Below are 125,352 nucleotides of genomic sequence, written 5' to 3'. Positions count from 1 at the left end.
TAGCCAACCTGGAGCATGTCCCTTATAATGAAGAATGTTCAGACAGGAGCCTTTCATCTCCTTGGAATGCTGGCCACACAAGTAGGGAGAGGCCACAGATAGTTACTAGACTAGATGCTACATTTTAAAGGCTTGCTACTTGTAGATCCCAGCAGCAGTTGCTTTGCCCAGTCAACCACCTCTGGACTCCCTGTACATACGTTGTCCCAGTAACCCTATGTCTCAAGCTCTGAATCTGGATCTTTTCTTTGTCCTCACCAGACCATTACCCACACTTGGCTTAGAGTCTGCTAGGATACAGCTACACACCCGTGTCCCCATCAACAACAACAACTGCAGGAAAGCCTATTAAGCCTTATAATTTATTCTCTTATGCCAGGTGAAGCTCCGTCCTCCCTCCCAGGTATGGAAGTGGAAATGCCATAGCATTCCAACACCTGTTTTCAGAGGAATTTTCCATTCTTGTCCTCTTGCCTCTTGCCTTATAGGCTATGGGTGGGTGAAGCCAGTGCTGCTGGCTTGCCAGTCAGGGTGACTCTTGAGTAATTAATTGAATGAAGAAGGGAGCATGTGCTACATAAGGATGTCCTTCCTTCTGCTACTCCCATTATATTAGAGCTTCATAGTGTGGTTATCTTTACAGTCTGTTCTACAGAATCTCTTGTAGATAAAACCATGTCATAGCATTGCCGTGAGCCCTCAGTAATGGTACCTCTTGTAATGTACTTCATGATGATCCCATCTTAATGAAACTATCCCTCTAAGGTTCCCCCTATCCACAGATATCTCAAATTCAGAATGAATAAAACCAAACTTATCACTAAATATGATATTCCTTGATCATCCCCCATCTCAGTTGATGAGACCACCATTCCTTCTGCTCCAGAATCAGCAGTGGTGTCCAAAATGATCTGATTACCTTTTGTCTTTCCCATACCAATCCTTCCTCCACCCCACAAACCAGACTAGTTTTTCTGATTAGAGTCCTGATTATAATAAACTGCTGAAAACCCAACCTTAGTTTCATAATCTGTCCACACCCGATCTCCTGGCTCCTCTCCTACCTCTTAGTACCCTTGTTCACTCTGCTGTGTGCTGCATCCCCATGCCTTTCAAGGCCTATACCTCTCCTCTTAGAGGAACATTGTGCTACCCCATCCCAGACCCTCCCTTCAGGCAGGACTGATACTCCCTTTTGGGAAAAATCCCTTTTCTCTATACATCTTTTACTATGCTTTTTTACAACATTTTTTACTATGCTCAGTCTAGCATTAATCCCAGTGGTTATAGTGATGTGTTTGTATTTTATCTCCTTCACAAGACACAAGCTTCCACGGAGTAATCACCATCCAGTCACCTCTATCACCTCAGCCTTGCCCAGAGCATGCTATATATAGTAGGTACTCAGTGAATGTGTGTCAAGCTGAAGATGGGGCAGAAGAGTTGTTAGAGTTGTTCCAATATTCTTCCCATTCATTTTTCTCTAGGATTGCTTGACTCTGAAGCTGAGTTCCTTATTCTGCAGCAGAGATTTGTGTTGCTGAAGGATGGAACTGTCATTTATGGGGGAAAAAATACACTGCAAGTACCATGATGATAGCACTACATAGAGGTGCTGTTGGAGGGTTGTGAGCACTTCCCAACACAGCTAGCAACAGAGGCTGAGAGCTCTCACTCTTGGTTAATGGATCTGTACCTTTCTGTGGAACCTGCCCTGCCAGTATGGGAGCAGCCCTGACATGGTTGAAACCTCATTGGGAAGACCATTTTTTTAATTAAACTTTTTTACTTTGAGATAATTATAGATTCACATGTAGTTATAAAATATAATATAGATGATCCCCTGTGCCCTTTACTCAGTTTGCCCTAAGGATAACATGTTATGAAACTAGTATAATATCACAACCAGGATATTGACATTCATCCATCTCTCTTATTTAGATTTCTTTTGTCTTACTTGTACTGTTTGTGTTAAGTTCTATACAATTTTATCATGTGGGTAGGTTCATGTATCCAACACCACAGTCAAGATAGAGAACAGTTCCATTACTATCAGGGTCCCTCCTGGTGCCCTTTTATGATCACCCTCATATTCCTGCCCCCTCTTTAACCTAAGGTAACCACGGATCTGTTCTCCATTTCTAGAACTTTGTCACCTCAAGACTGTTGTATAAATGGAATCATACTGCATGCTGTTTTGTGACTGGCTTCTTCTTGGCATAATTCTCCAGAGATCCATACAAATGTGCATAGTTCATCCTTTTGGGTATAGATGTATCATGATTTGTTTAATCCTTCACATGGTTGAACAATCCAGATGGATTATTTCCAGTTTGGAGCTATTACAAAGAAAGCTGCTATGAACATTTGTGTACAGGTTTTTGCGTGAGTATGTTTCCTTTCTCTGAGATAAGTGCCTAAAATGCAACTGCTGAGTCTTATGGTAATTGCATTTTTACTTATTTACAGAAACTACCACACTGTTTTCCATAGTGACTACAGCATTTTACGGTCCCACTGGCAATGTGTGAGTTACTCAGTCTATCCGCATCTTTGCCAGCATTTGGTATTGTCATTTTTTCTTATTTATCATTCTGATATGTATAGAAGTATCTTTTTGTGGTTTGATTTTCGCATTTCCCCAATAGCTAATCAGATTGAACACCTTTATATGTGCTTACTTGTCATCTGGATATAATCCTTGGGGAAATATCTGTTCATGTCTTTTCCCTATTTCCTAATTGTATTTTTGGCTTTTTACTGCTGAGTTTTGAGAGTTCTTTATATATTCTACATACTAGTCTTTGTTGGATGTATGATTTTTAAACATTTCCCCCCACTTTACAGTTTGTCTTTTTATCCTCTTAACAGAATCTTACACTGGGCAAAAGACCAATTTATCCATTTTCCTTTTATGTGTCATGCTTTTGATGTAAAGTCTGAAAACGCTTTGCCTAGCCCTGGTTCCCAGTGCTTTCCTGGGTTGTTGGGGTTTTTTCCCCTAAAAGTCCCAAAATTTTACATTTTCATTTAAATCTGTGATCCATTTTGAGTTCATTTTTGTATGAGGTATTTAGGTCAGTTCTCTCTCTCTCTCTCTCTCTCTGTCTCTCTCTCTTTCTTGATCTATAGATGGCCAATTGTTTCAGTACCATTTATTGAATGGCTATCATTTCTCTATTAAATGTCTTCTGCCCCTTTGTCAAAAATCAGTTGGAAATATTTGTGTGGGTTTATTCCTGAGTTCTTTATTCCATTGATCTGTGTCTACTGGTCTGCCATACCACACTGTCTCAATTCTGGTAGCTATATAATAAGCTTTAATGTTTGACACAGCTATTCCTTCCATTTTATTTTGCTTTTTCAAGATTATTTTAGTTATTCTAGGGCCTGAGCCTTTCCAGTATATATTTTTTATCTATATAATATGAATCATACTTAAAATATAAAATAAAATTTATGAAGTTTAGAATAAGCATGTTATATCTACAACATACCTTGGTGGGAATTTGATAGGAATTACATTATACCTCTAAATGAAATTTTGTTGGGGAGAATTCACATCTTTTACCATATTGAGTTGGGAAGTCCACTCTAGCTCTACTAGAACTTAGGGGTAAACATGTATATGTTAGAGCTTATGTTCGACCTTATACAAATGGTGTGCTGGCACAAAATAGAAGCTTAACAAATATTTAGTGAAGAGTTTGCATCAGTGATTCCCAAATCTGGCCATACAAACAATTCTCTGCTGAGCTTGATAAAAGAACAGATTCTGGGTTTTACCCCGCCTTGCTGATTCAGAGTCTGTCTCCATGGTGGATGAGAACAGTAAAGCTATATTTTTTAAACACCCTCTACAGGTGATTCCTTTTTTTTTAATAAATTTATTTTTTAATGATGTTCAATTTGCCAACATACAGAATAACACCCAGTGCTCACCCCCGTCAAGTGCCCCACCTCAGTGCCCGTTACCCATTCACCCCCACCCCCCGCCCTTCTCCCCTTCCACCACCCCTAGTTCGTTTCCCAGAGTTAGGAGTCTTCGTGTTCTGTCTCCCTTTCTGGTATTTCCTACCCATTTCTTCTCCCTTCCCTTCTATTCCCTTTCACTATTATTTATATTCCCCAAATGAATGAGACCATATAATGTTTGTCCTTCTCCGATTGACTTATTTCATTCAGCATAATACCCTCCACTTCCATCCACGTTGAAACAAATGGTGGGTATTTGTCATTTCTAATGGATGAGTAATATTCCATTGTATACATAGACCACATCTTCTTTATCCCTTCATCTTTCGATGGACACCAAGGCTCCTTCCACAGTTTGGCTATTGTGGACATTGCTGCTAGAAACATCGGGGTGCAGGTGTCCCTCTAAAATTTAATTTATGAACTCTTCTTTATGTACTTTTATTTTTTATTTCTTATTCTCTTTATGAGAGAAGTCTTATAGGTCATTTAGCATGTTTTGCTATTAATGAAAAAGAAATTTCCAGGCATTTGAAGAGGCTTGTTTCAAAGGCACTCAGGGCTAGAGCCCGCTATGTGCACTATTACACAGTTTCATAGGCCTCAAGTTTAGGGAATTAATCAAGTGTGCAATTAAGTGAGTGAATAAGAGTATTTACAGTTTTGAAACTTCTTGCACTCTGCTGAACCCTGGTTGCTTATTTCCTCTTTGGAAAAGAAATGGAGGCCTACAGGTTCAAAAAGAATCTGGTCCTCTTGCCTGTAGGATCTTCTCCATTCCCCCAGGCCTGTTTACTCATTTGGAGCCATATCTCAGGAAGAACACATTAATTTGTCTTAGGTGGCCTTGATTGTAGCTGCTACTTGCTTTGTTTCAGAGCAAACATCAGAAAGGGCAGTGCAGTCCCTAAGGGATTCAGCCCATTTCTGCAAACTGCTTCCAAGTCTGGCTTCTGCAGTGTACATCCTCACACCTGGCTGTACCTAGGTGCAGCCACTCTGGAAAACTGTGTGGAAGTTCCCCAAAGAGTTAAAAATAGACCTGCCCTACGACCCAGCAATTACACTGCTGGGGATTTACCCCAAAGATACAGATGCAGTGAAACGCCGGGATACCTGCAAATTGAACACCAATAAAAAATAAATTTATTATTAAAAAAATAAAAATAATAAATAATAAAAAATAAAAATTTTGTCTTTATTTCTTCTTTTGTCTCTTTTATTTTCTGTTTCAGTTTCTTGTTTTCAACTTAAAATTTATTGTACAAGTAATAAATATAGAAAAGTAAAGGGATTGGGGCACCTGGGTGGCTCAGTGGTTGAGCATCTGCCTTTGGCTGATCCCAGGCCCAGGGATTAATTTTGGCATTTTTCTGTACAGAAGTGTTAACATTTTCTCATATCGTCAACTTTGTAGTTCCTCTTTTTTATGCTTTATTATTGCTGTAAGCCAGAAGAACTGTATTATTCCTCTGTAGATCTGATAAAACCAGAGTCTGTTTTCTACATCTTTTCTCAAACAGAAACAAACAGTTTTTTCTAATCAACTCATCAGTAGTTTTAACAAATGAAGTAGACTTTGAATTTAAATCCACTTTTCCTGCTACCCCAGTTTGGTCTATGAAGGTGGCTTCCTTCCCCCATGTTGAAATGCTGACTGCCATGTATCCCCTGTTACATCATGTCAAGTGCGTTCCTTGCCTCACACAGTGGTCCACCAGCTCTATTTATTTCCTTTTTGGTGTATTTGTTAACCCCATCTAGTTTTAGTTTCTTGTTATGGTGAAGGGTATATACATATCATAACCTCTGGTAATGCTGGATCTACCACTTCTCTCTTTCTTTTTCATTAGATGTTCCCATCTTACTTTTCCTTCATATCATCTTTAGGATCAGGTTGCTGAGTTCAAAAGGAAAGTGCTTTTATTTTTTAAAAGATTTTATTTATTTATGATAGAAAGAGAGAGAGAGAGAGAGAGAGAGAGGCAGAGACACAGGCAAAGGGAAAAGCAGGCTCCAGGCAGGAGCCCGACTTGGGACTTGATCCCAGGACTCCAGGATCGCGCCCTGGGCTGAAGGCAGGCACCAAACCGCTGAGCCACCCAGGGATCCCCAGGAAAGTGCTTTTAAAAGAACGTCTAACCATCTGGAGTTGCATAGGAAGAACAAGATGTCAACACATGGTACTCCTGGGGCCTTGAGCCAAGGCTCTCGGGAGATTCCCTCAACGGAACTAACAGAACTTTGAAAACTGTGAGGACTCCTTCAACCAATGGAGAACTAAAAAGTGCAAACTGGAACATTGCATCTGTCCCAAGAACTGTGTATTGGTGTGGCCGCCGTGAGACCTCACCCTGGGCTGGCTTCTCTTCATGTAGGTGGTTGGTTCTCAGATCCTTTCACAAGGGGGAAGCCCACCATAAGCACACATATGAACACACACATGCATGCACACACATGCACACACACACACACACAGCTTTATTCAACATAAACCCCAGAATGGAAGAGAGGTCACAACTGCTATTCAAAATGAGTCTCAGGGGCAGCCCTGGTGGCTCAGCGGTTTAGTGCCGCCTGCAGCCCAGGATGTGATCCTGGAGACCCTGGATGGAGTCCCACGTCGGGCTTCCAGAATGGAGCCTGCTTCTCTCTCTGCCTGTGTCTCTGCCTCTCTCTCTCTCCTCTCTGTGTATTCTCATGAATAAATAAATAAAATCTTTAAAAAAAAATGAGTCTCAGAAGTGACAGGTGTGATCTTTTTGAAGTTAATTCTTAACTGGGCCAGACCCTCCATTCCATGTTGCCTTCTCAGGGACCCACAGGCTTCTTTCCTGGCTGTAGAGCTCAGACGTACATTCTCTGGACCAAGAACATCTAAGGGCTCTTCCATGTGATCATTGTCAAAAGGATGTCCATGCAGAAACCTTGGAGGTTTTCAGACTTTCTCTGTGCACCTATTTTTTTTTTTAAGATTTTATTTATTTATTCATAGAGACAGAGAGAGAGAGAGAGAGAGAGGCAGAGACACAGGCAGAAGGAGAAGCAGGCATCATACAGAGAGCCTGACGTGGGACTTGATCCCAGGTCTCCAGGATCACGCCCTGGGCTGCAGGCGGCGCTAAACCGCTGCGCCACCGGGGCTGCCCTGTGCACCTAAAACTACAAGCAGCTTTCACTGGCTTGCCTCGCCCTGAGGCTGGCTGCCTTCACTAAAGAGAGCAGTTCAATTGCCTTCTCAATCCCACCAGACAGCAGGGATTGTTTTAGCCTCCTAAGAGAGAAATATTTCGTGAGAGAAATAGTCGGACTCATGACACGTGATGTAAAGGCATGTGTGACACACAAGTCCACATGGAAAACACATTCTAGGGAAAAATGCAAAAATGCACCAAAAGTTGAAACAGACTGATGCAGTGTGAATCTGACCCTCCTAACTGTATGATCTTGGACAAATTAAATAAACCTTTTAAGTCCCATTTTTAAAAGAAGAATAAGAATACCATTCAAAGTTGATATGAGGACCAAATGAAATTATTTGTGGAAACTGCCTATGTACCAATATTATCTCATTGTCTAAAAGGACCAAGAAAATAATTTATTATATAGTTTTAAAGGATGTATGATTCCATCCATAAATAAAGTCCTCCTTATACTCTTCAAGTTCTCCTCACTTCCAGAATGAAATAGATAATCAATAACTATCCTTAATCTTTTGAGGATTGTGGGTCACTTAGAGAACTTAAGGGATACTAGGAGTTGCTTTTTCAAAAAAAAAGGGAGGGGGTTTCTTTTTCCAAAAGAAGCAAGGAAGTCAGTATTCTAACTCTAGAGGTGCTTGGGTGCCTTGAAGCCTATCTATGGGTTGTTCCACAGAGCCCAGGCTATGAACTCACACCTTGAGCACTAACTTGCAGGCCTGCCTTCTCAGCACAGTAGAGTAAGTGACTATGGCAGGCCTAGGCCTAATTACATTCCAAGCCATTGTCCATAGCTGAGAGCTCTTCAGTACATCCAGATTCAGATACCCTTGCCATGAACTAGTATTTCTCCCCACCTCTCCTCACCCCTCACATTAGAGCACAAGTCTGAAAAAGTTACCTGGCTCCTTTGTCTACATGGGAAAAACCAAACAGGACTGAATGCATTCATAAAGGCTGCATCATCTCATTGATATAATGCCCTCCTTTATGACTTAGGACTAAAGTGAATTAAGACTTTGTGAGTCCTTACTACTCACCAAGCAGTGTGCTAAACCCTTAACATGCATTGTCATCTCTTATAATGACAGTATGAGGTGGCTTTCACTATCCCCATTTGGTAGTCAGCTGAATCTTGGATGGTTTCAAAGTCACTGGGTGATCTGCAGCAAATGGCAGAGGAAGGCTTGGATCCCCAGGGGGACTGCAGATCTCCTGGGACATTTCATAAGTACTGAAATTTGGGGGCTCTTGGCTGCTTGGGTCCTCAAAGCATTGCTCACCCCATCTTCTTTTAGCTCCCAGCCCTGAGAACCCCACTCTAGAAGGACTGCCCTCCACATATAAGGCACCCTCTGCTGGCTCCACACTCCTGTGAATCCATTGTTCATCATCCCCAAAGCTGTCAGTGTCCAACTTCCATATGGATGGCAGGCATGGTCTTCAAAGCCTCCAGGTCCTCCCCTCTGTTAATGTGTTGCTTCCTATTTCAGATCAGAACCAGTCCTTCTGTCACATCTGAATTTCCAATATCCACCCACGTCATCAGCTTGCCTGCCATGGGCATCTAAGAATCTAGGTCAATCATTGCAGGAAAAATGTAGCTAGGGCACAATTGTATGAAAGTGAACAAGACTGCTTCGATCACACCCAAATCTTCATGAGCCAATGCCTTGGTAAGTTTCTTTGTGCCTTGAAAATATGTTTATATGGAAGTTTCTTGAGCATTCAGCATTTTAAACTGACTGGAAAAAAAATAAATAAACTGACTGGAACAACATATGCTATAGATACTTTAACAGGATTTTGGGTGGTTTGCCAAGCTGTCAAGAGTTTAACCCACTCTGCTCCCAGTCTGACAGTTTATTTTTTTTTAAGATTTTATTTACTCATTCATGAGAGACACATGGAGGCAGAGACACAGGCAGAGGGAGAAGCAGGTTCCCCGGGGGGAGCCCGATGTGGGACTGGATCCCAGGATCCCAGGATCATGCCCTGAGCCGAAGGCAGATGCTCAACCACTGAGCCACCCAGGTGTCCCCTAGTCTGACAGTTTCTATGATACTTATTCTTCGCTTGTCTTCAGTACCATCCGACTCCAGCTCTCTGACCCAGAGTCAACTTATGGTGGCGTCTTCTGTTGACAGATTGACTTTCTTGATCAAGAAAAAGCTCACTGTGTTGAGGCATAGCAGCTGTTGAGAAGGGCCACATTACATGGCCCTTCTCTGAGGCTCTTCTCTGAAATATATTTAGCCAGAGGGCAGGCAGGAGCACACAAAAGAGGAATCAGCACTTCACAAGCAGCCCACCAAAAGAGAGAAGGTCCACCCAGCCACATGCTGGTGGCAGCAGAGGAGAGCACTGAACATGCAGTCTGAGGAGGGGGAGAGCCAGGGATGTGTGTGACCCTAGAAAAGTCACTGTGTGACCCTGGAAAAGCCCCGAATGTGTCATCTATGAAATGGGAATGACAATAACCTGATCTTTTTAGCGTTGTTGTCATGGAACATGGGCTATTGTAAGTGCCATGATGAGGTGTGACCTCCTGAGGGGACATAAGGGACACGAATGATGCCCATGGACCATCACCCAGCCAAGGTGAACTCTGAGCCCCACTAGAAGAATTCAGCACAGCCTCAGTCTACCCAGAGTAGGAGGCAGCCACCTGAGGGTACCATCATCCAAGTCCACAGCCTCCTCTAGGTCTTCCCATTCACTCTCACTATCACAGACTTCTTCTGCAGGCAAAGACTCTGAGAGGAAACTCCAAGAACAGAACTGTGGCAAGGGAATGGTCTCTGAATCTGCCTCCAAACATTTTTCACAGGGTAGCTGGCCTTCCCATGTAGAGTTGATGGTAAGATATGCTTCATTTTCCACAGTGGAAGAAGAGGCTTTACGTAGATGACCCGTGTCTCTCTCCTCATCATCTGTGTCCAATTCAGGACTAGAAAACAGAAACCCATGTGTCTTCCAGCATTGATAAGAAATTCCTCTCCCCACTTTCCTTGCTTTCAGGATGTTCATCATGACACAGCATAGGAGAGCCAGACAGTGTCCAAACAGCTCCTGCCAGAGACTGCTCTGAAAAGTAAACAAGGCATGGCCCTGTCTTTGAGGATCCCCTGATTTAGTGGGAAGAGTGAGCAGTGAACAAATGTTAGAATCCAGGGAGAGAGTGCTATGGTAGAGGCAGCATAGAGCATTATGGGAGCAGGGGGGCTCCTGACTGAGCCCAGGAGACCACGGAGGACTTGCCAGAGGACATGGCATCGAAAACAGAGCTATGACTCTGTTCTAGGACTGATTCTTCATATGGGGGGTTAGGGAGACCTCAGGTAAGTTTATTAACTTCTCTGGGACCTCAGTTTGCTCATCTGAAAAATGGGAAGGTCAAGAAATTTATAGAATTGCTTAGATCACATAATTCTGGTACATACGTTCATGGCTCCTGGTACGGGAGGAGTCCTCAGTAAATGGGAGAGGCTATCATCATAATGATGACGATTGTCATTTCGACAGAAGGGTCAGGGGGAAAGAGCCCAAGCAGGAGGCTGGGATCAACACAAGCAGGTGACCTTCAAAGCACTTCGTGCAAATATCAAGTCCTTTTTGTAGTGCTGAGAAAGGGCCTATTTGGAGAGGCAGCCAGCTGGAGTGACATTTAGTCCCCGTGTGACACAGGAAGTGGATGAGCGATGAGAAAGGCACATTGTCTGACTGTGAAGATTCAGGCACAACAGTGGAAGAACACACATTCCAGGGACTGCCCAAAGGTCACTCCACATGCTCTCTGATTAGAAAAAGCAGTCCAGACAGATGGCAGAGCACTTTGTACAGCTCTTCAAACATGCAGAGAATGTGGTCAGAAAATATCTGTTGAAAGCCCGGTTAGAGAGGATGAGGAGGAAAATCTATAAGAAATGCAAGCAGATTTAGCTTTTCATCAAACATACGAATTCCCATTTATCAGCCTCCTTCCCCACATCCAAAGCAATGTGTTGCTTTATTACATACCCTCTGCTCTCCCCTCCCTCCCCCTTCCCCGAGATGTCCCTTTCTTGTAAACTCAGCTTTGATGCCTCTCAATAGCTACAAGCCCCCAAATGCACAGAGGGTCAGTCCTCCCCAGTATAACTGGAGTTTCACCAACCTGAGTTTCACCATCAAAAAGATGTTATTTCTGCGCATGAGACCTACAGGATATATGTAAATGTGTATTTCATGTAAATAGATGCACACTCATGTGCATAAAAAGGAGACTGTATGCTACCTGGACTCTAAGAGGAATACTCACTTTAGGAAAGCAATATTTTAAAATCACTAAGCACTTTGGAAGAAAATTGGTTTAAAATCTTAAAGCATTTGACCAAACTGTGTAGAAAATGCATCTCCTTATAAGTATGGAAAGGAACACTGTGGAAGTTTTGTCATGGAAAGAGAAATCAGGGACGCCTGGGTGGCTCAGTGGTTGAGCTTCTGCCTTTGGCTCAGATCGTGATCCTGGGTCCTGGGGACTGAGTCCTGCATTGGGCTCCCAGTGGGGAGCCTGCTTCTCCCTCTGCCTATGTCTCTGTCTCTCTCTTTCTCTGTGTCTCTCATGAATAAGTAAATAAAATCTTAAAAAAAAAAAAAGAACAGGAAATCCAGCCTCTTGCCCAGGCACTCTCCCCACACCCCCCACACCCCTGCCTCCACAAGCAGCCCACTACCTCTCACACTCCCTCCCTCCCTCCCTCTGGCTGGAGGAGAAGCAGGTGACAACACATGCCTTGGGCCACTACAATGTCTGACAGTGCCTGACCTCCCACCACCATCCTCCTCCAACCTTTCTGATAAGCTCTTGCAAGAGGTTGAGGTGTCAGAGTGTCTGGAGGGGCCTTGCTGGTCCCAAGGGTGACCTTGCAGTGTCTCTAAGACATCAAGGAGATAAGTCCAGTGGACTGCTGAGTTTGACGCTTGCATGACAATCCTGAGCTGAAGCCCAGTATTTAGGAGTTATTGGAGTAGTGTGCCTGACCATGTGTGGTTGGCAGGGAGTGAGCAGAGGGCTTAGGGGCATCTCCTGGGAACCTGTAAGTGTGCAGAGAGAAGCCAGCTGCAGTCAACACCAGGCCCCAGTCTGCCCCAGCTCTGCTTTTGGACTACTGCCATTCTTGACCAGGCACAGGCCTCACTCTCTTCCCTCAGGCATGCTTCTGACCTCACAGAGGTTCCCTGTGCCTTCCTATCTAACCAAGAGGCCACTCACCTGGCAGCTTCATGCCTCGGCCAGCTACGCTTATGTCACCGCAGGTATGGCAGCTACTGTTGAGTTTGACCTATAGCCTCCTACTCATTCTTTGCTATTCCAGAAACAGCACCCTTTCCGGAAGGTGTACTGTAACTTTAGGTTCATTTCAAGGACACTGGCTTCATTTTGCATACTTAACAACCATGAAGACTTACAACATCACTTTCACTAAATGATACTTGCATTTTAATTACATGAATTTAACTATATGTGCTAGGAGGGAGAGAGAGAGAGAAATAACCTTATACATCCTGCAATGACCAGCTCTCCAATCTATGAGCATAAGCCCTGGAATGAACACAAGCGAAAGCCTCAAATCTGCTATCCCCATTCATTCCTATGAGTCCAGCACATAAAGATAAGTATTTGGCAGACAGCAAGGCCCTTCACTTGAGGCTCAAAGAAAAAGCAATCTCCTCCCACACCAGAGGAGCAAAGAACATCACACCTTCCAAATGAAGAAATGTGTGGGAAATATCAGAAAGGGAGACAGAACATAAAGACTGCTAACTCTGGGAAACGAACTAGGGGTGGTAGAAGGGGAGGAGGGCGGGGGGTGGGAGTGAATGGGTGACGGGCACTGGGTGTTATTCTGTATGTTAGTAAATTGAACACCAATAAAAAAAAAAAAAAAAAAAAAAACAAAGTGATGTTCACTTCATGTGATTTTTGCTCAATGCCCTAACTTTAGAAACAAACCTTGCTTAAGATGCGACTCTGGCCAAGTGCCAAGTCCTCCCTCCGGCAGCAGGCAATTCTAACCCTCCTCCATGAAAATGTACTGTACTGCTTTATTAGCATGCTTTATAAGCACCTACTGTGACATGATGGAGTCTCTAGTTGTACAGTTGTAAAAGAAAAGAACAAGGAAGGAAAAGTAAAATCTCATCTCCTCCATGAACACTCTGGATTTGCTGGCAGCCACCTGGCTCTAGGAAGGAGCCACCTGGCAGATGGTAAATTCTGGCAATTTACTGGGAATTTCAGTTGATGGGATTCATTCTTTAGCTAGAAAAATTCAAGAAAGGGAAAGAAATTGACTTTTGTTAAGTTCCTGTGGCATGCCAGGTGCCTTGAGAGGACTCAGCAGGTGTTCTTTCTTTTGTTTTTTTGTTTGTTTGTTCTCTTCTCTGAAACTCAAACTATTTATTTAAATAATTTTTAATAATAAATTTATTTTTTATTGGTGTTCAATTTGCCAACATACAGAATAACACCCAGTGCTCATCCCGTCAAGTGCCCCCCTCAGTGCCCGTCACCCATTCACCCCCACCCCCTGCCCACCCCCCCTTCCACCACCCCTAGTTCGTTTCCCAGAGTTAGGAGTTCTTTCTTTTGACCTGCAGAGTGTCCTGTGGCACCATCCTGGTCTTTGTTTATATTTAAGAAGCTATAGTGTTGGCCATGTCTATGTCTTCCTCTGTGAGATTTCTGTTCCTGTCTTTTGCCCATTTCATGATTGGATTGTTTGTTTCTTTGCTGTTGAGTTTAATAAGTTCTTTATAGATCTTGGATACTAGCCCTTTATCTGATACGTCATTTGCAAATACCTTCTCCCATTCTGTAGGTTGTCTTTGAGTTTTGTTGACTGTTTCTTTTGCTGTGCAAAAGCTTCTTATTTTGATGAAGTCCCAATAGTTCATTTTTGCTTTTGTTTCTTTTGCCTTCGTGTATGTATCTTGCAAGAAGTTACTGTGGCTGAGTTCAAGAAGGGTGTTGCCTGTGTTCTCCTCTAGGATTTTGATGGAATCTTGTCTCACATTTAGATCTTTCATCCATTTTGAGTTTATCTTTGTGTATAGTGCAAGAGAGTGGTCTAGTTTCATTCTTATGCTCTGCATCACTTGCCATCAGGGAAATACAAATCAAAACCACAATGAGATACCACCTCACACCAGTGAGAATGGGGAAAATTAACAAGGCAGGAAACCAAAAATTGTGGGAACCAGGAAATTTAACAAAAATCCCCTACCCCTGGACAAGCAGAGCAGGACTGATTACATTTTGTGCTACACCCGCCACCTCCTGTATGACCCCCACAAGACCTGCTTATTGCTTAAGGCGCTGCCCCACCCTAGTCAACCGCTGGGCACACCCTAATCGGAAATCGGCTCATAACAATGTAACCCTGCTTTGTGCCCGCCAAAACCCCGCAGCGATTCTGACCAAAGTAATAGGCCAGCTCAAGTGGATACTATAGGGTAAGGTGTAATTCAATCGTCCAACTGCATGTGGACCGACATGACTGTGCAACTTTCTGCGTATTCCAAGGGCCACGGGCCCCTATAAAGCTGCTACGCCTCTTAGTCTAGGGGTCCAAGTCTCTGCTCCGCTGTGTCGGGTGCGCTTGGACCCAAGCTCGAGCTTGTAAATAAACCCTCGTGTGTTTGCATCGGTGTCGGCTCCTTGGTGGTTTCTCGGATTCGCAATCTTGGGCACAACAAAATGTTGGAGAGGATGCAGAGAAAAGGGAATGTGACCTGGTGCAGCCACTCTGGAAAACTGTGTGGAGGTTCCTCAAAGAGTTAATATTAGACCTGCCCTACGACCCAGCAATTGCACTGTTGGGGATTTACCCCAAAGATACAGATGCAGTGAAACGCCAGGACACCTGCACCTCGATGTTTCTGGCAGGAATGTCCACAATAGCCAAACTGTGGAAGGAGCCTCCGTGTCCATCGAAAGATGAATGGATAAAGAAGTTGTGGTTTATGTATACAATGGAATATTCCTCAGCCATTAGAAACACAAATACCCACCATTTGCTTTGATGTGGATGGAACTGGAGGGTATTATGCTGAGTGAAGTAAGTCAATTGGAGAAGGACAAACATTATATGTTCTCATTCATTTGGGGAATATAAATAATAGTGAAAGGGAATTGAAGGGAAGGGAGAAGAAATGGGTAGGAAACATCAGAAAGGGAGACAGAACATGAAGACTCCTAACTCTGGGAAACGAACTAGGGGTGGTGGAAGGGGAGGAGGGCGGGGGGTGGGTGTGAATGGGTGGTGGGCACTGAGGGGGCACTTGACAGGATGACCACTGGGTGTTATTCTGTATGTTGGCAAATTGAACACCAATAAAAAATAAATTTATTATTTTATAAAAAAGAAGCTATAGTGAAAGAGAATAAAGGGGAAAGGAGAAAAAATGAGTGGGAAATACCAGAAAGGGAGACAGAACATGAAAGACTCCTAACTCTGGGAAATGAAGGGGAGGAGGGCGGAGGAGGAAGGTGGAAGGGGAGGAGGGCGGGGGGTGGGGGTGACTGGGTGACGGGCACTGAGGTGGGCACTTGACAGGATGAGCACTGGGTGTTATTCTATATGTTGGCAAAATTGAACACCAATAAAAAATAAATAAATAATAAAAAAGAAGCCTCAGGCTCAGAGGAGTCAACACTCCCCGCATACTTAGTACATCTTAGTACATGTTAAAGCTGAAACCAGCTATATGCTCATGAAGTCTGTGCTCTTTTGGTTCCAAACTGCAGAAAGACAACTTGACTCACAGGTGCCAGAAAGGAAGAGGTATTTGCCTGGAACAGCCACCTCAGAACTGAGGTGCATACACTTGTAAGAGGAGTCTGCAAAGAGCCACAATCCTACCAGGAACTGGGGGACTATGTTCAGGGACTGTGGGGCATGTGACATGCTTTCTTCTTGTAGGGGATGGTCACTATGTATGCATCTAGAGCAAGTTAATAATGTCCTGTTAGAGAAGAAGCTAACATGGTTTCAGTCCTTCCTTTGGAAGGAAAGAAAAGTTCCTGAGCAGGGGAAAAAAACATGGTAAAAATGCAGCCAGGAATTGTGAGGAGGCAGAGTGGCTGTCATTACCAGGAGCACCACAGGGAGGTCAAGTCCAAGGGGGAGGTTTTGGCCATGGAGGGAGCCAGGACAGAGAAACAGTAAGGCTGCCTCTTTATGGCTCTATGGACCACCATTGGCCTTGGTAACAAGCATGACTAACTGAATATCAGAAGCTCCACCAGAATGCTCTGGAAAAGCCCTCAAGATTCTTGTATAACTCCAGGAGAGGAGAACTTCCTCCGAAGATGGTATGTTTTGGACATCAGGTATACCGTTTCAAGTAGGAACACTAAAGCCAAATTTAATTTGATCAAAAAAAATAATATGATATTTCTTGCAAAAATAATGACAAAAGATAGGAGAAAATAGGCATACACTTATAAGTAGAAGATAGAAAAAAGGCAGATTTCACCCTAATATAAGCACTTTCTAGTCAACAAATACATGATGATAAAATGAGTCACTTTTATAGGTAGCAAGTTCTGCATCCCTGGAGGTATTCAATCAAAAGCAGGTCCCCTGCTTCAGGGATAGTTTTCAGCAGGGAGTATGAAGTCTGATCAGATCATTTTTGTATTGATTCTGTGACTTCATGAATGAAACAGCAACAAAACTAAAATTAGTAAAAAAAAAAAAAACATTAATAACTGCTAACTATATTAGTTTAAAAGTACATGGCAAGTCAAACTCCAGGCTTGTAGCTAAACCCAGAGTAACTCTAAAATCCAATAATCCAATGCTCAGGGTTTCTGTCCATCATCCTGAACTCTCTGGCAGTAAAACCTTTAAAATTCCAAGAGAGTAGCCTCATTCCTATAAGGAAATCGAGTAGGAAAACATAAATGTTTCCTATAAGATCACACTAATAGTTGTCCTCGGGTAAACCTCTAGAGGTTCTTTCCTTTATCGTGTGACCAAGTACATCAATTCCCGCTTAGAATACAATTGTAAGAAATGATAAATACATGTGTATTTATGCATTTTCAGACAATGAAAATGAATACCACTGATGAATGTGCTTGCCCACTCTGTTTTACTTTGCAGACTAGTTAGTTTTTGTTTGGTTGGTATGGCATTCTTATAAAAATTGTACCTGAATGCTTTTATTTATTCATTTATTTTGAAGGGGTGAGAGGTCAGAGGGAGAGAGAGAACCTTAAGCAGACTACCCTGAGTGGGGGGCCGAATGTGGGGCTGGATCTTACCCTCAAGATCATGACCTGAGCCGAAATCAAGAGTCGAACACTCAACCGACTGAGCCACCCAGGAGCCCCCTGAACATTTTTGGAGAATATGTGCCTGGCTCCTATTAGTCACAGATCTCACCTTGCCTGATTGCATGAAATGGGCTGCTTCATTCTTCATGTCACCTACCAGGCCCTATAGATCTGCCCTAGTCAGCCTTCTAGGATGACCAACAAAAAAGAGCCATTTCATAGCAGTGGGCATATCCAGTGTCAAACACAAGCCACCCTTCCTTATCATTTGCCTGCTTTGTGCCCATGCATCCAGCTAGCACGTGCCTTGAGGCAGTATCTCACCCCTTTCTAGGTATTTGAAACCTCTCTCTGTTCCTTTTTTTTTTTTTTTCCTCTCTCTGTTCCTAACAGGTTCCTGTGCACCTTAGTATATGTGATAAATACTGTCAAACTGAATCACCCCGAATGTTTTCCATCAGAACAGGATGGAAGACTGCAAATACTTGGGGGTGAGGCACAAAATGAAGGCTAAGTTAAAAATGTCTATTAAAATGAATGTTTCAGTCCGGTCTTTAAAGATAAAGACAGATTTTTTTTTTTTTTTAAAACTGGTGTCAAGGAATCCCTGGGTGGCGCAGCGGTTTGGCGCCTGCCTTTGGCCTAGGGTGCGATCCTGGAGACCCGGGATCGAGTCCCACGTCAGGCTCCCGGTGCATGGAGCCTGCTGCTCCCTCTGCCTGTGTCTCTGCCTCTCTCTCTCTCTCTCTCTCTCTCTCTCTCTGTGACTATCATAAAAAAAAAAAAAAAAAAACTGGTGTCAATTATCAAGTATTATATTAGCCATAAAGAGGGTGATGTATACAAGGGAACTTCTTTCTTATCACAATGCTTTAAAAGGCCATGCAGGAGGTGGGGTGGGGGGCCTAGGTGGCTGGGTCAATTAATTCCAACCTTGATTTCGGCTCAGGCCCTGATCTCAGAGTCATGGGACCGAGCTCAGGAGGGAGTCTGCTTGAAGATTTTCTCTCTCCCTCTTCCTCTACCCCTCCTTCCTCTGCACTCTCTCACTTGCTGTCTAAAATAAATAAACCAATCTTTAAAAAACTAAAAATAAGGGCATGCAGGATGTAGCACAAAGGTTTGTATGCTGGGAGAAACACCTAACACCTGCTATCTGTAGGTTCCAAGGGTACAGGAGGACCACCGAGTGAGGTTAGTTTTCCAAAAGCTCACTGTGGTTGCAACAGCTCCAGACCTATGCTTCTCTTTTTTCTGCCCCACCCCTCCCACCTCTGCCAAATGCCTAGAATAGTGCTGGACCCAGTAAGCATCTGAACACCGTTATTAACTGCTTGATTATAATTTCTAGCAATGAAATGCTATTTACAAAGTATCTGCAAAAGTGGTGATTCTTACCTTTCAAGTCTCCTGATATCACAAACTGAATAACAGTTTTCCCTTATATCCTTTTCCAAAGAGGTGGCCAAATTTGATGCATCCATTTCTTGCTGCAGTCTGCATAAGTGAGGGTGGGAATCCTGAGGATGCATCGAGGAAGTGGCCCAGAATCTCTCTAGGTCTTGGTCCCATTGTACCTCCCCAGTGGCTCTTTGGAAAGACTCTGGCCCAGGAGCCGGGCTTTCCCCTGCATCTAGGGAGGCATTCTCCCTTTGGCTATATTCTTGATCCAAACTGGGGCTCTGCTCTGAGTCAGTGCAAGTTGCCCTGGTGAATTCTTTGTCTGATGAGAGCACAGGTGTCTATTAAAACAAATGCTAAGGGTTATTGGATCCATGGTGCATATTAAGCAAAATCTAAAACTTACTTCTTTAAAACATAATCATGGGGGATCCCTGGGTGGCGCAGCGGTTTGGCGCCTGCCTTTGGCCCAGGGCGCGATCCTGGAGACCGGGGATCGAATCCCACGTCGGGCTCCCGGTGCATGGAGCCTGCTTCTCCCTCTGCCTCTCTCTCTCTCTCTCTCTCTGTGACTATCATAAATAAATAAAAAAAATTAAAAAAAAAAACATAATCATGGTTTTTCTTCCATGTTATTGTGGGGCAAAGCAGTTCAGAGATGGGCTCTGGGTCAGTTTCCCTCTGTCAGGACCCCAGCTCCCACTGGGCCCTAAGTGACACAAGTAACCATCTCTAAACCACTTAGTTTGGAGCATTGGAAAAATAATGTAAGTGTTATTTTTTTAATATTTTAAAATTTTTAAAAATCAAACTCAACACCCAAAAAACAAATAACCCAGTTAAGAATTTGGCAGAAGACATGACTAGACACTTTACAAAAAGACATCCAGATGGGTAGCAGACATGTGAAAAGATGCCCAACATCACTCATTATCAGGAAAATGCAAATCAAAACCATGATGAGATACCATCTCGCCCTATTGCCACCTCCTACAGCTATCTGCAATTCGTTTCTCAGCTCCTCAGATGCATGCTTATACTCACTCTTTCTGTATGTGTCTCGCTGTTTGTCCCTGCACCTACTCCACCCACGCATCTATCTCTCCATCATTCATCAGAAACAGTTCTGATCAGGGTCTCTAGGGACCTGCATTTTCCTAAAGCCAAAGGACAAATTCCTGTCCTCACCTCATTCTACTTCTCAGCAGCATGCAACATAAGTGTTTTCTTCCTCCTTCTTAAGAACGTCCTTTACAAACTTAACACTACTTGAATATGTTTGCTCTGAACTCTACCCTTCCCTGGGTTTCCCCCCACCTCCCAGGCCCCTACTACCATCTCATTTCTTTGAACTGGACCTTTCAATGTTGGGGGTGTCCCAAGGCTTACTTCTCTGCACTCTTTCCCAGGGTGATCTCATCCATTTCATGGCTTTAAATAATGTTATTTGCTGACAGTTCCCAAATCTACATTTTTCCAGCCCTGATAGCATGCCAATTCTCCACAAATACCTGCCTAATTGACATCTCCACTGGCTGTCCCATAGACATTTTAGTTCTATGTACTACCAAGAACTATCGCTTCTCTTCTACCTACATTAAATTGCACTCTCTACACACTCCCTAGCTTGGCAAGTGGTATTATCATTCAACCTGTTGTTCAAGCCAAACTTTGCTCTCTTCCCATGTGACCACATCTAAGCCAAAAGTAATCCTTTGGGCTCTACCTCCTATATCTGACTGCTTCTTACCAACTATTTGGCTACAGCCTGAGTCCAAGCCACGATATCTTATTTGAATGACGGCTGGCTCCAGTCCATCTCCAGTTCAGTGGTATTCCTGAAGTATAGGCCAGATGAGGGTATGCTTCTGCCTAACCCTTCACCCTCCCACTACTTCCAGCTAAATGGCTTCCCACTGAAGCCAAAATGGAATCAGCACATTGCCAAGACCTACAAGGCCTTAAGTGAGGTGGCCTCTGACTCATTCTATAGCTTTTTCCCTTCCACACCTGTTATCTTTTTGTCCCTCCAACATCCAGGTTCATTCCCATCTCAGAGCCTCACACTTGCTATCACTTCTGCCTGGAATGACTTACTCCAGATGTGTGTATGGCTGCCTCCTTTCTATGACTACTGTATTCTAATTAGGAACTAAATGCCCCCTTCCTTGGTCTTCTATCTGATCTCTGAAGCCACATGAATGACTGAAAATTCCTCTTCCTCTTGTCCTTCAAGTAGGAGGGGGGAGAAAGCATGCCCACCATACCTCACTCCAAGCCTTCCCACTAGACTCTTCAGGGCCCTTATAAGTGGAAATATTCTCCAGATCAGAAGGATCATTTTTTCTTGGCATTTCCTAGATATCTCAACAAAAACATAGGCACAAAGCCCTTGGCCTGATCTTTGTGCATGTGAGGCTTGATCTTCTCATTCCCTGGTCAGTTGCTCAATACAACTGCCATGTCTACCTTCTTTTCCAAACTGACAGCTTTCTGATTTCCTTTCCCTGGCAATTTTCTCACTGAAGTCTGTATCAAATGACATCCTGAGTCCAGAGAATCAAAGGATTGGGTCACAAAATCCTCTGTGATGTCTCTAGTGATTGGCACCCTCAGTGATGAGTAATCGATTTTATTCACGTTTTATAAATAAGGAATCATGAGGCTTGGGGAAGTTGGGAAATTGCCCAAGGTCCAGGTAGTCAGCAAGTGGAAGAGCAGGCAGTCAGCAAGAGGAAGAGCAGGTGCAGGTGATTGCAGGGTACTCACACAGATGCCTTCACAGGACGAAGGCCCTCATCCCCCAGCTGCCGGGAATGCTGGTTACTGACAGCTCACAGCTAGCCCCTCCCCAGGAATCGTGCTCCACTCAAGGGAGCTGTCTCAACAAAGTCAGATTCCCCTCCCTTGGGGCAGCCCACACCCCATTGCTGGTTTATACAAAGTACAAAGCCACAGGCTCTCTTGCCCCAGACCAGGACATCTCTGAGGGGGCCATCCCAGCTCAAAAGCTCCCTGTAACATAAGCAGAGGAGGCCCCTGTTGCAGCTGCAGCATGTTAACTTCTCCTTCCACACAACTCTGCCTTCACAGGGGTATTTCCAGGAGCAGGCCCCATAAACGTCCTGCACTCAAATCTCTGCTGCAGCTTCTGTGTCCCAAGGAGCCAACGGGTGGCATTATGATGACTAATTTTATCTGTCGACTTGGCTAGGCCGCAGTACCAAGATGTGTGCTCAAACACTAGTCTAGATATTTCTGCAAAGCCATTTTTTAGATGAAATTTACATTTAAATCAGCAGACTTTGAGTAAAGCAAATGATCCTCCATGATGTGGGTGGGCCACATTCAATCAGTTGAGGGATTAGGATAGAAAGACTGAGATCTCCAAAAAAAGGAGGAATTCTGCTTCCAGCCTGCCTTGGGACACATGCTGCAACATGGACCCCTCCCTAGGTTTCCAGCCTACCAACCTACCCTGCAGAATTTAGACTGGCCAGCCCCCACAATCATGTGAGCCCATTCTTTAACCACTCCCATACCTCTGCACACACACACCTTATTGATTCTATTTCTCTGGAGAATCTAATACGGGTGTCAAAGCAAAAATTCTGAATTTTTCTGATTTCAATGCTTCTTCTTTGCCTTGACCATGCATATCTAATTCATGCTTTAAAGCTGGACCTACATCCTGTTCTCCATTTCATCCCTCCAAATGGAAATTTGTACCTTTCCTCAGTCTGGTTTTGTATTGCTCCTGATTTCTCCCCTCTGATGCTCTGTCCACCAGAAAGCCTGGCTCTAGAAGTTTCACAGACAAAAATCTGGATATATGACTATCTACAGGAAGACACAAACATTGGAGAGGCAGAGTGGGGGAGGGGGCAAGGAGAAGATGGGCATAGGTTCTCATTAACTTCTCACAGATTAACTGAGGTTTGGAGGCTAGATATTTTCCTGCCCCAGTGGAATAAGATGGCATTGAATCCTGCCTAAAAAAAAGTTGGGTTTCTCAGGACCCACCAGACAAGAAAAGAGGTGCTTGAAGGCACTAGAGGGCATCGCATCTTATCTGCCATCCCTGGTCTATCTCAGGCAGTGCACCTGGAGAGGGTCGGTAAAGTAGGAGCGTGACTTCCTGTGAGGCCCCTCGAAGTAAGTGGAGCACCTCCTACAAGAAACCAGAATCTGTGGTTGGATATGGTGGTATATCTCTCTGGCACTGTCCCCTTAATTTGCTTCTCGGCTCCAGAGAACTCTAGAGAATAATGTTATGGGCCTGATTTCCTAAGGTGAGAGAATCCAAAGCCATGACCTGAGGTTCCCATGAAGGTAACACACACACCCATGCTGGGCTAGAAGTGACCAGGGTCTGCCCAGGGCCTTTTCATGGCAGCACCTGTCAGTACTGATGCCTTTTCTTTACTGAGAGAGTGACTCAAACAAATAGCTATTCATCACCTCAAACTTCCTCTCCTCTCAGCAGCCCCCTCATCTCAGGAGCCATCAGCATGTACGCTCCACCACCCCAATCTCTAAAGCTTCATCCTTGGCCCTGAGCTGTCCTCCACAGCTCAGTTCAGGCACTCAGAACTTCTCACCTATGAAATTGCAGTGCCTTCCTCTCTGCTCCTTGCCTCCTCCAGTGTCACTCGCCCCCCCCCCCCACAGTGTTCAAGAGAGCTCTTTCCAAAATGCAGACATAACCAGGTCCCTCTCCCACTGAACCCCCTCTCTGTCTCATGTCACATTCAACAGGCTCTGCAACACAGCACACAGGACCTGTTCTTACCTGCTGCTGCCTCTCACCCCACTCTCTCTCTCCCACCTGCTCCCGCTGCTCCCACATCCTAAGCTCCAGCTACGCTGAGCCTCTTCCTCCAACCCACTTTCTCAGAGCCCAGGGCTTCAAGTTGCCTTGGTAGTTCCTATTTCCTATCTACACCAGGATTTCTCAAACTCTCAGTACTGACATTTTAGGCTGGATAACTCCCTGTTGTGGGGGCTGGCTGCCTTGTTCACTGAAGAATGTCAAGCAACATCTCTGGTCTTTGCTCACTTGATGTCCCTGACACCTGCCATTGTGACAACCACAAATATATCTGAACTTTGCCAAATGTTCCTTGAAAGGCAATATGATTCCAACTTGAGAATCACTGATCTGGACACCACCTAATACCCTCTTACTGGCAATGGACTTCCACAGAATGTGCTTCCCTGCACTGTTCCCTGGGGCAAGCATTTTTGTTTCTCATGACACTTGTTTTACACAGTCATTTCTGTTTTCTTGTTTGTCCCACCCCACTACAGGCTCTGAGAATATATGAACTCGTGCCTCTGTGTCTTTAGCTCCTCACAGAGCTGCTGACCCAGGTTTGGTTCTCAGGAAATAGTTCTTGGCTCACAAAATAAAGAGATAAAAGTATTGCCACCCAACATATGCCATCCTGGGGATTTTCCATCCCTCACCATGCAGCCCAAAGCCATTCTCCACCTTGCTCTGTGTTCTGGAGGTGGGTCTGTGCAGACTGCAGAGAAGCTTCCTATTGGGCTCAGCCAATAGAAGCATGGGTGGGATCAGAGATAGGAGGAGAGGGAGGGGCTTCCTCTTGGCTCAGCCAATGGAAGCATGGGTAGGAATCAGAGCTAGGAAGAAAAGGATGTGGGTACGTATTTTCCCACCTTCCTCCACATGGGATTGTTACAGAATGGCTAGGTCCCTCAGTAAATGTCATAGCTTATGTCATCAGATCCACTTCACCAGCTTTCTCAGTTTCCCTGGTTGAATAATTGCTCCTTCCTATATGCTTTTGGACTTGGGAGGGGTAGAGAGATAATTGCACCCACTGTTCCTAGCTCCAGGGCTCTACACTCTCCCTTGAGCTTCCCAACAACCAGATCACAGCCTTATTCAATTCTCCTCATATGACTCACTTTCAATCCAGGACCCTGACTGATATGCACAATATTCCATTGAGATACTGTGCTATAAACATTGAGAAGTGTCTACTTTTATTTTAAGTGGGATCCATGCAGGGCTTCAACTCACAACCCTGGTATCAAGACCTGAGTTGAGATCAAGAGTCAGATGCTTAACTGACTGAGCTACCCAGGTGCCCAGAGAAGTGTCCACTTTTTACTCTTTTTTAAATTACATTTTTTTTATCATATGTAAAAACTGGGACAACCGTTGTATGCAGGACAACCGATGTAACACTACACATCAAAATATAAATTTAATAGAAAAATGAGAAGAAGGGCAGAAAGGGACCCACTGTAGTCTCTTCAGCCCACACATCCACCTTCTAGAATGTTTGGAGGGCTTTAGTCAGCATACAGCTAGGGTTTGTCTTCAGTTTCATTATAAACCTAATTAGAAGCAAGGCTTACTCAAGGTTAGCTATTCAAGAACTGAGACAGAAAATTAAATGTGAGAATGTTCTACCAATTGCTTTCTTTGTATGATCCAGGTTCCAGGTATGCTTTCAAGAGGGCAAAGTACTCCTTATGGTGGGAGAACCTGAAAGAGGCATGGTTGGTGTCAGTGTGCATACATATGGGCTGCATGGTCTCCTACCTGGAAAACGAGGCCTTCTATAGGCCTTCCATTCACAGCCAGGATAATGTCACCAGCGGCAATGGTCCCATTCTCCTCAGCTGGCTGCCCCAGGAAGAGTCTCTTATTAATCCTCACAAGATCATTCTTGAGATGACTGTAGCTCTCTCTCTTCATCTGCACGAAGCTGAATCCCAAACCACTGGCATTTTTTTTCAGAGTGACTTCAAACTTTGGACCTGTGTTGTGGGAGGTGGACAAGATAAATTCCTTAGTAGATTCCCAATGAAATTAACTAGCCTTAAAATGTAAATGGTCAAATAGATGAATTATTTCTGTTTTACATAAAAAGATTTCATCTTGCTCATTTTTATGATAGAGTCCATTCCGATGCTAAGGGAAATAAAAGGCAAGCTGCAAATGTGAATCACATGTGTAATTTCAGTTCTCAAATAGCTACATTTTAAAAAGTATGAGGGAATAGGTAAAATAAACTTAACCATATAGTATATGTAACCAATATATCTATAATATGGCCATTTTAACAAGTAATCAATATGAAAAAGTATTGAGATATTTTGCATCCTTATGAACTAAGTCTTCAAAAATCAAATATATATTTTATCAATTTGGATTGGCTATATTCAAGTACTCAATAGCCAACATAGCAAGTAGCTGCCCTATTGGACAAAGCAATTATAGATAATCAGTAAGGTTTATGTGTAAATATATAGTTTATAGACATATACAATATGCCTATATCATTTAGTAAAACCTATATATATTCCTATTACTCCTTTATTTTTTTAAAAGATTTTATTTATTTGTTCATGAGAGACAGAGAGAGAGGGAGAGAAAAAGGCAGAGACACAGGCAGAGGGAGAAGCAGGCTCCATGCAGGGACCCCGATGTGGGACTTGATCCCGGGACCCCAGGATCATGTCCCTGGGCTGAAGGCAGGCACCAAACCACTGAGCCACCCAGGGATCCCGCCATTACTCCTTTAGAACCTCAATTGTCTTTAGTATATTTGAAACAAAATTTTGCATAATTAGACTGTGGAGAAAATTCTGGTCAACTCTGTCAAAATGTTTTAGCTGCTATTTTGTTTAGCCACGTGGACAGACCATAAAACAAAACAGCTGCCTCCAGGCAGCAAAGACGGACACTGCCCAGGAACCTCACTAGTCCAAGAAGAGGCCTCTGGGTCTCTCCTAGTCTGCCTTCCATTTGGCAATGAATCAATAGGACAGAGCACTGTCTCATAAACTTTAATTTGGGGTGAGAATGAAAGCATCTGAAGCTTTTAGTTCCAGGTATAACATATGACCAATTTCACCATCACTGCCATGAGACACTCCCCCCACCTCATTTGATAGTGAGTTTGTCGGAGGGCCTCTCTGGAGTGAGCACAGGAGCCACGAAAGAGGAAACAGACTTGTCTTATGCACGCGTGCCCCACTCCACCCAACCCTATCACTCATATGGCTACTGTGCATCCAACCTGACTCACATCTTCAGGAAAATCCCTAACAGGAGATTGAAAAATGATTAAGGTCCAAATCATGAAATACTAAGGGAGTACATGTTTTCCTAGCAAGAAACAATCACAGGGCAGTGCAGAGAGGCAACCCATCAGAAGATATGCCATGATGTCCCTGCAAATTGATGGAGAGTTACTGTTTTACATGATGATAAAAATAAGCTCTGAGCACCTTCCCCTCTCAGCCTGCCTGCCTCATCACATCCCAGATCTTTTGTGATGGATATCTTAGTTAAAATGTGGAGATTTGGTCAGAAAATGCCCGACCCTTTTGTTCCAATTTTATTCCTAAATATTTATACACTAGCATTCAGACAGCTGATTGAGAGACCTCAGAAGGCATGGAGGAGAATCATGCCTGGCAATCATTTTGGAAAAATGCATTTTTTCCCCGAAACTTATTCCATTAGATTGGTTTCCACCGCCAATCTGAATGCCAGCCGCATCATGCTCACTATCTTTTGAGAACCCAGAGGAAGCCTTCCTACCTTCCCTTTAGAGTTGAGAATTCAAAAGCCGCAGAGGATGACAAAACAATAGTAACACTCAATTCTCTCTCCTCTCACCATCTGTCACTGAGACACAGCCCGCGGGCCTGCCAGGCAAGGCTGTTGCCAAGGAAACCGCCATGCATTCATCTCCCATCCTGTCTTTAGCAAAAGGACACTGTTGGGCGGTCCTGAGGCCTCTTCTCTCTAAGACGAGTCTTGCAACCTGGAAGATGGGTGAACAAACTCCATTTGCACATGATATGGCAACCAGGAGGCTCTCCCTTTACCCTGCAAGTGCTTCTTAAATTTCTGATACTTCCAATAGCAGCTTCATTTGAATCTCAAATTAAAATCTCCAATCTAACCCACTTGTTGGGATCCATAGCCATATTTTCAACTATCTGTTGGACAAACGTTCCTGGAGGTAACACATGTAGCTCCATTTCAATGCATTCAAAGCCAAATTCATCTTCCCCTCTCTCACCCTCACTATCCACTCTTTGTTCTGCCTAAAACATTCCTCCCCTTGTATCTGCTTTCTCAGAACATGGAACCACCTCTCAACTAACCTCCCAGTGGCCACACCTGCCAGGATACAGCTCGCCCCCTTCTCCAGCCCGCCCTACAGCTCTCCAAATGCCTAGTTCCTAAGACTTGCCTGTTCACCATCAGAAACGTCTTCCCCAGGACTCCCCCTCCTCCATTCCCTCTCCTACTGTCAGTGCCCAGCAGGACTGTGACAAGCTCTAGTTAACCTGGCTTCCTGGGCCCTAGCTCCTCCTCCTCAGGCCATTCCCCCCATTGTTACACATGGTTTGATCTAAGACACAAACTGAACATGCAACACTCTTGATCAAAAGTCTCTAATGTTTCCCATCACCTAGAATCCAACTCCTGGCAGGTATCCCAGACCTATGCCAATCTGACCTCCCACTTTCTTTTGGTTTGATTTCCCACCCTTCTTCCCCACACACTCTTGTTACACAAAGCTTACTTCAGGAACCAGTGGCTAGATATCACCTGGACGCTTTTTAGAAATATTAAGCTTCCATTCAGGGGACTTGGGCCTGCTAACGTCCTTCTGTTGCCATTGTCATTCAGCACCAAGCCCATGATCCCAGAGCAACAATTCCTACCTGTCATCACTGCCAGCAAGTTTCTGGCAGCAAGCAAGAAGAATCTTCTCTAATCAGGTTCATTAGCAAAAGTCTAAGGAACAGCAAGTACTAATAAATTATGACTCTGTTCCCAAGATAGGTCAACCAAGGTGGCCAGTATGAGTCAATTTCACTGCGAACCAGAAGACTGCTTTGGGAAAGGAAGCAAACAGGGGCCCTCCTGCTCCCTCATTTTGCCAGAAGGGCCCACAGGAGTCCTTTCCATCTCTGCCAATTCCCCAGTTACCTAGAGGGCAATGCCAGCTCTGTGGTTTAGGACACTGAAGCATGAAAAGGCTCCAACCCTCAAGCCAGAGAACTGAACGCAGCATGGTAACATCCAGATGTTGCTTGGGCATCACGTAGAATAAGGAGTCTATAAGGGGTCAATGCCTTCAGCTCTGAGTTTTACTTCACTGCGATAAGAATACCGGGACAATATGACCTGAGTTTCCCAGGGAGATGGGACTAGCATGAACTGGAGAGATGGTGTCAGCAAGTACAAAGGCCAGCTGGTGACAGGGCCTGAGAGCAGATGGAAGCATTGGTCAGTTTGGGCTGGAGCAGAGAGTGTTAAGGGGCAGCCAGAGCCAGGTGGGAGATGTCGCTCCACCATATCATCTCTGTTCAGCTGTCTGATTTCAGAACCTAGGCAAGTGGAAAGCTAGCTTTTCAAGGCTCTTTGCAGGGGACAAGGTATTCTTCTTGGAGAATCTGTCTACTTCCTCCTGGCTTTCACATCACCATAGAAAAGTGAAGAAGTAAAAGAGAAAATAAGACAAAGAAGAAAGTCTTGTTTTGTTACCTCCCCATCTGCCTCCCACCCAGAGGCAACCACAGCTTCTGATGTTGTCCCGGAAAGCTCTGGAAGGAAGGACAGCTCCCACTAATGCGGCACTCACCTGCCCAAAATCCTTGAGGCACTGCACAGCCTGCTTGTGGGTGAGGCCACACAGACCCACTTCATGCACCTGCAAGAGCCGGTCACCTGGAAGGGGGACAGAAGTCATTTCTCCAAGCTCTGGAGGCTGTAAAAATGACTGTTCCTGAAAGTCCCTGCCCAGCACTCTTCCATGCAGCCTCAAAGGGGAACAGGAAGCAGAGTTGTGAGGATCCCCAACGGGGCCTGGCTGCCAGCCACCTCTCTGAACACCTTTATAGATCAATGACACAGAAATTTCTATTATTGGTTCACAGAGGGGTTGAGCCAACTCTGTATAACTAAATCCTTTCTCCTATTTTCCTGTGAAACCATTTTTGAAAGCACTTTCAAGTCACTTAGGGGTAATATTTATATCTCCAGGATTTTTTTTACATTTCAAAACAGGCCAGAAAGACCTGGTTGATGCTAGGAACAAGAGAATTCTTGAGAAAATAGAGATAACTAAGATCCTGGGTGCCCTTTCTAGCTCAACTTGCCATTTTGGAGAGCAATAAAAATCACCCCCTTGCTTCAGAGCAGAGGACATGAGGAAAGGCAGAGAGGAGACTTGTCATTGTCCTCTATGGATACTAAAGTGGGGATCATCAATGCACACTCTGCCCTCCACAGGAAGCACTACTTTCTCCCTTGAAGGCCAAACAGCAACAAGCTTATTTAAAATCACATATTTTAGAATCACCTTATGCTCCCCAGTGTGCCACTACAAACATTTCATCCCCTTGTTAACTTATCATGGAGGTAGGCCAGGTTGAGTCAGCCCCTTTCCCAGGTGAGGAAACCAAGACTTGGAGAGGCAATCATCTGCACAAATTCTAGGGTGGGAGTGAGGTAAGGCCTGGAGGCTGTAGCTCCCAGGCCAGGGCTCATCACACCACAGAATGCAGTTCCCAACATGACTCCATCCCTCATCCCACTGGATCTGTCCTTCCTTGGCAGCTGGCCCTCCAGGAACAATGGATTTCATGTAAATACCTCCATAGGGCACACTTGTGTTAATGCCACCCTGGAAAACACAATGAAAGTGTCACCACCTGTCTGCTCCCTCCTGACAGAGCCTCCCTAATCTCCCAAAGAAATCCCCCATCTGGCTACCCAGATCTATCCCATTACCTCATCTCCATGTGACACCTCATATATTCACTTGTTTGTTCAGACTACATTGTCTGCTGTGCAACAAGGTTAGATGTCCATAAGGAGTATAACAACACAGCTGGCATGAGGGAGCTGTGCTGCTTCCAGCCTAGCAGCAGCCTGTAGCAGGTGCTCAGAAATCCAAGTCACATCAATGCACCATATGGTCTCTCCCTAAGCAGCAAGCAGCATAGGTATAGATGCAGTCACAGGCCCAGAGGCTGGCCTGGCAGGTCCTATATGCTTGAGTCTTGGTTTGTAGATACAATCCTAGAATGAACTACAATTTTATTATTCCTGTACAGTTTTTTCCCTTTCTCCTCCAAGGTCTGCAGATAAGCTCAGAAACCAATGCAAAGTGGCCATCTTGAACTCTGGTCTGACCAATTTGACTATTCTGCCCTTGGAAGCAGGAATATTAGGCTACACTGTGACCCTTCTCTGAATGACCATGGATCACCTCACTCACTTTGTCTTATGTCCCTGCAGTCTCACTCTGCTGCCCTTTCTTTGTTGTGCAGTATAACCACAGAACCAAGACCCATCACCCAATCCCACCCACACTGCTTGGAGTGCCCAAGTCTGTCCTGCACCTCCCAGTTTGCCTCTGTCCCCCACAGAGGCCCCATTGACTTTCTTGGCTCCCTACTCCCCATGTGCTGCTTGAGCACATTACCAGAGGTTGCCATATGAATGGGATGCCCACAAAGGCTCCAGATGAACATTTTTACAACTGTGTACTTCCCAATCTTGCCTAATAATTCTTACAGTCACACTGAATCCAAGTGTCCCATCTTCTTTAACAAGTTTCACAAAGTAGATTTCATTGGCATTGATTTCTGAAGGTGGTGGAGGACAAGAAGAGCCAGCACCCTGCCCCTGAAAAACAAATGAAAATAAAGAAGGCATGAAGATACTTGCCCTCCATAAGCAGATAGCAACTCTTCATTCTCGTCAGCATTGCATTACAGAAAGAAGCATGAGTTTCAGGGCTCAACAGGGATCATTCCCAGCTTTATCAGCTCCTCCCTATATGATCTTGGACCAGTCCCTTGGTCTCTCCACCCTTGGTTTCCCAATCCACAGAAAATGCCCTTCTAATGTGACTGTGAATCATACCCAACACAGAGCAGGGCGCAATAAATGTAGTTACCCTCCTGTTTCCACTCAGGATGCAAATATCACTTGGAGAACTAAAGCAATCTAGGCACTTCTTGGTAGCTTCACACATGACACCAGCTAAGTGATGTTCGATACCAAATACACAGCAGCTTCTTGAGCAGAAGACAACCTCAGGAGGAACTCCAGTCATCCCTAGCAAGAGTAGCTGCACTGGGGCTCTACTTAACAGTGGTTGAATACCTGACAGAAGGACAGAAGACAAGAATTATCTACCACATGGCAGGAATTTAGCTCAGTGCTATAACAATAACCATGGGTGATTTGTTTATTCATTCATCCAATCATGCAATAACATTAATTGAGCACTGGTTATATGTCAGGCATTGTGCAAGTTGAGGGAACAGCATTGGTAAGACAGACCTGCCCCAACTGAACTACTGTTTAGTGGGGGAGAAACTATTAACGAACTGTGGCCAGAAGATGGAGCTGTGAGTACTCCCAGCCTTCTGTCTTATCCCCCCCAACTCCCCCCCCCCCCCCCCCCCCCGCCCCGTCTGCTTAGTGCTTCCTGGTTCACCATATTGGAAAATACCATTAATACAATAGGAAAATAAACAGACTGAAGTAAACTAGAAAATTATCAACCCAACAGAAGAGGTTCCAAAGAGATTTGTATAGAACCAATGAGACTCCAACTGTTCCAGAGACACTCCACACTGCACAGTCTTGCAAGGTGTTTTGCCCAAACTTTAAAATTCAAAGAGTAAAGCAACCACTGAGGTTGAAGTCCAAAGTGGGAGTGTAAACTCACCTATCCCACAGAAAGTTACTTGCACACAAAGCTGATCCCGTGGCCCAAAAGAGCCTGGCTTAAAAAAAAAAAAAAAAAAAAAAAGAGCCTGGCTTGTATAGGTTCTACAGCCTGTGCCACGGTCAGCTGTGGCTTTGGAACACCACTGCTCCCTTCAACTGCTCACCAAAAATCAGCTCATGGGTTCATACAACCTCAGAGGCCCCAACTTGAATCCCTCTTGGCCCTGCTTCCTGTCAAGGGGGGGAGCGCCTTCTGAAGTACAGCCCCCCGGGTGAAGGCTTCTGTTCTGGAGTCCAACTTGTTGGATTCAAATCCCAGCCCTGCCTCTTACTCCTTGAGAGACTTTGGGTTTGTTCCTTTCCTCTCTGTGCCTCAGGCACCCCACCTGCCAAAAGAGTTGATGATGATAATAATGATTGTATAGGCTTGTAATGAAGCTTGTGTGACAGAACACATGTAGGTTACTCAGGATGCTGCCTGACACATGGTTACTCTCCCAATAAATGTCCATTGTTAGGAGTATTCTCTTGCTGACCCGTCATCCTGCTCTTCAAGGGGTACACATCCAGCTGAGCCCATGGCCAATTAGGAAGGAGCTAACATTCCTGGAGCACTGCTGCAAGGCCCTTCTATCTCCACAGCTCTGTGGACCGACACTATCTCTACTCACAAAGGATAAAAATGAGGTGGAGAGAGGTGGGATAACTCGCCTGTTTCAGTCCCAGCAAGAAAGCAAAAGTGTACACGCTCAACCTGGGCCACGGAGGAGAGTTTATATGAGGAGGCCTGCTTTCAGAGATGTTGGCATTTAAAGAAACCTGTAAGAACAGCCAGGCACCCTGGGGCTAGAAACAGTAGGTGCTATTCCCTTCTCTGAGCCTGAGAAGTGAGAGGAGGAAGTGGCTGATGAAATCTAGAGAGTAGTTCTAAGGCAAAGAGCACATGATAGGAGCTGTGCTTTCAGGAGAGGGACATAACCTATCTGAGCACAGGTAGAGAGTGACAATATTGTCCTCACTCACCCCCAAATGCTGGCTGCCACCATGGTATGAAATAATAGCAAATATATATATTGGCCTCTCTTCACTTCCTGGCATAGAACTCTCTTTACCCTTGTAATTTCCTAAGTCTTAAGAGACTAGGAGCATCTCTTGCTCTAATATCTGGTCTTTGACTCTAGTTCCTGACACAGAGCTCTCAAATCCCTTGGAATTTCTTGGATTATGGTCTTTTCTTCTAAAGAGGTAGCTCTTGGTGGGTTTCTGGATAGCTTCAGTATGGGGGCTAGTTACCAGAAAGACCAAGTCATGATTCAAAGCTTGGAACTTTCCACTTCACCCCACACCCCCTCCACAGAGGAGAAGAGAGGCGAGGGAGATTAAATTATTAATTTAATAATTATCCATCATGCCCATGTGATAAAGTTTCCATAAAAATACCAAAAGCATGGGGTCCAGAGAGCTTCTGGGTTGGTGAACATATATATGTGCTGGGAGAATGGCATACCTCAACTCCACAGGGACAGAAGTCCTGAACTCAGGACCATTCTAGACCTTGCCCCTATGCATCTCTTCATTGACTGTTCATTTGTACCCCTTAAAACATCCTTTATAATAAATGGGAAGTAACAAGAAACGGTTTTTCCTGGATTCTATGAGCTGCTTTAGGAAATTATCAAACTCACGGAGGGGACATGGGAACCTTCAATTTGTAGCTAACTTCAGACAAGGTAACCTGGGGACCTACTACTTGTCATTGGCATCTCATACAGAGGCATTCTTGTGGGGACTGAGTGTAGTGTCACAAAACCTGTGAGATCTGGTGCTAATTCCACTCAGTTGCCGACAAAATTCCTTCTGGGGTGAAAATTGCAATGGTGTCAGAGGTGTGGTGAGTGGGGTCCACCCTCTATCCCAAAGCTGGCCTTGTCTTCTTCTTCACTGCTGTTATCAAGAGCAAAGCCCTTGAGTTGCAGCTCAAGGACCAACTACAGACCAAGAATATGTGGGATGTCTGTCCATTCATTGCCCTTGGTGGCAACCAATGTTATTACCAGTAACAATTATAATCAGTGGCTGAGGACACTGGAGGTTCAAACACTGAGTCCTACGACCCAAGCACTGCACTAAGAGCTTTGCCTTTTCCCCTTAATTTTCTTCTCAAAAACTACGCAATGCAGGCATTTATTTCTATTTGCATATGAGAAAGCTGAGCATCAGATGGATTAAATACATTCTGTCTAGCTGGCATGGCAAAGAGAGAGCAAAGAGGTACCTTGGAGCCAGGACTGTTGGGCTCTGCACCCTGTTCTCTTTCCTCCAAATTCTAGAGAATGAACCAAAGAGATGACTACCTTTAATGGCAGAGGAGGAAGCTGAAGCCTCTCCCTGGGCAGTAAGCTCTGAGTCTGAACCACTTCAAGCTCTTCAGAATTTTTCCCCCGGTCTTGTGTGTGTGACAAGGAACTTCCCTGGTGCCCATTGCTCAGGCTGTCTGTAGAGAAGACTCCAGAATTGGCCATGTTATTCTTTTCCTTCCCTGGAGTATTTCCACAGATACCTATAAAAACAAGCCAATAAGTCAACAGCTTGGCAAGGCTGGTATCTCAGTGTACATGGGATTTTCCTCCAATGACAGAGAGACCTTTTATGGCTGCTGGGAATGATGTGAGTTTAGCACCTCAGGAAGGATAATGCATGTAGAATAGAGAAAAGGAAGATTCTGGGTGTGATTTAGAAACCTAAGTAGAGGTTTGTGACCTAACTATGAAAACATAGGAGCAGCTGGAGAGTTAATAATGCCAGCTCTATCTTATTAATTTCTTGTCAGGTGATGGCAATATACACACACATGCACATGTACATGCACAAGCACACACATTTTATATGTATGTATCTTCCCGTCTTTTCAACACATCCATCAGGAATGTGTTATTACACTTCAAATATGAGAAAGCAGAGTCAAAAGGATTAAGTAGCTTGCCCGGGATCTCACAGCCAGCATGTGGTAGTGAGCCCTTACATTCAGCCTCTTCCAGAAATCCCAATGAGCACAGCAGTAATCAACATGTGATCCAAAGACCAACATGTTAGGTCCTTTGGGGAGGACTTGGTAATAACAAGATGGTGGACTCCTTGTGGGCAAAGGCTGAGCCACTGATTCCTATTTACCCCATGTCTGACCCCTGACCTGGCACAGAACAAGGGAAAGAACATGAGGTTGTGAATCAATAGGTAAAACCTGGGGCAAGGTACCTAACATTTCTGGACCTCAGTTTCCTTTGAATGAAAGTAGAGATTATATCAGCTACCTCTTGGGGTGTGTAAGGCTTAGAAATTACATATGAGAAAGAGAGAGATTTTACATGCAGAGAGAGAGAGAGATAAAGAGAAATTAGCTTAGTACATAGTAGAGCTCCAATAAAGGTATTTACTATTAATATGCTAACATTAGCTGTCTAACAAATGTACATGGGAGGAAGGCTGAATAGTCTGATTTTCTTTAGATACATATATAGAACATACAAGTAAGTTTACTTGTGATACTAACTCATTAGCACCCACTCACACATTGAATGAACTGTAATTTAATGAATTAGATTAGAAGTTATCCAAGCCTAAAAGTATTCAAGAGGGAATGGTGGGGCCACCGTTCCATAATGCCTTATTCCTAGAGACCTCATTCACAGATTCTACCATCATTGCCCTTCTGACAATGTTGGAAGCATCTGTTCATTTTCTTCCATACCCTCCATGAGAGATGAGGATGGAACTTATGATTGAATTAAAAAGTCAAGCTGTACGTGAGCCTGCCTCATGGAAGTACAAACTAGGAGACCTTCTCTGGGGAATGAAAACTCAATCTGTCACAGAGAGTGATGGCTGCCTATGATGCGAATGTTATCTGTCCTATCTCTGACCTCCAGTCTAGAGCACCTGCCCAAACAGCAAGCTAACCAGATAGAAATTCACAGTAGTGAAGCCTTTGCAGCTGTGCAAGGAACCCCAGCTGCGGTAAGGCAGACTTACCAACAGGTAACTGGGGCCCTGGGTGGAAAGACATGTATTCACAGGCATTATGAGATGCTCATTGTCCAGAATTCTAGTGTGAAACTTGTTTGAGCCTTGCAGACTCTGGGTGCCAGTTTTTGACACCTTCCAACACCACGGCCAGCCTTAAAGGACTCTGAATCAATCCCAACTCTGCTGCATTATTTCCTGACAACAAAAGTTGGTTTCATTCCTCCTCTCTGTCCTATTTCTGTGTAAAATATGGAGGGAATTAAAAAAAAAAAAAGGGATCCCTGGGTGGCGCAGCGGTTTAGCGCCTGCCTTTGGCCCAGGGCACGATACTGGAGACCCGGGATCAAATCCCACATCGGGCTCCCGGTGCATGGAGCCTGCTTCTCCCTCTGCTTATGTCTCTGCCTCTCTCTCTCTCTGTGTGACTATCATAAATAAATAAAAATTAAAAATAAATAAATAAAAAAATAAAATATGGAGGGAAATGCAAGAAAGGCTAAAATATTATGGGAAGAACAGTGACAGTGTTGGGAAATCCAACAGAGACCATGAACTGGGACTGGTGTTTTTCAAGAGCTAGGGCCAAACCGCTGAGTCAGCTCCAACCACAGGATGGAAGTCACATGACCAAGGCTCCAGCTTTGCCACCTCCCATCCCCTGTGGCTTCTGTCCAGGGACAGCCGTGACACCAGGGGAAAACATCTGGCCATGGTGTAAAACATGTGCAAGAGTGAGAGATTGTGCATGGTTTTCAGAGGACAAGGCAAATGGGGTGCCTACATTTAAGACCTACAAAATGTTGGCTGGTGTGATGTGAAGCATTTCTGTACATAAGGGGAAATTGTTCAGACAACCCAGAATGTGAGAAAGAAATCCAGAAGCTTGGATTTACAGGCAGTCTGTGGTTCAATCACAGGATCATTCAACCAAAACTCAGTGGTGATTCCAGGTAACTGGGAAGGAACAGAATGTTAACATCCCCCATTACTCCCTTTATTTTTTCTTTTAAGATTTTTTTTTTTTTGAGATGGGGGTCACAGAGAGAGACAGACAGACAGAATCCCAAGCGGACTCCACCCTGAGTGTGGAGCCTGACAGGGACCCAATCTCACCACCCTGAGATCATGACCTGAGCGGAAACAAAGAGTTGGATGCTCAACCAACTGCACCATCCAGGTGCCCCACATCCCCCATTACTTCTACCCTCATCCCTGAACCTGCTTCAAATAAACATAACCGTATTATTTTTTATATGGGCAACTGTTGAGCTCTCCTATTTACCTAAAGGATAAATAAAAACATCTTTTAAAAACACTTTATTCTTTTGGATGATCTCCAACAGGCCAAGTCTTAACCAGGTAAGACCAAGAACTGCTCTCCAGTCTCCTCCCCAGCTGATTGCTACATCCAAGCCCCAACTCTGTAAAACCCTGGAGCAGCCACTTTCCATAAGGACTTGGGTGACAAAAACAATGTCCTCCATGTCATGCAAGAAAAGTGGACAGAAAAACACACAATGGCCGTACTGGTCATATCTGATAATGAATTGGAGTAGGCTGCTCCAATCAGGCAGAGCAAGCAGCAGTAGGGTCCATTCTGCCTGTAAAACTGCAGAGCTTATTGTTTTGTGTTACAGCAGTGCTTCTTTGCAAGCCACCACCATGAAAAAAGCAACATCAAACCTACATAAACTTAAAGATCTAGTACCTCCCGGTAATGACAAACTTCTGAAAGTAGAGGAGGTTCTCCAGCTTCTGAACACAGGTGAGGACATACCTTTTGACTGAGAAATGATTAATTCTATGCTGTCAGGAGAATTCTGAATCATTCTAACAGCCATGTCGAACGTGAAACCCTCCAGACTGATGTGATTCAAGGCTAGTATCTGCCCTCCTAGAACAATAAAACATCTTAATAATGCCATCAAGGAAAGAAAGAGCAGCTCCTCAAGGCAATGTCTTTGGCAATTTAAAAGACATACCTGGTTTGAGCTTTTTAGCTTTTGCAGCTGGTCCTCCAGGTATAATAGAGGATACAAAGATGCCAGGGTCAACTTTGCCAACCTCTTCTCCCTCGTTAATGACAAAGCCTGTAATCCAATGATATTTAATAAGATAATACTTGGTGAATTTTGTAGCCCAGAGAGGTTAGGTTATTTGCTTGAGATCACACAGCTACCAAGTGGCACTGCTGATGTTTGTAGCTAAGCCCTCTGATTCTCAAACAGCTCTCTCCACTCTGTGAGACACATAGAGAAAAGAAAGCTGATTGCCCTCACCCCTCCAACTAGTAAGCACGGCTAAACTAGGAACACAGCCCGTCAATGTGTACTGGGTTTTGCCCCAGTAGATAATCAGAATAGGAAAGAGACTTTTCTTTTTGAGTCTAGCTAACACACAATGTTATATTAGTTTCAGGAGCAGAGCACAGTGATCAACAAGTTCACACATTATGCTGTGCTCGCCATGTGTGTAGCTGCCATCTGTCTCCATACATCACTCTTACAATGTCGTTAACTGTATTCCTTGTGTTGTGCCTCTCATTCCCCTGACGGTTCATGCCATAACTGGAAACCTGTATCTCCCACTCTTCGTCACCCATTTTGCCCAATCCCCTACCTCCCTCCCCTCTAGAACCATCAATTTGCTCTCCATATTTATGGGTCTGATGTTGCTTTTTGTTTATTCATTTCTTTTATATTCCACATAAATGAAATCATATGATATTTGTGTTTCTCGGTCTGACTTCTTTCACTTAGCATAAGACCCTCTAGGTCCCTCCACACTTTTCCAAATGGCTTGATCTTATCCAGAAAGAGATGATTTTTAATAGAGTATCTTGTCTCATTGTTTTGTTTCTTGTGTGGTTTTTCAGGGCCTTAAAATGTAATAAACAATAAAGATCTGAAAAAGATTGACTGCTCCCTCCCATAACTAAGAATCTAAGTATATAGAGAAAGGTTGTTGCATGGTATTAGGATAAAAAGTCTCTTTCTTTTTTGAGAGAGAGAGAAAGAAGGGGAGGGGTAGACAGAGAGAAAGAAAGAATCCTAAGTAGACTCCACGCCTAGTGTGGAACCTGACATGGGGCTTGATCTCATGACCCCAAGATCATGATCTGAGCTGAAATCAAGAGTTGGATGTTTAACTGACTGAGACATCCAGGCACCCCTAACAAGTTTTTTTTCTGTCTTGTACTTAGATTATCAAGCTATAAATCCCCAAATCTTACCAGGCTTTAAAGGAAAACTTTGCCCTCAAAATCCCACTATTTCATAGGGACACTTAAAGGAAACTAAAGAAGTGATCCCTGAAAAAGACAGGTGGGGGAGAGTCAGGAGAGGGCAGTAAAAAAGCCAAAAAGAGGACCAGGACATGCCTCCCTTCTGCCTGGAGAGAGAGACTGTGTCTCATCTGCCAGAAACCGTCTTACCAAAACCATGATGTGGGTCCTGGTTCAGTGTCACATGCACGATTTCTCATTCTGGTTCAGCTCTAAAGCCCTTTCTCCTGTTATTTTGTGGCCCTAGAGGTGAAACAAAGCCCCAAGTTGTGCTTTTCCCCCAAATTATCTGAGACCTAATACAAAAGGGGTAAACAGTATTTTACATATGCATGTGCTTATGCACACACAATACTGGGAATGAACATACACTTCTGATCCCAATCACTGGGTCAGCATGCTTGCTTTGGCAGCAAATACACCCTCACTGGGTCAGCGTTGGCTCATCAAGAACAGAGATGAGAGTGGGGGCAAGGAGACATGGTGCTCGTTTTCTATACAACTTACCATAGCTAATTTTTTCTGCATTGGTCTTAGGTCAAGACCAAATTTGAGCAGAGATGTACTTGTGGGCAGTGAAAAGTAAAACTAAGGTGAAAGTACAGAGTTAGGATAGCAAAGCCTTCCTCTCTTGAGTCTCTAATACTCAGAGGCAACATGGCCCCGTATATCAGCAAAAGGCACCTGCAGGATTTCCCCCAGAGCTGAAGTCTTGAATCAGAGCTTAAGTCAGAGCATTCCAGGCTCTCCACATCTCTGCTCCCCCAAGGACCACAGCAGACCCTGGTACAGTTCATGGTACAGAGCACCCTGGTGGTGTTCCAGAGCCAATCCCCAGGCCTAAGGCTTGTAAATATTTTATCTAGTTCTGGAATCTTTCTATCTTTCCTTTCCCTATGGTCTTCCCCAGGGGATGTATGACAGAGGAGAGTACTGCCTTCCCTGTATCTGGTGGATAGTGAGAGGTGATATTCTGGGTCCATGAAGATTGTAACTGAAGTGAATGGCACATTTCTGGCCACATCACTCCATAGCAGGCACTCCTCATGCTGGACCAGAGCTCTGAGGATCTTCACCTGTAATATACTACAGATCCACATGCCCAGCCCAAGCCAAAGGTGGACCACAAGGGCTCTTCCTGACCATAAATCATTTTGAAATTAATTTAAAAATCAAGAAGATTGTGATTATTACTGGGAAGGCAGAATGAAGTAGTGGCAAAAGTTTTCAAGTAAGCATCAAAGGTAAGGTTTCCTTTTTTCCAAACCTGGCCCATGCCCTGGCCCATACCCCTGTGCATGCTCTCAGCAGGTGATCCAGAGACGGGGTCACAAGTTGGTGGCTTCTGGGTCAAACAGACAGTCTCCAACTGCTCCTGATCTGCACAAGGGCTGCAGGAAAAGGCCACAAGATGAGAAAAGGTGACTCTAAGGAGCAACTTTCTGGCATTTCTGAGTCTGGATGGCAGCTTGGGAAGGCATCCTCGGGAAGGCAGCCTCATGCCCTGTCAGCCAGCAGACCCATCAACAGACTCCACCATAGGCTGACTCGGTTGTCAGGAGTGTACTGGGAAGAATACCTTTGGGGTCTTTCTGTCTCAGAAGGGACCCTAGAGTCCCCTGAGCCTCCTGGAAACTTCCCACTGTCCTCTCCTTAGAGTTGGACATGCACCCTTCTAAACCTCCTTTGCCTTAACCAGAAGATAGGAATAATATTCTTATTTCCCACACTTGTGAAATGATGATACACACTTGGCTCCAAAACAAGGTAGTAAGGATGATGCACCAATGCTTTCGATTTTTATTGTCTGCTTCTGTTTTTAATCGGGCTGGGCATGCTCCAGCACCCCCAGGATGATGGACCCTGTGGCCTCCACAGAGTGACTCACCTGCTTGATCCCTGTGGGCATTTGAGTTGGCCATCCCCTAATCATACCAAGCTTAGAACAAGAACCTTTCATGCAGGCATGCAGATGGCCTTTGCTGAGCCAGTATTCTAGTGAACAAAGAATACTCTATGCCCTAGGAGAAAAATGAATTCAGTGTGGCACTGCCCCAGCCCCCAGGATCAGCTGTGCCCAAGAGAAGCTACCCTGCGGGATGAACAAAATGGAGAGTGAGAAGGAAGCATAGATGCACAGCCACCTGGGTTCAGAGACCTGGAAAAAGCCAGCATTGGGCCTTATCTGAAGCAAGGAAGGCCAGGAAAGCCAACCATCTGAACAGATGTGGCCCTCTATCACCCAGACTGGCCCTAAGCTCAGTGAATTCATGCCCGTCCCACTGCTTCAGGTGGCCAGACGAAGGTGAGGATGTGAGTACGGGCAGCTTCCCACAGAGTATCACCCTGTTCCCTTGGATAGATGTTGCCAAGTGCTCTCGGTACGGAACCTGGCACTGTTCAGAGGGGACAGAGCTGAAAAGGAAAGAACAAAAGTGAAGGGGGAGAGAAAGTGAGTGCAGAGGTGAAGGGCAAGCACAGAGCCATTCTTCAGAGTTTGGAAATGAGGCCTCAATCTGACTTGGCTCCTTCTTATACCCTGCATTTGAGCAAATGCAACCCTAGGTGCACCTAGCAGGTGTCAGGCCCTGGTCTGGTAAGGCACTGACAGAAAAGGTGGGTCAGATGTGGGCTCTGCCTTCTGGGATCTTCCTGGCCTGCTACAGGATGGGGGGTTGGAGCCTTTTATGCCAGGGACAAGTGCCCAGGTGACCAGAGTGCCCAGGCACAGGAGAATGCCCCTAGGTCTAGAGCAGGGTGACAGTAGTCCTGAGGGGCTAAGAGAGGATATGAGGACAATGTGGCATTTGGGAGGGCCTTTGGAGAAAGAGAGGCCTTTCATTCCCCAGGTTCCTGTGGCCTACCTGATCTGGCCACACACGCCATTCCTGCTTGAAAAGGATTAGGAGTGGCATTTACCACCAGTAACAAAAGGACAAATTCTGTATGATTCCACCCAATTGAGGCAGTTAGAGGAGTTGAATTCATAGTAACAGAAGGTGGAATAGTGGTCCTAGGGTCTCAGGGAAGAGGGTGGGAGTTATTTAATACACAGAGTTTCAGTTTTGCAAGACGAAAAGAGTTCTGGAGATAGCACAACAATGTGAATGTACTTCTGAACCATGTACTTAAAAATGGTTGGGCTGGGGAATTTTATGTGATGTGCATGTTACTGCAAACCTAAAGAAAAACAACAGCCATTTCCTAGAAGCCTCCACATGCTCCCTTCAAAGCTGAAGAAAAATCAGGCAAGCTACTGTTCTCTGGAAGTTGACTGATTAACAAGCAGATGGGTAAACACCTGTGGATGTCGAGGAGAAGGGCACGGGTGGCATGTCTAAATGGAGCCAGTAATAGCAAGGAGCCACCTCTTTGCAGGGAAGTCGGGAAAGTTCTCACATGAGAGGCAACGTGGAATGGGGGTGAGGCAGGGGTTGTACGGCAGGGTTGGCACCCCACTGACATCCATGTTCTAAGGGGTGCTGAGTAATTAACTCAGGAATGGTGCTGGGGATGGAGTCCTTACCCATCAGTGTTAAGGCCTGCATGCAGTCCTTCCTGTCCTGGCTCCGGCCACCAAGCCACATGATCCAGGCTCCAAGCCAACAGCACAACCTGTTCCTGCCCAGACAGGCTCCTTATCACCACTGTGAGTCCCATGAGGCAGAGACTGTGTCCGTCCTGCTCACCACTGCATCCTCAGCCTGTAGCCCAGGGCTGGCACAGAGCAACCAACTTTTCTAGCAACACTAACTGGACCTTTACTCACAGCATTCTCCCCTCCTTCTCACTGGGCCCCAACCTCCTAGCAGTCCTGACCTGGCATCACAGGCCCCTTTCCCAAGCCCCTAACTAGGAAATAACCTTACTCTCAAGGGAACAATAACTTGTATCTGTGCCTGCTTTAAAGGTTTAACCCACTCTATCGCAGACCCTACAGACTTCACAGACCCCCAGAGGGTCTGTGTTCCTTCCATGTCCCCAAAAATGAGGGGAAGAGGACCAACATCAGGACACTGACCACAGACCCAGCCCATGTTCAGTGTTTCCTAACACTGTTTAATTCCCACAGCTGTCCAGGGGCTGTCATCACCACTGACAAGTGAGGAAACTGAGGCACATGTCAGCTCACTTGGTCAAGTTCGCACAGCAGTTGCTGGTTTAGCAGGTATCAGCAGTGCACTTCAACCAGACAGTGAGCTGGCTCCAATACCTCCAGTACCCTGTCTGAAGGGGATCTTCAGCTGAGTCATCTTTGTACCAGACACAGCAGACATGCTAAACATCTCATCTGTGCCACAGAGCCGGACAGAGCCAGATGAACATCAGCCTGTGGCCCAGCTCAGGCTCTGGCCACAACAATGGTGAGCAGGTCTACGTGAGCTCAGGCTCAGCCCATACTGACAACGTCCAGTATGGTCCTCTTTCTGGACTAGAGGCTCTTGTACATCTTGGGTGCCCTCCTCCCCCACTATCCCCACCTTGCTTAAAAGTGCAGGAGAATTTGGGCCTCCCACAGATAACATTCCAGCAGAGAGGGGCTAGGACTCAGTACTTATGCGTCCACTTGCCTGTCCTTCAGACAGACAATTCTGGGAGGCCTTCTGTACACTTCTCATTGGAATACAGCCCCGGTTACCCACACCAACTACTTCAATGGCACTGCCCTCAGCGTCAGAGAGGGAGGGCAAGGTTTAAGATGGCTCCTGGCTAAGTGCAGAGACTGACGTGGGGCTCAGTCCCATGACCATGAGCTCATGACCTGCCCTGAAACCAAGAGTCAGATGCCGAACAGACTGAGCCACAGTCTGCCCTCCTTTTTAAAATTTTCCCTCCCTGTCTCTCTCCCTGCTCCCTCCTGCTTCCTGGCACCACCTCCACAGAGCCACCTGCACCCAGTCATTGTCTCAAGCTGTGCTTCTGGGGACCTTCCAGACAGTCAAGGACTCAATTTCCCTTTCCATGCAAGGGTTATTAGTAACCTCTGAAGTGATATATCAAGGGTTCTGAAAATTTGGCATTTGTAAACTAAAATTAGAGTAGTAGCAGGATTTACTGAAGACTCTAATTCAGCTTTCTATAGAGAAGGCCAGCTGCCCTGCAATGCTGTTAAGCCCCCACTGTGTGAGCCCATTGGCAAATCACTGGAAGCCCATCACCTCAAGAAAGATCCTTTGCAGTCAGCACGTTCTCGAGGTGGCCTTGAGCCAGGCACAGCTTCTTCAGGCTTATAAAGTGTTGTAAAGTACTGTTAATCTGAGCGACAGATTTAAAATGGCCACAAATTGGGGCACCTGGCAGCTCAGCCAGTTAAGCATCTGCCTTTGGCTCAGGTCATGATTTCAGGGTCCTGAGATTCAGGGTTCAGAGCCCCACATCAGGCCCCATGCTCTGCTCTCCCTCTGCCTGCTGGTCCCCCTGCTTGTGTTCTCTCTCTCTCAAATAAATAAAATCTTTTAAAATAAATATTATGTAATTAATTAATCAAAATTCACACAAATTCTTTGACACTCCTACATCAAGAGATGTACATCAAGAGATGGAGTCTATTTCTGCTACCCTTGAATCTGTGCTGACCTGTGAGAAATTTGACCAAAAGAATATGGCCAAAGTGTCATTGTGTCAGCTCCAGGCCCAGCCTTTAAGAAAATTGACAGCCTCACCTTAAGCCCTCAGAGCCCTGAGCCACCAGGTTGAAGCCTGACTACCTGGCTGGGAGCACCATGTGGTCCCAGAGGCCACACAGAGTGAAAGGTGCTCAGCAGAACTCAACGTCCCAGCTTATCCCTACCAAGGGGCCACACGTATAAGAAAAGCCATCTTGGGGCCTCCAGACCAGTTCTGCTGAACACCATGGAGTGACCCCAGACAATGACACATGCAGTAGAAGAATCACCCAGCTAAGGTCTGCCTGAATTTCTATCCCAGAAAACTGTGAAAGAGAATAACAAAATGGTTGATGTTTTAATGAAGCCACTGTGCTTTAGAGTCATTTGTTACACAATGATATGACACCAACAGTCTTGCTCCACCATTGCTGATGTCGTTTGCAGTGCATGGTGAGGCATATTTGCATCAACAGAATTTGGGGCAATAATCTTCTAAGTATTACTTTGAGATGCATAATATTTATACATATAAGAGAATTATAGGTAAGCTACAGACAGACAGACATCACAGCTCAGATGAATTACCCATACACCCTCTTGCTGAAGCAAAAGTATAATTCATTCCAAAAAACAGCTCCTCCAGTAACCTTCATTGGTCACATGCTGCCTGTGAATCTGTGCTATTTATATAACTTGCAATGTAAGTGTAATCCAATTTCTAGGCTATTTTTAAGTTTGTGAATCCATGTGTTATAATGTAAAGTTGTGTTTAGAAGCTCATTATTTTCACTTACAAATCAAATTCCAAGCACTCCATCAGTAGAGAAAGCAGCATAATGTAGAGATTAGGAGTGTGGACTCCAGGGCCAGCTGCATGTGCTCAAATCCCAAACTCTCCATTTCTTTCCTGGTACAGCTGGGAGATGATAGAAACCACTTCGCAGGGTGGCAAGAGTAAAATCAATTGATGTGTGTAAGTGCTGGGAACAGTTCCTGGCTCATGATAAGACTTACTAGGCTTATTATGACTTCTTTGTTTTGTCCTCTTCGGTTTCGTACCATCACCTAGTTCTTTCTCCACCATTGGGGGATGGGATGTCTGCCCTGCAGACTTCAGCATAGACTTTGCCCATAGACCGCCTCCAGGAAATCTCTATGGAATTAGTTGTTAGTGAATGAATGTATCCTTCCCTTAGACATCTGACATCCTTTAAACAATTTCTTCAGGTATGGAATGCTCCAGAGTGCCAAGTACAAGATGGTTTGGGCTCAGAGAATGGATGTGTCAAACCCACCTGCCTCGGATTCCCTGTGCCATAGCCTCCTTGGTGGTTTCCACAGCGAAGTTATCCAGCAACGTGGGCAGTGGGCCCCCTGCGGTCACCGCAGCCTGGGTGTGGGTGCGAACGGCGTATTTTCTGAGCTCGACAGTTTCTGAATCCAAGTGAGAGGCTTGGATTGGGCCGGGTGTGCAAGACTCACATTGGGCATTTGCACACATTTATCATGGCCTGAAATTTGGGAGAAAAACATGAGCAACATAAATACATACAAGCATGATGCTGGATCTATCACTCTTGAAACAACAAGGCATCACAGACTCCAGGTTCTATTGCTGCTCTTCTTTCTCCACAATTTGTCCTCAGGCTGACTGAGGGGATGCTTGCAATTAGTCCTGAGGATGCCAAACCTTCCTAATTAGCACACAGTAATGAAAGCAACCTCAGAAACACAAAAAGGGAAAGGAAATGCTCTCCTTCCCCCTGTAGTTGAGGGTCCTCAGCCACGATTTTGATGGGTATTAACATTCACTGCAATGTCACAATAAAACTTATAGAAAGAATCTTGTAGAAAATTCACTGCTGCCACCCATCCTGCTCACTGCCTTTTCAAAACCATCCTCATAAGCATTGTAACAAATGAATCTTCAAATTACCTGGGCTCCAAGATTAAGCTCTGGCCTATAGAATATAATCTTTAACCTCTATACAGTTTAATTTCCCTGGTAATAATTATTTAAGATCCACATTCTGAAGTATGAATACATATCAGATGTATTGAGTCTCCTAGCCCCTAGAAGGGGAAGAACTTCCCCTTCTCCTTCATGCAGAAAGATATAATAAATGGCTCTAATGACGTCCCTAACTCGAGATCATGCATGTAAGTGATTCCCACCACTTCACTATTCATGTCATTCATAAGAAATTGAGATTTGATTGACAGAGTCCTTAAATTAACTAGGCTTTATAAAGCCTAGTTTGTATTGTGAAAAAGGAAAATGATGACTAAATTCTGGCCATCTGCTCTCTGCTAAAACTGAGAAGGAAAAAAAAAGTGTTCTGGCACGTGGTGCTTCTATGGTTCTGGCTTTGTCTGTGTGTATGTGTATGTAAAGCATGGTGAAGTCCTTCCACTTCCAGGGTGTCCATGAGCATTTATATGCTCAAGTAGAAACCCCTTCTTTACAACAGTGTCTGGTCCATTGCCAGGTTTGTTCCCACTAAAAAAGGTAGCCTTTCAAAAATACTTTTTGAGAACTTTTTGTGTCTATGAAGCATTTTTGGTACTATCACTCATACACAGTGGGCAAAAAAAGAGCAACTTAAGCAATTTGAATATGACCTACAGCTTTTTATATGAGTTGTATAGTATCTTACACCAGAGCTTGGACCCTTTAGACACAAAGCAACAACAACAGTAACATTAACACCAACAACTCATATATGCTGAATGTGTATTATGTGCTAGGCACAGAGGTAAGTGTGTTATCTATATGGTCTCCTTTAAACCTCACAATGACCCTGTTGGGATAGATACTATTATACCTATGTTATAGAGGAGGAACTTGAGGCTAAGAGAGCTAGTAATTTTCTCAAGGTCCTATGGCTTGTAGGTGGTAAAGCAGAACCTGTTCTCAAGTCAGCTGACAACACAGTCTGTACTAGAAATGAAGGTGCCCAGGACACAAAGACAAAGACAGCAGTATGGGAGATTCATCCAAGACATGCCCAGCCTTCTGATCACCAGGGCCCAAAGGGACAGTGATCTCAGGCTTAATTACGGACCTGAGACATCTTTGAGATATTTTTCTCAGCCTGAAAGAAAGCATGCAGTATAGCTGGAAAGCAAAGTGGAAGACTCAAGGCAAGACATATGTCAAGGTTCAGGCCAAACTGGGGAGAGTCTGACATGCCATCCTAGAAGTCCTCACTTGTCCCTGCAGATGGCAGAAAGCCCCCTGCAAATTTTCAGTGGAAGAACACGATCATATTGGTGCTTTTAAAAGGTTAATTTGAAGGCTGAGCACAAGACAATTATGGGGACATGACTGCCAATGGCAAGCCCATTTGAGAGCCCTTAGTAAGAGGCAGAATGTGACAGGAGGAGGCAGGTTCAGACCCCCCACCCATCCACTCAGTTTCTTGCAGAGTGGTTGAGTGGTCTCAGTTGAACAAGACAAAGATCATGGTGGAGAAGTTTGTATGGAAGCATGAGATCAACTGTAGACATGCTGAGTCTGAGGACCGTATGGGGCCATGAGATGGACATGGCCAGTTCTTAGGTGGTGCAATCACTGAAAATAGTGTCTGCAGAAAGAGTTTCTAATATGAAGAAATTTTTTTAAAGGCAAAGAAAAATTATCTAATTTTTCCAAAGAAGATATGCAAGTGACCAACAGGCAAATGAAAATATCAATATCACTAATCAGAGAAATGCAAATGAAAACCACAATTAGATGCCACACCTGTCCAAATGGCTACTATCAAAAAGACAAGACACCACGAGCATCAGCGAGGATATGGGGAAAAGGGAATGCTTGTGCATTGTTAGTGGGAATGTCAATTGGTGCAATCACTATGGAAAACAGTATAGAGGTTCCTCAAAAAATTGAAAAAGAACTACCATATGATCCAGAAATTCCACTCCTGTGACCTACCTGAAGGAAATCAAAACACTACATTGAAGAGATCCTTGCACCTTCAATAGGCAAGACATGGAAACAACCCAAGTGTCCATCAACATGTGAGTGGAAAAGGAAATGGACATGTGTATATAACACATGTATTATACTTTTTAGCCATAAAAAAGAAGGAAATCTTGCCATTTGAGACAACATGGATGGACTCTAAGGGTATTATTCTAAGTGAAGTAAATCAGACAAACCGATATTGTATATTTTCATCATATGCCAAATCTAAAAAGCTGAACTCATAAAAGCAGAGAAGAGAATGGTAGTTGCCATAGCCAGGGGCAGGGTGGGAAAATGGAGGGATGTTGGTTAAAGAGTACAAACGCCAAGCTGTAAGATGAATAAGTTCTGGAGATCTGATATACAGCATGGTGAGTATAGTTAATAATATTGTATTACATCCTTGAAAGTTGTTAAGGGAGTGGATTTTAAATGTCATCACCACAAAAACAATTATAATTATGGCAGGGACTGGAGGTGTTAACTATCTTATTGTGGTAATCATTTTGCAGTGTATATAGGTGTATCAAACCATCATACTGCACACCTTACTTATATACATATGTCACTAATAATTCAATAAAGCTAGAAAAAATAAAGGAAAATAGCATCACATTAACCCAGCCCAAAAAAGAAAAACTGTGAAATAATCCTTTTAATATCAATGTTATATTCCTGAAAACTCTTATGAAGGTAGAATTTGGAGTATGAGAAAACAGTAATATGAGCAAAGCTGGCTTAGAAGGACTAGTTTCACAAGTGAGCCTGCAGACCTTTATAAATATTTTACATTCACTTGTATCAGGCAATAAAAGTAATATTGATGATGTTTCACATTGTATCTTAGCAATAGCAGGTAAAATACAGTTAATTTACATTCATTATCTCCAGCTCCCTGCAAACACCCTAAAACTGCCACTATGTGATTTCAATGAAATATTTATAATTTATTTGGGTATGCTGCAAATCATATGTCCCCTTTTTCTGTGTTTGGTTCTGCATCCAAATGCTCAGCAATTTTGTTTCCTGACTGATCCTCATCCCAGGCTCCCAGAACCCAGTGTTCACTGTCCCCTCTTCCCCCATGAACCAGCTAGCACTGAACAAAACCCCCACAAGCAGAAGCTGCTGTTACTACTACACAGACTTAGTGAACATGGGACACAGAGCTAGAAACATCTCATGTACTGTTCCTCTAAAGCCACCAGACACCAGTGTGCTCACCTAAGAACACCGAGGTTCAGGGAAAGGAAGTGAGTTGCCCCAAGTCATGCAGCTAGTAAACTCTACTGCTCTGAGTCTACTGGGCTCCAGGGCCACATTCCAAGCAAGGGGGTCTCAAACTTTTCTGTGCATCAAAATCACTTGGGTTCCTTTTCAAATGCAGATGTATTCAGTAGGTCTGTATGGTGCCTGAGGTTTCGTATCTCTAGCAAGCTCTGGAGTGATGCACATGCAGAGACCACTGTTTGAATATGAACGCTGAAACCACTCTATTAAATTGTTCTCTTTTCTAACTAAAGAAAAAATAATACTTAGAGATCAACGGCAACTATGATCAATCCAATGCTCAGTGCCAAACCTCTCTAGTCCTAGAGTCCCTGTTCTGGTAGGATAAAGGCTGTACTGCAGAGTGAAGTTCTTAGGCACCAGCCTCAGGGGGAGACAGGTTCAAACCTCAGCCCCAGCACCTCCCAGCTAGCCTGTTACTTAACCTCCTCAGTAATGCTGGTGCCTGCCTCGTTGGGCTGCCTGACAAGCGCAGTTTAAGGAAACAACGTATTATGAGCATAAATGAGATAATTCATAGAAGGGCTTAGAGTACCTCCTGGTACTAATAAGAGTAATAAATAGTTCCTTAGTGCTTCTTAAAAACTCAAGAAGTATTAACTAGTGTTCTGTGATGTGTAGCTTCATCCGACCTAGTAGTCTCTTTCCTAATTAAAGCAATATTACATGTACATTGTTGAATGTTTGGTAAATCCTGAAAACGACACAAAGGAGAAAACAATCATGCCTGTGTGCCTGTGTGCCTGTGTGCCTGACCCACAAAGGTAACAATAAACCTATGAAGGTACTCTGGGGAGGTTCATTTCCATATTCTTCCTTTTCTGTTTCATAACATGTTAAAACCAACCAAGTTACTATCCTGGCGCTTAGGTTGGTGCTTTCCAGCGCAGGAGATACATGGGGCCATTTACATTTAAATATGTTAGTTAAAATTAATGAAATAAAAAATGTAGTTCCTCAGTTCTATTTGCCACCTTTCAAGTGCTCAGTAGGTACATACTGGTAGTGACACCCATACACACTGGCAGTGACCCTGAAACAAACAGTATGCATATTTTCATTGCAGAAAGTTTTATCAGTGGGAAGTAAGACTTCATATTTCATTTTTCCTCACTTAGAGCCACATTATGTGCATTTCACATGTCATCATTCCCCAGAAACTGACTTTAATGTCTAAATTATAAAGATGTATCTTAAGGCTTTGGAGATTTAGGTTGCTTCCAAATGGACACTGTTATAAATAACGTTCTAGTGAACACCTATGAGCATCAACTTCCATGTAACTTCTGTATTTATCACCTTTGGATAAATATTTGTCTATAAGTGAAATTGCAGGGCTAACAGACATGGGCTTTTTAAAGGCTTTTGATATATATTACCAATTGTATTTCAGACAGATTGTACCCATTTACCCCACTGACCCCCCCCCCCCCGCCTCCCGCCATCGTACCTATTTTAGCATTTACCAGTCGAAGAAAATAAATACATTTCACCTTAATGGTATTTCTTGAGTTATTAGAGAGATATAAAACTTTTTAGAGGTTTCTGGGTCAACTATAGATACTGATACAAATTGTTTTATGAAATAACCTTCCAAACTCGAGGTTAAGAATATAGCGTCTAAGAACATGAGAGACTCCTAACTCTGGGAAACAAACAAGGGGTGGTAGAAAGGGAGGTGGGTGGGGGATGGGGGTGACTGGGTGACAGGCACTGAGGGGGGCACTTGATGGGATGAGCACTGGGTGCTATTCTATATGTTGGCAAATTGAACACCAATAAAAAATAAATTAAAAAAAAAAAGAGAATATAGCGTCTACTCACCAGCTGCAACTGGAAGAGAGCTCATCTGAGCATTAAACCCATGCTGAGCAGAGCAGAGTCCCAGTAAATATTTACAGGTCTTTGTTGAATTGGTGACAAATGTATGCTTTTTCCCAGAGATGCTGCTTGTGATGGTGAACTTCTTTCGCTGAAGGAAGCAAACACAGACTTTCATATGTTGATTATGCTGACCATCCATTTAAGCACAATTGTCCAAAGAGCTATCAAATGCTGGAGCCTCCAGTTTGGTCTCAAGGTACTAGGCATCTAGAAGTATATGACAGATGTTCTCTGACCATGGCCTATTATTTTTTCTTATATTAAAAAAAAAACCCTCTTCTTATTTTTTTCTTCATTCACAAAGCCAGTGTTTGTTTATCAGGCAATTGCCAACTGCTGAGAAGGGAGCTAGGTGAAACGCATATGAAATGAGTCAGGTACACACTTGGCCCTCAGCAAGGAGTGAACATAATCCTCCGTGTGCACTTTGAAAGGCCATAAAATATATCTATAGTTTTCATTGCACAAACTCCCAGAAGGTGCAGACAAAATTTCAGCTAGTGGGGTTATAGAAAAGATAAAATAAGATAAGAATAAGATAAGAAAAGATAATATGCATTCTCATATTTCTTGCACTTATGGGCAAGGCTCTGTTCTAAGTGCTTTCTGGGTATTAATTCATCTCATCTACAGAATGAGGTAGGTCATACAATTGTCCCTATCCTACAGATGAGGAAACACACCAAGAGTCCTTAGGATGCAGCAGAATTCAGGTCACATCACCAAGAAATGCTTCCCCATATTTATACTTTCAGGGCCCACATACAAAGTAATAATATGGTACAGCTAAGTGGGATAAACTGGAGAGGATTATCTATAGGGGATTGTCTATCTGGACCTTTGTGGAAAAAATCCGTAACTATTATTGTCAATATACAATGTTAATAAAAACAATAAAATGCAAAGTAATAGAGATGATATTAAATATGAATTTATATATAACTTCTAAATAAAATCTCTAGATATTCTAAATATTTCAGTAAGAATCTTGAGCTTGCTCTTTGAAAGATAATTTTTATAGATACAGGGCTTATGCCTGAAAGGGTTCCCTGGAACTCCTGATCCTTGTTAATGCTAATCCCTTTTAATTCATAATAGTCACCACTTCCCAGAAGCTCCATCCACTGGGTCAAATATTAACAAAAGACAGTAATTATTCATTACTTTTCCTCTGAGAAATGTTTTTTTTTTTTTTTTGCCTATAACCTCATTTTAAGTAACTTGAGTATTTTCTAAATATTCTTTCACTTCACTGACAAATGTAATGTTGAAACTCCTTCTACTAACATGAGTGGATTTGGAGTTCAATTGAACTATACTATAGTATTTTTAAAAATAATGTATTTTCTCAGATAGTACCCTATTGGCCTTAATAACTTTTTCTTAGTATTTAAATTATAATGACCCCTGAACTTCAGCAGTGGAGTATTTGCTTTTCCAAATTTAAATATTTGCTTGGAATCCATCCACTTTGTCAGCACACATTGGTAAGCTCTCACATGGTCTTGACAATTGCATATTAACTGCACTCAGGTATTAAAAAATTTTAGATGAGGGACGCCTGGGTGGCTCAGCAGTTGGGCATCTGCCTTTGGCTCAGGTCACGATCCCAGGGTCCTGGGACCGAGTCCTGCCTCAGGTTCACTTTATGGAGCCTGCTTCTCCTTTTGCCTGTATCTCTGCCTCTCTCTCTCTCTCTCTCTCTCTCTCTGTCTCTCATGAATAAATAAAATCTTAAAGAAAAATTTAGATGAGTATGTCATTTTAAAAAAAATATAGGGATCCCTGGGTGGCGCAGCGGTTTGGCGCCTGCCTTTGGCCCAGGGCGCGATCCCGGAGACCCGGGATCGAATCCCACGTCGGGCTTCCGGTGCATGGAGCCTGCTTCTCCCTCTGCCTGTGTCTCTGCCCCTCCCTCTCTCTCTCTCTCTCTCTCTCTCTCTGTGACTATCATAAATAATAAAAAATAAATAAATAAATAAATAAAATAAAAAAATAAAAAAAATATAATAACTATTCACTAACAAATCTGAGAAAAGAGAATCATTTACACACACACACACACACACACACATACACCAATCTTTCTTTCAACTCATAAACTCTTGGCAAAACTCTCCTTTTAGATACTAATGCTTTAAGATACTAAGCAGCACAAAGAGTGGACTTTCTAGGCATAAAGCTGAAAACGGTCTCAACTGTAGTAGTTTGGATTTCTTTTTTTTTTTTATTTTTTTAATTTATTTATGATAGTCACAGAGAGAGAGAGAGGCAGAGACACAGGCAGAGGGAGAAGCAGGCTCCATGCACCAGGAGCCCGACGTGGGATTCGATCCCGGGTCTCCAGGATCGCACCCTGGGCCAAAGGCAGGCGCCAAACCGCTGCGCCACCCAGGGATCCCTAGTTTGGATTTCTTCTCCATTTCGGTAACATCATTTAATGAGAAATGCATATCTATAAGCAAACTTTCACAGAGGTGAGCTGCTCTCTGAACAAGATGATGTAAAACTAGAATCTCAGAGTTTTCAGCACAAACAAAAAAAATGTATTTACACCTCTGTTGCCGCAGTACACACTTGGTGCTTCCATAATCACCTTTGTTTCAAAGCATTGTTTTACCATTTTGAGTATGTTATCACCTGTAGTTCTATTATTGCTGCTATGAGTTCGCCCGCTAGTTTGTGTATCTTGTTTGATATCTCTTTGTGGAGCAATGATGTTCTTCGACGGAGGCAGATTTGCCATGAAGCTGAGGGTCCTGGGAGGGGCTCCAGCCAAGTCTTCACAGGGTCTTGTAAAGTGTGGAAAGCAAGCCTTGAAATGTTCAGAGCTAGAGGCCAGTCTGACAGAAATCTCTTTCAAGTTGTCAGAAATAAAAGACTGTGACTTAATTCTCAAAAACATCCCAATTGAGTGGCAGTTCTGTCCTATCAGGGGTATACTTTATAACTGTATATACTGCATTCTCAATATAATGCACAATATTTTTCTTTTTTTAATGGAGAATCACATGAAATAGAATTTATTCGATTCCCTGCACTTGCAGCACAGAAACCTATACCAGCATTACAAAGAGCAAGTGTGTCTGTGTCTCTCTGCAAAGCTGCATGCTTTGTGCATCTTATCAACAATAAAAACAACTTGCAGTCAGCATGGAAAGTCTAAATTGTAATTCTATTGCCTCTAGAGAAAATGTTACAAAGTGCTATAATATGGAAACATAAACAGAATGTATACCACCAACATTCTTCAGGAGCGTTTTAACTACTGCTAATAACCCAGGATGGTTACAAACACGATAGGTTCCTTGTTCCACAATGAACACTTTCTCAGTTGGATAATCTTCTGAACCAATGTTGTCTCTGTCACAGACAGGCTGCCAACATGCCTACAAATCACAGTCTTAATCAATCATGCCTACAACCATAGTCAAATCAATGTCTTAATGGCATTTCTCTCTAACTCTATTGCTACCTCCCTGCTGGCTGGTGAGATGAATGGCCTGCAATTGTCTGAAACATCTTGGCGTCTGTTATTAATTAGGCAAATTTCAAACCAACTTCCTGAGCTCATTCTTGCATTATTTGTAGAGTTCCACATTTTGTGCTCGCAGAAGCATGAAGAGTGACAGTCATTTTCTGTACAAGATGCCTGATTTGTGGCAAGCAATTGGTGACATAATTTCATGGGATGACTTTTCCATAAAAAAGACATTGGTGCTGAGGAAGAGGATGGTCATCAAGGCATGGAAATCCTAATTAGTGGCAAAGTCGTTTTGGGGTTTTTTAAGCTATAAGTTTGTCTTGTGAACCTGATGATTTTCCAGCTTTAATCAAGAAATTTTCCCTGGTCACAGGAAAATAGATGTCTATAAACATTCAATCAACTTAAAAATAAAGCACTTACTTAAGGGGATTGTTAAATTTTATAACTTCTAAAATTCTATTTTCAAAATTACATTTTAGGTTATCTGCAGTTTTACAAATGTCCTAAGACAAATTACATTGAAAAATTTAAACAGGGGACGCCTGGGTAGCTCAGTGGTTGAGCGTCTACCTTTGGCTTAAGGCATGATCCCAAGGTCCTAGGATCGAGTCCCACATTGGGCTCCCTGCATGGAGCCTGCTTCTCCCTCTGCCTGTGTCTCTGCCTCTGTGTCTCTCATGAATAAATAAATAAAATCTTAAAAAAGAAAAGAAAAATTTAAACAGTTAACCATGACGTAAAGAAAATAGGAAGCAGTGCAATAGTATTGATTCAGTAATTAAAACTCCTCAAATAATCTTTCATTTGAATTAAAGTAAGTCGAATCATTAAAATTATTAAAAACTTACAAATACATGTTTTACTTTCAGATATAGTCAAAAATATTTGGGAAAAAGTTTCTTGATAGAGTATAAGTTTTTTGTTTTTGTTTTTGTGTGTGTGTGTGGTTTTTTTTTTTTTTAGTATTAGAAGTATTATAAGAACTCAGTTTAATTCTGTTATTTACTTTTAGATATAAGCTTTTTTTTCCAAAGACAAACAATAATTTATCATGAAACACTATCAAGGGGACACCTGGGTGGCTCAGTTGGCTAAGCGTCTGCCTTTGGCTCAGGTCATGAGCTCCGGGTCCTGGGATTGAGCCCCCATTGGGCTCTGCCCTGAGCAGTCTGCTTCTCCCTCTCTCTCTGCCCCTCCCCCACCTTCTGCTCTTGCTATCTCCCTCAAATAAGTAAATAAAACCTTAAAAAAAAAGCAACATTATCAAGAATCATGCTTGAACAATATGTCAACTTCAACAGACAAGATGGAAGAAACAAAGGAAACATTAAGCAAATGAATTAAACCAATTACCTTCTACTTAGGAAACTCTAACATCAGATAATGATAGTAAAAACAGCAATCTAACCAGGAGGAAAATCCTTAAAACCCTAACAGAAAATTAAATAGAAAGAAAAAACTGATTATTTCATGGGCCAAAAGATGAAGACCTTCATGTTTGATAAGGAAATCATACCTAAAGGAAATGGTAGAAGGGGAGGTGGGCAGGGGGATGGGGTGATGGGGTGATGGGCACTGAGGGGGGCACTTGACGTGATGAGCACTGGGTGTTATACTACATATTGGCAAATCGAACTCCAATAAAAAAAAAAAAACAAAAAAATACAAAAAAAAAAAGAAAAAGGAAAGAGTAGCATTCTCACGGTATCAGTTTTGTAAGCATTTTGTGTCTATTGTACTGATCAAATGAGTTGCTCTGTTTTAGTAAAAAAAAAAAAAAAAAAGGAAATGGCAAACTGACTGGGGTGACCTACTATGGGATAAGCAGGAAGATTAGGTACCAGAGTAATCTGCTGTGGGGACAGACATAATGCTTTTGGTGGCAAATTTATTGTAACTACATTCAGGAAGTATATAAATACTCATGCAAATGGCATTGAAATACAATTTCAAACGTGATACATTTAACAGAGATTTTTTGTTTCAAAAAAAGACTTTTAAATTTTCAAAGGCACCAAAGGTCTGCAGTCCCCAGCATCCTGTAGCACACCTGTAGTCTGTGGGAGACAGGCTGAATGTCTCAGGACACTGTGTGCACAGGGAAATTTTAAAACATACAGGAAAAAATTTGAAAATTTGGCAGATTTCACACCACCTATGGGGGCTCTCCTCTCCCATCTTCCAACGCCAACCTTGCTATCAGCATCAGTGGATTCCCCACTTCAGGAGAACTCCACCCAGAGAGAAGGTATAGCGTTTTCAGCTGATGGCTACCCATGGGGGTGCACAGGGACCTGGCAAGAAATGGTGGGGAGGAAACGGCCTCCTGGGGACTCCTCTGGTAGGCTTCTTTCAAATACGCCACAATGTATCCCAGTACTGGTTGTGAGCTTATCTGGTCAGGGGAAGATCATATGACTCCGCTGCTCCTTTATGGGGGCAACAGACCAAAGGGAAATGAAGCAGTTATCCACTGAGCTACACTCACACAAATAGAAATCTTCCTGATCTCTCCACTGAAACTGCAAAGTTGCAATTCTGCTGTTGTTTTTCACTTCGTAGAATATGACATCCTTGGCACAGATCCCCAAGGCCATCTCCCCTGCTCCCTTTATCTTCTCTGGGAGAACGTGGTGAACTAGCACACCATATTCTGGGAGCTACTGAGTGACCTGGAGCAAGAAAAAAAGCCAATTGAGAAGAGACAGTCCCACTAACCTAAAATAATAGGCTTCAGACCAATTCATGAAAAGCATTTTCACAGATGTTCCAAAAACTAAGAGTAGGATTGCCCAAATACGCTTAGGAAAACACTGAGCTAACCAGATCGCCTTACTACAGAATTTCTCCTCACCTCTACTATGATAGCATTTCCTATTTTATTAACCCTAGGATTCCTTTTTCATGGAGTACCTAAGCAACACCTGGAACAGTTACCATAAAAATGATACAACAGAATATTAATATTCTGAACAAGGTTTTAGAATTCAGACTCTTCTGGGTCACCTCCAGGGAAGGGATTCCTTTTCCCAATTGTGTCTATTAAGGTCTATTGAAATGTTATCTGCTACAACCCCTTCATTTTACAAATGGAAAAACTGAGATCCAGGCAGGGAAAGGCCCCTTCCAGATGGTCAGCACCACTGTGAGAGCAAGATAAGTCGTGAACATCCTGCAGAGTAAATGAGCAATCACTGGCAATGACATCTTTCACCATGTCACAGTGCATTGCTGGGGTCCCTCCAGTCCAAGGTCTGTCCTCAGTTCACTAGCTCAGAATAATGAATTTTGTCAGAGTCCTGAGGGTCAATCAGAGATGAAGACTGCATCAGGCCCATCAGATTCTTAAGAGATTGGAGTATAAACTTGATGCAGATGTTTTTATGTTTGAATGGTAATCACATCTCTATCCTGGTATCTAGCCTCTGCATCTTCACCTGCAGACTTCAGGCCTCATCAGAAGACTGATGCACCTGGACTTACAGCAGGGACTTCTTGCTCCCTCTCAGAAGGGTTTCATTGGTGAGATCTGGTATCCTATCCCTACCCCTGCCCCCAACAGAGAGCACTCTGCCAAGGCCAATTTCTCCCACCCCCCAGACAGGGTAATAACAATAGGGACAAATTATGACTTTGAGAGCTCCTTTCTCAGGATATTTGCTGTGCTTTTTTTCTTCTGTTAATAATCTCTGCCGACAGGTTATACTGCCCGCAGAGCCTACAGCTCTTCATATGATGTTGATTCAGTTTCTGGGCCTTGAGCCTGCTTGTTTTAACTTTGGAGGCACTGTTCATCACCATTGTTGTCATCAGCAGTAGCATCCAAAACACTATTGAGCACTTCATGCTGAAATATCCAATGGCCAGACTAGGCATGTGCTTAGGTATTAAATTAGGGTGATCCCAAAGCAATAAAGTAAATTCTTTTAAATAATTTGATGTGATATTTCCAAAAAAAATTTAAAGCCTTAGACTTCACTAGGATAAAGATGCCTTTGCTAGACTCCCTTACATGTTTTAATTGTTTAGTATTTAAATTTAGTTTTTTTTTAATTTTAGTTTTTATTTTATTTTTTAAGTATATAGAGAAGGATGTGATCCTGAAGTACTTGGAGTGACAAAATGTTTAAATGGCAAAGCACCAGTGTGCCCTGGGTGGCTCAGTTGGTTAAGCACCCAACTCTTGATTTTGGCTCAGGTCATGATCTGAGGGTCATGAAACAGCCCTGTACTGGGCTCCAAGCTGGGTGTGGAGCCTGCTTAAGATTCTCTTACCCTCTTCCTTGGCCCCTCCCCCCGCCTCTCTCTTTAAAAAATTAAAAATTAAAAATAAAATGGCAAAGCGCCATGAAAACATTTCCCATGTACCATGCTGTTTAATCTTTACAGCAATCACAACAGCAATCTTTTCTCTTTTCAAATGAGAAAGTAGATTTACTTAGGAGCCAGAAATGGAAGTATAAGTCTGTCTATTTCTGAGTCTTCACTCTTAGCAACTAACATACAGAGTTCCCATCACATTTGGAAACATGGGTGAGTATACATAAGATCCTCAGGGGCATTTTCAATTGGTAAAAAAATAAATATTATCTATGTCTCCATTCTCTACTAGGAAATCCTCTGGAGCACCTCTCCTGGGCATTCCATGTTGTGATTGCTAATTGTCCTCTCAGAGGTTCCTTTATCTTCATGTGCTTAGAGGCATCTCACTATCTTCTCCTTCTCCCTACAGTGGCAGCCAGGTTTACACTGGACTCAGGCTCTCCTGGCTCCCAGCATATGCAGCATCCTTGCTGTATTGTAAACTGTTGGAACAAGCAGACTGTTTCATCAAGAGAGTCATAACTACTCATATCCTTTGACCCTATGATTCCATTCCTGGCAATCTGTCCTAAGAAAATGTACTGCGTAATCAAGACCAACACTTCTCTAGTGATGGTTGGTGCAGACTAGCAGGGTTGGGTTGGGTGACTGGCTCCCAGAGATAAAGATCTCCTAAAGGCAGTACTGTCTTGAAAGGGATCATCAGGCAATCTTCAGAAAGCACATTTACAAAACATTTGTGATTATTTGGGGCATGCATATGTTATAATGCTAAATGAAGTAAAACACAGGATATAAGCACTATGATTTCAACAGCTAAAAAGAACAAAGAAAAGGAAATGTTTTAATAGTATATCAAAACCCCTCATTATTGTGAAAAAAAAAAAATGGTTCCCTGGTTGAAGAGGTTTGGAAAACATGGAGTTAACCTCAAACAGGTTAGGTTGTTCTGGCATTAGTATGCTAATGTAGTCGTGAAACTTCCTGACAGAGCATGTCATTCAGCATCACCCACATAGGATTTCTGCCAAGTCTACCAGCGTGAGATGGTGAGATGATGAACTAGCAGAATTAGCCATTGGTGAACTGGAAGCCAAGAGGCATCTGATAATGGAAGAGAGGAGCCACAAGGAGCTGTAATTAAATAATCCAGTGGCTGTTTATGGAGTTACTGAGCCTGTGAGGGGCCCTGAAGATTCGGGACCTTGACATTTACAACCTAGTAGGGAGGACAAGAAATGTGTAGAAAGGACTGCAATCCGAGTGTCTTGGCAATATTTATCAGCAATGTTCAAATGGTTATAACCTGAGACGCTGGCATTCCACTCATGAGCTTCTATCCCTAAGGAATTATGCACAAAGGCAGCTAAAGACTTGGGTAGCAAAAGTGCTAATCTCAGTATTGTTTAAAATAGTCCCCTATTTAAAATAATTTATGTGCCAAACAATGGAGTATTGAGAAAAAACTTAGGGTACACCATGTGTTGATTTAAAATAAAGTTTCAAAATGTTGGTGAGATGGGATTATAAAAATACACAAAACTGCATATATAATATAAACCTAATTTTAAATGTGTATACACATGTGAAGGCACAGAACAAAGGAGAACGAATATAAGAAGATAGAATTGTGCTGTCTCCAGAGGGCAGAATCATGAGCAAATTGTTACTTTTATAATTATGGATGGGGCGTTAGATTTTGCTTAACTAACATTCACCCAAACGAGAAGGGTCCCAATGTGCCATGGGGATCACAAAGCCCTTTCGTGTCTCATGCAGCAGGGGTGACACACAGCCCTCGCAGGCCCAACCAGCCAGCACAGGGAACTCAAAACCCAGCGTTCCTTGAAACTGATAAGATGGCATGCAAATTAAGTCAAATCTATTCGACAAAACAAAATCTCACTGTATTTCTATTATGAGATGGTGGCTTCCTTCACAACCAATTTTCATCATTCAACCAGGAGAAGGAGGGACACAGAGAGCCTGGGGAGGGGTGAGCAGGTGGGCATCTTTGGGCCCAGAGAGGCCTCCATTGGCTCAAGTCCTTGGCCTCCCCACAGATTCTGTGGTTCTGCCTCCACCTTCCATCAGACGTGTGCTCATGGCTTTGAGGAGTCCACTCGCCCCTCATCAAAGGAAGGCTGCATCCTCTAGACAAAGAACATGGGTGAAGACTGGAATATAGAAAGCAGTGAGCACCTTTCCACCAGGGCTTCTCAAATGAAGTGTTTGTAAGTTTACATGGTTGAGGTATTACCATCTGCCAAGTGGCAGACCAAAAAGAAAGGCCAGATCTCCTCTGGACAGTTCTGCTTCCAAATGTCCATCTCTATTAAAGGCCAAAAACACGGATACATTTCCTATCCATCTTGGGAAACTTTTGTACAGAGAAATGTACAAATCTGGAGCTTGTTTTGAAATTCCTCCTCAGCTCTAAAGGCCAGCCAGGTATCCTACCCTGGGGAACTGAGGGCCCCTAGCTCCATCTACACAGGCGGAGTGGCAGTCCCTCCTATCCTGACATATTGTTATTGTTCTCATCACACAGCATACTCTGCACAACTCTGGTACCTGTCTGTCCTCTCCAGGAGACAAGATACTCTGGGGGCAAGGAGCATGTCCTTTCTGTCTCCATTCCATGAAGCACCTGGCCCAGAGCAGGTAAGTTGTGAGGTGTGCAAAGCTCTTCATCCTAGGCTATGTGTGTGCCCACCAATATGGGGGACTGAAATGCCACTGCTTACACTTGAGGGCTGAGCAGAGTGTGGACCAGAGCTATACCTAGCTGCATGGACCATACCATCTGTGCTGTGCTGAGAACAGTTGCCTGGAAGGCTGGAAACTTAAGGTCTTCCAATGGTTTTGCTTTTGTCTCATACCCCAGTTTGGGGTAGCTGTCCCATATGTCTCTCTGAGAAATGTGATCTCCTCACTTAGAGGAAAGTGACTGTGAATTCTATGGCTAAAGAAAGGCTCAGCAATACCCACTCAGCCCACTAAATCCTACCCATTTGGGGGGATCATTTCCAATGCCACCTGCTTCCAGAAGCCTCTCCTTGGTCTCAAATCCCTTGATCATACCTCCATGTGGGTCAGAGCATATCTGGCCCCCCAGAGAAAGCTCCAGAGGGAAGGGCTGGCTGTGTGCCCTTAAACAACAACACTCCCCCCACCAGGAGACCAGAAGTCTTACCCTCAAGAACTCCAACTCAGCATCCTCTCCCCAGAGCACAGGACTGAGACAGTGCATCTCTGAGACTTCAACTTGGACCTGGAGAGCAGTCATCCTCTTGATCAAACTTGCAGGGATGTAATCCTCAACCCGAAAATAGGCTTTATTCTCTTTCTGCTGGGAAGATGCAGAAGAAAAATGGCATAACCAAGAAGCCTTCTATAGGACTCTGAGCACAAGAGAAGCTTGTCTGCATTCCAAACCCCAGGTAGGGCCCCAGGGCAAGGATGTCCCCTTGAAGTACCCACCTCGGATAGTATTTTCTACTGTATTAGAAGTTGGCCTAAACCATATGATATGAGTAGAAGGGAGATAAGAGGAGCCACCTGTCTTTGAGACCCTTCTGTATGCCAGGCGGTCCTCAGAACACATTAGCTCCTTCAATCCCACAGTAATCCTATGAGGATGATATTATTAGTACCATTTGCAAGATGAACAAAATGAACGAGGAAGGAAGTCATTCAACAGGGCCAAGATCACACCACTTAGTGACAGAAACAAGATTCAGTCACCCAGGGGATCCCTGGGTGGCTCAGCAGTTTAGCGCCTGCCTTCGGCCCAGGGTGTGATCCTGGAGTCCCAGGATCAAGTCCCATGTTGGGCTCCCTGCATGGAGCCTGCTTCTCCCTCTGCCTGTGTCTCTGCCTCTCTCTCTTTCTGTGTCTCTCATGAATGAATAAATAAATAAAATCTTTAAAAAAAAAAAGATTCAGTCACTCAAAGTCCTCACACATCCCATGATGCCACACCAGTTCTTGAAAGGCACAGCAAAACCCTGGCCCCAACACTTTGGTTCTTTTTATTTATTTAGCATTTCTGTCTGCTTGTGCTCCTATTATACCGTCCCCTCTTACAAAGGAAGTCTTGGCTGTGCCACCATCTCTCCACATGAAGGGGATTAAGCAGTTGTCCTGTGAACAAGAAAGATCTGTCAACCCCACCTCACCTCAAGCCTGAACCTCCAACCAGCCTGCTCTTTCGGGAACCTGAGGCTGCCACCCCAGCACAAGCAGCTAGGTCAGTGCCACTCATCACCCAGTGCACAGTTCCCTGATATAGACCATGAAGCAGAAAGGTATGCAGAGGGCAGCCCAGGTGGCTCAGCGGTTTAGCGCCGCCTTCAGCCTGGAGTCACAGGATGGAGTCCCACGTCGGGCTCCCCGCATGGAGCCTGTTTCTCCCTCTGCCTGTGTCTCTGCCTCTCTCTCTCCCTCTGTGTGTCTCTCATGAATAAATAAATAATAAAAATCTTTAAAAAAAGAAAGGTATGCAGAAGCTTTGGGGGGGGGCTGGTCTTGGGGACCACTGTAGGAATGAGGAAGGCAGAACTTGTCAGAGAAAGCTGACCCTGTCCTTGTATTCCTGATTCCTAATTCCTGGTCACTGGCAGCCCCTCCCAGCTTAAACTTAGGCAAGACATTACCCCATAGCTGAGGGCAACTACCTGTGAGGAAGGCAACTGGGAGCTGTAAGGATCTTGCCTTCTCAGGGCTGGGGATGGACAGGTCGGCCTGTTGGGGAGATCTGAAGAGAAGAGCACATCACCCACTTCATCCCCATCTCCTGGTGTGGCACAGACCTGTCCCCATGTAGCCATGGACTAAGAATCCTCAGCTGAGAGTTAGCCCATGCCAGTTCTGGGCTCGACTCAGACACAAGCAGAAAGAAATTGCCCAGCAATCTTCTGCCTAAAAAAGCCTTCAGAATGCCATTAACATGGCCCCAATCCAAAACACTGGCAACACCAAGTGCTGGTGTGGATGTGGAGCAACAGGAACTCTCACCTACTACCAGTGGGAATGCAAAATGGTGCAGCTACTTTAGAAGATAATTGGTCTTCCAAACATAGTCTTACCATAGGATCCAGCCATCATGCTTCTTGGTATTGAACCAAAGGAGCTGAAATCATGCCCACACAGAAGCCTGCACGTAGATGCTTATAGCAACTTCATTCATAATTGCTAAAACTTGAAAGCAAAAGATTCCTCCAGTAGGTAAGTGGATAAAGAAACTGTAGTACATCCAGACAACAAAGTATTATTCAGCACTAAAAGGAAACGAGCTACCAAACCACGAAAGACAAAAGACATGGGGGAGACTTAAGTGCATATTAAGTGAAAGACGTCAATCTGAAAAGACCACACACTTTCTGATGGAAAAAACAGTGATGGACAGTGATGCGTTGATGCGGGTTCATCAGCTGGAATGCATGTACCATTTTGGTGGGAGGTGCTAGGACTATGTCCAAGAGAAGACGTCAATATGGAACTAAAAAGCCCTAACACAAACATGTATTTCCATGTCACTCATAAAAAGAGGAAGATCAGAGGCAATGGGAACAATAGTAACAATATTACCATTTACACGGCACTTCCAGGTGATGCCCAACAGTGAGAGGATGGAAAGGTGAGCAAAGGTCCACCCAGGTAAGGCGCACCGTGTAACCATCCTGAATTATTATTAGGAAGGCCACAGGAAGACATCTGCCATAAAGTGGGAAAGCAGAATGCAACTCAAATGTGGCACTGTTTGCACCTGCATAAAATCCCCACAGGCAATCAGAGGCTAGAAGGGAGCTCACCATGAGGAAAGCTGTTCCGCCACAAGATGTGATTAAGGAGATTTATTTTTATACCAAAATGTCTTTGTCTCCCTCTTTAAAATGCAAATGTAATCATGTCACTTCCCTGCTTAGAATTCTTCAATGGGTCCCAGTCTTTCACTACAGTGGTTTCCAAATTAATTTTTTTCTCCTAGCACCAGAACCATTTATCAAACAAAATACAAGCCCCTTGGGGGGGCACATAAGGTTTGTTCCAGATCTGGCTTGCAGTGCTGTCCAGCCTCCAGGCCACTTCAGCTAGGGCTGCAGTGACAATGCTGGAGCCCTCCTCTCCTGCCCGCTCAACGACACAGACACAGGGACAGGTCTTCCTGTCTGGGTCTCCCAAAACGCTCTGATGAGCCCACCACAGTGCCTGGCACACAACGAAGCCAGGCCCTGCAAAGTGAGTCCTGGCTGGGCTCTCAGTACCTTACCCAACTTCACAGAGCTGCAATTTTTCTCAGCCTCAGGTGGAAATAACACCAGCTTTGCAGGGTTGACATAGGGCTTAGATGATACCAAACATGGAACGGGCTCTCCATAAATGAGGATTGAGGGAGTAAGGGCCCAAATGAGTGGGTTTGTGTAATCTGTTGCCTTTACACCTACAAAGGAAAAGGAGTAGATCTGCCTTTGGGGGCCATGTGGGGACAGCAGAGAGTGTCCTGGAACCACTCTCGTCCATGGCAGTGAGAGAGGTTGAGGCTCCACAGGATCTGGAGAAGGAGCTGGAGGTGGAAGATGGCCGGTAAATAAACATGTATACCATGCCAGGCAGTGGTAAATGCTATGAAGAAAAATGCAGCAAAGTGAAGGCATAAGGAGGGCCTTGGAAGACTCTGGGCATAGCAACACCTTCTGAAGATGGACTGGGAGGAAAGCAAAATGGTTCTGGCATAGTCAAAAAAGTGTTTTTTCAAATTGCGGCTTGTAGCACATTAGTGAGCTAATGATTCATAGGTAGCATTTTTAAAGTTAACTACAATAGAATAGGAAATACCAGTGTGTATCACATATATAAAGGGTGCATCTTATTTCCTAAGTTTTTGCCTCAATTCTGTTCTAGCTACATATGTGTGTGGATTGTGTTATCATCTCTCTCTCTTTCTCTCTCTCTCTCATGGGCATGGCACAGAACATTGGAAAGCCACTGTTCTCAAGCAGCTTTTGATATTGTCCTTGCTCTTAAACCCGGTTACTGAGACGAAGCAGGCAAGCTGTGACAAAGGTCACACACCTTGCCCTCTCCGCCCCACACTGTGTGAGGATGAAGAACATTGATCAGAGTCTCTTCGAGGCATCTACACTTGGCAGTGGCTACAGCTTCTCCTTCCCAGATTCCAGGTATATCTGCATGTCTAGGCCATGTTCTCTGCAGGTTCGCATTCAGTGGCTTCTGGACTCTACCCTCTAGGTTGCAGCCTTACACCAAAGAGAGAAGGGCTTTCTCTCTCTCTCTCTCTCTCTCTCTCTCTCTCTCAGTAATGCCATGGAAATCCTGTAGTTCTGTCTCATTGGTTCTGATAAAGTCATATGTCTACTCAAGCCAATCACTGTACAGGGAGCTGCCATGCTCTGATTAGTTAGATTTGAGTTATATGGCCTCCCATATTTGCTGGGGCTGCCATAACACATACCACAAGCTGTCATTTAAGACAATGACAGAAACTTATCCTCTCATAGTTCCAGAGGCTAGAAATCCAAGATCAAGTGTGGGCAGGGTTGGTTTCTTCTGAGGCCCCTCCCCTTGGCTTGCAGACTGCCTTCTTCTCCCTGAGTCCTCACACCGTCTCTCTCTCCTGTGCTCCTGGTGTCTTTCTGTGGGTCCCAATCTCTTTGTACAGGGACTCCGATCAGACTGGATTAAGATAAAACCAGAAAGCCTCATTTTGATATAACTGCCTCTTTAAGACCCCATCTCCAAATACAGCCACATTCTGAGTACTAGGGGTTAGAACTTCAACATATAAATCATAAAGGAGCATACTTCATCCATAACACAAAGCCAGACCCAAATGACCCCAGCCAACTCAGAACTTCAGCCAAACACAGCTCCTTTGTTCGCCAAGGATGTAGCATCATGGACCACTAAGTGCTCCCTGGTGGTAGACATATATTTTTAGCTATGCACAACCATTCCCTCTCTTTCTGGAAGCAGAAGGCATCCTTTCTCCCTCTCAGTCTCCTCGCATCTTCATAGTGTGAACTCTACCCTGGTTCTCAGGGTGGCCATATAACTCAAATCTAACTAATCAGAGCATGGTAGCTCCCTGTACAGTGATTGGCTTGAGTAGACATATGACTTTATCAGAACCAATGAGACAGAACTACAGGATTTCCATGGCATTACTGAGAGAGAGAGAGAGAGAGAGAGAGAGAGAGAGAGAGAGATCCCTTCTCTCTTTGGTGTAAGGCTGCAACCTAGAGGATAGAGTCCAGAAGCCACTGAATGCGAATCTGCAGAGAACATGGCCTAGAGATGCAGGAAGCCCAAGTCCTGCTGATGTCATTTGAGTACCCTACACCCAGCAAGCCCTAGACATGGTTAGGACCCCAGTCCTGGTGGCTAAAAGTAGACAAGAAGAAGCTACTGAGTAAGCAAGTAAAAGGACTAGAAGGGTAGAGAGGACCTGAATACTTCAGAATTGCAAGACAGTGAGTTACATGTTTTATTCAAGCCAATCTAAGCTGAATTTTCTGTCACTTGTTATCAAGACAGCACTGAATCATCACTTCTCCTGGCCAAGGGGTGTAAAGGAGATGTCAAAAAACACCAGAAGGTGGAAGGAGGGTCCCTTCTACTTGTAAAGAGGCCAGGAAATTTGTGTGGCTGGGGTTGGCCTTGGAGGGTGGGTAAGGTGGCAATGGATGTGCAAACACTGCTGGGAAAGCATGCAAAGGCTCAGGGGCATAGGGATTAAACCTTTCACTTTCCTTCACGTAGTCCTCAGGTCCTCTCTTGAGTATATCTTCTGGGAGTTAAGCACTTCCTAGAGGCACCCAGCTTTTGTCATATGGCAATGGCAAAATCCGTCAAGATAAAGCCCAGTGGGCTGGTGGGGAGCCCAACCTTCCTCAGTCTTCCCTCCCACTTCTACTGATGCAGACTCCACATTTGGACAGTATGTCACACTTCTGAGTCTCATGACTTGGGCTCAGTTGAGGTCTACTGCCAAGCCCCTTTCCACTCATCTGGAACATGGGTGGAGGCTTTGTGAACTCAGAACAAAGTTGCCCTACTCTCTGTAACAGCTCACCTGGCTGGTCCCTCTTTCCTGCCTGGTGTACCTATTTTGAATCTTAAGTAAGTGAAGATATTAATAACATCCAGTGAAATAAGTCAATCGGAGAAGGACAAACATTATATGTTCTCATTCATTTGGGGAATATAAATGATAGTGAAAGGGAATAGAAGGGAAAGGAGAAGAAATGGGTAGGAAATATCAGAAAGGGAGACAGAACATAAAGACTCCTAACTCTGGGAAATGAAGTAGGGGTGGTGGAAGGGGAGGAGGGCAGGGGGTGGGGGTGAATGGGTGATGGGCACTGAGGGGGGCACTTGACGGGATGAGCACTGGGTGTTATTCTGTATGCTGGCAAACTGAACACCAATAAAAAATAAATTTATTATTTAAAAAAAAATCCCTCCCAACTTTGATGTATCTGCAAATTAAACAACCAGTAAAGAAAAATAAATAAATAAATAATAACCAGTAGACTCTATAAGTCCCTGAGGACTGTAACACAGAACCATCACAGGGAAATTTAATCAAAGAAACGTATGTGTGATTCTGCTGCATGGCAGGGCTTGGCCAAAAAGATTAGAGATTTTGAGAGGCAGCGTGTCCAGCAGAATAAGCACTGGCCTAGGAGTCAGATACATCTAGGCTCAAATTTAGACTTTACCATTCTCTAGCCACATGAGTCTCAGATTGTTCTTCCACAAAATGTGAGTAATGGCAGTGCTATGAGGATTGAGTGGAAAATATCTAGGTCAATGCTAAGTACAGAGTGATCTCTTAATAAAGGTTGTCTATTACTGTTGGTAAGGATGATGATGATGGGAAGTCAATAATTGAGTAAATTATTGTTTTTAGGAGAAACCTTAGTTTGAATTACATTACAATGTATATATTTAACTTGTTCATCTTTGTCTTCTCCACAGCCTAGTAAAAACAGTCAATGAAAGCTTGTTGGATTAGATGGCTGGCTGGGTGGATGGGCGAGTGGGTGGATGGGTGGATGGGTGGATGGATGGATACCATTTACCTCAATCTTAGTGGTAGATGCTGAAAACGCTTCTCAAAGTCTGTCTCCCTATGTCTAATAGTTCTCCCTTTTCCTATAACTGCTTCTCCAATGACCCCACCACAGGCCGCAGGTGTCCACCCCTACCTCCTCGGGGTAATTGCCAAATTCAGCCTGCAAGGCAAGGACCGCCAGCTGCAGCAGTGTCTCATCATTGCAGTACAGCTTCTCCTCCAGAATGTCTTTCCGAAGCTGCAGATAAAATTGATGCCTTGTCTGGCTGTGCCTGGGAAAGAAATGCAGGAATAAGGGCCGCTGGAATGCTGTGGAGGTGGGAGGTGGGGAGAAGAATACTAAAACCAGAGGGTTTTCTCAGTCTGGGAAGCAGGGAAGGGACAAAAGATGGGATACAAGCCAACAGAACCCAGAATGCAATGTCAGTAAGAGGAGTATGGTTTCCTTTATACACATCATGCCACCTGCCATGAGTTGAAGGGTACTCTGTGCCAGGCACTTGACACAACACCCACAGAGATGTTTGCTGCTGCAGTTCAAGTGAGAAAACTATGTTCAGATGATGTTTTTAGTAAGCAAAAGAATAAAGAGGCCATGACCCAACTCCATAGTCACACATAACGCTTTCCTCAATCCTGATCACTGGGTTGCTGAGGAAGGCTCATACTGGGGCCAGGGGAGAACTTTGACTTTGAGTGTGCCGTGTTTGAAACAAAAGGGCAAGTTCTCATTTTTGTCAGGGCCCAAACTCTGATTTGCCCCTTTTCTGTCATGTTGAAATCTAATCAACAAGCTCAACCATGATGACACTTGTTATTTATACGTAATTTACAATTCACCCAGCACTTGCTACCCATTATTTATAACTCTAATGTCAGCCAGCACATACACAGGTCCCTTAAGGAAAAAATGAAGAATTCTGGAGCACTCACTGGAGCTGTGCACAGCAACTGATAAAGAACTTTATCCTCAGAAAGAGTGTGAAGGTATTCAAGGAGGTCTTCTTCTGGGGCTGTTCACTCCAACCTTCAGGGGCTATTTTGCACAACCTGGTTTCATTGTCCAAGAAAAAGAACTCTTTCCCTGAAATAAAAGTAGAGAGGGAAAAGCAGTCAGAGAGGCACCACCCCTTTAGACCCACAGCCCTGAACTCTGCCCAGAATGTCAAACAAGAGACATCTGAGGGCAGGAGAGAGCAGGAAGTAAGTCCTCTGGACACCTGGCACCACAGGACCTTTTCTGGGTCTGTGAGGGGCCAGAAGTCAAAGACAAAGAGGAGAGAGTCAAAGAAGAGAAACTCAGCATCAAGAGGAGGAATGTGATTATTAATCTCAGAGAAGATGTCACTTAAGAGCTGCTTTTCAGCTACCGCCATATGCAGATAAAGTGAAAAACAGATGAATGAGTATTCATTCCGTTCCTGCTGTGTGCCAAGCCATTAGCCTCAACTGGACCATCCCCAAATCTTCCCCAGGCATTGGCATAATATGGATTGAATGTTTGCACCTCCCCAAAGTTCTTACCCCCAAAATAGTGGGGGTAAGGTGCAGCCTCTGGGAGGTAATTAGATTTATTGTGGGGCTCCCATGATGGGATTAGTGTGGTAAGAGGAAGAGACCAGGGCTCACTCTCTCTGTCATGTAAGGACACCATGAGAAGGTGGCCACTTGCAAGCCAGGACCAGAACCCCAAATCTAACCACGCTCCAACCCTGATCTCAGACTTCCCAGTCTTCAGAACTGTGAGAAATAAAGATCTGTTGTTTAAGCCACTTAGTCCATGATATTTTGTTTTAGCAGCCCCAGCAAATGAAGACAGGGCATGAGTGGAGTCACCTTTGCCTTCTGACCTGAATGTGGCCATCTTGGAGGCTCCAATCCAAGCTCAGGACATCAGCACCTCTATGAGGAAGGATGAACCAGCCCCTGCCACTGCAGGCACTGCCTCTGCCCCTCTGCCCTCTTCAAGGTGAAGCCTGACCCCCTCCCACTCCCTGCCCCAACCCTGCTCTGCCCCATCCATACCCTTCTCCAGGCTTCACCCTCTCAGCCCAGAGTCACACAACAGGAGGTTGCCTGGGCACAGGAGTTGTGCCAAGTTATAGTTAGCAGACCTGTTAAGTGATAACCAGCCTTTTCTCTCAAAAGCTAACATGCTGGGGAGACAGAAGGAGCTTCCCAGAGAAGTTCAAATAGTCTTCACCATGCAGCACCCAGACCTCTGCTCCTCTGCCTTCAGCTCTTGTTGCTGAATCTGATTCCCCACAACAACTAAATCTTCCCTTAGGACCACTTCTCCCCAAGATGTAGGCAGGTCTCCATTACAGTTTGGCTAGCAAAACCTCCCAGGTGGGTTATTTCCAAACCCCAGACTGGTGACTTCTGAATGATTTACCCAGGACACCCCAGGTAAGTAGTTCTACTATGTCCACATGGAAGGGTCCAGGATGAACACCTGACTGGGAGAAAGCAGCCTCAGATAAGGGCAAGTTGGACTCAGCACAAGTACACTGGCTTTATGTAGGATGCATGTTACAGATCAATAAAAATGAGCACTGGGTGTTATTCTATATGTTGGCAAATTGAACACCAATAAAAAATAAATTTATGTAAAAAATATGATGTTTCCTAAAGATTCTACTATTCACATTTTACAAAAGATGTGGCAAAGGTCAGTCCATCATATCAAAGCATAGAGAGATTGTTCTTTTTTATTTAGGAGAGGGCTCTTTTGCTAGCCAATAGGATCCAACAGTAAGTTAAGAAGATTATTCATCACGACCAAGTGGGATTTATCCCCGGAAGCAAGGCTGGTTCAACACTCGTAAAGCAATCTATGTGATTGATCAGATCAGCAAGAGAAAAAACAAGAACCATATGATCCTCTCATTAGATGCAGAGAAAGCATTTGACAAAGTACAGCATCCATTCCTGATCAAAACTCTTCAGAGTATAGGGATAGAGGGAACATTCCTCAACATCTTAAAAGCCATCTACAAAAAGCCCACAGCAAATATCATTCTCAATGGGGAAGCACTAGGAGCCTTTTCCCTAAGATCAGGAACAAGACAGGGATGTCCACTCTCACCACTGCTATTCAACATAGTACTGGAAGTCCTAGCCTCAGCAATCAGACAACAAAAAGACATTAAAGGCATTCAAATTGGCAAAGAATAAGTCAAACTCTCCCTCTTTGCCGATGACATGATGGTCTACATAGAAAACCCAAAAGCCTCCACCCCAAGATTGCTAGAACTCATACAGCAATTTGGTAGCGTGGCAGGATACAAAATCAATGCCCAGAAGTCAGTGGCATTTCTATACACTAACAATGAGACTGAAGAAAGAGAAATTAAGGAGTCAATCCCATTTACAATTGCACCCAAAAGCATTAAGATATCTAGGAATAAACCTAACCAAAGAGGTAAAGGATCTATACCCTAACAACTACAGAACACTTCTGAAAGAAACTGAGGAAGACACAAAGAGATGGAAAAATATTCCATGCTCATGGATTGGCAGAATTAATATTGTGAAAATGTCAATGTTACCCAGGGCAATTTACACGTTTAATGCAATCCCTATCAAAATACCATGGACTTTCTTCAGAGAGTTAGAACAAATCATTTTAAGATTTGTGTGGAATCAGAAAAGACCCCGAATAGCCAGGGGAATTTTAAAAAAGAAAACCATGGCTGGGGGCATCACAATGCCAGATTTCAGGTTGTCCTACAAAGCTGTGGTCATCAAGACAGTGTGGTACTGGCACAGAAACAGACACATAGATCAATGGAACAGAATAGAGAACCCAGAAGTGGACCCTCAATTTTATGGTCAACTAATATTCGACAAAGCAGGAAAGACTATCCCCTGGAAGAAAGACAGTCTCTTCAATAAATGGTGCTGGGAAAATTGGATATCCACATGCAGAAGAGTGAAACTAGACCACTCTCTTGCACCAGACACAAAGATAGACTCAAAATGGATGAAAGATCTAAATGTGAGAGAAGAATCCATCAAAATCCTATAGTAGAACACAGACAACACCCTTTTTATAACTTGGCCACAGCAACTTCTTGCAAGATACAACTATGAAGGCAAGAGAAACAAAAGCAAAAATGAATTATTGGGACTTCATCCAGATAAGAAGCTTTTGCACAGCAAAGGATACAGTCAACAAAACTAAAAGACAACCTACAGAATGGGAGAAGATATTTGCAAATGACATATCAGATAAAGGGCTAGTTTCCAAGATCTATAAAGAACTTCTTAAACTCAACACCAAAGAAACAAACAATCCAATCATGAAATGGGCAAAAGACATGAACAGAAATCTCACAGAGGAAGACAGAGACATGGCCAACACACACATGAGAAAATGCTCCGCATCACTTGCCATCAGGGAAATACAAATCAAAACCACAATGAGATACCACCTCACACCAGTGAGAATGGGGCAAATTAACAAGGCAGGAAACCACAAATGTTGGAGGGGATGTGGAGAAAAGGGAACCCTCTTACACTGTTGGTGGGAATGGGAACTGGTGCAGCCACTCTGGAAAACTGTGTGGAGGTTCCCCAAAGAGTTAAAAATAGACCTGCCCTACGACCCAGCAATTGCATTGTTGGGGATTTACCCCAAAGATACAGATGCAATGGAACACCGGGACACCTGCACCCCGATGTTTATAGCAGCAATGGCCACAATAGCCAAACTGTGGAAGGAGCCTCGTGTCCATCAAAAGATGAATGGATAAAGAAGATGTGGTCTATGTATACAATGGAATATTCCTCAGCCATTAGAAATGACAAATACCCACCATTTGCTTCAACGTGGATGGAACTGGAGGGTATTATGCTGAGTGAAGTAAGTCAATTGGAGGAGGACAAACATTATATGGTCTAATTCATTTGGGGAATATAAAAATTAGTGAAAGGGAATAAAGGGGAAACAAATAATGAGTGGGAAATATCAGTGAGGGTGACAAAACATGAGAGACACCTAACTCTGCGAAATGAACAAGGGATGGTGGAAAGGGAGTTGGGCAGGGGGTGGGGGGACTGGGTGATGGGCACTGAGGGGGGCACTTGGCAGGATGAGCCCTGGGTGTTATGCTATATGTTGGCGAATTGAACTCCAATAATTTTTTTTTAAAAAAAGGAGAGGGCTCTTTTGGAGTTCTGTGGAGAGCCTTGGGGAGAGGATACCCCCACCCTACCCCCAGTTTACCCCCACCCATGGCACACTGAATAACCCCCAGGCTCCTCCCATTGGGGATTAGAGAGTAGAACACCGAGATTAGGACTCCTAAGCAAGATCAGCTGGCAGAGCCAGGGGTGAACCTGAAAGCCCATATGATCCCAACTCTGCCTCCTTGCCATTATCCCACACAGAAGTTAAAGGGCTTCAGCAACAGCAAGGCATATTTGTGGAGATGGAAATAGGAGTCTCTTAATGGAAGGGCAGAGATGGGGGGAAAAGGAAGAAGGCTTTCCTTCAGCATCTTTATAATGAATTCTTAACTTAGGCTCCAGGGTGAGGTGCTGATTTTCCATCAGTCCTGTATGATTAGATGGAATTTTTTTCAAATTTTTTATTGTGGTCAAATATACATAATAACATATTTATCATCTTGACCATAGTTAAATGTACAGCTCAGTACTATTAAGTATATTAACATGCTGTTGCCATCCAGCCCCAGAATTCTTCATCTTGTAGAATGGCAATTCTAAACCTATTGAACCATACCTCCCCAGGCCCCTCCACCCAGCCCCTGGCAACCACCATCCTACTTTATGTCCCTATGATTTTGACTATTCAAGGTACCTCACACAGGTGGAGTCATACAATATTTGTCTTTTTGCAACTGTTTTGTTTCACTTGGCACAACATCCTCCAGGTTCATCCATATTGTAGCATATGCCAGAATGTCCTTCCTTTTTTTTAAAAAAAAGATTTTATTTATTTATTCATGAAAGACACAGAGAGAGAGACAGGCAGAGACATAGGTAGAGGGAGAACCAGGCTACCTGTGAGGAGCCTGATGTGGGACTCGATCCCAGGACTCCAAGATCACGCCCTGAGCCGAAGGCAGACGCTTAACCGCTGAGCCACCCAGCCTTCCCAATTTCCTTCCTTTTTTAATGTGGAATAACATTCCATTATGTATATAGACCACGTTTTGCATACACATTCATCTGTCAATGGACACGTCTGTTGCTTACACATTTCAGCTATTCTGAACAATGTTCCTACAAACATAGGTATAAAAATCTCTCTTGAAGAACCTGCTATTGGGATCCCTGGGTGACGCAGCGGTTTAGCGCCTGCCTTTGGCCCAGGGCGCGATCCTGGAGACCCGGGATCAAATCCCACGTCGGGCTCCCGGTGCATGGAGCCTGCTTCTCCCTCTGCCTGTGTCTCTGCCTCTCTCTCTCTCTCTGTGTGTGACTGTCATAAATTTAAAAAAAAAAGACCCTGCTATTGATTATGTGGGGCGTGCGCACAAAAGTGGAATTGCCAGATCATGTAGTAAATCTGTGTTTAACTTTTTGAGGAACCACCATACTGTTTTCCACGTGGCTGCCCCATTTCATATTCCCACCTACATGGAAATGCTTTCAACATTCACTTATCTGACATCAATGCTTTGAGATTGATCAACCAGACCCAGCACATTGCAGAAACCCACACCATCTTACACACACGATTCCAATATAATCTTCTGCACTTCCTTGACACTCTGCAATGAGCACTTGAAGCATTTTCCATGCTAGCTGATGGTCTAAATGTGCAAGATGAAGCATCCCTACCTCAAGCAATTTTTTTCGAAGGAATAGTGTCCAGATACCCAGATATTTGGGTTATATGAAGCACCAGGCCAGCTATGGGCTACCCAGGAGCCACTTACCTTTCATGTAAGCCAAGCCAAAGTAGGTGAGCTCTCCAAGGTTGATGAAGGACATGACAGCACTGAAGATTGCTCCTGCTGTTGACATAATGTCACATTTCACCTCCAGACACTGACTACTCAACAGCACTACACAGAGCTCCCTGAGAGCCAAATAGGATTTCCCTTTTTTGGTCTGAAAACAATAAATAGTATCAATTGTAAAAATAACTACAAGATATGATGGAGTCTTTGCTGTGGGCTCTCTACTGTGCTAAACACTTTATATGTATTGTATCACTTAATGACAAACAACCTAAGAGATATGTACATTAGCATTCCTATACAACAGCGGAGAGATGTGTTTCAGAGACAGTGAGGGGACCTGTTAGTAGTAAGGGGTGGCAAGGATTGCAAGGGACAGGTGCCAAAGTTAGTAAGAAGCAGAACTAGACTCAAATCCACACTCTCTGCCAGGCTCCACAGGGACCGTGAAGGCTGGGAGGCAGGTCTAGATGCCTCTCCTTTGATGAAATCCCAGCTGCCCCTCAGGCTCCACCTTCTGGGAGGGCTCAAGCTGGTCAGGGTCCTCAATCATGGATCCAGGTGTTATCTCTCTGAATCTATCCCTCCAGGGACAACACAGAAGAAGGAATAGAGGTAGGTACAGATCCAGTGAAGAGACAGGCTAAGGGGATTGCTCTGAATCAGACATTGGTCAGCAGAGTCACGTGCAAAGATGAGCGGCGGTCTGCCTTCTCGCTTCACCCTCCTTAGATTAATTTCAGATCTATCTGTCTCCACAGCCCCACCCTGACCACAGCTGCCACCGCTCAGCCACCCAGAATGGCCCATTCAAGGAGAAGAGAAAGAGCTGGAGGACCAGGAGCTGGGGTGCAGCTTGGCAGAGGGCTGCAGCAGCAGTCTGGAGGAGAGAGCGAGAACCCCCCCGGGGCCCTCCCAGCCTGAGGCCCTAGTCAGTAGTCAAGAGGCCTCCAGGCCTGCCCAGCAGGATGCTTGGCTCAGCACCCTCCACTTCTGCCCAGTTAACCCAGCACTTACCACAATCGAACCAGCCAGATGCAAAATCACCGGGGCCTCTCCAGCCAGCAAGACGAACTCCGGCATAGAGAACTGGCAAAAACCCAGAGTCACTCGTGGTACAGGAGAGAAGTCACATTCCAGGGGGTCTGGTCACCCCCAGCTCTGGGACTAGGCTTCCCCTCCCCTCCTCCCCTACCCATTCTCCCTTCCCCAGAGTCTGCAGGAAACAGGCTTCAGGGAAAAGGGGTTTAACTGGGCTGAAGCCCCAGCTTAAGCTGGGCATCTCAAGGCAGATGTCTTAACAGCAGGTACAGGATTCTTGGTGATGTCCTAGCTATTAAGTTGGGGGTCCCCTTCATTATATGTGTCATAATTCTCACATCATTACCTAATCTTTGGTATGTATGAAAATGATAAAACACATTATATGATACAAATATATGTTATATGCCAGAGACCTTTTAAAATAAAAATAGCTTTAGATTTAGATTAGATGAGACATTTTTCTAGCTCTGTATGTTGAATCAATAACATGCATGGGCAGCTATTCCCAATTTCACATTTTTCGTACCATACTTGTGATGGGGAAGTACTTTCATACCTGTCATTAGTTAGACCCAGCCATCATCCTATGGGGTGCATATTCTCAACCCATTTGGCAGGACATGGAGGCCCAAGAGGTTGGGAAACTCTCCCAAATCTAACACCAGAGAGTGTTAGGACTGGGTGGGGCCTACTAATGTGCCCCTCAAGGGAACCAAACAACCAGACTCCTGTTTCAAAAGGCCAGCCAGTGCATAACTTGTGTCCTGAAAGAATCTCCAGTGGCAGCATCCTAAGTGAGTGATCATGAAGAAAAACCAAAGAAGGCAAAAAAAAAATCCTACTCCCTGACCCTGTGTATATGCCCTGCAAGCTCACGAGAACCTGAGAGGGGCCTCAGAGGGCAGTGGGGGACGCTGGGAAGTGTGGGAGCCCAGAGCCACAACGCGGAGGACGTCCTGAGGCTACTGTAGGCTCAACTCATCTCCAATTGGTTAAGGAGCTTTAAGCAAATATCTCTGTGACAGACAGACAAAGACTTTCTGGGGGCATCTAGGTCTGATGTTCCCAAAGGAAAACAGAGGCACAGGCCGAACACCTGGCAAGGACAGCCTCCTGGGTTAACAGCCTGTCCTGCAGGCGCTCATCCCTGCCCCAGGGGACCCTAATCCCCTCGCGGTCACTGAGGGCTTGTATGGTCACTAAAACAGTTTTTCAGCTAATGTCAGTGTTGTTCAAGGAAGGATGTCTTCTAAACATTGGAAGTGGCTCTGCTGGCTGATGGCAGAGCTGCTTCTGGCAGCAGGTGCACCCTGAGACCTTCCCTGATCTCACCCTCTAGCATGCGCTTAGCAGGGTAGACCCTCAGTAGAGACCAACCTGCTCACAAGGAGACAGGGTCCCCAGAAGCATGAGCACACTGCAGGGGCCACCGGACATCTGTCCCTCCTGTCAGCCTGGACATCACAGCCAGTGCAGGATGCCTAAGTACTCCACAGCCTCTACTCCACACACTCACCCCAACCCTATTACCCTCTGTACCAAGTGCAACGGGGAATCTCTCTTCCTCTGCCCCACCCATACCTTTGCTCCCGCCTTTTACCTGCCCAGAAGGCACCTTCCAAGTACATTGGGCCCTCTTATCACATACCTTGTTTTGCCACCACCCCACATTGATAGTTATGAACATCCTGAGTGGTGGGACCTGACATCTTCAACCTTCTATCCTATACAGTGTCTGCTACCACAAGCCCACTTGATAAACTCCTATTGCCCCAGATTGCAAATTTCAAGTTGGTTTTAGTTTAATTCTGTAAATTTCAGCCCAAGGAGCCTACCCACCCCCCAGAAGACCCTGCCCATTTTCAACTACTGTGTCAGCCACACATAGCTCCCCTCTCAAACCTCTCTGGAGAATGTCCTTTGGTCTTCTTTTGCTCACCTTTCCTTTTCTTTGCAAAAAAGCCCTTTGAGTAGGAGTTGCTGGCTGTGGGGTTTCTGCTGCCACAGAGAGAGTGGAACCGGAGCTTAACCACTGTCTATCCTGAAGCTCTTGGGGAACGTCAATTGGAAGAGCACTAGCCAGTGGTCAAGAAAGGGAGAGATGATGAACAATGGAAACAGCCCACCACACGCAGGTGCTCAGCTGGACAAGGTGTGTCCACTACTTTACCTTTGCCCCAAGCCTATGCGGAGAATTACTGTATCCACTTTTCCAATGAGGCCACTAAATCTGCAGAGCCACAGGAGTGGGGTGGGGTTTGAGGTGGAAGGCCACAGTCCATTTCCTCCCTGCCCCACAACACTGCTTCACAATGAGCACAGCATCACTGTGCTCAGGACACAGAGGTCCTATGACTTCAGCTCCTGAACACCTTGATAGGGTCACTGGAGGTTCTGTCTTTCCGGCTTGGAATTTTAGATATTGTTCAAAACGTTTTCTCGGTTTAAAAAAAAAAAGTACATTATTTATGGAAACAGAAAGAAAGCTATTTTCATGGAGAAAAAAGAGAATAGAGTTTTAAATAGCAGGAAAAATCACTATGAGATGAACCCTACAGCATCTTGTCAAGGCCTCAGGTGTGTATGTGACATCAAGTATCACCACAGCCCTTGGCTGAACCAGAGAAGGACAAAATATCAATATGCAAAGAAATAAATACACAAGATTCAAAATTCCTAATGTTCCAGATGTGGGAAGATATAGTCTCATGTGGATTTTTAGCAGATCTAAGCATCTATGTTTGACTGATTCTAAAACCAACCACTTCTTTTCCCTGATCCAAGCACTCTGCATCTCTCTCCCTCTGTTCCTTCCTTTCTCTCTCTCTCTCTCTCTCTCTCAACTCTGCCATCATCTTGAGAATAATCCCAGGCTAGCCTGCTGGTGATGAGCCAGTGCTCCCCCAGATAATAGCCCGCCACCCCCAGAGGTGAAGCTACAGCTGATCACAGATGCATGAGGGCATCCAGCAAAGTCCAGAAGAACCTCCCAGCTGAGCACAACCTTTTTTTAATTTCCAAACTTACACAATCAAGAGTTAAATAAACCATTTTTTAAATTTATTTTTTATTGGTGTTCAATTTACCAACATACAGAATAACCCCCAGTGCCCGTCACCCATTCACTCCCACCCCCCACCCTCCTCCCCTTCCATCATCCCTAGTTCGTTTCCCAGAGTTAGCAGTCTTTACGTTCTCCCTTTCTGATATTTCCCACACATTTCTTCTCCCTTCCCTTATATTCCCTTTCACTATTATTTATATTCCCCAAATGAATGAGAACATATAATGTTTGTCCTTCTCCGACTGACTTACTTCACTCAGCATAATACCCTCCAGTTCCATCCACGTTGAAGCAAATGGTGGGTATTTGTCGTTTCTAATGGCTGAGGAATATTCCATTGTATACATAAACCGCATCTTCTTTATCCATTCATCTTTCGATGGACACCGAGGCTCCTTCCACAGTTCGGCTATTGTGGACATTGCTGCTAGAAACATGGGGGTGCAGGTGTCCCGGCGTTTCATTGCATCTGTATCTTTGGGGTAAATCCCCAACAGTGCAATTGCTGGGTCATAGGGCAGGTCTATTTTTAACTCTTTGAGGAACCTCCACACAGTTTTCCAGAGTGGCTGCACCAGTTCACATTCCCACCAACAGTGCATGAGGGTTCCCCTTTCTCCACATCCTCTCCAACATTTGTTGTTTCCTGCCTTGTTAATTTGCCCCATTCTCACTGGTGTGAGGTGGTATCTATTGTATGTATTTATTTATTTGACAGACAGAGATAGAGAGAAAGAGCACGAACTGGGGGTGGGGGGAGGAAGGGCAGAGGCAGAGGGAGAGAAGCAGGCGCCCCTGTGAGTTGGGAGCCCGACTCAGGGCTCCATCCCAGGATCATGACATCAGCCAGAGGCAGTCGCTTAACCGACGAGCCACCCAAGTGCCCCTAAACCATTATTTTTAGGCACTATATTTTGTGGTCATTATGCTGCCTTGTGAGGCAACAGGTAATCACAACAATGTGATTGTTGTGAAAACATGTTGTTTTACATAACTAAGCCTGAACTCAATTCCCAGAGGAGACAGAATGGCCCGACAGCACAGCTGCCATACAGTCCCCATCACCCATTGGCTGTGTATCAGCTTAAATGTGTTGTTTTTTCACCTTCCAATGGAAAAGGATCAGCTTTTTCTGGAGAAGCAAAAGGTTTCACATCAGTAATCAGTAAAGAAGCAAGATACAGCAGTCCCCACACGAATGGTCCACACACCGTACAGCTTGCTGCTTACCTGCTGACAGCGAGGCTGTGATGACTGTGTGCTGGGGTGCTCAGCCCAGGCACCAGGGAGCTCTGCGTCTCTGTGCTTCTTTCTGAAACTAACCAAACAGCACAGTGGAGGGCACGGAAGAGGCGAAAAGCATGGCTTTCTTGAATCAAGCAGACTGAAGTGTGGATATCAGCTGTGTAACTTTGGCAAACTTACCCTCTCTGAGTCTGTTTGCTCATGGGAGAAATGGAAATGACAGTTATAGTCAAGGGAGCTTTTTTATTTTTATTTTTTTGGAGGAGGATGAAGAAAGATAAAACCTAGTGGCAGAGTGCCTTGCTTCAGAGACAGCAAACAATAACATTGTTTTTAATTCCTTATTTAAATTCAAGCTGGCTAACATATACTGTATTATTAGTTTCAGAGGTAAAGTTTAGTGATTCATCAGTTGCATATAACAGCCAGTGCTTATTACATCACGTGCCCTCCTTAATGCTCAGATTCAGTTGAAGAGTAGAGAACAGTGGAAGATTTGAAGAGTATTCTAAAATCCATTCCTTTAACACAACTGGAGCAAGAACAAAAACAGTCTCTTAAAGATTGCTTTTCTTCTGCTCCACCTAGACACTAATTAAAAAAACCTCTTTTTCTTATGCTGTGTGTTGAAATTTGTTTTATCAACTCGGACACTTAAAACTCAATAAAAAAGGAGTTTATGTTTGATATAAATAATATCTTCAGATGAAGCTTTCCTCAGGACACAGCCCTTTCTCTCTGGGGGCTCCGTGGAAGAGGGAAGCTTGCATGGGTTTTCTCGGCTGCCACAGCATGGAATCGTCCAGTCCACTCAGGACAGGAAACAATGGGAATGCCTGGGATGCTGTACCCACCTCTGCAAGGGTGCAGACGCTCCAGGGCCCATGCTGCTGGGTTCTCGCAGCTCTCCTGTTGCAGCCTATTCCTGAGCAGGTAGCTTCTGTCCTGCTGCATAGGGGAGCTTTCTTTCACAACTCTGCTCTCCACCTGAAGGTCAAGTGCATCCCAAAAGTCGAGAGGGGACGTTTATATAGACACAGACTGGCTGTCAGATTAAGTCAGTTCGGAAGTGTCTGTCCTACACAGTGAGAGCCTAACAAGGTGCTCTGGCACCAGACGTGCTCCAGACTCCACCCCGCACGTGCACCCTAGATGTAATTCACTCCCCTCCCCCAGAACAAGTGTACTCCTACACAGTTGTGCCTTTGTTCCTGTGCTCCCCCTACCCCCTAGGACCCCCCCCCCCCCCCCGCTGAGCTCCTCTGAGCCTCTAAGATGCAAAGCTATGTTCTCTCCACTTCCAAACCTCTCCATGTCTGCCCTCAAGGCAGAGGGCAGTGTCCCTTCTGTCACCTTCCCTCATCACCTTACTGGCATCTCTCTGATACAACACTATATCACATTCTCTTGTTTCTCCCCGACCTCACCGTGTGATTTGTGCTTCATTGTAGCTCCTCTGGCTCAATGAATAGGAGCAACATGTTCAGATGCCAAGACAGAAGGGATCCAAGGGGAACAGGATGTGAGAAGCATTTTCTGACTGGCTAGAGGCAGCATCCACCCCCAACTGTCCCCTCCTCCATCCACATGGCCCTGCATTAGGCTTGGTCTCAGTTCTCCAGCCTGCACCTTGGGCAAGTGCACAGCCACCCAGCCAGTCTCCAGCCCTGCCTACCTCTGGTTCCTCTCAAATCCAGACCTCCATGTGTTTATATCCCACACACCTCACTGGCCTCTCCCCAGTCCCAGCATTGCCCCAGCCTCAAGGGGCCCAACCCCGACACAATTCCTGCCCCAGAACTCCCACCCCACCCTCCATGGGGCCAGGCTGAGGCTGTTTCCACCTCGTGGCTGGGCTTGTCAACCACCCTGTCCTCCTTTCATCATTCCCCCTCTCCTAGGGGCACTTCCCCAATAAATAACATGCATAAGGGCACCTGTGTGGTGCCATAGGTTAAGCATTCGGCTCTTCGTTTTTGTTCTTATCGTGATCTCAGGGTCATGATATCAATCCCCCATCAGGTTCCGCACTCAATGTGGGGTTTGCTTAAGATTCTCTCTTCCTTTCCCTCTGCCCATCTCACTCATGCACTCACTCGCTCGCTCTCTCTCCTTTTCTAAAAGAAATAAATCTTTAATAATAATAATAATAATAATAATAATAATAATAATAATATGTATAAGCTTCGCCATTTCTGGCTTTGCTTCAAGGGAATCCGACCTAAGCCAAATGCCTACTATGTGCCAGCCTCCTCCTAGGCAGTGGGGAGCACACAGGGCAGCAAGCAACACGGTGTAACAGGTGCAACAAGGGGACTCTCTGCAGATACAAGACATCAGAGGAAGGGAGGAGCCGGGGGCTGTAGGCACAGACAAGGAAGGCTCCTTACACAAGGCTTAGTCAAATTTTGATAGATGAGCTACTCGTGGGTTATAAACACAATTGTTTTTATATAAAGAGTCTCTTTGAAAGATCCCAAGAGTCTCAGCCACATTAGAAATCTGGGCCCCCCAAAGGTCTTCACCAGCACTGCCCAACAGAACTGCAATGATGAGATTGTTCTGTATCTACCCTGTCCAGAATGGTCATCACTAGCTACATGTGGCTACCGAGCACTTGAAATGTGGTGGGTGTGACAGGGGAATTGAATATTTTATTTTATTTCATTTCAATTGACTACAATTTAGCTAATTTAAATGTCAACAACTACCTGTAGCTGGTGGCTGCTGGGTTGGGAAGCACAGGTAGACACTGACCTCGGAGATGGTGCTCAGTACTAAGGTGGCCAGCTGTCGAACGTGGACATTGGCAGAGGCTGGGTAGACAGCCATTTCTTCCCGATGAACCCGACAAGCTTCCAGAACCGACTGCAAGGGCAGCCGCCTGCTAGGCTGGTTCTCGCACATGGTCAGCAGAATGGAGTGCAGGGGCTCACGGAGCCGCAGAGGCTGGAGAGAAGAAGGGCCAGTGAGTCCAAGAGCTTGCCGGGGGTGCAGTGGGGACTAATGGACAGATGTTCTCATTACCACCTGACAGACACCTGCCCCTTCGGGAGAATTTAGGGACCATCACAAGATATGTCACTGGGGCCACAAAATGCAGAGCAATTATCTCTATGCCAGTTGTGGGAAGTCTGCTGTTTTCTGGTCTGGAATGTTTTTCAGTACACAGAGAGCACAGACATGTGCTTGGAATACTTATGAAAAATAAGTGTTTGGGCAGCCCCTGGTGGTGCAGCGGTGTGGCGCGACCTGCCACCCGAGGTGTGATCCTGGAGACCTGGGATCAAGTCCTGAGTTGGACTCTCTGCATGGAGCCTGCTTCTCCCTCTGCCTGTGTCTCTGCCTCGCTCCCTCTCTCTCTCTGAATGAATAAATAAATAAATAAATCTTAAAGAAAAAGAAGTGCCTGACAATATGGATTTCCACCCATGATCTGTGCTCAGATCAAACCAGGGATCAGCCTTCAATTCACACCCATCTGGGCAACCTGTCAAAATCTTTCTCGAGTACTTCTCAAATGCAATTACTTCTCAAATTACTTCCTCAATTACTTTCTGCCAAATTACTTCCCAGATTATTTAGATGGGCCTCACCGGGCCTTTCCCCCTAGAATGTGAGCTCCAGGAATATAACGATTGTGCCCTTTATTGCTCAGAATCTACAGTGGTCACCACAAGGTCACTGATCATTGGCTGAACTTTAATGTCAGATGTACCCATCAGGCAAAGGAAAAAAATACTTTTTTTTTAAAGATTTTATTTATTTATTCATGAGAGAGAGAGAGAGAGAGAGAGAGGCAAAGACACAGGCAGAGGGAGAAGCAGGCTCCATGCAGGGAGCCCGATGTGGGACTCGATCCCGGGTCTCCAGGATCACGCCCTGGGCCGAAGGCAGGTGCTAAACTGCTGAGCCACCTAGGGATCCCCTGGAAAAATATATTTTATTAAGCACTTCCCTCATGCATCTAAATGGCCATTGTTTATAGGGAGAAGTCCTCAAATTGATTCCAAATCAGGCTTTTTCTCATACTCACACATACTGTGGGTCATTTTTGAGATAAAGGTTACACTACCATTTCATACCGTGGAGGACCAGCTGTGAATTCCCATCCCCGTGTGTGAGGGGGATGCTGTGTCCTGGGCTCACACAGCCAATCCGAGTGCCTCTGATGTGCCCGGGATCCCATAGCTACTTGAGCTACATGGTGGCAGACCATCCCTGCTTTCAAGGACTTCACACTCTGATGAGAAAGATGGTCAACTAAAGGGACAAGGATTTTGGTCTTGGGAAGCACAGACAGAGGAAAAGATCAAACCCAGCTTGGGGAGGGCATGGGGGGGCTGGAGGAAAGAACTGGAACTAAATCTCAGAAAGCACACTGGGGTTGACCAGTTGACCAGGAGAAAAGTGCGGGAGTGAACCACAGATGGAGGCAGCAGTATGTGCTAAGGGTGGCGTGTTTTTTTTTTTTTTCTTACATTCAGATTTTAATAAACTGACAATCTTTAAAACAAGCATGCTAGCCTATAATGAATATAGCATATACAGTAATTTAAACATTTAGAACTATATATTATACTGCAAAAGCAAATAGCACAACACTCATCATACTCATCATTACCTGCGGTGTACACTATCTCTAAAAACGAAAATACAAAACAGTAAAATGCACCTATGGTTCGTGTGTGTGTGTGTGTGTGTGTGTGTGTTTTCTTTTCTTTTTTTTTTTTTTTTTTTGCAGTTATGAGTAATCATAACTCTGGGTTGAATGGAGGGAAAATTATTGGAGGAGTTGAAGTGACTGAGAGACCTGGGTGTTGGAAGGATCATCTGTGTGGATATGGCAATTACCAATAGTTGAGATGACATTGGGAAGAGTGATGGTAAAGCAGGATCTAGAATAATCGAAATATGATCCCTGGGGGTCTGGAGAAGACAACAGTGTTCAGATAATCCAATGACATGAAATCCTATGCAAGACACCTATCTCATCTGCATGCCACCTGTCACACCTCCAGGCCTGTGAGAGAATGAGGGCTGTGAGAGAAAAATCAGGCCTTGCTTAGGAAGCCTGCCAGGTCTCAGGGAACTCGGGGGGAGAGCCAGGTGTCCTGTAGGGAAAGAAGTAACAAGAATGGCCATACAATCGGTTGAGGACAAGGGAGATTTTGCTAATCATGGATTATGAACTCTAGAGGTCATGAGGGAAGAGTTTCAGAAATTAGGGAGGATAGAAGGCCACAGAATAAGGGGAAAACAAGGCCTCATAGGGAATCAAAGGCCTGGAGACAAGGTGACTTGGGAGCTAGGGAGATTGTAGAATTGATGCAATCAGGGACAAAGACACAATGAGATGGGGCAGGACAGTGACCAGGGGGAAAATGATGAAGCAGGGCCCCTTGTTCAAAATTTTTAAGAATCTCAAAATGGTGACATCAGAGCATTAAATGAAGCATGGGTCCTTTTAAGTACAATTACATGGGCCACACACCCATGAAGCTGGCCCTGATGATGGTAGAACTCTAGAGAGGAATCAGAACCATGGCTAAGAACCCAATTTGGGGCTCTAGGTATGCCCTGCTAAGAAGTGGCACCTAACCCCATGGGGAGTAGGAAGCTAAGAAAGATCTCACATAAAGACAGGTAAGAACAAAAAGCACCAGACAACATTGGGATGTTGAATTAGAGAGGGCAAAGGTGAGAGGGAGGAAGGAAGGAAGAAAGGTAGGAAGGTAGGAAAGGGGTGAGGGAGGGAGGAAGGGCAGGGTTCTCCAGCTTTTGTTACACTGGTTTCTAAGGAATCCTTAGTGTAAGATGAAAATTTATACACATACACACAAACACATACATTCTGTAGTCAAAAAGTTTATACAATGTTGTGATAAAGTTGAATATTTTTTTTTGCTTTATGCTTTCTCAGAGCCTTTAATAAACTGCTGTGCCAAATCTTTGAGAGGAAGATATTGTAGCAAGCATTTTCCCAAATTGATTGAGCACAGCACTGTTTTCCAGGGAAGCATTTCACTTCAGGAAGGGTTGCTTTAAAGCCTATTTTATACATCTGTATCTTCGCTCCTCCTCTAGTTTGCTACTTCCTCTGAGCAGATAAGTCTTCTTCTGCTTGCCAATCCTAGATTGTGGCTGGCTGCATTGCCATACTGAGCAGCATTCTGAGGTGCTTTCTGAACTCAGCAGGAGCACTTCTGTAGTGGGTTGTCAGTGCCTTCCCAGAACCTAGGAAGACAGAGTGGTGGCACACAGCTCAAGAGACATGATCCCTGTTGGGAAGAAAACCTGAGAATGAAATCCAAAAACATGATCTGGAGAGACTTTGCATATCTCATGTACAGACCTGATTTTGTGGGACATGGAAGCCTGCCGACCAGTAGAGAGTCATTCCCAAAGCATACACGTGCATCTGCCCAAGACAAAAAGCACCAGGTTAAATTGCAGTCACCTCTGTTATTTCATAGTCCTGCAAAAAAAACACCATCCAAGTTCTACCCGTGGCAGATCCGGTTGGCTGGCTAGCCCAACAACCATCTACGACTCTCATAAACTTTCCCTTCTCCCTTCCACTCTGGCAGATTAAAGCCACAGGGACCATGACACCTCGCTTTGGCAAAAGACACAGAAGTCTGTTAAGGTGTTTTTAAGGAAACTTTTATTTTTCTGACAATAAGAACACAGGTAGCTAGCTGTTCCCACTCTTTCCTCCTTTTGCCTTGTCTATTGATAGGATCACAGCTGCCATCTTGAGACCATGAGGCAACAGGCACGAGAGCAAAAAGCCAGCATCTAAGAAGGGTGGACTGGAAATACATAGCCCAGATCTTGATGACGTTTACTGAGTGGCTAACCAACCCCGAGATCTCTTGTGAAGCAAATAATGACTGAATCTGTGGTTCTAACCTCTGTATTTTAGGCTTTCTGGTCCATGTAGCCAAAGCCACCTGTATGTGACACACTGGGGCGGCCTGATTTAAAAGTATTGCTTGCTGTCAGAAAGCAACATGGTGAAATGGAAGAGCATTATCTGATGCCTCCAAGCCTCACTTTCTTCACCTTTAAAGTGAGTTTTCTGCCTGAATACTCATGAGCATTGAGTAAAAAGCATCTGGCAATGGTAATGATAATTATTGTTATGATTATCCAATGCAGAGCATTCTCACAGCAAACCGGGCTCTAAGTCTTTTACTTATATCGACTCATTTAGCCCTCAACCCAGTCCTGGGAGGTCAGTGTTTTCATTGTCTCCATCCCTTAGAGGAAGCAAAGCAAAGGCAACTTAGGGGACTTTCCTGAAGAAGATCTAAAGCCTAAACTTGAACTAGAGCCCCTGCCCTGGGCCTTGGCTATGTTGCCTCTGGGTCATGCTAAGTTCTCAATAAAAGTCAATTTATTAGCTTCTGCTGCAATTGACAAGCTACAGTTAAAGTTAGGATCTATCTTTGCGGGAAATGATCTTTGGAACTTTAGAAGGGAGGCAGTGAGTTAAAAAAACATGGTGTGTAAAACAGCATGGTTACTTTAGCAAACCACTCAGTTAAATACAAGTGAATTTGGTTTTGGTTTTTTGTTTTGTTTTGTTTTGTTTTGTTTACATCTCTAGGTCAAGGGCATATGTCCAGGATCACATGTGCCAATTTTCTCTCCGAAACTGTACCCCTAACCTAGTCAACCAGACATCTGATGAATGTGACTAGACACCTGCAGAAAAGTCCACAAATTGCATCCTCATCTCTGGAGAAATGCTCCTGAGAGTAGATGCTAGAGCAGTGTCCTGAGCACTGCCAGAGGCACCATCCATACTCTGTAACTGACTTGGATTCCAAGGGTTCTGTCTAAATATTCTAGGGTGAGGCCTAAGGCCAAAATGACAATAGCCTTCATCCCAAATCCCAAATCCGGCCCATTAGTAGATGCTGCCTGGAGAAGGATGGTGACAATTTTGAAGGCAACTCCTGGCTCAGTGGGAAAGAACACCATGATCAATTGATGATGCCTGCCATGAGCACAGGATGGGATGATAGAGGCATGAGTGACCTGGAGTTAGAGACCTGCCCACACCTTCCACCTGCTGTGGCACTAATACTCCGAGTAGTGGGGTGAGTGTGTCTGAGTGCTGGGGAAAGGTGGATGTTGGCCTAAGGAGAGGAGTCAGGGTATCATCCAAAGCTCAGAATGGAGCCCAGAGTTGGGGAGGATTGTGAGCACAGCTTTTGCTGAGACCACTTTCCTGATTGCTCACCTCACCTGCCACAGCACCCAAGACAAGTTGGATGCAGAGGAGCCTCTGGCAGATGGTAGAGAAGAGTGATCAATAGAACTGAGTAGTAGGGATGCTGTAAGAGAGACACTGGCCAGGTGACCCTGTCTCTTGGCCTACTAAATACCAGTTTGCCATTGGCTGGGGTTCACTGCCCCAGGAAGCTAAGACCTCTGGACTTTTGGGGTACATCAGCATGAAGCCCTCTAGTAGTTGTTCAGAAAGTCAGATCCCACGGCTCCAGCTGTGGCATCTCAGCTGGTGAAGGAGGCACCACAAAGAGACCCAAACAGAGGGACTGAGAGACACCCACATCTGCATCTAACACGGGAATCCAGGGATTCATTCCTGGGATTCTGTTAGTGTGGGCAAGAGTGTAGGAGCCTCAGTGCTGGGTGACTCCCTGTGGGGTGACAGAGTCAGGGTCACTGCAACCCACTGTTGGGGTCTGACTTGGAGACATGTGGGTGCAGACAAACCAACCCCAGAGGCTACCGATGCCTCCTGAGAAAGGCAGGACTTCTAGGCTGCACTCTTCTCAAGGAAGGACAGGGAGGAAGAAGCAGAACTTGCTGATGAAGTGCCCGCTATGCCCTGAGTGTGGTATGTCTGCTTTACACTGCTCTCTCCTTAGAATTTTTTCTTTTTAAAATGAAAAATAATATTTACTAAACTTTTTGCTATTCAGAAGTGAAACATGTCCATGGAAAACCTAAAATCACCACTGATGTTGCCATCCAGAATAACCACTGCAGACACCTTGGTATATATATTTTTAGAACACACACACTCTCTCATCTCTGACTGTCTCCGTATGTGTATGTTTGTGTGTGTGTTTATTCAACTAGGGTCACATTGTAAATGTATATATTTAAGTTCTTTACAAGCCATTCCATAAGCCCTTACAGTTGCACTTTAATGCTGTCTTATTTACTGGACATATAGTTTTTTTCCAATTTGTCAGTAATGTCAACAATACAACAATAAACATAGTGCAGCTAACTCAATCTTTACTCATGCCTTAGGATACATTCCTATTTGAGGACTTTTGAGGGTTTTGCTACACGCTGCCATGGGTACCAATGTCCCAGACTGTTTATCCACAACTTTTCCTTTTTTTTTACCCACAACTTTCCCAATGCTTCTTTTTAGAGATTTATAATAAGCTGATGGATTCAGTCAAATCAACCTCATTTTACTGATGTAGAAATTGGAGCTCAGAGAAGTTGACCTATCCTCATCTAAGAGCTAAAAAAAAAAAAAAAAGAAAAGAAAAGAAAGAAAGCCTGGGAATAACATTTTTTAAACCCGTTCTGCATCAGTATTTCTTGGGGGTAAGCTGGGTGGGAGTTGGGGATGCCACCTCCAGGACAGGTCCAAGGTCCTAGGACCAGGTCTTTCCCTGGGACAGGCCCAGAGGTGCTGCAGAGCTGCCACACACCTTACCTGAGATGCATCAGGCTGTTCATCACCACTCTGTCCCTGGAGCAGTTCAGGGGCCTTGCAAGGAGCCGCCTCTATGTGAGAAACATGGTCCTGGAAAGAAAGACTTCCAGCTGCGGATAGCAGGGCTGACCAGGGGCAGATCACATAGTCCAAGGAATCTGAAACCAAGGCCAGGATGGGAGTTTAGAGATGGGACCACTGTCTGGAGGGTCAGTTGTGGATCTGTAACCAACAGGTGCCCCTGGGACAGACTAAGAATAAGACCCAGGGGATCCCTGGGTGGCGCAGCGGTTTGGCGCCTGCCTTTGGCTCAGGGCGCGATCCTGGAGACCTGGGATTGAATCCCACGTCGGGCTCCCAGTGCATGGAGCCTGCTTCTCCCTCTGCCTGTGTCTCTACCTCTCTCTCTCTGTGTGTGTGTGACTATCATAAATAAATAAAAATTAAAAAAAAAAGAATAAGACCCAGGAAAACATCAAGTGTAATAAATTCAGCCTTGATACATGCATGCACAGGGGCACGAGCTACCAAGTGTGGCTGCAGTCCACCAGGAAACTAGAACCTGCATCCAAATCCCTCAGTGCTCTGAGTCTCAAGGTAAGAGGTAAAGAGAGGTGAGGTCCACTTGGAAATAAGCCCAGGTAGGAGTTCTTTGGCGCCAAGCCTAAGACCAAGGCGGCTGGTCCTCTGGGTGTACTGTAGCTAGCTATGCATCAGCTCCCGCCCCAGGGCAGGAAAGAGGGAGGGAAAAACCTCAGGGAAGATGAAACCGAGGGTGCAGATGCTCAGCGTCCTTTGCCTCCGCACACTGGGCCCCGGCCCTCTGCTCACGTGGCCCCTCGTGCGGGAGCCTCCAGGCGGGCCTGCAGCCCCAGGCACAGTGACTTCAGAGCTGACCTCTGAGGGGGCACCCGCTTTGTTCCAGTTACCAACGAAATGTCTCGCAGGTCCAAATTCACCTGACCGTGTCCCTTACAGTGATGCGACGGCAGCTTTCTCAGTAGAGGGCGCTGGAAGGACACTGTGGGAGGCGGGTGGGTTCGGGGGCTGTTCCCCAGTCGCGGGCCGACACACCACGCTCCGACCAATGTTTCCTCCGTCTACACAGACGCCGTGGGCTCCAGGTCTCCTGCCCGCACTGGCTCCCGGGGCTGTGGCTGCCAGGTGCCCATCTCCACCCAGGGGGTCCCCCTCGCCCCTGTTGGCAGTTCCTGTGCCTCGCTTGTCCGGGGACTGCTGGCCACTTCTGGCTGGGCACAGCCGCGGAGGTCGCTGTCCTGGTGGGCTCCAGGCACAGCAACCCCAGATCTGAACCCCAAGCTGGGAAGGGGCTTTCTTTCATAATTAGCCATTAGGTAAATCACCAAGAGAGAGCCCTGGGGGCCATGTGGAATTGTCTTGTATCTTACAACTACTCTACTGTTGGAATTTAATCATTGTTTGTATTAACCTCCCTCTCCTCTTTAGACTACCTAGTTGTAGGTTCTGTCCCCTGATGGGACACAAGGTGATGTGCCACCTGGCAGGGGACAGTCTGGGGCTGTCAGCTGTCCAGGTAGCTGCCCCCTGCCTCCTGTCTCCTTATGCTCAGACTGTCCAGGGGCAGGGAGAGGCTCAGAGAGCTGTGACCACTGTCTCCCTAGAAGCAAGGCCTTTCTTTCAACGCTGCTGCATGCAGTGAGTCCAAGAGACAGGCCTGACTTCCTTGTGTGGTTCCACGGGTAGATGTCATTTGCCCGCTTGATCTGATGGTTTGGACTGATCACAGATCTGAGAAGCAGCAGCCAGCAGCATGTCTGGGAAGCTTTGCACTCAACTCCCTGTGATTCAACTGCCCCAAACACACTCTCGTACCTTCACGAAGGTCTTCCAGGAGCGGCTCAACAGCTAGGGACAAGAGGGACCAGATTTCCTCCTCCAACAGAGCTTCACCTCTGACCTGAAGGGCACTGGCCAGGACCACAGAGGCCAGGCTCATGCCTGCAAAGACATGTACATGGCACAGTCCTCACAACATCCACAAGCACACCTCGGCCTGCACTCACCACTGCAACCCGGCACAGTGCAGGCCCTTTGAAGCACACAGCACCATATTTGCATCTTCTGCATCCCTGGGGCAGAGTACACAAGAGAAGCTACAGAAATGCTTACTAGGGGGCTGGCTAGGCTGGCCAGCTGATTCAGTGAATTAGCAAATAAACTCCCAAATGAAGGCTTAAGTGAATAAATGAGCAAAGAAATGAACCAGCAGGATGGTACCTCCCTCAGTGGAGCAAGGGCTGTAAAAGAGAAACCCATGCCCAGGAGCATCTTTAGCCTGCTCTCCTCTCTGTCTGGGAAAGTAGGTTAACAGCATTTTTTTTAAATCTCCGATGCATGATTCATGTCTTTTCTTCTGCCACATGCAGAGTTGAATTTGGTGCCAGCAGCAGCCCTGTCTCTAACGATCCCCAACACCTGCATGAAGACTGAAAATCACTAGCTGGGATAGCGAGCCCTGTGTTTTGAAAAGGTACAGGTCACAAGAAAGCACGGGACTGAGTTTGTCAGAGAAGGGATAAAGAAAGCTGGTCCTCTCCGTCTCTTCTTAGATGGGCTCCTTTAAGTCAAAGCTGACATTTAAATGTCTGTTCCCCTGACAAAGCTGCCACCCACTAATCTCCAGCCCCAGGTGGGATGGCAGCAGGAAGAGGCCAGGCAGGCTTTTCCTAATCCATTTACGTTGTTGTTTATCTCTTCCATAGCCTCAGGGAGGGCGGGAGTGCTGTGTGGGGAGCAGGGTGGAGAGCACATTAGGGCACCCTCATCCCTCCATCCAACACAGCTAATCCAAGCACTCCACTCACCAGCTGCTCAGCTCCCTGTGTATGCCTGGAAGTTCAACCTCCTCTGGCCTCAGGAAGTCACTTTATGACTAGGAAAAGATTGCATTAAAAGTATTTTAGAAAAAAAAAAAAAGTATTTTTGGCTGGTGTGCTGTGGCTAGTCAAGACCATCATTTCAATATAATAACTCAATGAAGGAAGGGACAGCCTTTTCAACAAATAGTGCTGGATCTATCATGGAAAAAAAAACCCTCATATCTTTTTTTTAAAATTAACTCGAAATGAATCATAGCTGTAATGTAGAACACAAAACTTTACTTTTTTTTTTTTTAAACAACACATGAGAGAAAATATTCAAGATTTAGGACTAGGCAAAGAGTTCTTAGATTTGACACCAACATCATACCTTACCTTACATGTGCTCAGAGCACTTAGATTAGCCTATAGTTGGGCAAAATCATCTAACAAAAACCAACTTTATAATAATATGTTGATTATCTCATGTAATTTATTGAATAGTGTTCTAAAAGTGATAAACATAATGGTTATAAGTGGATCAGTTATTTACTCTTGTGACCATGTGCCTGACTGGGAGCTGAGGCTCATTGCAATTGCCCAGTGTCATGAGAGGATCATAGTGCATATCACTACCTCAGAAAAAGATCAAAATTCAAAATCTGAAGTATGGTTTTTATTGAACATGTGTGGCTTTTGCTTCATCATAAAGTCAAAAAGCTATAATTGAGGGCACCTGAGTGGCTCAGACAGTTAAGCATCTGCCTTCAGCTCAGATGGTGATCCAAGGGTCTTAGAATTGAGCCCCTCGTTGGGCTCTCTGCTCAGGGGGGAGCCTGCTTCTCCCTCTCCATCTGCCTGCTGCTCTGCTTACTTGTGCTCTCTCTCTCTCTCTCTGTCAAATAAATAAGTAAAAACTTAAAAAAAAAAACCTATAACTCAAAGCATTACAAGTCAGGGATCACCTCTATATAAAGAACTCCCACAATCAGTGTATAAAGACAACCCAATTTTAAAATGGCCAGAAATGTCAACTCTAATTCAATAATAAATAAGTTTAAAGTACAGTAAAAAATAATTACAATAGGCAAAACTGAGAGTGTCACAGGTAAACTGTAATGTATGGTCACCCTTTTTTTTTAATGGGCAAAGACTATGAATTGATATTTTCCCAAAGATGTACAAATAACCAATAAGCACGTGAAAAGCACATGAGCACATGAAAAGATGCTCAACATAATTAGCCATTAGGTAAATGCAAACCAAAACCACAATGTGATACCATTTCAGATCTATAAGGAAGGCTATAACCAAAAAGATGAATAAGTGTTGACAAACATGCAGAGAAGTCGGAGTCCTCATATATTGCTGGTGGGAATGTAAAATAATAAACTCTTCTTAAAAGAATCAATTACAGCTACCATAGGACTCAGCAATTCCACTCCTAGGTATATACCCAAGACAAATGAAAACATGTCTCACCAAAACTTGTGCACAAATATTCATAGCTGCATCCATGGTAATATTCAAAAAGTGGAAACAACACAAACATTTAACTAATGAATGAATACACAAAATGGTATACACATATGATGGAATATTATTTTGCCTAAAAGGAACAAAGTACTGCTACATGCTGCAAGATGGGTGAATCTTTTCTCTTAAACCCTTTTATCAAGGCGTAATTGACATACAAAAAGCGGTACATATCTAATGTATACAACTTGATGAATTTGGAGTTAAGTATATATCCATGAAACCATCACTGCTTGAAAACAATATGCTAAGTAAAGGAAGCCAGTCACTAAAGGTCATATATCATATGATTTTCTTCACATGAAATATCCAGAACGGGCAAATCAATAGAAACAGAAAGGAGATTAGTGGTTGGCAGGGAATTGGGGAAGGAGGGTATAGATTTCTTAAGGGCACGATGATAATATTCTGGAATTAGTTGTGTTGGTTACATGACTTTGTGAATATACCAAAAACTTCTGAATGATACACATTAAAAAGGTATGTGAATTATATATCAATAATTTTTAAGAGAAAAAAGAGATGAAGAGGAACCTACAATTAAAGGACATACCAAATCGATTTAAAATATGTAAAACTAAACATAGTATAGTAGGAATAGTAGGAATGCACATATGAGGGATAAAAATATAAAGAAACAAAAGGACATTCTGACTATAAAAGTCTGGATAATGGTTACCTTTAGGAGAATAAGGGGACTGTGATTGAGATGGAGAATTTTGAGGGGTTTCTCGAATGGGTGACAAAGTTTTATTTCTTAGCCTCAGCGATGGTTACAAAGGTGTTCGTCTAAGAATGATCCATTAGGGGATCCCTGGGTGGCGCAGCGGTTTAGCACCTGCCTTTGGCCCGGGGCGCGATCCATCCTGGAGACCCGGGATCGAATCCCACGTCGGGCTCCCGGTGCAAGGAGCCTGCTTCTCCCTCTGCCTGTGTCTCTGCCTCTCTCTCTCTGTGACTATCATAAATAAAAAAAAAAAAAAAAAAAAGAATGATCCATTAGACTACAGATTTGTTGTAATGGCTCTCTGTGTCTGTTCTTTTACAATAAAAGTTTAAAACAATTTTGAGCATTGCCCTGATGAAAATATTTTTAGGCAAATCCCCAAAAAAGCACTCCATTTCCACCTCTTTTCTCAAAATATAAATCCAAAAATTTTCATCAGTGATGTTACATTTGTCTGGAGAGAATTATCCTGAAATCCTGTCAACAAATGCTAACCAGCTGAAAGGCTCAATCATTCTTTCCATGTAAGGGAACATCCAACATCTAGGAGAGCACATAACTGATCAGGTTGGCCAAACACCACTCTTGGTTAGGGTTAAGAGTTCCTTGAGGCTTAAGTTGCCATTCTCATTGCTGGAAGTGTCAGGATTACAGCTTCCACATCAAAGGCAACCCCAAACACAGGAGATAATACTAGAAAACTGGTCATCATCCTCTCCATTAAAACAAAACAAAACAGAGGTGGGTGGCTCAGTTGGTCAAGCATCTGCCTTGGGCTCAGGTCATGACCCCAGGGTCCTGGGATCAAGCTCACGTTGGGCTCCCTGCTCAGCAGAGTGCGCTTCTTCCTCTCCCTGCTGCTCCCCCTGCTTGTGCACTCTCTCTCTGTCAAATAAATACATAAATTCTTAAAAAAAAAAAAAAACTGTCCCCGTCCCACTTATTCCAAATGTACACGCATGATCCCACTGTAGAAAGAAATATCTACATTCCACTTCTCTATACGAACTCTGTCTGACCCCAGTGTCACAGGTGAATATTCCATTCTGTCCACAGGGGTAAGGTGATGCCTGGAGGGAGTGCCAACACTTGGGAACCATTAGTGGCTCTGGATTTCCTTGGCAACCCTGACCATACTCCCTCACTCTGATAGGGAGTAACTTCAGTGCCTCCATTCCAGTCTACCAGCCCTCAATGATCAGCCCAAACTTGTGTTAACATCCCAATCTCTGTAATATTGCCAATTCCATTTCAGAGCCAATTGATACTGACAATAAAAGGAGCCACTCCATTGCACTTGCTGTCTGCCGGGTACTGTTCCCAGTACTTCGTGTATATCAGTCCAAGCCTATGAGGCTGTCGCCAGCAGCATGCTGCGGTGCCTCTGGGCTTGCTTTCAAGTGTTTTTACACAGTCTGCTGTACCATGAACTAAAGGAAAACCATTAACTATCTAAAGAACAGAGAGATCCCATCACACAGATAAACCCTGGCTTCCTGCCAGTAAGGAAGCTCAGGCAAAGTGTCAGCCACGGGTATTCTTTTGGGGGGCAGCTCTGTTGTTAGACCTTCACGTCTCATTCACTTCCAGGCTCCCCTCTGTGGGCCAAGTCCTTCATATTGACTATATTCACTGAAGGCTCCTGTGGTCATCTGCTAACTCCAGTCTCCTCCATCTGAGGCCTCTTGCCTCTCAGGAGTGTCTTCAGACCCCCTTCCATAAGTTCCCATACTATGGTGCATCCTGTCTCCCGGGACTCTCCTCTAGTGGCCTCTGGCTTCCAGCAGCCCGTCCTGTCTGCTCTGCCCATGCCCTCGACATCCATGCCTCCGCCATCCCCTTATTTAACAAATACCTACCAAGCAGTTAGTATATTTTAAGCTACAAATAGAAAGGTGAAAATATAACATCCTCCCCTTGCAGGTCTTACATTCTAGTGGGGACAGGCAGAGGGGGACAGATACTGAGCAGGAAAATAGATAAACAAAATAAATCCACAGAGAGAGAGACTATGAAGAACAAGTAGACAAGGGGATTCACTTGAGCTGGAGCAGTCAGGGAAGGTTCCCTAAAGCTGAGGCCTGAAAGGCTGAGAAGGTGCCAGCTGCAGAAAAATCTTTCCGGGCAGAGAGAACAACAGGCACGGAATATCAGGGCTCGACAGATTCCAAGAACAGAGAGAGAAGCAAGCTGGGCAGGAGCATGATGAGGAAGGGGAGCAAGTGGGCACAGAGGTGTGAAGGGGGAGTTGCAGAGCCGGCCAGATGCCCCTCCACCTCACCTCTCAGGCTAAGGAAACGAATTTGCACATTTGCTTAGACACATAGGAAACTCGGCCTGCCAACTAGCCTACAGTAGTGCAAGGCTCAGCAGGACCCTTTCGGACGCAGTTATGCTGCTATTGACTAGAGCAGAGACAGAAGTAACAGAGCCTGAGGGCCAGCCACCTAACTCATTGTCTCATTTAACACCTCACCAGTGCTGTTAGTAGGGAGGGTTTTGATCAAGGGCAAGCCTCACATCTCCGTCCTGCCCACCTCAGGAAGAACTGTGTCCAGGTCATCTGGGCTGCTACTGAGTGATGGTCACCAAGTACCAGCTGGTGGATCAAGCCCCCCTACCTGAGGGCAAGCCATGTGCCCTTGTTGCCATGATACTTGATAGCATTTGTAAAGTGCTGAAGAACTGCACATTCCTGCTAATCCTTACCTACTTGCTGGCTATGTAATGGATTTGAAGGACCTCAAAGGCCCCTCTCAGCTTAGGAGTTCAAGGTACCACTGCCCAGGAATAGGAGGCATAAGCACGGAAGCGGGGGAAGTTCAGGGGACAAGGCACACTGCCTCTGGTCTCGTGAGGACAGGCCAGTGGGCGACCACTCTTTCCTTGGAACCACTCCTGTTGCTTCACATTCATTTCCCCTGACTGTTCAGGATTCTTCTTCCTCTCATCGTCCCTGGAATACTGTCTCTCGGGATTCTAGCTCGGGCCCTGTGTTAGTCTCCTATGGCTGCCTGAACAAATTATCACAAGCTTGGTGGCTTGAAGCAAGAGAAATTTGTTATCTCAGAGACATCAGTTTTACAGGGCTAAAATCGGGCTGCAGGCAGGGCCACACTCCTAGAAGCTCTAAGGGAGGATCTGCTCCTTGTCTCTTTCAGTTTCTGGTGGCTGCCAGCATTTCTTGGCTTGTGGCCATATCATCCCAATGTCTGCATCCATGGTCTCATCATCTTCTCCCCTTCTATTTTAAATCTCCCTCTATCTGCCTCTTACAAGGATACTTGCGATGGCATCTAGAGCCTACCTAGATAATCCAGGACAATCTCCCCATCTCAAGACCCCTTAACTTAACCATATGTGCAGTCTTGCCATTTAAGATAGTATTCATGGATTCCACAGATCAGAATCTTTTGAGGGGCTTGGCAGGGAAGCATTGTTCAACCTACCACCTGCCATTTTTCATTCAATACTCTACCTGTTGGCCAAAAAAGGTATCAGCCCTGGGAGGTTGAATCTCCAGCTCCTCAACTCCCTGGATGTGTGAGCTTGGGCACAAGTATATATATTCTTAATGTCTCTATGCCTTAGTCTTGTCATCTGGGAAACAGGGTTAATCATAGCAGCTACTTCATGTAACTGTTAGCAGATTATGTTAAAGGGCTAGGTATGTAAAAAGTGATGAATGCATCTTATTTCCCTTCTCTTTCTATCTCTGTTATAATCACTCAGAGGGATTTTAAGCATCAGAGCTGCTGAGAAGTTTCCAAGAATGAGATTCTTAAGATATGGTGTTAATTGTTTCCATCTGTCTGCCAAGATTGAGGTGCTTTAAACAACCCATTTTAAACCTTAGCAAAATGCCTAAAATATCTCAATCTCCCCAAAATAGACACCCTACACAACCAGGAAAGGATGGGGCTCCCAAGGAATCAAACCTCTCAGAACGATCCGTTTTCCCTCCTCCTTTTGGTCCTTATGTCTCCCTTCATTCCTTCTCCCTTTGGACATTGATTAAAAACCTTCTGCCTGCACTCAGACCAAAATATGAGCAAAACTTTCCAGAAGGCAAATGACATCCCCCCCCTAGGAAAAAAAGACAGCTTTTGCCTCATCTGGGTTCTGTTTAAAGGGCTAAAGGTATCAAGGCTTAACTTCCAGAACTCTCCTACAGTGACTTCCTTGAAACTTGATCTCAAGCCAGTAATGGATGATATTGTGTCACTACTATATTCTTCACAGAGACCCTACTCTCCAATATAAACACTGGCTGTACCAACATGGTATGACCTTGAGCAAGTAACTTCCCAAAATCTCTTCCCCTCCCCCGCCCCACTATGAAACAGAATGATGCTTCCTACTTTACAAGGTGGTTGTGAGAAACAGAACAAGCCAATGAAAAAATGACGACCAGCAGATATCCTACCTTTCTTCAGTCTCCCAAGATAGAACGTTGCATTTCTAGATAGGAGAATGGATACTGAAGTGGAGAAAAACATTCAGAGTATTTTAGAGGAGTGTTTCTCCTACCATCCATCTTTTACATAATATTTCCCCAATATTTGTTATATTACCTATGCTCATACGGCAACTTTTTTTATTTAAGTGCATTTATTTTAAAAGGAAATTGTTGTTTTAAGAAATGGAAAAATTAGGAGGAGGGGCAAGATGGCGGAAGAGTAGGGTCCCCAAATCCCCTGTCTCCACCAAATTACCTAGATAACCTTCAACTCATCCTGAAAATCTATGAATTCGGCCTGAGATTTAAAGAGGCAACAGCGGGAATGCTACAGGGAGAAGAGTTCGCGCTTCATTCAAGGTAGGAAGACGGGGAAAAAGAAATAAAGAAACAAAAGGCCTCCAAGGGGGAGGGGCCCCGCGAGGAGCCGGGCTGAGGCCGGGGCGAGTGTCCCCAGGACAGGAGAGCCCCGTCCCGGAGGAGCAGGAGCTGCACCGACCTTCCCGGGCGGAAAGGGGCTCGCGGGGACTTGGAGCAGGACCCAGGAGGGCGAGGATGCCCTGGGCTCCCGGGGACACTAACAGACACCTGCGCCCCGGGAGAGTGCGCCGAGCTCCCTAAGGGCTGCAGCTCGGGGGGCTGCGGGGCGGGAGCGCGAATCCAACTGCGCAGGCTCCAGAGCACAGGGCGCCGGGACACAGCCCAGGATCCGGCCTCCCCCGGGACAGGCAGAGGCTGGGAGGGCCCAGGACAGCGAGGACGCTCCTGCCCCAGCTGAGCAGATCAGCGGCCCCGCCCCGGAGCCTCCAGGCCCTGCACATGAGAGCTCCAGAGTTACTGCAGGGGCTGAATCCAGGTTTCCAGAGCTGGCCCCGCCACTGGGGCTGTTCCTCCTGCGGTCTCACGGGGTAAACAACCCCCACTGAGCCCTGCACCAGGCAGGGGGCTGAACAGCTCCCCCAAGTGCTAACACCTGAAACTCAGCACAACAGGCCCCTCCCCCAGAAGACCAGCTAGACGGACAAGTTCCAGGGGAAGTCAAGGACTTAAAGTACACAGACTCAGAAGATACTCCCCCGTGGTTCTTTTTTCTTTCTTTCTTTCTTTCTTTCTTTCTTTCTTTCTTTCTTTCTTTCTTTCTTTCTTTCTTTCTTTCTTTCTTTCTTTCTTTCTTTCTTTCTTTCTTTTTTGCTTTTTGATTTCTGATTGCTTCCCCCACCCTTTTTTTCCCTTTCTTTCTTTTTATTTCTTTTTCTTCTCTTTTTTTCTTCCTTTTTTCTTTTTTCTTCTTCTCTTTTCTTTCCTTCTTTCTCTCCTCTCTTTTTCTCCTTTTCCCAATACAACTTGTTTTTGGCCACTCTGCACTGAGAAAAATGACTAGAAGGAAAACCTCACCTCAAAAGAAAGAATCAGAAACAGTCCTCTCTCCCACAGAGTTACAAAATCTGGATTACAATTCAATATCAGAAAGCCAATTCAGAAGCACTATTATACAGCTACTGGTGGCTCTAAAAAAAGGGATAAAGGACTCAAGAAACTTCATGACTGCACAATTTAGATCTAATCAGGCAGAAATTAAAAATCAGTTGAAAGAGATGCACTCCAAACTAGAAGTCCTAACGACGAGGGTTAACGAGGTGGAAGAACAAGTGAGTGACATACAAGACAAGTTGATGGAAAAGAGGGAAACTGAGGAAAAAAGAGACAGACAATTAAAAGACCATGAAGACAGATTAAAGGAAATAAGTGACAGCCTGAGGAAGAAAAACCTACGTTTAATTGGGGTTCCCGAGGACGCCGAAAGGGACAGAGGACAAGAATATGTATTTGAACAAATCATAGCTGAAAACTTTCCTAATCTGGGAAGGGAAACAGGCATTCTGACCTAGGAAATAGAGAGATCCCCCCCTAAAATCAATAAAAACCGTTCAACACCTTGACATTTAATAGTTAAGCTTGCAAATTCCAAAGATAAACAGAAGATCGTTAAAGCAGCAAGAGACAAGAAATCCCTGACCTTTATGGGGAGGAGCATTAGGGTAACAGCAGACCTCTCCACAGCGACCTGGCAGCCCAGAAAGGGCTGGCTGGATATATTCAGGGTCCTCAATGAGAAGAACATGCAACCAAGAATACTTTATCCAGCAAGGCTCTCATTCAAAATGGAAGGAGAGATAAAGAGCTTCCAAGACAGGCAGGAACTGAAAGAATATGTGACCTCCAAACCAGCTCTGCAAGAAATTTTAACAGGGACTCTTAAAATTCCCCTTTAAGAAGAAGTCAGTGGAATAATCCACAAAAACAAGGACTGAGTAGATATCATGATGACACTAAACTCATATCTTTCAATAGTAACTCTGAACGTGAACGGGCTTAATGACCCCATCAAAAGGCGCAGGGTTTCAGACTGGATAAAAAAGCGGGACCCATCTATTTGCTGTCTACAAGAGACTCATTTTAGACAGAAGGACACCTACAACCTGAAAATAAAAGGTTGGAGAACCATTTACCATTCAAATGGTCCTCAAAAGAAAGCAGGGGTAGCCATCCTTGTATCAGATAAACTAAAATTTACCCTGAAGACTGTAGTGAGAGATGAAGAGGGACACTATATCATACTTAAAGGATCTATCCAACAAGAGGACTTAACAATCCTCAATATATATGCCCCGAATATGGGAGCTGCCAAATATATCAATCAATTAATAACCAAAGTGAAGAAATACTTAGATAATAATACACTTATACTTGGTGACTTCAATCTAGCACTTTCTACACTCAATAGGTCTTCTAAGCACAACATCTCCAAAGAAACGAGAGCTTTAAATGATACACTGGACCAGATGGATTTCACAGATATCTACAGAACTTTACATCCAAACTCAACTGAATACACATTCTTCTCAAGTGCACATGGAACTTTCTCCAGAATAGACCACATACTGGGTCACAAATTGGGTCTGAACCGATACCAAAAGATTGGGATCGTCCCCTGCATATTCTCAGACCATAATGCCTTGAAATTAGAACTAAATCACAACAAGAAGTTTGGAAGGACCTCAAACACGTGGAGGTTAAGGACCATCCTGCTAAAAGATGAAAGGGTCAACCAGGAATTTAAGGAAGAATTTAAAAAATTCATGGAAACTAATGAGAATGAAGATACAACTGTTCAAAATCTTTGGGATGCAGCAAAAGCAGTCCTGAGGGGGAAATACATCGAATACAAGCATCCATTCAAAAACTGGAAAGAACTCAAATACAAAAGCTAACCTTACGCGTAAAGTAGCTAGAGAAAAAACATCAGATGGACCCTACGCCCAGCAGAAGAAGAGAGTTAATAAAGATTCGAGCAGAACTCAACAAATTCGAGACCAGAAGAACTGTGGAACAGATCAACAAAACCAGGAGTTGGTTCTTTGAAAGAATTAATAAGATAGATAAACCATTAGCCAGCCTTATTAAAAAGAAGAGAGAGAAGACTCAAATTAATAAAATCATGAATGAGAAAGGAGAGATCACTACCAACACCAAGGAAATACAAACGATTTTAAAAACATATTATGAACAGCTATACGCCAATAAATTAGGCAATCTAGAAGAAATGGACGCATTCCTGGAAAGCCACAAACTACCAAAACTGGAACAGGAAGAAATAGAAAACCTGAACAGGCCAATAACCAGGGAGGAAATTGAAGCAGTCATCAAAAACCTTCCAAGACACAAAAGTCCAGGGCCAGATGGCTTCCCAGGGGAATTCTATCAAATGTTTAAAGAAGAAACCATACCTATTCTCCTAAAGCTGTTTGGAAAGATAGAAAGAGATGGAGTACTTCCAAACTCATTCTATGAGGCCAGCATCACCTTAATTCCAAAACTAGACAAAGACCCCACCAAAAAGTAGAATTACAGACCAATATCGCTGATGAACATGGATGCAAAAATTCTCAACAAGATACTAGCCAAGAGGATCCAACAGGACGTTAAGAAGTTATTCACCATGACCAAGTGGGATTTATCCCTGGGACACAAGGCTGGTTCAACACTCGTAAAACAATCAATGTGATTCATCATATCAGCAAGAGAAAAACCAAGAACCATATGATCCTCTCATTAGATGCAGAGAAAGCATTTGACAAAATTCAGCATCCATTCCTGATCAAAACTCTTCAGAGTGTAGGGATAGAGAGAACATTCCTCAACATCTTAAAAGCCATCTACGAAAAGCCCACAGCAAATATCATTCTCAATGGGGAAGCACTGGGAGCCTTTCCCCTATGATCAGGAACAAGACAGGGATGTCCACTCTCACCACTGCTATTCAACATAGTACTGGAAGTCCTAGCCTCGGCAGTAAGACAACAAAAAGACATTAAAGGCATTCAAATTGGCAAAGAAGAAGTCAAACTCTCCCTGTTCACCAATGACATGATACTCTACATAGAAAACTCAAAAGCCTCCACTCCAAGATTGCTAGAACTCATACAGCAATTCGGCAGTGTAGCAGGATACAAAATCAATGCCCAGAAGTCAGTGGCATTTCTATACGCTAACAATGAGACTGAAAAAAGAGAAATTAAGGAGTCGATCCCATTTACCCGAAAGCATAAGATACCTAGGAATAAACCTCACCAAAGAGGTAAACGATCTATACCCTAAAAACTACAGAACACTTCTGAAAGAAATTGAGGAAGACACAAAGAGATGGAAAAATATTCCATGCTCATGGATTGGAAGAATTAATATTGTGAAAATGTCAATGTTACCCAGGGCAATTTACATATTTAATGCAATCCCTATCAAAATACCATGGACTTTCTTCAGAGAGTTAGAACAAATTATTTTAAGATTTGTGTGGAATCAGAAAAGACCCCGAATCGCCAGGGGAATTTTAAAAAAAGAAAACCATAGCTGGGGGCATCACAATGCCAGATTTAAAGTTGTCCTACAAAGCTGTGGTCCTCAAGACAGTGTGGTACTGGCACAAAAACAGACACATAGATCAATGGAACAGAATAGAGAACCCAGAAGTGGACCCTGAACTTTATAAAGGAGGAAAGACTATCCACTGGAAGAAAGACAGTCTCTTCAATAAATGGTGCTGGGAAAATTGGACATCCACATGCAGAAGAGTGAAAGTAGACCACTCTCTTGCACCATACACAAAGATAGACTCAAAATGGATGAAAGATCTAAATGTGAGACAAGAGTCCATCAAAATCCTAGAGAACACAGGCAACACCCTTTTTGAACTCGGCCACAAGTAACTTCTTGCAAGATACATCCACGAAGGCAAGAGAAACAAAAGCAAAAATGAACTATTGGGAATTCATCAAGATAAGAAGCTTTTGCACAGCAAAGGATACAGTCGACAAAACTAAAAGGCAACCTGCAGAATGGGAGAAGATATTTGCAAATGACGTATCAGATAAAGGGCTAGTTTCCAAGATCTGTAAAGAACTTCTTAAACTCAACACCAAAGAAACAAACAATCCAATCATGAAATGGGCAAAAGACATGAACAGAAATCTCACAGAGGAAGACATAGACATGGCCAACACGCACATGAGAAAATGCTCCGCATCACTTGCCATCAGGGAAATACAAATCAAAACCACAATGAGACACACCAGTGAGAATGGGGAAAATTAACAAGACAGGAAACAACAAATATGGGAGAGGATGTGGAGAAAGGGGAACCCTCCTGCACTGTTGGTGGGAATGTGAACTGGTGCAGCCACTCTGGAAAACTGTGTGGAGGTTCCTCAAATAGTTAAAAATAGACCTGCCCTAGGACCCAGCAATTGCACTGCTGGGGATTTACCCCAAAGATACAGATGCAATGAAACGCCGGGACACCTGCACCCCCATGTTTCTAGCAGCAATATCCACAATAGCCAAACTGTGAAAGGAGCCTCGGTGTCCATCGAAAGATGAATGGATAAAGAAGATGTGGTTTATGTATACAATGGAATATTCCTCTACCATCAGAAACGACAAATACCCACCATTTGCTTCAACGTGGATGGAACTGGAGGGTATTATGCTGAGTGAAGTAAGTCAATCGGAGAAGGACAAACATTATATGTTCTCATTCATTTGGGGAATATAAATAACAGTGAAAGGGAATATAAGGGAAGGGAGAAGAAATGTGTGGGAAATATCAGAAAGGGAGACAGAACATGAAGACTCCTAACTCTGGGAAACGAACTAGGGGTCGTGGAAGGGGAGGAGGGCGGGGGGTGGAGGTGAGTGGGTGATGGGCACTGAGGGGGGCACTTGATGGGGTGAGCACTCGGTGTTATTCTGTATGTTGGCAAATTCAACACCAATAAAAAATAAATTTATTATTAAAAAAAGAAATGGAAAAATTATTATTATTGGACATAAATAGAAGATAATGGTAACTTTTTGTTTTTAATCATTGAAATCTTACCACAGCCCAAAGCTGGGTCTTTCATTGTGAAAGGAGCAATGTCAAAAATATAATTCAATGTTATTAATGCAATTCATGTTCCATGGTCCTGCCTTTCCTTTGGGAAGCCTTATGTCATCCTTTTTTAAGGTCTCAGGGCTGGTTTTAGTGTAATCTGTACTCAGGATGGATTGATTGAGTCCTCACCAATTATACTTTAAGGTAATGCCTTCTAAGGAGAATGGCACTTTGCAGCTCATAGAGTTTGCAGAAATTCTTCTGATTCCCACAAAAATCCTTCAGAGGAGGGACACCTGGGTGGCTAAGTGGTTGTCTGCCTTCAGCTCAGGGCGTGAACCCAGGATGGGGTGGTGGGGTCGAGTCCTGCATCCGGCTGCCTGCAGGGAGCCTGCTTCTCCCTCTATGTCTTTGCCTCTCTCTCTCTGTGTCTCTCATAAATAAATAAATAAATAAATAAATCTTTTTAAAAAAATCCTTCAAAGGATTCCTTCAAAGGCAAGGCAAAATGATCCCCATAAGCAGATGAAGAAACTGAGAAGGCAACTGACTTAAGATTCTAAAAGTCTGGCTCATAAGTGCAATTTAAGTTTCTAAAATAAAGCACGGGAGGGTGGGTTGTAAACTAACAAGACTAATTAAAGCTACATATGTTTAAATTATGACTCAATGGAATTATGGGGAAAAGGAGATAGAGCAGCAGAAGTAAGGCAAGAAAAAAAAGGGGGGGCAATTAGAAGTAGAGCTGCCAGTGACCAAGAATAAAATGAAAACCAAGTCTGGCGAAGGAGAGTTAACCAGACAGTCTCATGTGAGAGGTAAGGGAGGGAAAACAGCTAAAAACACTGACCTCAGGGCCAATACGGAGAGGAAGATGGAAATATCAAAGCATAGTGGCTGAGAGGGCAGGTCTTGAATCTGAGTTGGACTGACTCCTATCTACCTTAGGAAACTTAGTTTTTTCCTCTTTACCCATCTATAACACGACTTATTGCATCTGACACACAGTAGCTTCTCAATAAGCACTAGCTATTCATATTGATCAACATTGACTATAAAGTGATGGCAGAGGATAGGGTGGGGACAAACCCACAAAACGAGGGCTTTTGAGAGTAGAAATGGCATCACCCATAGAGCTGCGCCATAAGAGCATCACCTGGGAACTTGTTAGAAATGCAGACTCAGGCCCTCCCTGGGCTCTCTTAGAATCTCTATTTTGTTTGTTTGCTTGTTTTTTAAAAGATTTCTTATTTATTTACTTATGAGACATACAGAGAGAGAGGTAGATATATAGGCAAAGGGAGAAGTAGGCTCCTTGTGTGGAGTCTGATGTGGGGCTCCATCCCAGGACCCTGGGATCATGACCTGAGCTGAAAGCAGATGTTCAACCACTGAACCACCCAGGTGCCCCCAGAATCTTTGACAAGATCACTGGATGGTTCATCCGCCTATTATAAGTTACAGATAGTACTGCCCTAGGTCCCATTGATTATTTGGAAGAACCAGTTACGATGGCTGGTGGGCGATGGCTGTAGCCAGCTAAAATTTGGAGGTAGAATTACTGTGTTAGGTAACCAGGAAGATCGTACCTAGGGCTTGCTCCAGGGTACTTGAGTAACTACTCTCTCAGATGAAAGGGGAGGAATTCGGTGGAGGATTTATGGACTGAGGCCATAAACCTGGGCCAGCTGCACAGTGTCAGGTGGGGTTATTTGGCCTACACACAGAAACTGTGTGTGAAGGGGACCTATAAAAGAGGATAATATGTGAGGGAAGGGTGACAAACAGGGCCAGAGACAAGGGAGATTGAGAAGGAGAGAGATGGATGGTCAGCAGAACTGTTTTTATATGGGCTCTCTTGCAGGCTGTGTGCCCACCCACACTTCCCTGCCCCCACCAAGAGCACTCCTATGGTCCGGCTAGGTCCTTCCTCTATAACCTTCTTCCTCTATAACCTCAAGTCCATTGAGCATGACTGATGGAGAGGCAGCATGGGCAAGGGGCGGCACCCAAGAAGTTTTGCATCACTTTCCAGATATTCCTAAAGGCTTACAACACAGTTTGAAGAGAGTAGCATTACATTCACTTTCTAGAAAGGCGAAGTAAACACTACCTTAAAAATAAAAGGATTCGGGACACCTGGGTGGCTCAGTGGTTGGGCGCCTGCCTTCCGCTCAGGTCGTGATCCTGGAATCCGGGATTGAGTCCCACACCGGGCTCCTTGCGTGGAGCCTACTTCTCCCTCTCTCTGGGTCTGCTTCTCTCATGAATAAATAAATAAATCTTGTTTTTTTTTTTTTTAAAGCCAAGTTTTTTAACTAAATAAATAAAAGGATTCACGCAGACCAACTCAACCAAAATAGGTTCCATGGAGCACTGTTATGCCAGACCTGGGGATTGAGATGCTGGGAATTCAAAATATCAGACTCATTCCTCCCCAAGAGGGGCTAACTGGCAGGGGAATGAGCACAGATTCTATAGGCATCTGAAAGAATCTGTGACTTCTCAAGACTGCAAATAGTGGGGTGCCTGGGTGGCTCAATCCATTGAGCATCTGCTTTTGGCTCAGGTCATGATCTTGGGGTCCTGGGATAGAGCTCCTCATAGGGCTCTCTCCCCAGTGGGGAGTCTGCTTCTCCCTCTCCCTCTGCCCCTCCGCCCCCAAACCCCCTCCACTCATGCTATCTTTCTCTTTCTCAAATAAATGAATAAAATCTTAAAAAAAAAAAAATAAAAGATAGGGCACCCAGGTGGCTCAGTGGTTGGGCATCTGCCTTTGGCTCAGGTCGAGATCCCAGAATCCTGGGATGAGGTCTTGTATCAGGTTCCCTGCCGGGAGCCTGCTTCTCCCTCTGCCTCTCTCTCTCTCTCTCTCTGTCTCTCTGTCTCTCTTTCTCTCTCTGTGTCTCATGAAAAAATAAATAAAAAATATTTTTAAAAAAAGAGACTGGAAATAGCCCTCAACTTTCTCCACTCTGTATTTAAATCTATGATTATCCTTCTATTTTGGCCTTTTCAAAGACTCCAACATTGCTTTGAACCCCCGGAATCCACTCTTATATTTCTTATTTTGAGGAGTGGTATATTTGTCCATAGAGAGAAGAACATCTTCTTAATTCCTTTCTTGGTCCCTGCTTCTCCCATCCCTGATAATCATATTCCCATCCTCATGGATTCTGCCTCTTTAAACCCTCTTGGATCCTGTGCTGTGCTGAGGAAAGCTACTACTGACCAGTGAGAGTCAATAATTAAATCTCTAGAAATTTCGCAAGCTGGTTGTTAAACATAATCATTGTAAAAATAAATAAATAATAAGTTGCATGAACTTCCAATTAAATAAATTATATTCATAATATATTCAAAATCCACCATTAATTATTTTAGTACATTTGATTATTGCCTATCTCTTCAGCTCCTTTAAATCAATTGCATTTGTGTGGCGGAGATACTATATAATGATATGTTAGTACATATCTCTTCAAACTTTGTGTTCAGTAATTGCACCTTGAAAGCTTGGAATTGACCACAGAGGGAATATTTACACCACAGAAATTGGCAAAATGTACACATCAGGGCTTGATTTGTTGTTTTGTTGATGATCTAGACTTAAGAAAGTGATGGAGAAAATGTTAATCATTCAGATTAAACCTAAAAGTGGGTCACTTCTCTAGCTGTGCTATTGTGAATAGCACAAAAATTGAGGAACTGTTCTTCCAGAATTCAAAAACTATTATCCAATTCAGCAGTCACTCATGTCAGTGACAAATGAGTGAAGTTAAAACATTCACCTTCATTGCTTAACTTCTTACTTGCCAGTATAAACCAAAAAGCAGCCAGCATTCATGTTGGGACTATACTCATTGGTTAATTGCAAACATAGGCTGACTAAGAGTTCAGCAAAATCGATGTATGCAGTCTGTGTGAATCAACTGGCTGTATGAAATTTGCAATGAAGAGTCATATATTGGGATCCCTGGGTGGCGCAGCGGTTTGGCGCCTGCCTTTGGCCCAGGGCGCGATCCTGGAGACCCGGAATTGAATCCCACGTCGGGCTCTCAGTGCATAGAGCCTGCTTCTTCCTCTGCCTGTGTCTCTGCCTCTCTCTCTCTCTCTCTCTGTGACTATCATAAATAAATTTTTTAAAAAATTAAAAAAAAAGAGTCATATATTTTACTACTCATCAATTGTGCAATACGCATATCCTCCATGTAAATAAAATTTATTATAAACATATATATGTGTATAGTACGCACGTTTGTTTATTTTTCTTTTCACTGTGCTGGAAGCTCCTGATTGGAGGGTCTGGAACATTCCCGCTCATGTTTCCCTAGGTCAGTATGTCTGTTGGCATCCCAGCCTTGATCCCCTCCAACCCCACATGGATATTACTACCAGAAGAATCTTTCTGATATTTAAATGCAATCATGGCATCCCCTTATTAAAATTATTAGTGGTTTTCCAGAACTTTCTAAATTTGATGCAAGCCATAGAAGGCTTTTCTTGCTCTGCTCTGTTCACCTCTGTAGCCTCCTCTTCTATCAGATGCTCACATTCACACTTCACTACAGTTATGCCAAACTGCCTGCTATTCCCAGAATATCCTTTACTTATTCATATCACTGGACTTTTATGCATGTTTTCCTCTGCCTGCGATAGCTTGCCCTAACTCCTCTCCTCCTACCTCCTGCTAGTTCACACCCAGCATTCAAACCTGTTCAAACACCATCTCTTCCAGGAGCCTCACCACTTCAGCACTTTCTACTGCCACATGTTGTCATGCAGGCTCACCTCTTTGGCTCCTGCATTCACCTGGAAGATTCTCCAGGCAGAGACAGGTGTCCCCAGAACCTAGCACTTGGCTTGGCAGCCAGGAGATACCTAGTAAGTGCTTGCTGAATTGATTAATTCATTGATTTCGGCTATAACCTATAGCAAATAACAGGATGTAGCCAGGAGAAATAAACACACTTCACCTCTGAATTCAGTTGTCACTTAAAAAACAAAAGTCATTGACACTTTATTTCCCATTGTTTTCTGGAAGTCAACTAAATAAAGCCCAAAATTCTACTCTAAAGCACTGACCTGCTTTAAGCATAATCAAAATATCCATTTCTCAAAGATAGTGACAGTTGTCATTTATTGGACTACTCCTCTGCTTCAAGCATGTGCTAAGTGCCTGAAATACATCACCTCATGTATCCTCAATAACTCTCTAATGTAGGTACTATTATCCCTATTCTACAGATGAGGAAAGTGAGTCTCAGGAAAATTAAAACATTACCTTTGAATTTGAATTTGCTAACAGATGCTGAATAGCAAAGTGATGATTCAAACAAGGGTTGGTCTGACTCTAAAACCCAAGTTTTCTCTGCTAAGCCCATTCTTCGCCGCTTTAAAGCAAATCCACATTTGAACCAGGCAGGCTCCTATAGTAGCCTTGAATAAATAATACTCCAAATAATACTGCAGAATTCCTAACATGGGGCTTAGTCCAGTTGTGTTATCCTTATTCCTGATACCCAAAGCTAAGGAATGGATTTGCCCTTCCCCTGACCCAGATTTATGGAAGAAAAGTGAACATCACCAAGAAGTACCTGTGTCCTGAGTCAGAGGCTGCATCCGAAAGTCTCTGCAATCATGATCAGGTCTAGGCCTTCACCAGGGACAATTTTTCAACAACAAGCAGGGGTCTCTTGCTCGCCTCTGTTGAGCTACTGAGGCCCCTGGCACTGCTGCCACTGTTTACTGTTTGTTACTAAGCACTTGGCTGCCCAGGGAGTGAGTCAACAAAGGGCCTTCCCTTTCCTGACTCTTGTTTTCTTGCCCTGAGCCCCGTGCAGTCTCTGGCCTATTCACAAGCAGAGCCACCCCACTATAACTGCGTCCCCAAGGCCCGTGACCTGTAAGAGAGCTTGTAAGAGCTCTAGTGGATTAGGTGCCACTGAAGACAATAGGATTGTGGCTCAGAGTGAGCTTTTACACGGATGTCACTTTATTTCCTGGTCCAATCAAAAGAAAGGGCCTTGCAAGGAATAAGGGGGCCAGCCAAGAGCCGAGTCTTAGTTTCATTTATTCAACAGCCCTCCATGCGGTTCAACAGGGTTAGACTTTGGACCTGCAGTCGGCAGGGCAGAGTAACAAGCAAGATCATGATGAGGAACAAAGACCTGGAACTGCTAGGGCGAAGGCAAGAGGAATGTGGTTGTGATTGTTATATACACACAAAATTAATCATCATGATAATAAAAATAACTAAATAAACAAAGAAGGTAGGAGGAAACTTTTGGAGGTGACAAATAGATTTATGGCATAGATCATAGTGATGCTTTTGCAGGTGGATGCTTATCTCCAAATTCATCACGTTAAATAAATACATTAAATATACACAGCTCTTTCTACATCAATCATACCTCAATAAAATGCTTTGTTTTGTTTTTAAAAGAGGAATGTGGTCAGAGAAAGAGGAAGAGGAATTGTCACACTCTCTGGTACTTGGATTCAGAAAAGAACCAGCAGAGGAGAAGAACAGCAAGAATTAGATTCTAGCTCTGCAGAAGTAGGGGTGGAAGAACAGGTCTTTGGAGCCCCCTAAATAAACAGCAATTTCAAAACTGACTTTCAAACAAAAATATGCATTTTACCTCATATATTGACCAAAAAATAAAATGACACTTGATGAAACTCAGTGCTTGAGAGCATGGTGGACAAGCAGTCCCTTGCCAGTAGTGGGAATGTAGATCGGTGCCTGCTTTCAATAGGGCATTTGGTAATATTCATTAATACTGTAAATGTAACAAAAAAACTGTAAATGTACAAAGCATTTGGAAACCTATTTGTGAGGAACTGCCCCATGAGCATTCTTGCAAATGTTCACTCAAGCACATATAAAAGGACACTTACTGCAGTATTTTCTTTTTATTATGGTGAAAAGCTGGAAGCCACCAAAATGTCCATCAGTAGTGGACAGGTAAGTAGACTGTTGTTCACACACATTGAAAATCGAACTACACGGGATCCCTGGGTGGCGCAGTGGTTTGGCACCTGCCTTTGGCCCAGGGCACGATCCTGGAGACCCAGGATCGAATCCCACATCGGGCTCCCGGTGCATGGAGCCTGCTTCTCCCTCTGCCTATGTCTCTGCCTCTCTCTCTCTCTGTGACTATCATAAATAAAAAATAAATAAAATAAAATAAAAAATAAAAAATAAGAAAATCGAACTACACAGCTATGCAGAGGGAGGCAGATCTGCATGTGCTGGCACTCAACGCTTACCCAGAAAGCCTTTTAAAAAGCCAGAAGTGTGGATTCGACCTGTATGATTCCCCTTTGTGAATAGCTATATAAATATTATATAATACATTCTTTATATATATATCTATATTATATATTAAATTATACATATTAAATATTCATGTATATTCTTTATCTAGAAGGAATCATTGGGAACTTAACAGTGATTGTTTTGTGGAGCGAGTTTTAAATGTTATTAATTAATCATGAGTTATTATTTAATCAGGAAAATTATTGTCCATTTTTGGGCTTTTCCCCTGCACCCTTGTGTTATACTATGGGTTTTTTTTAAAGCAGTAAACATTATACAATATCTTACAAAATTTATTTTTTCTTCCTTAAAGCTACTTGCTCTCCACACTAGGTAGTAAAGGATTTTACAATAATCACAACCATCTTGTGCTGTTTCTCCCAAATCTGTCCCTTCATCAGATTCAGAATGGACCTTGGTAAATTCTCAGCAACATCCCACACCTGCTGAACCTGACTCTCTGGGAGGGAACAGAGGGATCCGCATTTTTTTTTTTTTAAGATTTTATTTATTTATTCATGAGAGAGACAGAGAGAGGCAGAGACACAGGCAGAGGGAGAAGCAGGCTCCATGCAGGGAGCCTGATGTGGGGCTCCATCCCGGTCTCCAGGATCACGCCCTAGGCTGAAGGTGGTGCTAAACTGCTGAGCCACCCAGGCTGCCCGGGATCTGCATTTTAACAAGTGGCTGGTAGTTTTCATTTAGTAACTTGTTCAGGCCAACCATGTGCAATTGAAGAAACTGAGTCCCAGAGGGAGAAAGTGAACACTTCCAGTCATGAGGCTGGCTCCTAGGAGAACAGAGAGTAACATCTAAGTCATTGACACCCAGGGACATGCCGGTTTGCTTAAAGTCATTGCTGCCTTCACCTCTTTTGTTACAAATATTAGCACTCAGTAACAATTGCCTTCTGTACTTATCTCTGCTAAGATTTCATTCATTCAAATTAAAGCAAGGAAAAATCCTAATTCAGTACTGAGATTTAGGGATTTGCATATTTTTAGAAAATCCGATTGCTTCACTTTCAAGAATCATGTTTATTCATATTTAAATACAGTTCCTTAAAGTAGGAGATAAAATCAAGTAGAATTTAATACTAAAACCAATTCCCAGTTATGCCCCTTATTTTATTCTTGCTACCAAGGATATGTCCAATGTCTATACTGACTTATACTGCAAATTAGTTACATCTAAAATAATAAAGTTTTATTATTCTAAACAAAATCCAAGACCTCTCACACTTTGCTGGTGAGAATACAAAAAATGCACGGCTATCGTGGAAAATAGTTTGGCAGACTCTTAAAAAAACTAAACATGCTTTTGTCAGTAATTGAACCTCTGGCATTTTTCCCGAAGAAATGAAAGCTTCTGTCCACCCAAAAATTTGTACATGATTGTTTGTCAGCTTTATTTACAACAGTCAAAAACTGTTCACAACCAAAATGTCCTACGGTAGGTGAACGGTTAAACAAACCAGGGAACATTCAAACCACGGAATCCTACTCAGCAATAAAAATGAATGAACCATTGGTACATGAAACACTTATATGAATCTCAAGGGCATTAAGTTGAGTGGAAAAGCCAATTTCAAATTGTCACATACAGTATTTAAAGAGTATATATACTCTATTTATATCCTCGCAATGACAAAATTCTAGAGATGGAGAGAATACTTTAGTGGTTGCATGAGGTTAGAGATGATGGAAGGAGGGGTGATTATAAAGGGCTGGCACAGGGCAACCTTTCTGGTGACTGGAGAGTTCTGCATCTTGCTTGAGATGGTGGCGATGCAGAGGGTATGTAGCTCTGTCCACCCCTGGACTGAGCTTGCTTTCAAGGCTTGTGCAGGTCTCTCTCAGTGTAGGTGTGGCTGTAGCTTGGATATGAAGACCAAAGGCACCTCACCATGTGTGTGGCAGAACCTGAAGAGCAGCAGCCCAGTCTGAGACTACAAGTCCAAGGCAGCTGTTCTCATAAAACCCAGAGGCTCAGAACTTTCATTTCAAATGTAGTCTTGCAGGAAGTTATAAAAGTACATTTGTCAGGGTAACGGGACAGACATATTTAAAGTCTGGTGGCCTGCATTTACACCCTGGCCCTGGGCCCTGCAACAGTTAGGGAGGGGCAGCCCCTATTCACTGATGGTGTCTGCCCTAGGCTTTCCATTTGTCTCCCCACCATCTTCTGTAGGACCTCAACAAGTCCTTGACCATGTCACTTCACCTTCCTCACCCCACATCTGCCATCCACTCCTGTGTTCACACATAGCCTTTGTCATTACGAGTCATTGCATCACCTCCAAAATTTACATTTCAAATATCCTAAGTTCAGATAACTCAGTGACACTTATTTTTCTAGCTTGTTGACTTGAAGTTATGTCCACTCTGACAAATTTTTGTGCCCATGAAGACCTGAAAGCCCTGGGTCCTACCACTTTTTCACTGAGCATCACTTAACCCCTGTACTTTCTTCCCTCATTATCCAGCTTTGAGTCCATGGTCCATGTGGGCAGAAATTCCTGCTAGCCATCCATCAAAATCTGTTCTCCCCTTCTTCCTGGGCATACATCCAGACTACACTTCCCAGCCTTCTTTGTGGCTAGGTGGAGCCATAAGGCAGAGTTCCAGCCAGTGGACAGGTTGTTCATCCACCCCTCCACAGCAGGGGGTGCTAGAAAGGTAGTGAAGATGATCTCAGGGACCTCGGAAGTCACAGATTATAGATGGCAGAGTCCCCTTCAGCCTGGGATCCCAATTTCCACCCATCTAGAATATTTTCCTTGGAGTGTTAAGAAAGAAAAGAAATATGTTGTCTAAGCCATCAGATTTTGTCACATCAGGACAGCGTGTCACTAAAATCATTCACCTGTAGGTCACTGGGAGCATGAGCTACAACACATCATAATGACTAAGAGGAGGATTGTTAAGCTAAGACCACCTAGATTCATATCCCAGCTCTGCCACTTACTGTCTTGGCTACCTAAGCAAGATCCTGACTCTGGCTGTGCTGTGTCTCCTCATCTGTGAAATGGAGGAGGGAGACAAGTTAACACTTGTCAAGAGCATAGAGCAATTAGACCAGTGCCGGCACAATAAGCACCAAGTGTCTACTGCTACTGCATATGCCCCTCTGCTTCTCTGCTTCCACCTACCGCACCCTCATGTCCATGCAGCTGAGCCAGGCTGAAGAACAGCACGAGCCTGCGCTAAACGGTCTCACTGTGCACCCATGGCCACACAGCTCAACCACATCACCCAATAATCTCACCACATTTCCCTAGCCTGGTTGCCGTCAACTCTCCCAGGGCACAGTCATGCTGTCTCCTCTCCCCCACCCCTCCATGCTCAGCAGATAGTTTCAAGCTGTACGGAAGAGGGAGGATCTGTACAGGAAGAGCCCCTTCATGGTCTCAGCATCAAGTCTATACCTCTTGCTCTCCCCGGTCTCTTCCCTCACCTCTCCTCTCCTCAATCTTCCCAAATCAGGCTCTCCCTCACAGGAGCCCCGGGAAGGGCTATTTTTCAGGCTGCTGAGTTCCAGGATCAGGTCTCAATGCTCATAATAGTTGATCTGCAGCAGCACTGGATTAGTCTTCCTTCCTTAAAATGCTTTATTCTCCTGGATTTCAGAATGAATTCCTCTGACTTGCCTCCTGCCTTGCCAGACACTTCTTCAATCCTTGTGCTTTCTTCCCTCCTCCTGCTGACCTCTAAGTGCTAGAATACCTGGGGATTTCTTCCGCGGCCTCCTTCTCTCCTCTTTCAACACTCACTTGCCACATAAGATCTCAACTCCCATGGCTTTACCTATAGGCTGATGAATCCCTAATTCATTTACAAACAGCCCTTACCTCTCAAATAAACTGGATTCTTTTCTACAACTGTCCACATATCTTCATTTTGACGTCAAATAAGAAACTCAAATTGAAGTTTATCTGCGAGAGGCTTGGTGATTTCAATCACCTGAATAAACCCTTTCTCCTTCCTCAGTCTAATTATCTCAATTAATGGCACCACCCTCCACCCATTTGCCCAGGTCAAAAAAACTGATAGTCACTTTTGAGTGTCTTCAGTCTCTCAAACCTCATGTCTGACCAATTGGCAGGCTGTTTAAAACATATACTGGACCTGACGGCTCCTTCTCAGCACCACCCCTTATCTTCTGTCAGAACCACCATCCTCTCTAACCTGAAACTGCACAGTAGCTTCATTGCTGGTCCTGCGTTAACAATTGGCCCTTCCCAGAATATTCTCCACTCAGCCATCACAACTGTCTTTCTAAAATCAAAGGCAGATCATGTCCTCACCTGGTCAACATCTTCCCATGGATGTCCATCACACCAGTGACGTAAAAGCTGAAAGTCTTGCCAGGGCTCACGAAGGACAATCTAACCCGGCTACCACACTCTCCTCTTGACTTCCTGCACTCCAGTCACGGTGGTATTTTTGCCCCTTCAAACAGGCCCAGATTGTTCCTGATCCAAGGATTTTCTTTTTTCTTTTTTTAAAGATGTTATTTATTTATGATACACACATGTAGAGAAAGAGAGGCAGAGACAGGCAGAGACAGGCAGAGGGAGGACAGACTCCATGCAGGGAGCCTGACTAGGGACTCCATCCCAGGTCTCCAGGATGACACCCTCACCCTCGGCTGAAGGCAGCGCTAAACCGGCACTACACCGCTGAGCCACCCTGCTGCCCTGATCCAAGGATTTCACATGTTGTTTCCCCCCACCTGGAATGTTCTTCGCTCAGATCTTCATCTACTTACTTCATCACTTCATTCAGGTCTCTGTTCAAGTGTAGCATTCCTAGAAAGGCTAACCCTTAGGTAACACGCCTTCATCATCCTGGATCCCCTTGCTTCCTTCACCTCTCTTTGTACTAATTATTGTTTTTATCTTAATAGCATGTGTTTATTGGTTGGCTTGTTTATTCTCTATTCTACCACTGACAGATAAAGCTATATGAAGGCTGGGACTTTACCCATCTTACTTATTGCTTTTGGTATGTTTTCAGCTGTGTGTGGCAAGTGAAACAATGGAAAGTGACTCAGGCAATCAAGGACATCTGTGTTCTCACATATATGTGTCTTCAACCATTCAACAGCCTCAGAACCCTGGGTTGACATTTCTTTTCTCCTCACACTGAAGAATGGCTATTGCAGCTCCAGCCTTATGTCCTGACCCAGCCATGTTAGAAGAGAGAGAAAGAACTTCATTTCCTTATATTTCATTAGAATCTTTTTCAGAATCCTAGCAAAGTTCCTCTTTTATATTGTTGTCCATAGGAGGTCATGGGCAAATCCCTAAACCAAAGTGGAATAGGATGACAGTGATTGGCTCAAGTCAATCATGGCTTCCCGCTGGAAAGGAGGACCAACCCATCTTTCTGGAGCACCTGTTCCCTGATGTCTGCACATCAGGGGATCTGACACCAAGGATGATGGAGGTGTGATTACTAGATGAGAAACCAAGAATATCTGCCATTCCAATACACCTAGAACAGTGTAGTCAGAACAGATAGTCAATAAATACATGCTGACTGATTGATGTAATGTTTGTGCCTTGATAGACTAAAAGTGACCCAGACTTTCATCATGCACCCATGATGAAATGCAGAGATGAACTTTCTTTGGTCCAGTCTTGTTCATCTTCCATAGCAAACCTGTGAAGTCAATGTCTATTTACTACTTTTCAAAGAAGAAGATTAGAGCTTAAAGAGGTTGACTGAATTTGTTAAGGGCATCCAGCCAGGAAATGGGTATAGTGCTCAAATCCAGGGAGAAGCTTCAAAAATGGCAGAAATTGCACTCAAGAACAGCGGGATGATGGGCAGTGAGTGGTCTTACAAGAGCAGGACCAAGAATTACTTTCTTTAATGAGACTGTACTGTCTATCAAGGCTTTTTATATATAGCCTATGATTCCATATGCACACATACTAGAAATTAGGTGGTATTGTCTCCACTTAAACAGATTAGGAAATTGAGACTCATAGAAGTCAAATAATTTGCCCAAGGATACATAGCTGTAGCAGATGGCAAAGTTAGGATTTGGACTCCAAAGAGTCACACTTCAAACCCTATATTCCTTCCACTAGAAGAACCAGTGCAAAGGAAAGCCTTGAAGAGGTGAAGAAGTAGCTTTCTTTGAGGTGAAAGAAGGAAAAAGCTGAGTGAAAGGACACAGAAATTTTAAGGCTGATGGGGGAGAATTTGAGAAATTTCATGTCATATGGCCTGAATCTTTTTAGGAAAGTAGCTCACAAAGTCAGTTGAAGTTCAGACTTAAAAATCGAAACAATTTTGGTTTGTGGTGGGCCCTGAGAAGACTGAGATAGTGATCAGTTTGAGGGGAATAGCAAAGATGATAAGCAGCAGGTGGGCCATGGGAGCTATGTGGAGGGTCAGAGAATCAGGAAGCCCAGAGGGAGGCCCAGTGAGGAGAGATGACTGGGACAAGGCACAGACAAGTGCCAAAGATGGGCTCAGTGCCTGACATTGCATGTCCTCTCAGTGGATGAGGGCAGGGATTTTTAAAGACCAGACATCAAAGACCATCCAAATCTGGAGCGGATGGCACCTGGGCAGTTTTTGAGGAAGACTGGCAGAATGGGAGCTTTAGACATAGAGGAAGGAGGATCCTGGTAAATATCATGGAAGGGCCCGGTAGTGCTGAGCAGGACAGGTCTAGGCTCCGTGGGATCTATATGTGATCAGAAAGGACAGGGAAAGTAGAGAGACAGGGGAGGGGGACAGAGCCAACTGTGACTGTCAGGCTAGCCAGAAATGTCAGGGCAGGGCCTGAGACCTGCCGCTTTTACTTACCTGCTTCAGGGCTAAACTTTTAACTTCTGCTAAGCTTACGTAGTCAGGTGCAAGGGCATCTGACAAATGTGTGTGATTTGGAATGACTGACAGTGTTGCTGCTACTCACTGAGAAAAAATTTGGGCACTGTTTTCCTAGGAACCGTAATTGAAAGGAAGGCATATACCTTAATAAGACTCTCATGGCAAGGTTCTGTGGTCCAACTCTGTAAGTCACAAGGAGGGTCCTCACAGCCTGAGCAGAACGATCTACCTCACTCACAGTCAGATACTGTGCAGGCAGACACCTTTTCCCTGTTCGTTTGACCTTATGTGGTTGGCTCTCCTTTCAGGAGCAATGATTTCAATGGAATGTTCTGGTCCAGGTAGAAAAGAGGGCAGGTCTGGAACTCAAAAACACAGCAGCAGTACACTAGGGCCAGAATCCACTAAAGCCAGCTCTACAGACAGAGGAGGATCAAAGTCCTTTGGGATACAGATGGAGATAAATACAGGTCAAGGCCACCAAACTGAAGGTTGAAGACGCCAAACTCCTATGTCCTTTCTTCTCATGGCAAGTGCTAGGTTGCTGGCAAGGTGCTAGGAACAAACAGATAACCTCTTGAGTGCCCAACTGACAAAGGAAGCACAAAATTCAGGAAAGGGGCCCATTCTTTGTTGGTTTCTCTACCACTGAGAAGGTGAGCTTGGCCATAGCGGACTCTTTGTGATTGCTCCTTCCACATCACACACAGCAGTAGACATCTCAGATTTGCCAGTAATAAAAGGGCCGGGCACACTACCCTCCCACCACTTCTTGTCCAAATGTTACCCTTGTTGAATGAGACAGCTTTCATTCATAAACAGCCCACAGTGGCTCTGTGGGGAGGGCTGCTATTGGGCCCTGAGGTGGGAAAGTGGTGCTTGACTTTGCCCTGCTGCCTCTGCTCTTAGTGGCAGCCATAGCTATGCACTCCCAGCACCACCACCACAGTTCCTTCTGACACTCCTTTCCCCGCCCTCAACAGCCTGCCCATCTGGGGATGAGAAGTCTGCCTCTCCAGGTCTTGCCCTAGCTCCTGCTGTGACCTCCTGCATCTGCTTGAGTTTTCCATTCACAGGCAGGGGCCTGGCCTAGAAAAGTATGAGAACAATGAAGCTTCCCCATCCTCCCATGGCTCACTCATTCATCAATTCCACCACTCAACAGCCATGGGAATTTGTATGAATTACTTTACTTTTCTGTTAAAACGGAATGATTGTGAGAATTAAGTGAGTACAGACACAGATACAAGTTAATTATCATCATCTACTGAAATCAACCCTGTGGCAGGCACACTTCACAATGCAAAGGAGAGTGGTAAATGAGGTCTGTGTATAAATGGCTTAGTACTGGGGAGGCTTGCAATACTGCGCCTCCATCTATAGTCCATTATCTGTGGAAAAACATATTCTTGAATAAAGCATTTCTTTTAGAAATTTAGATTCCTAGAAATCTAGGAATTCTTTATATTCTCTTGGGTTGTGAGCTCAATGTCAATATGGTTTCTTACCGTGAACTGAAGCATTCATCCAAACCTGAGCAAGAGTTCATAAAGAAAGGAGTGGTATGCATTGTCCAGGATGTTTTTCTTTGCGCTTGTCAAGTTGCTGAAGAGAAAGCCTTTCTAAGAACAATGACAGGGCAGTCCCTTGTCCAACTATGCAGACTCAGCACACTGCATCTGGCCAGTGACCGTGACACCTGCTGGCCACCCCTGGAACCACAGCCAACTGCCTGGATGGGAAAAGCCACTGTTCTTTGTCAGAATGACCTTGAAGATCACTAGATGAGCAACACTGCCCAATTAAGGCAACCATCTATTAGAAATCAAAGAGAAAACAATACATTCCTTGGGAAGCAGCTGTGGCAGTGACTAGAGCCAGCCCTAAGCTGTAACTCCAGATGCCGCTGGTGAGGACCTTGGTGAACTTAGGCAAATGACCTATCCTCTCTAAACCCATTTCCTCATCTGAACAAGACTCTTAATATTACTTCTCATAGAATCTTATGAGAACAATATGAAATTCTGGACTTCAATTCACCTCCAAGGGGAACTTTGGCCTCATGCCAGATCATTTTCTCCAGGCACAATATCAAAATCAAAGGTGCAGTGTAAGTGGCTCCAAGACAATTAGGATACACATCATTGATACCAACATGCCCAAACCAGAGGCAAAAACTTTTCTTGTATCTGGACAGAGATTGTATATTTCCACAGGCCTGCTAACTTTATTCCAATGTTCTCTTTCTGATCTATGGTCTTAAGATCTGAAGGGGCCCCCAGCCAAGGAAGATGGGAAAGCAGTATGTCCTAGACACATTGGACAGGAATGGAAAACCAACTGTGTCTAAGCTGCTAAAGACCGGTTCATTCCACCAGAGGGAAAATGGAAGTGACTGGCTGGGTCAATCACCCAAATTCTCTAACTTTGCTTTCCTGGGATGCCTTTCTCACTCTTTTTTTTTTTTTTTTTAAAGTATTTTTTAAAATTTTTTTTATTTATTCATGATAGACATAGAGAGAAAGAAAGGCAGAGACACAGGCAGAGGG

The 125,352-nt window shown here is 44.3% G+C and overlaps 1 protein-coding gene across 1 annotated transcript; it reads right to left on the bottom strand.

Annotated features, from left to right (window-relative positions):
- Positions 1-11,043: 11,043 nt before the first annotated feature.
- On the bottom strand, positions 11,044-124,430 carry FRMPD2 (FERM and PDZ domain containing 2). The gene is given in 31 exon segments (XM_077878645.1): positions 11,044-11,092; positions 18,901-19,244; positions 22,964-23,074; positions 25,481-25,698; positions 27,569-27,716; positions 29,553-29,646; positions 30,511-30,596; positions 31,493-31,597; positions 35,014-35,219; positions 38,460-38,576; positions 38,665-38,772; positions 40,116-40,208; positions 41,256-41,356; positions 46,870-46,957; positions 46,960-47,085; positions 52,659-52,806; positions 56,239-56,240; positions 58,694-58,877; positions 63,725-63,880; positions 70,764-70,902; positions 71,564-71,714; positions 77,542-77,716; positions 78,583-78,654; positions 80,549-80,684; positions 82,904-82,991; positions 83,773-83,905; positions 85,676-85,867; positions 89,274-89,339; positions 92,637-92,794; positions 94,491-94,616; positions 124,312-124,430. Coding segments are annotated over 31 exon segments (3,939 nt in total). The 5' UTR covers positions 124,331-124,430.
- Positions 124,431-125,352: the final 922 nt, after the last annotated feature.

This window comes from Canis aureus, chromosome 29, assembly GCF_053574225.1.
Source record: "Canis aureus isolate CA01 chromosome 29, VMU_Caureus_v.1.0, whole genome shotgun sequence".
Lineage (NCBI taxonomy): Eukaryota > Metazoa > Chordata > Mammalia > Carnivora > Canidae > Canis > Canis aureus.
Note: the sequence above shows the minus strand (reverse complement) of the source record. Positions and strands in the feature narration are given on the sequence as shown.